At 42.8% G+C, this 143,361-nt stretch overlaps 5 protein-coding genes and 3 non-coding genes across 10 annotated transcripts; 6 read left to right on the forward strand and 2 right to left on the reverse strand.

Annotated features, from left to right (window-relative positions):
• Positions 1–2,977: 2,977 nt before the first annotated feature.
• Positions 2,978–30,481, reverse strand: acox3 (acyl-CoA oxidase 3, pristanoyl). Of its 3 annotated transcripts, none has more exons than XM_014207108.2 (18): positions 30,238–30,481; positions 29,571–29,724; positions 29,164–29,397; positions 28,399–28,473; positions 27,927–28,016; positions 27,529–27,672; positions 27,251–27,339; positions 26,729–26,825; positions 25,278–25,460; positions 24,551–24,673; positions 24,311–24,431; positions 23,881–24,003; positions 23,449–23,562; positions 19,098–19,213; positions 12,432–12,606; positions 12,043–12,110; positions 11,237–11,323; positions 2,978–3,710 (listed from the first exon to the last, which is right to left on the reverse strand). In XM_014207108.2, the coding sequence occupies exons 2-18, from the start codon at positions 29,688–29,690 to the stop codon at positions 3,591–3,593; spliced, it is 2,079 nt and encodes a 692-aa protein (XP_014062583.1). In that variant the 5' UTR covers positions 29,691–29,724; positions 30,238–30,481; the 3' UTR covers positions 2,978–3,590. The 3 variants fall into 3 exon arrangements, with proteins under 3 accessions (XP_014062583.1, XP_014062584.1, NP_001158825.1); XM_014207109.2 differs by having other exon boundaries at positions 30,104–30,294; NM_001165353.1 differs by lacking the exon at positions 30,238–30,481 and having other exon boundaries at positions 2,980–3,710.
• On the forward strand, positions 30,474–49,951 carry LOC106608956 (sentrin-specific protease 3). Its single transcript, XM_014207208.2, has 11 exons — positions 30,474–30,654; positions 31,456–32,220; positions 32,516–32,674; positions 33,327–33,438; positions 34,345–34,492; positions 42,775–42,822; positions 44,509–44,586; positions 44,853–44,990; positions 48,256–48,339; positions 48,469–48,519; positions 48,812–49,951. Exons 2-11 carry the CDS (start codon positions 31,494–31,496, stop codon positions 48,920–48,922), a joined length of 1,656 nt encoding a protein of 551 aa, XP_014062683.1. The 5' UTR covers positions 30,474–30,654; positions 31,456–31,493; the 3' UTR covers positions 48,923–49,951.
• A 1,177-nt stretch (positions 49,952–51,128) lies between these two features.
• On the forward strand, positions 51,129–60,618 carry LOC106608954 (eukaryotic initiation factor 4A-I). Its single transcript, XM_014207207.2, has 11 exons — positions 51,129–51,266; positions 52,654–52,705; positions 52,871–53,003; positions 53,447–53,586; positions 54,115–54,283; positions 54,773–54,882; positions 55,418–55,561; positions 56,474–56,611; positions 57,552–57,641; positions 58,251–58,330; positions 58,896–60,618. Exons 1-11 carry the CDS (start codon positions 51,244–51,246, stop codon positions 59,038–59,040), a joined length of 1,224 nt encoding a protein of 407 aa, XP_014062682.1. The 5' UTR covers positions 51,129–51,243; the 3' UTR covers positions 59,041–60,618.
• Positions 54,458–54,600, forward strand: LOC123743895 (small nucleolar RNA SNORD10). Its single transcript, XR_006770746.1, has one exon. It is a non-coding gene; the product is annotated as a small nucleolar RNA SNORD10 (small nucleolar RNA).
• LOC123743897 (small nucleolar RNA SNORD10) lies at positions 56,049–56,162 on the forward strand. The gene has a single exon (XR_006770748.1). It is a non-coding gene; the product is annotated as a small nucleolar RNA SNORD10 (small nucleolar RNA).
• LOC123743896 (small nucleolar RNA SNORD10) lies at positions 58,478–58,620 on the forward strand. The gene has a single exon (XR_006770747.1). It is a non-coding gene; the product is annotated as a small nucleolar RNA SNORD10 (small nucleolar RNA).
• Positions 60,619–82,355: 21,737 nt separating the features above from the next.
• LOC106608953 (transcription factor Sox-19b) lies at positions 82,356–87,181 on the forward strand. The gene is made up of 2 exons (XM_014207206.2): positions 82,356–83,435; positions 85,527–87,181. Exons 1-2 carry the CDS (start codon positions 82,807–82,809, stop codon positions 85,771–85,773), a joined length of 876 nt encoding a protein of 291 aa, XP_014062681.1. The 5' UTR covers positions 82,356–82,806; the 3' UTR covers positions 85,774–87,181.
• Positions 87,182–107,012: 19,831 nt separating this feature from the next.
• Positions 107,013–112,261, reverse strand: LOC106608952 (mannose-P-dolichol utilization defect 1 protein). The gene is made up of 7 exons (XM_014207205.2): positions 112,087–112,261; positions 111,576–111,641; positions 110,262–110,394; positions 110,089–110,174; positions 109,811–109,929; positions 109,401–109,511; positions 107,013–108,579 (listed from the first exon to the last, which is right to left on the reverse strand). Exons 1-7 carry the CDS (start codon positions 112,214–112,216, stop codon positions 108,454–108,456), a joined length of 771 nt encoding a protein of 256 aa, XP_014062680.1. The 5' UTR covers positions 112,217–112,261; the 3' UTR covers positions 107,013–108,453.
• Positions 112,262–143,361: the final 31,100 nt, after the last annotated feature.

Genomic DNA, 143,361 nt, shown 5'->3' on the forward strand with positions numbered 1-143,361 from the left:
GTTACTGACATTAAACATTGACAGATTTGGGACAAATCTCACTGAATCTATTGTGAACTATTGTGTAAGGAATAAGGCTAAAGTCAAGTGTTTAGACCAGGGATCTCCAACAGTAGCTCGACAAGTAATTCTTTAAGTACATGCAATTGCCAAGTGTTCCACCGCAAACTGCCATAAACAAATATCAGACACCGCAAGCTCCCAGCTACTATCTAATCAACGCAACATTGACATTATCCCACATTTCCAGCAATATTGCCCATCTGTCTGTGTGGTGCGTGCGTTTGTCTCACACGGTGTGCAGCCAGCCAGTTGATGTACTAATCGTCTTGTGGGTTGACATAAATACTTTCCCCTTTAAACCTTCTCAATTAAATGATATCTGCAAAATAGGCAAACTTGGCAGAAGTAAATCATGAGCAAGTATATAATTTGTATCTATTATTTGTTATTTGGAAACTTTGCCATGAAATGAGCAGCAGCAGTATGCCTACAGAACCATCGCTAGACCGGCACATTAGATGGCACATTCCTCACTCTTTAGATGTGCAATTAAAGGGCCAGATTCGCAATTAAAGGGGAATTACACAAAACATTTTTAAATGTGTTAGTTTTCTTCCAGACCTAAAAGAAAAGGGTCTCCTGATGTGATTTAAGCATTGACATGGACTTAGAACATTCAATTTTGATGTTTCTCTATAAACAATTACATTTTTTTGAGTGAAAAACAAAAAAAATCTTAAACCAACTAAAATAAAACCAAGAAAACATAATTTTGGGGAAAAAAACAACACTGATATTATAGGGCCCCCTTAGAGTTGTTTACTAACAATTATTTTACCAAGGATTTTGACAGAAAACAGTGCACTACTTTCTCTTTGTCACGTCCTGACCAGTATAGGGGTTATTTGTTATTGTAGTTTGGTCAGGACATGGCAGGGGGTGTTTGTTTTATGTGGTTCAGAGTGTGTTTTGTGTATGTGTTTAGGTAGAGGGGTATTTGATTTATTAGTCCGGGGTTTGTTAGTCATTGTTCTATGTTAGTATATTTCTATGTTCTGTCTAGTCTTTTGTATTTCTATGTTTAGTTTATTGGGGTTGGACCTTCAATTGGAGGCAGCTGGTTATTGTTGCCTCTGATTGAGGGTCATATAATTAAGAGTTTGTTTTTCATGGGTTTTTGTGGGAGATTGTTCTTGTTTAGCTGTTTGCCTGACAAGACTGTCCAGTTTGTTTGTATATGTTGTTTGTGTTTTCCTTCTTCACTCAATAAAAAGATGAGTGTACATTTCCCCGCTGCGTTTTGGTCTGCACCCTATGACACTCTTGTTCACTAAGGACCTGGAGGAAGAGTTGTAGGGGAGAGGAGAAGAGAAGAACTAGCCTATTAGAAAGTTAGAAAAAAATGAGTAGCTCACAACATCACGCTCATGCTAGAAAAGTTTGGAGACTGACTAACCCTTTTCTCAATGGCGCTCTGGTATTATATACATATCTTACACGGCAATCTCCTAAACACACTTTTACTACATAAATACCCCTTATCTGATTTGAAAGTTTGAAATACACTGAGAAACGGCAACATAAACATGTAGGATCAATTCTTTCCGAGATTAAGTGAATGTTACAACACACTGACACACACACTGTAAAATATGGGACAAAATATGTCCTCCACATCCTTATGTAAGCTTAATTTGAAGGGCCAGAGGTTGGAGGACAAGGGTTGTAGTGTGGAATAATGAACATTTATTTCCCAGACGACGTACATGCGTGTGTACGCTTGCGTGTGTTGCGTGCATGTGTCGCCAGGCTAACCCACCACTACACTAACAACACAAAACTGGGGAAATCTTTGAGGTTTTCAAACTTTGTTCAGACCCATAGATGGATGAACTAAACATTGGTCGCCCTTCTTAAGAGGACATAGCCAAATGTAGAATTCTGTGTGCCCCATAACTATTCATGACTCGAGCTCCTGCATAAGAAAACAATATCAGTACATTTTTAGCTTAGATGCTGTGATGATAAGAATGGATCTTTGGGGTTTTCAAACTTTGTTCGGACCCATAGATGGATGAACCTCGACCGGTCCCTCCTTAAGAATACATAGCTAATTTTAGAAGCCAGCGGTGCCCAAAAGCTATTTTTAAAACCATGTCTATTTATATGACCAAACCCCCTGCTTAAAGAAACAATATCTGGACATTCTGGGAGGTTAGTGAGTTTAGAAGGATGTAATCTGATTTTGATTGGAATGAATGTTGAATGCCCAACTGATAGGTATGAGAAAATACGAGTATATAAAAGGACTAACAATATTAAATGTTATGTGATCGTAAAAAACGACTAATGTGACCCACGAGTTCAAATTAGAGCCCTGCATGGGCATGAATTTTAAGCCCGAGCCCTACCAATGCCCGAGACCTTCAGGCCCTACCCTACCCAGGCCCGACTGCTTCTGACAAATTGAAGGCTCGGGCCCTGCCCGAAAGCCGGAATATCAGAAATAACTTCCGCCGTTAGTAAAGTCCATTAGCTGCTCATCTCTGTCTCGCTCCTGCATGCGCTCTGCTCATATCGGGTCTGGGTCTGTGAGTATCCATAGCAACAGCTCTGCTTGGGCTGCGCTGCTCAATAACGAGACATGAGAGAGCAGTTAGCTAGCTACTTGTCATCACTTTAAACTCCAACAACTCAAGGAGCATTATTATTTTTTGTGAAAAAAATCTCTCCTGTCTAACCCGATGTAGGCCCCATCGGGCTTGGGTCAGGTAGCAGAGCGCTAGTTCAAATACGAGTGTTAGCCAGCTGAGCTAAAACCTTTTAGCTTGGGGAGCTAAAATGCTTTGGGAGCTAACAAGTCTTCAGGTCTCAGGCAAGGTTACTACTTATCAAGCATGCATGGTTACTTGAGCTGAGAATATCAAATGAGGAGTTTTTGATTCACTGAAATAATCCATCAATGCAATTCATGTATTTGTATTAGTAGAAATATTTTGTTTATTTTACAAACCCTTTATTCAGTCATTATTTTACAAAATGTGCACAATTTATTACATGTATATATTACCACAGTATTATATGTGTGGTAAGTATATACGTGGCCTCATTGCATCATTTGGCAATCAAAATAAGCTCTATTTCACAAATATCACATTACATGAATTTATAGTTACATTAATTATACATAACAGACAACCTTATGTAGTGTTAGATACATAATCATATCAAGAAGCTGGCATCAAATCTATTGAAACGTGTTAACAAATGTACTTGAACATAATCTCTTCTCTTTAGAGTGCTTCCCGTCATAGGCACTGATTCCAACAATTACCACAAACATAGTTGATTATCATTCTTTACCATATTCAGAGGAAGACAGTGGTTTATAATTGCATTGCCTCTACACTCTTAAAAAGGCCCAATATGTCATTAATTTCATATCTGATAATACAAAGTTCATATTTCAAAGTGAGGAGAAGGAGATCCATCTAATCTGAAGGCTTCTCTTCTTGTTGTCTTCTGGGCTGATGAAACTGGGTGGTTTAACTGGGGAACAGAGGACTCTAGAACCGTGATCTACAAACCTACAGCTTGGGTCGGAGGGAACCCACCACAGGCTTGTCTGAGGTGAACTCTGCCCACCAGGACGGGCGCTCTAGAACCTTGTTCCCCTGCATCACCGTGGACCACAGGTTCTTATAGAGCTGGAACACAGGAAAACAACACCATCGAGAATTGACAGGACGAAGTGTTTTGTGTGACTATGACAAGATTTCAAACTGTTTGGATTGATGATTTGTTCTTTTTTAGTAACATGCTGGAATCCTAGTGGCGGTTTGCTGTGTGTAATTGGGGCAAGTAACTTGAAGAACTGTTGGCATTACAAGCAAAATTATGAAAGGTCAAAATCAACTAATCTTAATCATGCATTGCTCACAATATTATTATTTTGACCTTTATTTAACTAGTATGTCGGGACAAAGAATGGCTTTCAAAGGGAAGTGACGAAAAAAATGCCATAGCCTATTGCTAATCCCCTCGCGTCTATCCAATATTGATCACTAACAAACCGGACATACTTAATGTCACAAACATCCACAAAAACCACCTTTCACATTCAGAAACTGTACAAAGCATTATGTTTATAGCTGTGTTAAACTAGGTTTGTTATGTTATGAACTGAGATGTTTCTGAGAAGAGCTGGTTGAGTAACGCTGACAAGAGACAATATTTATAAAAACACTGAGGTTTATGATTGAGATGTTGTGCACACACACACACACACACACACACACACACACACACACACACGTTACCAATGTGGTGATTTGACATAGGTGGCTGTATACAGTATCTCGATAAGACAGTCACAGCTGGGCTAGTATGTCCGTGTCCTAAATGACACCCTATTCCCTACACTGGAGGGCTCCTCTGGTCAAATGTGGTGCACTATAAAAAGGGATTTGGGTACCATTTGGGTCACAACATAGGAGTTACTGAAGAAATATATAAAATGCAACATGCAGCAATTTCAAAGATTTTACTGACTTACAATTCATTTAAGGAACTCAGTCAATTTAAATAAATGAGGCCCTAATATATGGATTTCACATGACTGGAAATACAGATATGCATCTGTTGGTCAGATACCTTTAAAAAAATAGGTAGGGGCGTGGATCAGAAAACCAGTCAATATCTGGTATGACCACTATTTGCCTCGTGCAGTGCGACACATCTCCTTCACAAAGAGTTGATCAGGCTGTTGATTATAGCTTTTGGAACGTTGTCCCACTCCTCTTCAATGGCTGTGCGAAGTTGCTGGATATTGGCGGGAACTGGAATACGCTGTAGTACACGTCGATCCAGAGCAACCCAAACATGCTCAATGGGTGACATGTCTGGTGCGTATGCAGGCCATGGAAGAACTGGGACATTTTCAGTTTCAAGGAATTGTGTACAGATCCTTGTGACATGGGGCTGTGCATTATCATGCTGAAACATGAGGTGATGGCGGCAGATGAATGGCACAACGATGGGCCTCAGGATCTCTTCACGGTATCTCTGTGCATTCAAATTGCCAAAGATGAAATGCAATTGTGTTCGTTGTCCGTAGCTTATGCCCGCACATATCATAACTCCACCGCCACCGTGGGGCACTCTGTTCACAACGTTGATATCAGCAAACCGCTCACTCACACGACGCCATACACGTGGTATGTGGTTGTGAGGCCGGTTGGACATACGGCCAAATTCTCTAAAACAACATTGGAGGCGGCTTATTGTAGAGAAATTTACATAAAATTATCTGGAAACAGCGCTGGTGGACATTCCTGCAGTCCACATGCCAATTGCACGGTCCCTCAAAACTTGAGACATATATGGCATTGTGTTGTGTGACAAAACTGCACATTTTAGAGTCGCCTTTTATTGTCCCCAGCACAAGGCGCACCTGCGTAATGATCATCCAGTTTAAACAGCTTCTTGATATGCCACACACATCAGGTGGATGGATTATCTTGGCAAAGGAGAAATACTCCCTAGCAGGGATGTAAACAAATTTGTGCACACAAATTGAGAGAAATAAGCTTTTTGTGCATATGGAACATGTCGTGGAACTTTTTTCAGCCCATGAAACATGGGACCAACACTTTACATGTTGCTTTTATATTTATGTTTAGTGTGTACAACACAGGAGTGAGAAGAAGCATTAAGTCTTATCTGATCTCTATGATTTACTGACCACAACAGGGGGTTAGAGACAGACCACACTAATGATTACAATATGTTATGTTAATAATTTATATTGTTATAAGGCCTTTATGACAAGTCAAGTATGCAGACACTAATATTGTATGTGCTCAGGGCTATTGTTGTCATCACAAATCATTATGGTCCATTTGTTCAGTATATTCAAGGTACATTTGACCCCTATCTTCTAGCTATAGATATACATATAGTACTGTATATTATTGTATATTCCCCTCAATGCTTCCAACCCCATTCTATAAGAATTTCTAGGAAGTTCTAGAAATCCCCTGTGCTTCTGGGCTCAATCTCCAGCACTGTTTCCCCGGCAACACCTCAGGCAGGGTGTTGATTGGACAATGCATGACTTATGTAATTTTAATGGTCAAGTCACTCACACAATGTTTGCAGGGTGATGGCACCCTATTCCCTATATAGTGCACTGGGCCCTGGCAAAAATATTGCACTATAAAAGGGAATAGAGTTCCATTTGTGACACAGGCACTATATCACTGACCTCACCGGTACAGTAGTAGTTAGTACTTCTTGGCCCACACTTGATATGGGTTTGGGTGGGTGTTGTCGTGGTGATCTACATTGCTCCACATTTGTTATGAGTCTCTGGATCGTGTTAAGCTAAATGTCAATGTAATTAAAAAAGAATGTGTTTCTACCTAATATACAGTCAACCAAATACACTACATCAGTGGTTCCCAAACTTTTTATCGTCCAGTACCCCTTCAAAAACATTCAACCTCCAGCTGCGTACCCCCTCTAGCACCAGGGTCAGCGCACTCTCAAATGTTGTTTTTTTCTTCCATTATTGTAAGCCTGCCACAAACACACACTATACAACACATTTATTAAACATAAGAATGAGTGTGGGTTTTGTCACAATTGGCTCGTGGGAAGTGACATAGAGCTCTTATAGGACCAGGGCACAAATAATCATTTTGCTCTTTATTTAGCCATCTTACATATAAAACCTTATTTGTTCGTCAAAAATGGTGACTAACTCGCCACAGGTTAATGAGAAGGGTGTGCTTGGAAGGATGCGCATAACTCTGCAATGTTGTGTTGTATTGGAGAGAGTCTCAGTCTTAAATCATTTCCCACACAGTCTATGTCTGTGCCAGTATTTAGTTTTCATGCTAGTGAGGACCGAGAATCCACTCTCACATAGGTACGTGGTTGCAAAGGGTATCAGTGTCTTAAAAGCGTGATTTGCTAAGGCAAGAAACTCTAGATCAGCCCTATCCAGAACTGGCAGTGGCTTCTGATTAAATAACATTTTTCACAGAACCACTTTTTGCAATTTTGACGAGGCTCTCTTGTTCAGATATCGGTATGTGGACTGGAGGCAGGGCATGAAAGGGATAACGAATCCAGTTGTTTGTGTCGTCCGTTTAGGGAAAGAACCTGTGTAATTGCTCACTCAGGTGCTTCGCTGTATCACATTTGACATTGTCCGTAAGCTTGAGTTCATTTGCACACAAAAGAAATCATACAGCGCTGGAAAGCCTGTGTGTTGTCCTTGTTAATGCTGACAGAAAAGAGCTCCAACTTCTTAATCATAGCCTCAATTTTGTCCAGCACATTGAATATAGTTGAGGACAGTCCCTGTAATCCTAGATTCAGATCATTCAGGTGAGAAAAAAACATCACCCAGATAGGCCAGTCGTGTGAGAAACTCGTCATCATGCAAGCGGTCAGACAAGTGAAAATTATGGTCAGTAAAGAAAACTTTATTAAGCTTGTCTCTCAATTTAAAAAAACGTGTCAATACTTTGCCCATTGATAACCAGCGCACTTCTGTATGTTGTAAAAGCGTTACATGGTCGCTGCCCATATCATTGCATAATGCAGAAAAAACACGAGAGCTCAGGGGCCTTGCTTTAACAAAGTTAACCATTTTCACTGTAGTGTCCAATTCGTCTTTCAGGCATTCCCTTGGCAGCAAAATCAAGTCAAATTTTATTGGTCACATACACATGGTTAGCAGATGTTATTGCGAGTGTAGTGAAATGCTTATGCTTCCAGATCCGACAGTGCAGCAGTAATAGGTAATATCTAGCAATTCCACAACAAAACCTAATACACACAATCAAGTAAAGGAATGGGATGAGAATATATAAGTCTAAAATATATGGATGAGCAGTGACAGAGCAGGAAAGATGCAATAGACAGTAAAGAATAGTGAAGGATACAGTATACAGTATATACATATGAGATGAGTAATGCGAGATATGTAAACATTCTTAAAGTGCCATTATTAAAGTGACGAGTGTTCCATTTATTAAAATGGCCAATGATATCAAGTCTGTAGGTAGGCAGCTGCCTCTCTGTGCTAGTGGTGGCTGTTTAACAATCTGATGGCCTTGAGATAGAAGCTGTTTTTAAATCTCTCTGTCCCAGCTTTGATGCACCTGTACTGACCTCACTTCTGGATGGAAGCGGGGTGAACAGGTAGTGGCTCGGGTGGTTATTGTCCTTGATCTTTTTTGCCTTCCTGTGACATTGAGTGTTGTAGGTGTCCTGGAGGGCAGGTAGTTTGCCCCCGGTGATGCGTTGTGCAGACCGCACCACCCTCTGTGGAGCCCTGCGGTTGTGGGCGGTGCAGTTGCCGTACCAGGCGGTGATACAGCCCGACAGGATGCTCTCAATTGTGCACCTGTAAAAGTTAGTGAGGGTTTTCGGTGACAAGGCACATTTTTTCAGCCTCCTGAGGGTGAAGAGGCGCTGTTGCTGGATGAGTCAACAGAACTTCTCGGTGGATGCTGCAGTGTACCAAGTGGCGTCGGGAGCAACCGCTTGCATGCGCGTTACCACTCCACTATGTCTCCCTGTCGTGGCTTTTGCGCCATCAGTACAGATACCAACATATTGACCAAAGTCCATTTGATGTCACAAAGCTGTCCAGTACTTTAAAAATATCCTCTCATGTTGTCCTGGTTTCCAGTGGTTTGCAGATGAGGATGTCTTCCTTAATTGACCATCCATCAACGTAACGGACATATACCAGGAGCTGTGCCAGGCCCGCCACGTTTGTTGACTCATCCAGCTGTAACGCATAGAATTCACTGGCTTGTATGCGAAGCAGTAATTGTTTCAAAACATCTCCTGCCATGTCACTGATGCGTTGTGAAACAGTGTTGTTTGATGAAGGCATTGTCTGTACAGTTTTTTGGGCCTTTTCCCCCAGCATTGTCCCAGCCATATCCGCGGCAGCAGGAAGAATTAAGTCCTCCACAATAGTATGGGGCTTGCTTGTCCTAGCCACTCGGTAGCTCACCATATAAGACGCTTCTAGCCCCCTCTTATTAATGGTATCGGTTGCTTTTATATTTATCTTACTAGTACTTGAAAGTCGTCTTTATTCACGCTCAAAAAACTCCCGTGGTTTATTTTTCAAATTGTCATGTTTCGTTTCTAAATGTCTGAGTGAAGGTTTCCCGCGAGAGAGTAACGGTTAATGTGATTGGATGTTAATTAATTGACTAGGCTACCTGTATTTGACATTGTGCACTTCAGCACTCGGTGGTCCCGTTCTGTGAGCTTGTGTGGCCTACCACTTCACAGCTGAGCCGTTGTTGCTCCTAGACATTTCCACTTCACAGTAACAGCACTTACAGTTGACCGGGGAAGCTCTAGAAGGGCAGAAATTTGACAAATTTGAAGGGCAGAAATTTGACAAACAGACTTGTGGGAAAAGTGGCATCCTATGATGGTGCCACGTTGAAAGTCACTGAGCTCTTCAGTAAGGCCATTATACTGCCAAAGTTTGTCTATGGAGATTGCATGGCTGGGTGCTCGATTTTGTACACCTGTCAGCAACGGGTGTGGCTGAAATAACCAAATCCACTAATCTGAAGGGGTGTCCACACACTTTTAGTGTGTGTCTCAAACACACTAAAGCTAAATGTCAAAAAGCTAAATGTTTCTTATACAGCACACAGCCAGGGAGCAGAGAGGGTCAGACTCTCACCATTGCGTGAGGTTGGAAGGAAATGCCATTGCTTCAACGACACCATAAAACAACCCTAATATAGTTAAACGTCTGCTCTGAAACTTGCACCTGTGAACATGCATTAATAGCAACACCAACAACATTTTATAGCAATGCTACTAGCAAAAGCAGGTAAGACAAACACTATTCTTGCTACTACCAGTACTACCACCACAGAACTCCATCTCATGCTTCTGTGACTGTTCTGTTGTTCTACTATTAGTGTCACTATTAAATAACAATGATGATAAATATATTGATTAATGATCAATTTAGATTTGCTTACAATTGTACAGATTTATTCTACTACTCAGCTCAGAAGGCATGTTTATCCCACTCTCTCCAGGTCCAGTATTAACATAGATCTCCAAGTGTGAGTACTGTCTGCCAACGAAAGCAGCTGTGAGTCTTCAGAGAGTGAAAACAAAGCGTCCATTTTCTGAGCCCAGAAAGACAAGGGGAGCATTTGAAAGCCAGACTCCAATCATAACAGATGACACACACAGTTAAAGGTCATACACACACTCTGACATCATCCCTCCTTAGTAATGCATTATCCTGGTGGACACACCCACACACCCACACACACACACACACACACACACACACACACACACACACACACACACACACACACACACACACACACACACACACACACACACACACACACACACAGTCCCTCCCCAACCTCACTCCTGGCTGACACACTTGGGTCTGTATGTTTATAGGTTTGGGTCAGTGTGTTTACTGGAAGACGACAGCAGCCTCTGGAACTCTCCTCTTGCTCTGTTCCAGTAAAAAAAAGTGTTCCCACCCATCCTTTAAGAGTAGGTGAATAGCGGAACACTCTGTATTGTTTTACTGAGACCTTTTGCTGTTTGGACCATTGTGATGGTCTATGTGGAAACTCAGTGTTCAGTGTCTCATACATTGTTGTTGTGTCTCCACAGACTCTTCAAACACAAGAGCACTGTCTGAGTTCATGGATGAATAGGTTACTAGCATTACTCAAACAGACATGGTTTAATCAATGGATGAGTATTAAGTCTAGTGTTATTCGTTATCCAAACAGAAGAGCACTGAAAGGATTGTGTGTTTTAATAGATGAGTAAAAGGATTATGCATACCTATACATTCTGTTAAAGAGCTGGCAGTTTGTCATGTTAACTAACCTCCAGCCATTAAACTAGGGTAAATGAGTAAGACCAGACAAGTGTGTGTGTGTGTGTGTGTGTGTGTGTGTGTGTGTATGTATGTGTATGTGTGTGTGTGTGTAATGCTTTGTTCCTGCAAGTTAAGCAGCCATAGGTCCACAATCTCATTCGGCTCCTCTGTTTCTAGTTTAACCTTTCATATTTCCATTTTTGTTTCTGTATAGTGAGTTGTGACGGTGTCTAAAATGTACTCTAAATGCACCGGATCAGGGTTAGATATGACTCTGGCGCTGACACATTTCACACGTCTGACTTGTCTTACCTCCCCGTCCGCATTGCCAATGGGTGAGTTGAGGATGAAGTCAGGAGGGGCAACGGCGTCCACCAAAGCTATGGCCTCGTCCTTCAGCTGTTAGAGGGAGAGAAGGAGAGAGGGACTAGTGGGAAGAATGGAGGGAGAGAGACAGAAAGACTATACACACAGACAAACACAGTGATTGTTCTCTAAAGAGAGCACACTGCAAGCCAATAAACACCTTTGAGGTCATCCCCCTCAGTCCTCCAAACCAAACATATGAATCAATCATCACTTTAACTCAAGACCACATGACATTTAATGGGTTATTTAGGCCAATCTCATTTGTGTGTGCGTGTTAGGCTTGGGCAATATTCTGTTTATACCGTAAACACAGGTATCTCTAGATAACAACAGTATGATTTGCAATACTGTTTAAAAAATAATATATATATATATATATATATATATATATATTTATTTATTTTTTTAATTGGGGGGCGCGTGCTACGCCACTGCTTATAACTAACTATAAGTTAAGTATAACTATAAGAAATCCAAGATGTGTCAAATAAATGATATCCAGCTCAGGGATCCAGCTATACATTTGGTTTGTTAACTTGCTAGCTAAGTGGGCGAGATGTCAAGATCAAGCTTATTGGTTATAGCAGAGACATCCTGGATCCAAATCCCTGTTTCCCCCAGCCCCCCCCCAAATTAAAATGTATTTTTAACTGTATTAAACATACATGCCCAAGTGTATACCCAGGTACGGTACAGAAACGGTATGAACATCTGGATACCGCCCAACCCTAGTTTATATGAGAACTGACCTGAGAGCAGAGGGTAAGGATGGCCTGCTGGATCCAATCAGCTGGCTCCCAACCAGAGAAATAACCCCCTGGAGGAACACAACACACACACACACACACACACACACACACACACACACACACACACACACACACACACACAGAATATAATACATAATCAGGCGTGCGCAACTCTTACAAGGACACAGTCTTTGGGAGATGTTGACCAGGGGCCGTATGAATCAAGTGTCTCCGGGTAGGAGTGTTGATCTAGGATCAGGCCTACCTGGTCCATGTTATCTTATTCTTTATTATGTAAAAGGGTAAACTGATCCTAGATCAGACCCTATATGAATATGGGGAAGTCAAACTTGAATGAGAAAGACGGCCAGCACTCAAATGAACCTGACCCTGGTACAGCGTGGCCATGTGGTTGCTGAGGGTCCACAGGCTGTAGAGGGCACAGAGCTGTTTAAGAACTGGTCTGAGACCAGCCGGTGTGTCCTCATCATGGGTCTGGTCGTGGAACCTCTGCACCACGGTGTGCTCTATGTACACGATGGACAAGGAACGGCAGTAGAACACCTGGATAGGCACAGACACACACGTACGCAAACACACAGAGAGCACAACGTTTGGAAATGTAAAAAGCTACTTGTACTAACACTGCAGGAATGACACAAAGTGACAAAAGTTATTCCTAGTTAAACGTACGCACGCATAGAGAGAGAGCAAGAGACAAAACAGTGTTATTAGATTCCAATTTCCAAACACTGCAGGAGTGAGACTGAACAAAACACACACAAACCCCAATCCACCACCCCCCTCCAGTTATCATAACCCCATTCTCAGCCCTGGTATTGAATTGTGCGTCTGTGCCTCTCCCCCTGTCCGGCCTTGACTGGTCGATGCCCACCCTTCCTGTTCCATGTCCGCAGAGAGAACACAGATCCTCTCCCATGCCCCTGAACTCCTCTACCACTCTGCCAAGGTCGCTGTGTTCCCCGCCTAGTCCCCTGGTCTGGGTACAAGAGAACTCTGGATCTGCCTCCTCTCTGCATGTCATTTCACACAAGACCTGGGTTCAAATAGTATTTGTTTAATTTCCAATACTTTTAGCTTTGCTTGATGAGCATGATTGAGCTTGCCGCGCAGCAGAACCAAAGGAACTGATGGAAAAGTCCCAAAATGGCAAACTCCTACCCATCTGGCACTCTCAAACCAGGCTCAAGCAAAGGCTCAACTATTTGAACCCAAGTGTGGGTATGAGATCGCTCTCTGGCTGTACCTCTGTGGACTCCCCCCCCCCCTTCTATTAGGTCAGTCAGTCCATCTGTCCCTCTATAGCAATGGGTGAAGTAATCATCAGTAATGGACAATTTTTTTTTGAAAAATAGTAAAAACACTGACACTTAATAGACCGAATATGAAAACAAACTTCCTTTGGTCATAATGTGGCACCATAGTGGAGTTCAAACTTGTTTTGGTCATACACTCTAGAAAAAAAGTGTTATTGAGAATTGTTTTGAAGTGAGCAATGGTTCTATGTCACACTATTTCTACTCAAATAACCTTTTTCTTGGAGAGGGTTCTTCACTAGGTTCTTCGCTGTCTGAATGGTTGCAAAGAACCCTCTTGCTAGCAGCAGTGGGTTCGGTTCCTATGAGGGGTTTTCATTGCAGGCAATCATGAATTAGCCTACCATATTGGTATGAAGTAGTCTTATCAGACAATAACCATGCAATAACTGGAGTCAGCCAGCAACATATGAGATATGTCAAAACACATTCTGATTGATCCGATTCAGCAGTTATAAACGCATTTGTTATTAGGCAAGTGTGAGCTGACACTATAGCCGTCTTTAGCTAATCCTTGTTCTAAGCCAACCAGATACAGGGTTCGGGTTAGGACAACACCACGGCCATACACGCTGAGCCAACTGGCCTAGGAAAGTTGCCAAAGCAAACGCTCACTCTTCACACAAACTAGAGCTGGGCGATATGGAGAAAAATCCATATCACGATAACGATAAATTGAACGATTAAATGTGCACCACAGTTATTGTTTTTGTATTACCCTTACAACTACTACTACTTTTCATGTTGTATCTATCAATTGTCGCAATAACAAAATCACCCATATTAGCAAGCTTACTTAATTTCAAACTTCACATTTCTCTAGTAGGGCCCTATAGGCTATTTTATAGTAATTGACAATAACATCAAAATGTCCATGATAAGCGGTTGGTGTCGATAATTGTCAGTTTATCGTCCCAGCTCTAAAGCGATGCGCACACGCACCCTTTAAAGAAGAGAGAAGATAAGAGGCAGAGAAGAGATATGATAAGACAGAAAATATTCTGTCTTCTTTCTCTCGCTCGCTCTCCCCCTACTCGCTCTCTCTGAGTGTCAGCGGTAACAGATGTCTTCCTGACTTCAGCACATTCCTAATGTTGGTTCCATAAGAAATTCCAGCAGTCTCATCAGTGTTCCGCGCCATCAATCTCATCTACTCTAAACTTCCTTTCCTACAGTCACACCGGGACTATCAAAGACTTTCCAGAAGATAAAAGGACTGCACTCAGTAATCTTACATAAATCAGTAAACCCTGATTTATGTAAGATTGTGTGTTTGAATCCCAAGTTAGGATTTTGGGCCTATAAACTGATACTGAATACAGCTCAACTGACTTTGCATTGTACGAAACAAGCACATGCACACCCAAAATAACCTCGATTCGTAATGACACGTGCTCAAGGAAGGCTAAAACTGTCAAACTTCGTAATAATGCTTGCGCGACGAAGATTTGTTTATATTTACATTCTTACACACTACCTTAGCTGTATCTTTACAGTCTTAACATTGCTTTAAAACCATCTGTTTTGTGTTATTATATCATAGAACCATTAGATAATTCAGAGTGCAGGGCTGTGGGGTCATGTTGTGATGGTGCGTGTGTGTTCTTCTCGGACATCCTGTATTGTGACTGCAACAGTATCTACTGGAATGTGGGAGCCTTGCCTTCATGGACTATGTGGGGAGGAGAGAGTTGATGGAGGTGAAATATAGTCACCATGCCACCACGTAAAATATTATATTATAAAGCACTGAAAATACCCAAATGATCAGGAGAGATCATTGGACTAAACCTTATTATAGTTGAGACGTGACTGTATAATGTCAATAACCAGGTTTCCACCCAACGCCTTAATGAGAGTAGAGTACATTTCATGACAGGTTGATGGAAACAGCAAATTTGTCGGTAAACTTTCCAAATGTTGACAAAACAATACGCTAGACAAGGTGGGATCTTTTTGTGTTTGTGAAATTATTTATGGGAGAAATTGCGGTGGAAATGGCTTTTGTGCAAATATTGATATAATAACCATCATATCAAAGTAAATTTAGAGTCACGCGATGACAGGTTGTGTGGTCGTCCCACTACGACTCGAGAAAGAACGCAGTTTATAAGGCTACAGATGAAGTAAGTTACGATGAACTTCAAAGGGTGGTGAAATTGCACGGTGATGAGCTTCATGCTCCTTTCCAATAAATATCGATGGTCTTATTCTGGTGACGTGATGATCGATGCTTGGCTATCTCGCTCTTGTCCATAATAATCTCATCATGTAGGCTAGCCCACCCGCACTGTATCTGCAAGCTGTTGGCTAGAGCATGGGTTTTCAAACTTTTCTTGCCCTGGGACCCCCACCCAGGCACTCTGGCAACCCAAAATGTTGCCGTTGTAAAGGTAATTTTCTGCACACAAAAAAATATATATCTATATATATTGAGCTGAGATAAAATGTTGCAGTTTTGAAGCTAATTTACAACAATTATACACAGTTTGGCATGGAGTTGAGACACTTTTTTTGTTTTAAAAGGTAACTTCCTGCAATTCTATGCATTTTTTTCCATGACTAATGCTGTATTACTCTGCTCAAACATTATAACAAAATCAATGGCCATGTGGCCTGAATGCCTGGTTTTGGGAATTTTCAATTCTTCCTGACTAACTTTTATTCGATTGTATAGATAGATATATACACACACACACACACACACACACACATATATACACACACACACACAGTGGGGGGAAAAAGTATTTGACCCCCTGCTGATTTTGTACATTTGCCCACTGATAAAGAAAGGATCAGTCTATAATTTTAATGGTAGGTTTATTTGAACAGTGAGAGACAGAATAACAACAAAAATATCCAGAAAAACGCATGTCAAAAATGTTATAAATTGATTTGCATTTTAATGAGGGAAATAAGTATTTGACCCCTCTCAATCAGAAAGATTTCTGGCTCCCAGGTGTCTTTTATACAGGTAACGAGCTGAGATTAGGAGCACACTCTTAAAGGGAGTGCTCCTAACCGCAGCTTGTTACCTGTAAAAAAGACACCTGTCCACAGAAGCAATCAATCAATCAATCAGATTCCAAACTCTCCACCATGGCCAAGACCAAAGAGCTCTCCAAGGATGTCAGGGACAAGATTGTAGACCTACACAAGGCTGGAATGGGCTACAAGACCATCGCCAAGCAGCTTGGTGAGAAGGTGATAACAGTTGGTGCAATTATTCGCAAATGGAAGAAACACAAAAGAACTGTCAATATCCCACGGCCTGGGGCTCCATGCAAGATCTCACCTCGTGGGGTTGCAATGATCATGAGAACGGTGAGGAATCAGCCCAGAACTACACGGGAGGATCTTGTCAATGATCTCAAGGCAGCTGGGACCATAGTCACCAAGATAACAATTGGTAACACACTACGACAAAGTAATTGCCCCCTAAATCTAATAACTGGTTATGCCACCCTCAGCAGCAACAACTGCAATCAAGCGTTTGCGATAACTGGCAATGATTCTTTCACATCGCTGTGGAGGAATTTTGGCCCACTCTTCTTTGCAGAATTGTTTTCATTCAGCCACATTGGAGGGTTTTCGAGCATGAACCGCCTTTTTAAGGTCACGCCACAGTATCTCATTTGGACTCAAGTCCGGACTTTGACTAGTCCCCTCCAAAACCTTCATTTTTTCTGAAATGCTGTGTTACTTTTACACCAGATGCAACAGGACGCACACCTTCCAGAAAGTTCAACTTTTGTCTAGTCAGTCCACAGAATATTTTCCCAAAAGTCTTGGGGATCATCAAGATGTTTTTTTGCCAAAAGTGCGACGAGCCTTTATGTTCTTTTTGGTCAGCAGTGGTTTTCACCTTGGAACTCTGCCATGGATGCCATTTTTGCCCAGTCTCTTTCTTATGGTTGAGTCATGAACACTGACCTTAACTGAGGCAAGTGAGGCCTGCAGTTCTTTAGATGTTGTTGTGGGTTCTTTTGTGACCTCTTGGATGAGTCGTCGCTGCGCTCTTGGGGTAATTTTGGTAGGCCGGCCACTCCTGGGAAGGTTCACCACTGTTCCAAATTTTCTCCATTTGTGGATAATGGCTCTGACCATGGTTCGCTGGAGTCCCAAAGCTTTAGAAATGGCTTTGTAACCCTTTCCAGACTGATAGATGTCAATTACTTTGTTTCTCATCTGTTCCTGAATTTCATTGGATCGCTGCATGATGTCTTGCTTTTTTGAGATCTTTTGGCCTACTTCACTTTGTCAGGCAGGTCCTATTAAAGTGATTTCTTGATTCAACAGGTCTGGCAGTAATCAGGCCTGGGTGTGGCTAGTGAAATTGAACTCAGCTTTCCAAAAAATTTGATTAACCACAGTAAATTCATGATTTAACAAGGGGGGGCAATTACTTTGTCACATAGGGCCATGAAAGTTCGGATAGCTTTTTTAAATAAAAGTATCACTTAAACTGCATTTTGTGTTTACTTGGGTTATCTTTGTGTAATATTTAAATTTGTTTGATGATCTGAAACATTTAAGTGTGACAAATGTGCAAAAAAATAAGAAATCAGGAAGGGGGCAAATACTTTTTCACAGTACTATATATCAGCTGTCAGAGTAGCTTACAGATAATTGCACCTGTACATAGACTTTTCTATTGTGTTATTGACTGTACGTTTGTTTATTCCATGTGTAACTCTGTGTTGTTTGTGTCGAACTGCTTTGCTTTATCTTGGCCAGGTCGCAGTTGTAAATGAGAACTTGTTCTCAACTGGCCTCAAGTGTGACAAATGTGCAAAAAAATAAGAAATCAGGAAGGGGGAAAATACTTTTTCACAGCACTATATATATATATATATATATATATATACTCTGTCTTCTTATTTTTTTGCACATTTGTCACACTTAAATGTTTCAGATCATCAAACAAATTTAATATTCACCTTTATTTAACCGGGTAGGCCAGTTGAGAACAAGTTCTCATTTACAACTGCGACCTGGCCAAGATAAAGCAAAGCAGTTCGACACAAACAACAACACAGAGTTACACATATTACCGCCACAGACCCCTAGTGGGGTGTGGACTACAGTTTGAAAACCCCTGGGCTACAGCGCATTTGCCAAGACCAAACTGGGCACATTTGCTTTTTATCGCAACAGTTTTTGTGACAAAACCATTTTTTTAAGTTAAATGGGTTTCCACTGCATTTTCAACTCTACCTATGGTTTTGTCACAAAAACTGTTGCGATAAAAAGCAAATGTGCCCATATATTCGGTACATGGGAATTTAACCACAAAAGTTATTTTTATGTGCACTACGTCATGACGCACAACCTTTCATCCGCAACAAGTCAATTTGATGGAAACATCTCTGGTGGGAAAATGCACATATTGTTTTCGAATATTTACATGAAAATCTTTCGCCAATTGGATGGAAGCCTAGCTAATGACTGTTCTAGAAGCACTTGGTTGGTACACGTGCCTGTAGAGAAGCAGATAGCCCAGAAGTACAGTATCTTATGAGGACCTTTCAGCTTCTGAAATGCAATGACATCAATGTCAAGACAGCTGTATAAAGTTAAAATAAAATCACGAAGGTGATGATGAAGATGAAAGTGGAGGACCAGTAGTTCAGTGTTTTATCTAACCTTACTCAGTCCCCTCCTGTTGTGTGTGTGTGTGCGTGCATGCGTTGCTTGTGTGTGTGTACTATTTACCTGGCTGTTGTTGCGGGCCTCAAAGTCAGCCTTGCCAGAAGCCTTCTCCTTAGCCAGTCTCCTCTCGCTCTCTCTCAGTAGGAAACACACCAGCCATTTATACGCTGCCAACGGCACTGAGGTGGAAAGAGAGACAAGGAAATATGTTAGGCTTCAGATCATAAAAACACAGATCTCAACCACTAATATTATTTATTCCATTATTTTATATACAATATTAAATAATGGAAGACATGAGTAAGCTTTCTAGTGTTTAAAACACAGATTTCATCAGGTAATATTTACAATATGAGCATATTAAAAAGGAAATGAGTTTGACTTCAGAGATTATCAGGTAATATTTAAAATATGAACTTATGGAAGAGTATCAAGAACGATTTCCAATGCATACAGTATCAAATCAACTTTTTGTTCTCTATCATAATACACTTAATCTTCTAGCAAGTCATGGAACATCTCTTGGACAACCCTGTCATAGTCTGTTAGAAATCAAAAAGTCAGATCACATAGAAGAGGTAGTGAGTGACTAACCTGAATCCTTCTGACCATGATAACACTATTTTTTATTGGGCTAGCTTTATAAGGAGTGGGGGTTGAGCGAGTGCAGGTGTGTGTGTGTGTGTGATGGTTGTTTTCACAGCTTCTAGGGCCAAGGTATGCAGAGGAGTGTGTAACATGATGATGAATAACAACAAACATATGATCCTGGAATGATTATTAGGAGGATATGAGAAGCTTTATGGTTGTAAGGTTTGGAGACGCAGGAACACACACACTAACCAGAGACATTGAGAACCCTGAAGGGTCAGAGAAGGAAAGACTTATAACAGGAGAATATTGGGGATAGGGCTGTCCCAGAAAAAAACAAAATCTTTGTCGACCAAGAGTCATCTGTTCTTTCAACCAATCGATTAAACCTGTATTTTTCCATGTATTGACACATCCGATGTGTTTTTATCAAATCAACTATATTCACTGAGCTTGTCTGATGCTTTAAGCACACGGTTTGATTAAATAATTAAGACAACTGACTAGAGGGAGTCCGACCAGCAATTTGATTTGATCGTGCCTGCCGGGCTAAGACTTGCTGCGCTGTGTTAAAAATAGACAGCAGAGTGACTGTGCCTAGCACCCGGTCGATCTCTCTCCTCCCTGCTGCAGCGACCACCACAGAATATCAACAGTGTTTATCGTGTTGTCCGTGTTGCTGAAGCTGCAATATAATTCCAGCTATTTCGGACTGAAAAGTTCTAATACCGAAATCCCTCATTTGTTTAGGAAAAACATTCCCTATTCCTTCAACCCTTGCACTCTTTAGGTGACACGTGTATATATCGCATGCATATGCCCAAATACCTATTCGCACGGGACTAGTATTACTAGATTTAATTATGTAATTATTACTCCAGAATGTCCATTATTCCAGGACAATTCAGATGGGATACGTTTTTTTCCAAACTGTCCCCTCTAATTCTTTATTTTTTTCCCAATAGATTGACAGTTATGACCGAAGCCTGGTGGTTTTTATTCTCGGTGTGAAGATACAGTATTTCAACATGTCTAGGTGATTGGGCCACACTGATAACTTGAGCTTGGTTCCCAAGTTTTCTAGAATGAAGCCCGAGTTGCCGAGTTGGAAATCCGAGTTGAATAACCGTTCAGAACGATTTGTGTGCGCCAAACAGGTGCTGTATAGATTACAATATAATTTTTCTGACCATTTGGAACATTGTAAACAACACAAAATAAAGTATAAGCACACCAGAGTTTGTTGTAACGGTATTTTTTTGTTAACCTTTTATTACAGCAAAGGCTAAAAATAGTTGCATTCATTCGTGAATGACATTTCCTAAAATGGAACGGTTTATTTATTGTTTAAGCCAATTATTCAAGGCTCACTTTATTTTATTTTAAAACTAAAATGCCAGATTGCATTTCAAATCATGAGTGACTCCTATGCTGTGTGATGACATGAACGAATGAATGATTGATTGATACAGTAGCCTATAGAAGTATTGAAAAATAGGCCTAAGTAAGTTATGGTATTAAGACTAAACAGGATGTGCTCTTAGGCCCACAGCTCGATGGTGGTTAAACAAGCCTGCTAAACTAAGCCTACTAATGATAATGACCTATTACCTATTATTATAATGATGATCATAATAATTGTAATAATAACAAGGAGATCAAGAAAAAGTGTTACTATTTGGAAGTGTAAACACTAAATAAATGATAAATAATACCAGAGAGGCTGTTATTATATATATTTTTTAAAAGGGTAAAGACTTTATTACACTAGGCTAATAAACAAACACTCAAAACAGTCAACAGAAGCAGAATCTGTATTATTGCTGTAGATATATATATGGATGATTTATAAAGCCAGGCACATTAAACAGTTAGGCTGTTGATTATAGACCTAATTAAGTTCGGGTTTCCTCTCTCTTCACTTTTCTTAGACAATAAGGCAAGGGCTGTTTTCTCACCTCCTCATTCTGCTGCTGCATTGTTCTCAACACTAATATGCTGGTTAACTTTGCTATTATGCACATAGCAACATGGTCTAGGAAAAGACGGCAATTCAACAGCGCAGTGTTTCAGAACCGTGGACAGCGACCGCTACCCAAGGAGGGAGAAAGCGCATTTGTTATAAAATGATATTATTTTTATTAGTGTTGCACCATTGTTCTTATGTAATATAACCATATACAATTTCAGTGGCACGTCATAGACTGATGGACTGTGCCATCCCCACGCCCTCCACAATGGATCAGTCCACTCAGGACGAATCAGATAGGTGTCGTCTTGTACACCATGATATTACATTTGTTTTGTCACTGCTCGACTACAGAAATCTCGGTCAACCAACAGCCTACAATCAACCAGTCGACTAAATGGGGTCAGCCCTAATTGGGGAGCTTTAGAGTTTACGATTTAGTGTTCAGATGATGTTAGTTTACAGGAACCTTCATTTTTCAAGTTTAACATAATTCACTTTTGAAGGAGTAAAAATATCAAATTGGTGGAGAGAAAATAAGAACAAAAGTTGGTCATCAACATGTTGAGAATGAGATACTCCTTTAGGGAGTACTGTGGTGGTGCCGTTGTCGGGCGACTTCATTCGAACGGCACAGGTTGCGCATCCCATCATAACAGGACGAGATGACCATCTCTATAACAATGACAGTAAGTCACCAGCGTGCGTTAGCAACCAACCCAGTTAACACAACAGTGTTGGAAGCAACTGAAGCACACCTGCACGTGTCTTGAACGTTACTCCACCTACTCCTTCTTATGAGACAGACGCATTTGCTTGGCCTTCACTGTGGCAACACAAACAGTACGATGGTGACAGACAGTGACCGATCCGGTACACAAAATGTCTGCCTTTATTTTCCCCCTTTCTCGTTCCAATTCAGTCAATTAGGTGGCAGAGTAGACCTCGGTCGCTCGTCGACCAGCGGCCCGAGTCACCCTCTGTGGTATAATGTCAATAAATGGACCAGATGTTTTGCAGATGGGGAAGAGAAGGCTTTGCGTGTGTGTGTGTGTGTGTGTGTGTGTGTGTGTGTGTGTGTGTGTGTGTGTGTGTGTGTGTGTGTGTGTGTGTGTGATGTGTGTATGTGTGTGTGTGTGTGTGTATGTATGTATGTATGTATGTATGTATGTATGTATGTATATATATATATATATATATATATATATATATATATATATATATATATGCCATATGAGGAAAGAGGCTTTAACCAAGGTTCACATCATCTGTTCCCCCTCTGATACTGAGGCTGTCTGGACGGCTTTACCTTGGAAGGGCATTCATTCAGTCTCACAGCAGCATGCAAAACACAGCTGAAGCCGGTGTGTGTGTGTGTGTGTGTGTGTGTGTGTGTGCGGTATCTGTGTTTGATTCAACACATTCTATTTGCGTATGTTTAGATTGCTTTTTAAATGTAGATAATTTTGTTCCAGCCCTCTATAATTAAAAGCTATGGTTGATCTATATTACAATAGAAAAGATGGGGATTTTGTGAGGGCTTTAAACAGGCACTTCCAGGGGCAGCTTGCCCTGGCGGAGGAATGGGGTCCTTCAGAGGGTCAGCATGGCCTTGCTTGCCTTCTACCAGATGTGACAACTGGAGAGTGGGTGTTACCTCTGGCATCATGACAAATAGCTTTCCAGTAAAGCGCTTTCCAGTAGTATAATAACACTGGGCATCTTACATAACTGACTGGCCATAGGCAATTTCTGCACGGAGCAGAGTAGTGACTAGAGAGAGTTGTGGGTGTTGTACCTGCAGAGACAAGTGTGTGTGTGTGTGTGTGTGTGTGTGTGTGTGTGTGTTGTTACCTGCAGAGTCCATGCACTCCTCCACCGACGTTGCCGTGAACCTGGTCTCCAGAATGCTGTCAAAGTCTTCCAGGAAGTTGACAGACTCTAGTGGAGACTCAATCCTCACTCCATCTACAACGAACAAATAATAGTTTATAAGACATTCATAAGCAGTTTATAAGCTAGTTGTGGCAACAATCCTCACTCCATCTACAAAAACAACAACAAAACCAGCACATGAAACAGTGAGACAAACAGTTAACATTACAATCTCATGCGTAAAATCAAAATATTTCAATAGCATACAAATAATGAGCTGCCCCCAGGGTCTTTAGGATTTCACAGTTTCTCTGAAACTGATATGTAATGATTTACAAAGCAGTTCCATAATGGTTTATAAAGCATTTAGAACCAGACCATGAAACAAAGTGTTCCTGTGTTAATACTAACCTTGTTGTTTGGCATGTAGTTGGCTGAGGAGGTAGTTGCTGGTCTGCTGCAGAAGCACGTTGTTGTCTCCCTCATATGTACAGTTAGGGTCGTTGTCATCCCTGATGGTCCCCAGACGATTCACTACAAGGGAGTCAACATCCAGCATCATTATTAGGAGACAGATTTGATGTGGATTAGAGTTAGGGTTGTGGTTGAGGCAAGGGTTGAATTGGGATGTGGACATGAAGTTAGGGTTAGGGTTGAACCAGGATGTGGACATGAAGTTAGGGTTGAGGCTGGGGTTAGGGTTGAAGCAGGACGTGGACATGAAGTTAGGGTTAGGGTTGAGGCTGGGGTTAGGTAGAACCAGGATGTGGACATGAAGCTAGGGTTAGGGTTGTGGTTGGGGCTAGGGTTTTATTATTTTATTATTATGTGTGTGACTTACTGGCCAGGTATCCGTGTCCTCCGCAGGCCTCACGGCACTCTTGGATACCCCTCTGAGCCGTCCAGGAACCCAGGGGCTTACTGGAGCAGGAGATGGCATGGATCTCTCTGCCCAGCTCCGCCTAGTTAAAACACATACCGCACAGAACTAACTATGGGTGTATGTGTATGTCTTTTTCGCTCTCCCAATTTATTCTTTTGTCTCTCTCTCTCCCTTCCTCGGTCCCCCCCCCCCCTTTACCTGTCTGTCGCTATTGTCCTTCATCATCATACCGATCTGGAACTCCACAAAGTTCCCGAAGATGGATTTAGAGAAGTAGTCCAGAGCGTACACGGCCGCCAGGTATGGGATTAGACGCCATTGCTGCAACCAGACAAAGGGAAGGGGATACAGAGTCAGTTGCACAATTGAATACATTCAACCGAAATGTGCCTTCCCCATTTAACCCAACCCCTCTGAATAAGAGAGGTGCGGGGTGCTGCGTTCATCAACGACATCGGCGCCCGGGGAGCAGTTATTGTTGGGGGTTAATTGCTTTGCTCAAGAACGGCAGATTTTTCCACCTTGCTGACTCGAGGATTCGAACCAGCGACCTTTCCGTTACTGGCCCAATGCTCTTAACCACTACGCTACCTGCCCACAACAGGGTATTTTTAAGAAACAAAATTACTTTTGATTTTCTGATTTATTAAGAAAGCTAAATGCATGTGTTTTTGGTTGTTGAGTAAATATTTCTAAAAAGTTATTTCTGGATATTTAGGCAAATTAGCTGGCTAACTTATTGATCCTGCTTTGTAGCATACCCCTCTGGGGTCCACAGAAAACGTATTTAACCTTCAGTGGAATGATTATTAGGGACAGATATCCTCAGGAATGTCTCTGGAAAAATGGGAGAAAACTCCTGGCTTATACCTATGTCCACCAACCTAACCATGAACCAACTGAAAGGTCCATAACTGTACATTACCTGGAGCTGGTACTCTATGACAGGAATCTCCTGGTCGTCTTTAGGTCCAAACTGGTGTCGGGTGGCAGAAAAACGGATAGCTACAGTCATGGCTAGCTTCAGGTTGACCACAGCCATTCTGGAGATGGAGACTCTGCCCCCCGACAGGGCACCCAGGGACGCCCCGAAACGCTTGTTAGGGTCCTGGGGGCCAGAGAGAGGAGGGAGGGATTGACATTGAGTTTGAGAATATTAATATTTTCAGTTTTTCTATAGTTTCATAGCTTATTTCTGGGAGCCCTTAAATAAACTTTGATAAATAGGGCTTATGCAAGAGTGTAAAACTCTTGTCAAGTAAGTATTCACTTAAAATCTGATTCAAGAGGGAAATCCCACTCAAATACTAAATCAACTGATTAACAAAGTTGAGAGTTAAGTTCTCCAAGTCCATGTTTCTATTTACTGTTGACTTCCACGATCATGAAAATGTTCAGGTTGTTTAGAGTACTTATTTTAAGACGCACTCCCCTTACATTTCTCATGTGTACAGAAGCATTTTCCAACCCTTCCCTCACCCTTTCTTTCTCACCCCTTCTTCCTTTAGGCTCCTAGTTACCAATTAAACCAGCAGTAAAAAGGTACCAATTTTGACCAGCCTGCAGGGCCTTGCTGGGGATCCAATCATAACTCCTGTATTATACTTAAATGCTTATTCTATTCTACTGAGCCGTTTACTTTAAGTTTGTATTCATATCTTTTATTATGTCTTATTGTTGTTGCAATGTCGAGAAGGAACATGCAAGTAAGCATTCCGTTGGACAATGTAAACCATGTGTATCCCATACATACGACTAATAAAACTTGAAACGAACCGCAGAACAATTAAGGCCTACCTCCTCCCCCGGTCATTATTTGTTTCCTCAGAAGCCTCCTCAGACCAAGTTGTTTCCTCAGAAGCCTCCTCAGGCCAAGTTGTTTCCTCAGAAGCCTCCTCAGGCCAAGTTGTTTTCTCAGACGCCTCCTCAGGCCAAGTTCCCATCATTCAAGAGAACCCAGAGAGCCCTTGTATTTTCTTTTTACATGATTGTCTAACCCATCAATGTTTGTGTGTGTGCGTGCACGTGTGTCGGGTCGAACCCATCCATGTTTGTTTGGAACAAAAACAGATTAAAGAGTTTTACTGTGAGATCAGGCGTGGCTGTCTGAAGACTACGAACCAGAATGTTTGTATATACGTTTTAATTTGACATCCCATCACTGTCACAACTGAGTAAAGTCTAGCCAAGTTCTTTAGAAGGTTGGAGTCCCGGCTAGAACTTTACAACGACAAACTATTTTGCTCTGAGCCAGAGAAGAACAGAAAGTATATATTTGATCATAGTTAGTTGTAAAAATGTGATTTCTACTTCCTTCCTTATATCTTTTTTCCAGAGAGGAACAAAAGGTGTTCATGCGTGTGTGTGTTTCTTCACCTTAAAAGGTGTGACGTAGTGTCCTTCGGGGGTGACATCACCTGTCTTATTCAGCATATTCTCCCGAGGGATTCGGACCTTGTGAAACACCGCAAACCTGGTACGGGAAACAAAAGACATGCACAAAAGTCTGAGCCTATCTTAGGAATACATTTCAAATTATAGTTAGTGTGGTGATGTATACAGTACAGCCTAATTCTAAGCACTGGTAGTGTAGAAATCCTGCACACCCTGGGAGAGAATATTAAAACATTCATTAAAAAGAACATTCTCATGGTTGAAATGTCTGTTTCACAGGACATTGTGGAAGTTCTATAGTAATTTAAAGTAGGATTCAAGTGCCCTCTGGTGGTCTTGCGGAGTGTCACCACCAAAGTTCATAATGAATATTACTCTCTTTAGTAATATTACAGTAATATTATTACTGGTGCTCATTTTGACTGAATGCCATAGTGTGATGATGGTGTGATGATGAGAAATACATTGTTTTATTCGCAATAAAACATATGGTATTGAACTTACCCATTGTCCAGTCCGTTCTGGCCGAGCTTCTTGCCCATATCTCCAACAATTACTCCTGGCATCGCCAGCAGAGTCTTGGGATCTCTGACCTGTCAAACACATTCATTTAGGTTACAATATCACAGTTTCACCAGCAAAGACAGTAGAAGCATATTTTAGTTTTAAAATCTAAGATTCGTTTTGTGATTTGTTTTTGGGAAATCATAAAGGATTGCTAACTCTGAGGACAAAAAGTAGTACATGTATGCAAAAGGTTCATTTAAATAAGCTCACTGTACCTGAACTATGAAGGAGTGCAGGCCGTGACAGGCTCCGTCGGGGGTGTATAGCTGGGCGAACACCACAGCGTGTGTAGCCGTCTTCCCCAGGTTCCCCACCCAGAACTTGGCAGCCTCAAAATCAGGGGAATGGATCACAAACTCCTGAAAGAGAGAGTTCATTTGAGTATAGTGTATTCTTAGTACAGACTAAGGATCATAATATATATAGGTTTATTTGGTCGTGTATACATACACAGCTAAAAGCTGAATTGCAAGATACAAACAAAAGGCAATAAAATAAAAAAGGAGACTGACACATTCAAAATCTACAGATGAAATAATTCAATATTCAGTATAGAATAAAATACTGTTCTAAATGGAGTCAGAGGCCTTGCGGTGAACTGTGTCCCACCCACCTGTGTGCTGGGATCATACTTGGCTGTGGTCCTCATAGCTCTGGTATTGCTGCCATGGCTCAGCTCTGTCAATGCAAAGCATCCAAACGTCTGTGGACAGACAAACAACAACAGGTGCAGCTTTGGACGTGGGCCACCACGACAGTTACCTTGTATTTCAACAGCTTTGTGTGACGGGGATACATGTTTTTTGAAATAGAGAAATAAACGGTCTGTTGTATAATAAAAAAATGCTATTAAATAACCATTTGTGTAAGAAGTAGTATTTTAGTTACAGCATTCGAGTGAGTCTATGCATAGCCAGCAGCATAGAGGTCAAAGAGCATATTTACATAACACACTGAAAGGAAATAACCTGCCACAATAAGGAACTATGAAATCACTTTTAAGATGTGTTTACATTGATTCCAATACATTTGAAAGGAAGAAGGTAAATATCAATTCATGTGAATGCTGATGATTGTTTGTTTACCATCATGTCCTCTGTATCCTGCACAAACTGGCTGTGTCTCTGGGATCCGGAGTTGGCCACAGTCGCACCAAACATCTGAAACAGAGCATGAATATGATTATACTGTAACCTCTCATATCATTACTCTTGAGAAGATACATGTATAATGTCATACTGTACAGAGGTTCTACAACATGCATATGACTAAAGGTCAAGGCTTAGAGGCAATAGATAGACTTGCATGGGAGATCATCAAAGTGAGTGGGTGAACTCACTTTCACAGTCCCCAAATCCAGTACAAATTCAGTATTATATAGAGCCATTAATGCATGGAACTCCACTCCATTTCAAATTGCTCAAATGAACAGCAAACCTGTTTTGTTTTTTAAACGATAAAGCAACACCTCACGGCACAACGTCTCTCCCCTATTTGACCTAGATAGTTTGTGTATATTGATATGTAGGCTACGTGTGCCTTAAAAAAAGGATGTAGTTCTGTCCTTGAGCTGTTCTTGACATAATACAGAACAATATAGAACATTAATAGACATGTTTCATGTTTTGTGTGGACCCCAGGAAGAGTAGCTGCTGCTTTTGCAGCAGCTAATGGGGGATCCTAATAAAACACCAAAACTTAGGGTCGTAACTACTGACAACACTACTGACAACCGTCACCCCTTTGTTGAGGGAGAACTTAGCCCCCAGTGACCAGTTGTACATGTCCAGACAGTCCTTGAGCACTATCTAACTCTCTCTCCCTCCCTCCCTCCATCCATCTAAACTCACCCCTTTGTTGAGGAAGTACTTGGCGCCCAATGACCAATCGTACATGCCCAGACAGTCGTTGAGCACTACCGTCCTCCACGGGTTCGCCATGATGTCATCGCGTGTCAAGAAGTCATACCGGAACAGCTGTTTACACCGTCTGAAAGTGACCTCACGCATCCTCTCCGTTGACATATCCTCGCCGGGCTGCCGGGCGAAGATAGGGTCGTTCTCCAACATCCGGAACACGTGTTGCTGTGGAATTGTGGGAGAAAATATTATAAAGTGACTTGTGTAAGATATTCCTCTAAGAATAGGTCTAACAGTCAGTTTCTGTTGTCAGAGTTTCTTTACATAGCCCAGAGCTTTCTATTTGCAAATAGAAGGCTCTAACATGGCCTACCCTTAATGCTCATTACAAAGCCTACCTTCAATGCTAGCATGTCCTCTCCCTCAAGGAACATGACCATCTCTTTCCAATTGAAGGATGCTTTCTTCCTGTATATGTCCAGAGGTCCACTAGGGAAGTCACGCAGACCCATCTCCATCTTGTCACTCCGGTCGTACTTAGCCTTGGTGTAGCTGTGGACACTCATTATATTATGTAAGGCACTTTACTAAAAAGGACAAGATGCTTAGCTAGCTGGATAACATTCTTAAGAACCTGCAGAGAGAGAGCGAGATAGAGAGCACGCAATGGCAGTGGAGGCCACGTGTTGTGTAGTTCAAAAGTCCCTTCCAGACAATCAGCTATATAGAGCAAGGGTCAATTTCTGACAAAACCATGAATGACATCACGTAGACTTTCAAAAACGTGTTGCTCTACCAGCAAATAGCTGTCACCCTCATAACATTGATTGTCACAATCACCTAGATTACATCAACGTGCCATTTTGTTGACACCAACAAGCAAATAAACAAACTTTCATAACAGAACACAGCTCACTGCACGAGAACTCACCACCTGTCATAATTTCACTGCTTCCACTGTGTATAATGTTTATTTTCTATGATGCAGCACATCCATAACTTAAAAAACACATTTATTCTAACTTCATGAGAAGCAAAATCTTGCCGAAAATGTGCTACTCTTACCTGTACCCTGCCCTGCACCGCTTAAGCTAGGTCATAAATGACGCGATGCAGTGCGACGGGTTTCGTGTGTTGTCAGTCGAGAGGGTTTTTAGCATAAATTCGCATTGCTGCACTGTTTCTTCCTTTGCACCTCTTATAGACTATCAAACATTTATTTCAATATATGTTATTATTATTCACCGTGCCATCCCTTTCTGTTAAAAGCGATGTTATTTTCTTGAAACCGGAAGTCCGGAAAGGGATCAACGTTAGCTGGGGGGTGGTGACGATTGCTTTACTACATCAGTGTCTGCTTCATTGAATGAGGTTTATTAACAGAAAAGTCGCGTCTGTTTTGGTCCCAAAAATTATTTAGAACACTACGCAAACGTTTAACTGTATATTAGAAACACATTTGCACTAAACTGCAGTTTAACGGTGAGTGTGGGGTTGCATTTTACTTGAGACAAAAACGATAGGCGACCGGCAGTTTATGTTGCTATTTAGCTAATGTTAGCTTGCGAAGTAGCTAGCTAGCTAGCTAGCTATATCCTTGCTAAGTAGCTAGCATCGTTTTTCGCTTAATTGGTTAATCGTGCATTGCTTATACAATGTGCATACAAAACAACATACTAAACTGTAAAATAGTTTTGATAGTTTAAAGTTAACTTCGGTCCTGTCGAAGCAAGTTAAACATGTTTAATCGCTATCCCATTAACGTTAGCTAGTTATCAGCTGCTAACGTTAGCTGCAAACGACAGCTATCAACTGCATAGTTAACTAGCCACCTTGCCAGCGTTTGTGAGCAACATTGAATACATTGTGACATATCATTCACTTTTCTGCATCGTCAATAGTTGTATCTTTTGTTTCCAGTACACAGGTTTCTTATATAAAGTGCAGCCTGCTAGCTCGCCAGATGAACGTTATAATTAATGACTACCAAAATGAATGGCGTTCGCAAGGCACAGGATGTAAATGCATCAATGCACGCTATGTTGAAATTTGAAGCGTTGAGCTGCTTACAACAATTAGGCTAACCGGAAAGTAATGTACTAATTTATGGCCTAATGAGTTGCAGAAACCAACATGGGGTTACAGTCATGGTTGCAGAATTCTATGCACTTGCTTTGCATGTTGTAGATTTGCTTATTATAGTAGTGTCCTACCTACTGAAAAACATTGGAGGTGCATCATGTGACATTTGTCTCAAATTTCTCCCCCTTATTTGTTCCCCAGGCGACGAGCTGGCGCAGGTCGTGGGGTGCCCGTGGACCATGAGGGACAGTGGTAGCAGCCTAGCACAGAACTGTTGGCAGGGGCAGCTGGGCCTAGCTGTGGGCCAGGAGGACAGTGGGGATGGAGGAGGTGGTGGTGTAGCAATCTCTGGGGGTCACCTGGAGATGGACCCAACCTCAACCCACCAGATTCCCAGCCCCATGCCCCTAAAGCTGGGCCAGAAGGAAAGGGTGGCCTGGGAGGCCGAGTACATGGACATGGAGGGGGAAAATGATGAGGAAGACATTGAAGGTGAGGGCTGGGATGATGATGATGTTGAGGAGGAGGAAGGACAGAAGGCTGAGGAAAAAGGAGAGGAGGCTGAGGTCGTATGGGAGGTCCCACACATGGTCCCCACCACATCCCTACAAGAGCAGAATCATCATCACCAGCTGCAATCACCACTGGATGACCATGACAACAACCAGGCCGAACCTGAAGCCAGGGACTTTCCCATTGTCCCTATCCAGTCCAGGCTCAACGGGCTCAGGCAGCGCAGGCTGAGGCGCTGGAGGAAGCTCCACTCCCATGAAGGCCTACGGCTCCGTCTCACCCAGCATTGGAAGACCTGGCGTCACCGGGCACAGTGGGTGGGCACCCTGGGGCACAGGAGGGCAAGGAGTTGGCGTCGGTATAGTTGGTATTCCAACCGCCAGAGGAGGGGAGTGGACCCGGGTCTGAGCAGCCCACTGTCAGATGACGAGAGGCTCGTTGGGTCTGAAAGAGGTGAGATGATCCCATGGAAGGTGTATCTGATAAACTGAAGACTCAGTGTTCGAAAGGGCTGTTGATATGATCAAAACAACTGAGAGGGTACACACAAGTCTCTATTTTTTGCTGGCAAATGCAATTCTTATCTAATATACCCACTGTTGGCAAAATTGGAACGCTTGTGTTGGCACTGGGCTGATATGTTTCAATGACTGTGACTATGCATCTCAAAAGGTATCACCATTTTTATATAAACTATACTATAATTATTTCATAATATTCACTTACTAGACTTTTGTCGTCCATGCAGACAACCGATTGAATGGTTACTCAGGAGACTACCAGTGCAGTCAGATGGGTGGTCTGGGGGAGAGCGGAAGAAGGGAACCAGAGGCCTCATCGTACTCCATCGTCAGAGAGAAACCTGTGGAGGTCACTCTCACTGAGGAACACATGAGCTGTGTGCATGGTAAACTGAAACATACAATTTTGCTTTGGGAAAATGACCTTTTCTAGTTTAAATTATTTAATGAAGTAACTCAGGGATTTCCTGCTATTGAAATCATTGGGCAGGGGGCCTCCCGAGTGGTGCAGTGCTAGAGGTGTCACTACAGACCTGGGTTTGATCCCGGGCTGTCACAACCGTCCGTGATCGGGAGTCTCATAGGGCGGCTCAAAATTGGCCCAACGTTGTTTGAGTAGGGTTTGGCCGGGGGGGGGCTTTACATGACTCATCATGCTATAGCGACTCCTTGTGCCGGGCGCCTTCGCCTCCCGAGCCCGTTGGGGAGTTGCAGCAATGAGACAAGATCGAAATTGCTACATTGTATAGAATTGACCTCAATGGGTCTAATGATGAACTTAGCCATAAGATGCTTTTGGGAAACGGGGCCCTGTTCAGGTAAGAAATTTAGCTTGTTCTTTTCTCAAATCATTGTGCTGGGGTATGAGGTAGTTGAGGTAATGTGTACATGTTAGTATGGTTTAGCGTTACACATCTGCTACCAACAGGATATGAATATAGGACTGTCCTTGGCTGCTCAAGGTCACAGAATCCTCTACAGTCAGTGTGATTCCATATTACTCTCCCAACATTCTGTATTGTTTTCCCGTTGTCTCAGGGATCCTGGATGACTCCCTCCAGAAGTACGGCAGTCTGATCCCCATCCACGCTGACGATGTGGTGGAGAAATTAAAAGACATCTTCAATGACAACTTCTCACAGCCTCACAGGTCTGAGACGTGTGTACACACACACACACACACACACGTAGTATACACGTTCACACACACAGGCAGATGTGCGAACACGCACAGACATGCAAAACAATACACGCGCAGTTGCACATTCTCACACAGTGCCCACACATACAGTACAAACTCATAATGTCTTATAGAGAATGACACCAACACAGCCTAATATTTACACAATCTGATATCCCTGATGTCTGCCTAATGTGAGGTTCCTTTTTAAATGTTGGCCATAAAAAGCCTGGTGCTCTTTGCCAAGGCCAGGTGGAATGTAAACCAAGTCCATCTGTCCTGGAGAGTAGTCACGCATTCCTTCTAGCTTCTACGCAGCACTCTAATTTCGGACATAGAATTAGAATTATTCCAATTCTATAATTTTTAGACCTCCAAATGAGTTGTTTTTAACACTTCCAACACATTCTGCCGGAGTGAATTGGAACATAGGGAATGGGAAACACCCACATGATGAAACCACCCACATGTCATTAGTATCACCCAAGTTCTGAGTATGTTCATGGAAATGAGTCTTCGTGTTATGACAAGACACAAATGTTACAACTTGAAGATCGTGATGTAAACCATCTGCGATGGAACCCCCTGTTCATCACCAGAGCTTGGGAACCAAACGGAAGAAAACTGATTGAAACTGGTACGGACAAGTTGGACTCTCCAATAAGAAACGCTTGTTTTCGCTATGTTGTGCACTAATGAATATGACCCAACTGTTGCCCAGTGTAAAGTTTTAACGAGGAACAAATGTTTATGGTTCAAGTATTCCTTGACTGATACAGTGCCATCTGATATTTCCCAAAAAGACAAGGTGGTATAATGCAGAAAAACTTTTGTAATAGTTCCATATAGCTCATCTCATGTTTCCATTTCCAACAGGAAAGTAGTGGTCCAACACCTAATCCAGTCCTACCAGAGGTCGTCCGGCACGGCCATGGTGCGAGGGTTCCGTGTCAACTACAAGCGTCATGTCCTCACCATGGATGACTTAAGCACGTTGTATGGACAGAATTGGCTCAATGACCAAGTGGGTGGGACCCTTTACTAACACTTTTGTAATTTGTCAAATGCACGTCTATGTCAACATGTATTTTTTTATGGGCTTGTGATGTTAGAATTGTACATTTTTATATACCATGTCAGCCTTGTTTTTAACTCCATTCATATGACTCCCCTCACTCATACAGGCGCAGTGTATTCTATAAATTACCAAAATGATTCAGTCAGCACTTTCAGAGAGCGATGAACTAAAGTGGCACCAACTGATAAACAAACCTGAAAGTGTTAAAAAAAAAAACTCCAAATTATTTCACTTATAATTCACTGTATCACAATTCCAGTGGGTCAGAAGTTTACATACACTAAGTTGACTGTGCCTTTAAACAGCTTGGAAAATTCCAGAAAATAATGTCATGGCTTTAGAAGCTTCTGATAAGCTAATTTACATCATTTGAGTCAATTGGAGGTGTACCTGTGGATGTATTTCAAGGCCAGCCTTCAAACTCAGTGCCTCTTTGCTTGACATCATGGGAAAATCAAAATAAATCAGCCAAGACCTCAGGAAAAAAATTGTAGACCTCCACAAGTCTGGTTCATCCTTGGGAGCAATTTCCAAACTCCTGAAGGTACCATGTTCATCTGTACAAACAATAGTACGCAAGTATAAACACCATGGGACCACGCAGCCGTCATTCCGCTGAGGAAGGAGACGCGTTCTGTCTCCTAGAGATGAACGTACTTTGGTGCGAAAAATGCAAATCAATCCCAGAACAACAGCAAAGGACCTTGTGAAGATGCTGGAGGAAACGGGTACAAAAGTATCTATATCCACAGTAGAACGAGTCCTATGTAGACATAACCTCAAATGCTGCTCAGCAAGGAAGAAGCCACTACTCCAAAACAGCCATAAGAAAAGCCAGACTACGGTTTGAAACTGCACATGGGGACATGGACTGCATGCATGTGTATGTGTGTTATATATATATATATTATATATACTGCTCAAAAAAATAAAGGGAACACTAAAATAACACATCCTAGATCTGAATGAATGAAATAATCTTATTAAATACTTTTTTCTTTACATAGTTGAATGTGCTGACAACAAAATCACACATAAATAATCAATGGAAATACAATTTATCAACCCATAGAGGTCTGGATTTGAAAACCACACTACAGGCTGATCCAACTTTGATGTAATGTCCTTAAAACAAGTCAAAATGAGTCTCGGTAGTGTGTGTGGCCTCCACGTGCCTGTATGACCTCCCTACAACGCCTGGGCATGCTCCTGATGAGGTGGCGGATGGTCTCCTGAGGGATCTCCTCCCAGACCTGGACTAAAGCATCCGCCAACTCCTGGACAGTCTGTGGTGCAACGTGGCGTTGGTGGATGGAGCGAGACATGATGTCCCAGATGTGCTCTATTGGATTCAGGTCTGGGGAATGGGCGGGCCAGTCCATAGCATCAATGCCTTCCTCTTGCAGGAACTGCTGACACACTCCAGCCACATGAGGTCTAGCATGGTCTTGTATTAGGAGGAACCCAGGGCCAACCGCACCAGCATATGGTCTCACAAGGGGTCTGAGGATCTCATCTCGGTACCTAATGGCAGTCAGGCTACCTCTGGCGAGCACATGGAGGGCTGTGCGGCCCCCCAAAGAAATGCCACACCATGACTGACCCACCGCCAAACCGGTCATGCTGGAGGATGTTGCAGGCAGCAGAACGTTCTCCACGGCGTCTCCAGACTGTCACGTCTGTCACGTGCTCAGTGTGAATCTGCTTTCATCTGTGAAGAGCACAGGGCGCCAGTGGCGAATTTGCCAATCTTGGTGTTCTCTGGCAAATGCCAAGCGTCCTGCACGGTGTTGGGCTGTAAGCACAACCCCCACCTGTGGACGTCGGGCCCTCATACCACCCTCATGGAGTCTGTTTCTGACCATTTGAGCAGACACATGCACATTTGTGGCCTGCTGGAGGTCATTTTGCAGGGCTCTAGCAGTGCTCCTCCTGCTCCTCCTTGCACAAAGGCGGAGGTAGCGGTCCTGCTGCTGGGTTGTTGCCCTCCTACGGCCTCCTCCACGTCTCCTGATGTACTGGCCTGTCTCCTGGTAGCGCCTCCATGCTCTGGACACTACGCTGACAGACACAGCAAACCTTCTTGCCACAGCTTGCATTGATGTGCCATCCTGGATGAGCTGCACTACCTGAGCCACGTGTGTGTGGGTTGTAGACTCCGTCTCATGCTACCACTAGAGTGAAAGCACCACCAGCATTCAAAAGTGACCAAAACATCAGCCAGGAAGCATAGGAACTGAGAAGTGGTCTGTGGTCCCCACCTGCAGAACCACTTCTTTATTGGGGGTGTCTTGCTAATTGCCTATAATTTCCACCGGTTGTCTATTCCATTTGCACAACAGCATGTGAAATGTATTGTCAATCAGTGTTGCTTCCTAAGTGGACAGTTTGATTTCACAGAGGTGTGATTGACTTTGGAGTTACATTGTGTTGTTTAAGTGTTCCCTTTATTTTTTTGAGCAGTATATGTGTGTGTGTGTGTGTGTGTGTGTGTGTGTGTGTGTGTGTGTGTATATATGTATGTGGGGGCGGCAGGTAGCCTAGTGGTTAGAGCATTGGACTAGTAACCAAAAGGTTGCAAGCTCGAATCCCTGAGCTGACCAGGTAAAATTCTGTCGTCCTGCCCCTGAACAAGGCACTTAACCCACTGTTCCTAGGCCATCATTGAAAAATAAGAATTTGTTGTTAACTGACTTGCCTAGTTAAATAAAGGTAACATAATTTAACATTGAATGTTCTGACTTAAATCTATGGCAGGACTTGAAAATGGCTGTCTAGCAATGATCAACAACCAACTTGACAGAGCTTGGAGAATTTAAAGAATAATGGGCAAATATTGGACAATCCAGGGGTGCAAAGCCCTTAGACTTACACAGAGACTCACAGCTGCAATCGCTGCCAAAGGTGACTCTAACATGTATCGATTAACTCAGGTGGTTGAATCAAGTATTTGTTTTATTTTCTATAAAAAAAAATAAAAAATACTCCAATGTCAAAGTGGAAGAATTGTATGTAGATTACAAAAAGTTAAATCCATTTTAATCTCAGTTTGTAACAACAAAAGGTCGAGGTATGATGCTTTCTGAAGGCACTGTAAAATGCCTGTGCCAAAGCCTGCCACCTATCCTCTAATGAAGGTGTTTCTATATGTGCCTAAATGTCCTTTTTTATCTACTGTACTTAGCTTTTTGTTAATGCATGCATGTTACAATTGATGTAATGTATTATAGATGATGCCAGAGGAAATATGTTTGACCTTTTTTTTTTTTTTTATCTGTATTTTGTATAGTCAATTATTGTGGAGCCACACTAATACATTTTTCATACGCTGTAAGGCCACATACATGCTAGGGTCTAGGATTCTAACTTGATATTTGCTCATGTAAAATGGTGCCGGAGAAGGCAGACGTTTTACGTGCCCCCATCCAATTGTTTTTGCATTTGCTTGGTTTGTAACTTATTTATTTTCTTAGTTTGTACATAATGTTGTCGCTACTGTCTCTTATGACCGAAAATCACTTCTGGACATCAGGACTGGCAGAATCCTTTTTTCCCCCCTTTTAACGAGTCTGACGAGCCCGATGCGAACGATATACTGCTTTCTCGGGAATGGGCCCAGATTTGCTTGAATTTGTGGGCGATTGAATGAACCCCCAATTCCTTCCATTCTGCTAGCAAACGTGCAATCTTTGGACAATAAAATAGATGATATATGCTGAAGATTAAACTACCAACGGGACATTCAAAACTGTAATATCTTATGCTTCACGGAGTCGTGGCTGAACGACGACACTATCAACATACAGCTGGCTGGTTATACGTTGCACCGGCAGGATAGAACAGCGTCGTCTGGTAAGATAGGGCAGCGAACTATGTATTTTTTGTAACTAACAACTAGTGCACGATATCTAAGGAAGTCTCGAGCTATTGCTCGTCTGAGGTAGAGTATCTCATAAGTTTTAGACCACAACATCTACCTAGAGTTTTAATCTGTATTTTTCATAGCTGTTTACATACCACCACAGTCAGAGGCTGGCGCTAAGACAGCATTGAATGAGATGTTTTACGCCATAAAAAAATGCTCACGCAGAGCCGCCGGCTCCAAGTAGCCGGGAACTTTAATGCAGGGAAACGTAAATCCGTTTTACCAAATTTCTACCAACATTTTAAATGTGCAACCAGAGGGGAAAAAACTCTGGACCACCTTTACTCCACACACAGACGCATACAAAGCTCTCCCTCGCCTTCCATTTGGCATATCTGACCATAATTCTATCCTCCTGATTATTGCTTACAAGCAAAAATGAAAGCAGGAAGCACCAGTGACTAGGAAAAAAAGTGGTCAGATGAAGCAGATGCTAAGCTACAGGACTGTTTTATTAGCACAGACTGGAATATGTTCTGGGATTCCTCCAATGGCATTGGAGTACACCACATCAGTCATTGGCTTCATCAATAAGTGCTTCGATGACGTCGTCCCCACAGTGACCGTACACACACACCCCAACCAGAAGCCGTGGATTACAGGCAACATCCACACTGAGCTAAAGGCTAGAGCTGCCGCTTTCAAGGAGCGGGACTCTAACCCGGAAGCTTATAAGAAATCCCACTATGCCCTCCGACGAACCATCAAACAGGCAAGGGTCAATACAGGACTAAGATCGAATTGTACTACACTGGCTCCGACGCTTGTCGTATGTGGCAGGGCATGCAAACCATAAGACTACAAAGGGAAGCACAGCCGAGAGCTGCCCAGTGACACGAGCCTACCAGACGAGCTAAACTACTTCTATGCTGGCTTCGAGGCAAATAACACTGAAACATGCATCAGCTGTTCCAGAAGACTGTGTGATCACGCTCTCCGCAGCTGATGTAAGACCTTTAAACAGGTCAACATTCACAAGGACGCAGGACCAGAAGGATTACCAGGACGTGTACTGCGAGCATGCGCTGACCAACTGGCAAGTGTCTTCACTGACAATTTCAACCTCTCCCTGTCTGAGTCTGTAATACAAACATGTTTTAAGCAGACCACCATAGTGCCTGTGCCCAAGAACACGAAGGTAACCTGCCTAAATGACTACCAACCCGTAGCACTCACGTCTGTAGCCATGAAGTGCTTTGAAAGGCTGGTCATGGCTCACAACACCATTATCCCAGAAACCCTAGACCCACTCAATTTGCATACCGCCCCAACAGATCCACAGATGATGCAATCTCTTTTGCACTCCACACTGCCCTTTCCCACCTTGACAAAAGGAACAGCTATGTGAGAATACTATTCATTGACAACAGCTCAGCGTTCAACACCATAGTGCCCTCAAAGCTCATTGATTAGCTAAGGACCCTGGGACTAAACACCTGCAACTGGATCCTGGGCTTCCTGACGGGCTGCCCCCAGGTGGTAAGGGTAGGTAACAACACATCCGCCACGCTGATCCCTAACACAGGGGCCCCTCGGGTGCGTAGTCAGTTTCATCCTGTACTCCCTGTTCACCCAGGACTGCGTGGCCAAGCACGACTACAACACCATCATTAAGTTTGCTGATGACACAACATAGGTAGGCCTGATCGACAAGACAGGCTATTGGGAGTTGGTCAGAGACCTGGCCGTGTGGTGGCAGGACAACAACCTCTCCCTCAACGTGATCAAGACAAAGGAGATGATTGTGGACGACAGGAAAAAGAGGATTGAAAACGCCCCCATTCTCATCGACGGGGCTGCAGTGGAGCAGGTTACCTGGTGTCCACATCACCAACAAACTAGCATGGTCCACCAAGACAGTCGTGAAGAGGGCACGACAAAGCCTATTCCCCCTCAGGAGACTGAAAAGATTTGGCGTGGGTCCTCAGATCCTCAAAAGTTCTACAGCTGCACTATGGAGAGCATCCTGACTGGTTGCATCACTGTCTGGTGTGGCAACTGCTCGGCCTCCGACCGCAGGGCACTACAGAGGGTAGTACGAATGGCCCAGTACATCACTGGGGCCAAGCTTCCTGCCATCCAGGACCTCTATACCAGGTGGTGTCAGAGGAAGGCCCTAAAAATATTCAAGGACTCCAGCCACCCTAGTCATAGACTGTTCTCTCTGCTACCGCACGGAAATCGGTACCGGAGCGCCTAGTCTAGGTCCAAGAGGCTTCTAAACAGTTTCTACCACCAAGCCATAAGACTGCTGAACACCTAATCAAATGGCTACCCAGACTATTTGCATTGTCCCCCCCCTCTTTTACACCGCTGCTACTCTCTGTTATCATCTATGCATTGTCACTTTAATAACTCTACCTCCATGTACATTTTACCTCAACTAACCGGTACCACCCTGTACAGTTGTGGCCAAAAGTTTTGAGAATGACACAAATATTAATTTTCACAAAGTCTGCTGCCTCAGTGTCTTTAGATATTTTTGTCAGATGTTACTATGGAATACTGAAGTATAATTACAAGCATTTCATAAGTGTCAAAGGCTTTTATTGACAATTACATGAAGTTGAAGCAAAGAGTCAATATTTGCAGTGTTGACCCTTCTTTTTCAAGACCTCTGCAATCCGCCCTGGCATGCTGTCAATTAACTTCTGGGCCACATCCTGATGATGGCAGCCCATTCTTGCATAATCAATGCTTGGAGTTTGTCAGAATTTGTGGGGTTTTGTTTGTCCACCACCTCTTGAGGATTGACCACAAGTTCTCAATGGGATTAAGGTCTGGAGAGTTTCCTGGCCATGGACCCAAAATATCGATGTTTTGTTCCCCGAACCACTTAGTTATCACTTTTGCCTTATGGCAAGGTGCTCCATCATGCTGGAAAAGGCATTGTTCGTCACCAAACTGTTCCTGGATGGTTGGGAGAAGTTCCTCTTGGAGGATGTGTTGGTACCATTCTTTATTCATGGCTGTGTTCTTAGGCAAAATTGTGAGTGAGCCCACTCCCTTGGCTGAGAAGCAACCCCAAACATGAATGGTCTCAGGATGCTTTACTGTTGGCATGACACAGGACTGAAGGAAGCGCTCACCTTGTCTTCTCCGGACAAGCTTTTTTCCGGATGCCCCAAACAAACGGAAAGGGGATTCATCAGAGAAAATGACTTTACCCCAGTCCCCAGCAGTCCAAACCCTGTACCTTTTGCAGAATATCAGTCTGTCCCTGATGTTTTTCCTGGAGAGAAGTGGCTTCTTTGCTGCCCTTCTTGACACCAGGCCATCCTCCAAAAGTCTTCGCCTCACTGTGCGTGCGGATGCGCTCACACCTGCCTGCTGCCATTCCTGAGCAAGCTCTGTACTGGTGGTGCCCCAATCCCGCAGCTGAATCAACTTTAGGAGACGGTCCTGGCGCTTGCTAGACTTTCTTGGGCGCCTTGAAGCCTTCTTCACAACAATTGAACCACTCTCCTTGAAGTTCTTGATGATCCGATAAATGGTTGATTTAGGTGCATTCTTACTGGCAGCAATATCCTTGCCTGTGAAGCCCTTTTTGTGCAAAGCAATGATGACGGCACGTGTTTCCTTGCAGGTAACCATGGTTGACAGAGGAAGAACAATGATTCCACCACCCTCCTTTTGAAGCTTCCAGTCTGTTATTTGAACTCAATCAGCATGACAGAGGGATCTCCAGCCTTGTCCTCATCAACACTCACATCTGTGTTAACGGGAGAATCACTGACATGTCAGCTGGTCCTTTTGTGGCAGGGCTGAAATGCAGTGGAAATGTTTTTTGGAGATTCAGTTCATTTGCCTGGCAAAGAGGGACTTTGCAATTAATTGCAATTCATCTGATCACTCTTTATAACATTCTGGAGTATATGCAAATTGCCATCATACAAACTGAGGCAGCAGACTTTGTGAAAATTAATATTTGGCATTCTCAAAACTTTTAGCCACAACTGTAAATAGTCTCGCTATTGTTATTTTACTACTGCTCTTTAATTACTTTTATTTCTTATTCTTATCTATATATTTTTTTACCTGCGTTGTTGGTTAGGGGCTCGTAAGTAAGCGTTTCACTGTAAGGTCTACACTTGTTGTATTCGGCGCATGTGACTAAGATTTGATTTGTAACATGAATTTCTGCATACATTTAGCATTTTCTGCATTGAAAAATTGCATGACTTATGCAAAATTATTTGTGGGTATGTCTACTTAAGATTGAGCCCTGTATGAAAATATCTGTTACTTTTGAACAGATTAAAAGCAAGGCATTGTGCATTGTTTATTCAATGTCTCTTCTTAGGTCATGAACATGTATGGTGACCTTGTGATGGACTCGGTGTCCGAGAAGGTAGGAACCATTTTAAATGTATAATACAACATACTTAATAATATTAATATTTTATATACATTTTATATAAATATTAATATAATATTTCTCCTGAATACAGTACAGTGGCAAGAAAAAGTATGAACCCTTTCGGAATTACCTGGATTTCTGCATAAATTTGTCATATAACTTGATCTGATCTTCATCTAAGTCACAACAATAGACACACAGTCTGCTTAAACTAATAACACAAACAATTATAGGTTTTCGTGTCTTTATTGAACACACAGTGTAAACATTCACAGTGCAGGGTGGGAAAAGTATGTGAACCCCTGCATTTAATAACTGCTTCACCCTCCTTTGGCAGCAATAACCTCAATCAAACATTTTCTGTAGTTGCCGATCAGACCTGCACAACGGTCATGAGGAATTTTGCCCACGCCTCTTTACAAAACTGTTTCAGTTCAGCAATTTTCTTGGGATGTCTGGTGTGAACCACTCTCTTGAGGTCATGCCACAGCATCTCAATCGGGTTGAGGTCAGGACTCTGACTGGGCCACTCCTGAAGGCGTATTTTCTTCTGTTGAAGCCATTCTGTTGTTGATTGATTTCTGTGTTTTTGGTCGTTGTCCTTTTGCATCACCCAACTTCTGTCGAGCTTCAATTGGCAGACAGCCTAACATTCTCCTGCAAAATGTCTTGATAAACCTGGGAATTCATTTTTCCGTCTGATGGCAAGCTGTCCAGGCCCTGAGGCAGCAAAGCAGCCCCAAACCATGATGCTCCCTCCACCATACTTTATAGTTGGGATGAGGTTTTGATGTTGGTGTGCTGTGCCTTTTTTTTCTTCACACATAGTGTTGTGTGTACCTTCCAAACAACTCAACTGTAGTTTCATCTGTCCACAGAATATTTTGCCAGTAGCGCTGTGGAACATCCAGGTGTTCTTATACGAACTTCAGACGTGCATCAATGTTTTTTTGGACAGCAGTGACTTCTTCCGTGGTGTCCTCATGAACACCATTCTTAATGTTTTATGTATCGTAGACTCGTCAACAGAGATGTTGGCATGTTCCAGATATTTCTGGAACTTTTTGTTTTTTACTTAACCTCATTGAGCATTCTGCGCTGTGCTGTTGCAGTCATCTTTGCAGAACGGCCATTCCTAGGGAGAGTAGCAACAGCGCTGAACTTTCTCCATTTATAGACCGTTTGCCTTAACCTTGATGTTCATCAATCCACAGTTTTAGAGATACTTTTATAACTCTTTCCAGCTTTATGCAAGTCAACAAGTGGTAATCTTAGGTCTTCTGAGATCTCTTTTGATTGAAACATGGTTCACATCAGGCAATGCTTCTTGTGAATAGCAAACTAAAAAAAAATTTTTATAGGGCAGGGCCGCTCTAACCAACATCTCCAATCTCGTCTCATTGATTGGACTCCAGGTTAGCTGACTCCTGGCTCCAAAACCTACACAATGAATGTTTTTAAATGATGTATTCAATATACAAATATTGAATTTGTGTGTTAGTTTAAGCACCCTGTGTTTGTCTATTGTTGTGACTTAGATGATCAGATCAAATGTTATGACCAATTTATGCAGAAATCCAGGTAATTCCAAAGGGTTCACATACTTTTTCTTGACACTATATTCAGTGAGGGAGAACATCTGTAGCATCTGATGTCTTTTTTTTTCTTCTCTCCCAGGTTCACTTCTTCAACAGTTTCTTCTACGACAAGTTGAGGACGAAAGGCTACGATGGAGTCAAACGATGGACAAAGAATGTAAGGATCCATAAAGATATTCGTTATCTAATAGTTTTTTTTTTGTTGCGTTGTCCTCAATATACCTGCTTTGCATTATCCTTTCTCAATCAAGCAATCAAATGTTGTCAGTATATTGCATTATAACTAAATATGCAACAAATTGTGAACCAATTGACATTTGTGCACCTGTCACGAATATAATGAGTGGGGAAAATCTGTTACGCATAGAGATCCGGGCCTTAAACCACCAACGCCTTAACATGTTCCTACCTCTTCTCTCCCAGGTGGACATCTTCAAGAAGGATCTCCTCCTGATCCCCATCCACCTGGAGGTCCACTGGTCCCTGGTCAGCGTAGACATCCCCCGTAGGGCAATCACCTACTTCGACTCCCAACGCACTCTCAACCGACGCTGCCCAAAGGTGAGACGGCCATCTTTCAAATGCATATTTAACCTTTATTTAACTCGGAAGTCCAGTTACGGTCAGAACACCTCTTTCCCAAGTGAGACCTGACCATGGGTCACATAGAGAAACTTTGCTTGCTAAAATCTGAGTGAATGTTCTTTTTTGTGACGTACCTTTTTTCTTCTCTGTCATGTAAACTCAGCAAAAAAAGAAACGTCCCCTTTTCAGGACCCTGTCTTTCAAAGATAATTCGTAAAATTCTAAACTTCACACATCTTCATTGTAAAGGGTTTTATCACTGTTTCCCATGCTTGTTCAATGAACCATAAACAATTAATGAACATACACCTGTGGAGCAGTCGTTAACCTCTCTTGGGTAGGGGGCAGTATTTTCACGGCCGGATGAAAAACGTACCCAAATTAAACGCCCTACTACTCGGGCCCAGGAACTAGAATATGCATATTATTAGTAGATTTGGATAGAAAACACTCTGAAGTTTCTAAAACTGTTTGAATGATTTCTGTGAGTATAACAGAACTCATATGGCAGGCAAAAACCTGAGAAAGATCCAACCAGGAAGTGGGAAATCAGGTTCTTGTAGTCTTTTCAAGTCATTGCCTATCTAACACAAAGTGACTTAGGGTTCATTTTGCACTTCCTAAGGCTTCCACTAGATGTCAACAGTCTTTAGAAAGTTGTTTGAGACGTCTATGGTGAACAGAGAGCGAACAAAGGAAGTTGGAAGTTGTTGACTCAGGAAAGCACATGAGTTCATTGGCGCGCCTTCACGTGAGGGGTAGCTGTGTTCCAAAACGTTTTTCAAGACATTGGAATCGTCCGGTTGGAATATTATTGAAGTTCTAAGTTAAAAAGGCCCTAAAGATTGATCCTATACAACGTTTGACATGTTTGAACGAACGTAAATATAACTTTTTTACTTTTCGTCGTGACATTTTGGCCGCGCTTCCTACACTTGGAGTAGCTTACTGAACACGCAAACAACAATGAGGTATTTGGACATAAATTATGGACTTTATCAAACAAAACATTTATTGTGAACCTGGGATTCCTGGAAGTGCCTTCTGATGAAGATCATCAAAGGTAAGTGAATATTTCTAATGCTATTTATGATTTAAATGACTCCAAAATGGCGGGTATCTGTATTGCTTGATGTCTTTTTCTGAGCGCAGTACTCAGATCATTGCAAAGTGTGCTTTCCCGGTGAAGCTTTTTTGAAATCTGTCACAGCGGTTGCATAAAGGAGATGTTCATCTATAATTCTTTGAATAACAGTTTAATATTTTATCAACGTTTATGACGAGTATTTTTGTAAATTGTTGTGCTCATTCACCGGCAGTATTGGAGGCAAAATATTTTCTGAACATCACACGCCAATGTAAAATGCTGTTTTTGGATATAAATATCAACTTGATTGAACAAAAAATGCATGTATTGTGTAACATGATGTCCTAGGAGTGTCATCTGATGAAGATCGTCAAAGGTTAGTGCATAATTTTAGCTGGTTTTCTGGTTTTTGTGACTCCTGCCCTTGCTAGGAAAATGGCTGTGTTTTTTCTTGTGTTGGAACTGTCCTAACATAATCGAACTTTATGCTTTCGCCGTAAAGCCTTTTTGAAATCGGACAATGTGATTACATTAAGGAGACGTGTATCTTTAAAATGTTGTGAAATAGTTGAATGTTTGAGAACTTTGAATTATGACATTTTGTGGTTTTGAATTTGGCGCTCTGATTTTTCACTGGCTGTTGAATAGTGTGAACCGTAGCGTCCCACCTCCCCAAGAGAGGTTAAGACACTAACAGCTTACAGACGGTAGGCAATTAAGGTCACAGTTATGAAAACTTAGGACGCTAAAGAGGCCTTTCTACTGACTCTGAATAACACCAAAAGAAAGATGCCCAGGGTCCCTGCTCATCTGCGTGAACATGCCTTTGGCATGCTCCAAGGAGGCATGAGGACTGCAGATGTGGCCAGGGCAATAAATTGCAATGTCCGTACTGTGAGACGCCTAAGACAGCGCTACAGGGAGACAGGACAGACAGCTGATTGTCCTCATAGTGGCAGACCACATGTAACAACACCTGCGCAGGATCGGTACATCTGAACATCACACCTGCGGGACAGGTACAGGATGGCAACAACAACTGTCTGAGTTACACCAGGAATGCACAATCCCTCCATTAGTGCTCAGACTTTCTGCAATAGGCTGAGAGAGGCTGGACTGAGGGCTTGTAGGCCTGTTGTAAGGCAGGTCCTCACCAGACATCACCGGCAACAACGTCGCCTATGGGCACAAACCCACCATTGCTGGACCAGACAGGACTGGCAAAAAGTGCTCTTCACTGACGAGTCGCAGTTTTGTCTCACCGGGGTGATGATCTCATTCGTGTGTTTCGTCGATGGAATGAGCGTTACACTGAGACCTGTACTCTGGAGCGCGATCGATTTGGAGGTGGAGGGTCCGTCATGGTCTGGGGCGGTGTGTCACCGCATCATTGGACTGAGCTTGTGGTCATTGCAAGCAATCTCAACCCTGTGTGTTACAGGGAAGACATCCTCCTCCCTCATGTGGTACCCTTCCTGCAGGCTCATCCTGATATTACCCTCCAGCATGACAATGCCACCAGCCATATTGCTCGTTCTGTGTGTGACTTCCTGCAAGACAGGAATGTCAGTGTTCTGCCATGGCCAGCGATAAGCCCGGATCTCAATACCATTGAGCACTTCTGGGACCTGTTGGATCGGAGGGTGAGGGCTAGGGCCATTCCCCCCCAGAAATGTCCGGGAAATTGCAGGTGCCTTAGTGGAAGAGTGGGGTAACATCTCACAGCAAGAACTGGCAAATCTGGTGCACTCCATAAGGAGGAGATGCACTGCAGTACTTAATGCAGCTGGTGGCCACAGCAGATACTGACTGTTACTTTTGATTTTGACCTTGTTCAGGGAAACCTTGTTCAGGGAAACATTTTTACATTTCTGTTAGTCACATGTCTATGGAACTTGTTCAGTTTATGACTCAGCTGTTGAATCTTATGTTCATGCAAATATTTACACATGTTTAAGTTTGCTGAAAATAAACGCTGTTGACAGTGAGAGGACGTTTCTTTTTTTGCTGCGTTTATTTAGGATTTAGTGGCACCTCGATTTCTATTTGTTACAGCACCTGATTTATTTCACCTCGTTCAGAATGGTCTGTTTGGTTGTTTATTTGGTTGTCTTTGAAATGAAGTGAAATTCGTTCTTTTGTTTTCCACCTCAGCATATTGCAAAGTATCTGCAGGCGGAGGCTGTCAAGAAAGACCAGAGAGATTTCCTTACAGGGTGGAAAGGCTATTTCAAAATGGTGAGTTGGTTTGTCTTCAATTCTGATTCATAGTGTAACAATAATTGCTTTACATGAATGAACAACAGATTTTGTTTGTTTGACATTGGTGGGGGTATATTCTGAGTGCATTTACTGTTTGTGTTTCAGAATGTGGGCCGTCAGAACAATGACAGTGACTGTGGGGCGTTTGTTCTTCAGGTAGGTCCAAGTCCTGATTTATAATCAGAGAGCCATGGTCCATAGCTGTCCTTGTACTACACACTTGTGTGCTGAATTCTAAATCAAGCCTAGTCCCTACTCCCAAGACCTTGTCACTCATTTAGATTGAGGTTTGGATAGCTTTAATATTCTAACTGCTTAACGTTGCCCTTTGAATGGCAAGGTAGAGCAATTTGGTGCTAGAGGGCCTGGATGTTGCTTTCGGGGCCTTTGTGTCCAACACTAGGGGGAAGCATGATTTCTAACCTGTCTCTGTCGGTGTTCCTTCCAGTACTGCAAGACTCTAGCCCTGGGTCAGCCGTTCAGCTTCGGCCAGCAGGACATGCCCAAACTGAGGAGACTCATGTACAAGGAACTCTGTCACTGCAAGCTCTCGCTGTGACACCACGCCCTTTGAGGATTTTTAACAAAGAAGTGGGGGATTCTGAGGAAGCGAGGGATGGTTATAATGACCTATTTTAAACGAGCTTGTGACTGAAAGAAAGGAAACAAGAACTTTTCAAAGGAAACATTTTTTTCCCCTTGACGACATTGATATCCAGAGACTTTACAACTACAAGTGGACCTTTTTTATCTTTTCGACCCCCGTTATCTGTCCCCTTTTTTTTTTTTTATTCTCTCCCATGACCCTAGTTTTTATTTAATTTTGATGTTTGTTTTCTTGTGATTGACAGAGGCCAAGTCTTCGATTATATCCCAAAAGGCACACTATTTCCATATGTAGTGCACTACTTTTGATCATGGGCCCTGGACAAATGCAGTACACTATATAGGTAATAGGGTTCTATTTCGGATGCAAACCAAGTCTACTATACTCTGGTGGTGAAATGGTGCATTTGAATAAAAATACACTTTATTTACACTTTTCTCTTTCTCCCAATGGACTTATCACCGGTGCAGGAACCCCCCCCAAATGGACAAGCGTCGATTGGGGGGGGAGTGGTTATTCTATCTTCACTTATGTTCATTTTTTTTTTTGGTCTTTGTCAGTAGAAAAACATGTTGCTATGCTTATTGTTCATGGTGGATTTTGGAGGGCAGTGATGTTTTTATTTTGATTTAAAATAAAAACAATCTTACTAAGTCGTGTTGGAGTCATTGGTTGGACCATGTCGGCTATAAACAACCTTGATTCCCAAATGGCACTCTCTGCCCTTTATAGTACACTACTTTGACCATAAGGTTCTGGTCAAAAGTAGTGCACTATATAAGGAATGTGGTGACATTTGGCACACATTTGCGGTATTACATTTTCCCCTCTTTAACTAAAAGTGACATTGTTGATGGGTATGTTTTTTGTTTTTATATTGTTTTTCGAGCAGAAGTTTGATGGAACGTAAATTGATTGTTTTTATACCTTTTTAAAAAAACATTTATGGTTGATCAGAATAAACAAGTACATGGCAAGGAACAGAATTGAAAGTTGAATTTCTTTCATGCTTTGTATAATGTATTTATTAGCTAGTGTGAATAGAGGAAGAGGAGGATTTCTCTAGTACTGTGGTGTGGCATCTAGATGTTCTGGATTGTGTGCTGGTTTGTTTTTTGTTTGTCTGTCTGGGTGATCATATCTAAAAAGACAAAGCTATTCATGCATACCTAAATGACACTATAAATATATTTCATGATTTTGCTGGAGCAAAGGTTTGCTTCCTGCTGGTAGTGGCCAAGTGCTAGCTTATAGTAGTTACACATTGATGTGGAAGGTAGATTGCTCATACTGACTTCTATAGTTCCAGTCATTATAATTCTAACACAGTGTGGTGTGCTTTTTGAACCAATATTAGAGGGTAAGGTAGAGTGGAGGTTGTCCGTCACATCTGTTTTATGGCGTGAGTTACCAAAGCAGACAATGTTAGTCATTAGATACGTTTTATCTCCATTACTAAAAATAGAGGGTAGTCTAGTTTGGTGTTGAGGCTGTAAATGACTCATGTTCTTCCAAAAAAGTTCAGGGTACAAGTACAACATGTGTTCATTGCAACACAGCAGGAGACACGTCATCTAATTATTACTGTAATTTGTGAAATTACTATTTTTAATATGTTTATTTAACTAGGTATGTCCGTTTAAATAAGAAAAAAATCGTATTTACAATAATGGCCTACCCCAGCCAAACCCGGACGACGCTGGGCCAATTGTGCCCTGCCCTATGGGACTCCAATCATGGCCGGATGTGATACAGCCTGGATTCTAACCAGGGACTGTAGTGACGCCTCTTGCACTGAGATGTAGTGCCTTGACCGCTGCGCCACACGAGAGCCTAATGGAGTGACGTAAAGACTGGCAGGGGATGGCTCTGGTCATATGTGGTGCTAAATGCACTGTTCCTGCATCGGTTTCAGAATTCTCATTCTAGAAAGTTGACGTTTTTAACATGATCGGAAACGCTGATCTAAGATCAGTGTTCGAGCGCTTTCAACGTTGCAAAGGAAATGCCCAATGAAAACTGACTTCAAGCATGCTTTTGCCCAATAGTTACATGCGATGGGAGGGTTATATATTATATCCCGCCTACTTGAGTGTAAATAAACGCGATTAAGCTGTCAATCACTTTCTTAAAGACGTATGAGTTAGCCAATGATATATCATAATGGGTGGAGTCAGAATTGATTGATAGGGCACTGTTGCAATGAAATCGCTAGTTTGCTCAACCGTAGACGTATATATAAGGTTTCTGCCACATTCTCTTCCTTTGTGATAATGTCGGCTGAATATGAAGACAGGTACAGTAAGGAACGCACATTTTTGGAACTGTATTGCGTAATATTGATCATTTTGTAATATCAACTAGAAAAAAATATGTATTATCGTAACGCATACTATTTGAAAATGTATGCGACGTTTAAAGCGTTAATGTTGAGCGTATTTGACTTGTTCGATATCTGGCTAGCCCGTATGCTAACGTTAGCTAACTACATATGTGTAAAGGTCCCTCAATTCGGCCTTTTTTTATTAAGCGAGTTACTCGTAATATATAACCAACATCGATCGACAGCATTTTACTTTTTTGTTGTGAAATCGTACGAATTAAGGTTGTTTTAATGTTTGGAAAACCGCTGCCAGAACGTTAGCCTAATTTGCAGTACGAGATGCTGCGGTGCCGGCTTCTCGGCAAGCACGTGAGTGACGAACTTGATTTGAGCCTGGTTTAGCCTAGGCCTTTACGGAATACGCGTACTTGATGTGGCTTTTCTGTGTTGTAATCTGGTTTTAATAAGCCGCACTTTTGAAAATACGTCGATATATTAATCGAAAGATCGTGGGCAAAGGTCAACATGGTGTGGTTAGTCAGCCAGGTCCAGCTGGATGGCTCGAGCAAAGGGCGGGGGGTGAAAATGTCACGCACATGGTCGTAGTTACCGGCGTGACAATGGCAGGCCTTATTGTCTTACTATTGTCCGTTTTGTCTGGCATATTTATCACATCCCAAGTGCATAGGTATTGTATTCAAAAAAAAAATCGCGATTTGTTGACTTTAATATTGATCTAGTTGCCAATTCACTCGGGAGTGATCGACATTGGGCCTAGTTGGCTATCTAGCATGCTAATGCTTAACACGTAGATTGCCAGCCCTTGTAAACCAGAATTATTTTCAGATTACTATCAATTGGAATATTATGTTAAATCCGTTTTTGAACATGTAATTAATTTGTTTTTAAACAAGTATTTTACACGTTCAATCGTCGCTTACGCATGCTGCTAGCAGTCATTGGTATTCGGGCCTTGGTAAACGACCATCTTGAAATGTCTGAGAAAGAAATGGCCGCCTTTCGACCATGGGCGTTTTTCCGGGAATTGCCACCCGCCCACTCTCTACGTGTTTTACGCTACACAATCTCCATTGTGCAACTCGGCTGTTTAGCAATACTTACAAAACGGTTACGAAACTGTTAACTGACTTAATTTGAATGATCTTCTAGTAGAAATTACGTCTCCAACAGAAACAATTTATCACGTGAACAGTATCGCCTGCCCAGTGTAGCCTATAAGTGACAATATTTGTCTTCAAGCTTAAGAAAGTCAGCTTTACATTGTAAAATGTGTAGGATAGTTTACTGTTATCCCTCAGGGAATTTGCTAATGACTTCTGCCATGTTTGATCTTTTTCAGACCTCCCAGAGATAATGGCCCAGAGGGCATGGAGCCAGATGGGATCATTGAGGTGAGTAATATGCTTCATTGTTACAGCTGCTAAATTGAATGCAAAAGAGATTCAAGTGCGCCAGTTACAACTTGATACGTGTTATCAGTTTAATTTGATGCTAAACATTAGGTAGTCAAGTCACTTGCATAAGTGTATGATAAATGTGTATTCTACTTTCTACAGAGCAACTGGAATGAGATCGTGGACAGTTTTGATGAGATGAACTTGGGCGAGAAGCTGCTCAGGGGAATCTATGCCTATGGTTTTGAAAAACCCTCCGCTATCCAGCAGAGGGCTATCCTCCCTTGTATCAAGGGTGAGTATTCAACCACTCACACTTCAGGTGGTTGGGTGTACACTTTTTAAAATGTTATAAACCTTATGAGGGAGTTTAACTCTTAAGAAAGCATGAGCTAGTCACCTTAAAGACCTCTAACATTCACTTAAGCAAAGGGAACTAAAACTGCTCAAGTCACGACTTCTGCTTGACTTAAAGCCCCCTGTCAACTGGGCAAGGCGGTGTCCTCTAATGGCACTGAGTCTTATATCTGCCAGGGGAAGAGAGAATGAGTCCATATTCATCCCAGTCAACTCTGTTCAGTGAGGAATAGGCTGGTTCATGCTATGGGCACAGATGAAAAGACCAGTCAAATGTGGCGTTAACGGTATAGTAAATGTAATCAGTGGGGAGGTGTATGGTATGTCAATGTCAGCTCTTTATATAAAAATCATGACAATCTCCCATCCTGCCTGCTCCAGGTTATGATGTGATTGCACAGGCTCAGTCTGGTACTGGGAAGACTGCCACCTTCGCCATTTCCATTCTGCAGCAGATCGACATGGAGCTGAAGGGCACCCAAGCCCTGGTCCTGGCCCCCACCAGAGAGCTGGCTCAGCAGGTATGTCCCTGGGGGAATGGGCACATTACTTCAGTTAATTAACAGAAATGTAACTATAATACACCAAAAATGTCACACTATTCTAAACTTGTAGCCTCCTGTGTGTGGTAACCTAATGTCCCTGTCAACTGGGCAAGGCGGTGTCCTCTAATGGCACTGAGTCTTATATCTGCCAGGGGAAGAGAGAATGACTCCATATTCATCCCAGTCAACTCTGTTCAGTGAGGAATAGGCTGGTTCATGCTATGGGCACAGATCTATAAAACCTGTACATTATAACAGTTTGTATAGCATATAACAGGAAATGTACTGGCCAAACCTGAAATGTACAAGTCAACCAGGCCATAGATTTTTCCTGTAATGGGCTACACATGCTTCACAATACTCCAATGCCAAATGAATTGGGAATAAAATAACCTTGTCACTAAAACTGACATTCATTCTAGTCGCACCTCTGACACAAACCTCACCTATCAGAACTCAAAACAATACCCCTTTATCTAATACATTTCTTTCCTTACTCAATAGATCCAGAAGGTGATCCTGGCCCTGGGTGACTACATGGGCGCCTCCTGCCATGCCTGTATAGGAGGGACCAATGTCCGTAACGAGGTTACCAAGCTCCAGGCTGAGGCCCCTCACATAGTGGTGGGGACCCCTGGCCGCGTGTTCGATATGTTGAACCGCAAATACCTGGGTAAGTGCTGGTCTAGTGTCTGCCCAAATGGTTAATTGACAATCAACGGTTGAAGTTGGTCTTGGAGTGAGGCTTTAGAATATTTTATTTTGCATGTGCTCAACTATCAGATGTAGCTTGTACAGTTTGAATTGGTGTTTATACGTTTCAGTGACCAGCTACGTTTATAGAGCTGTATAATGATGAAATCCATGCGTGTCAACTGACTCTGGAACCCCCTGAGTGTTCTAGTTCCGCCTGTCAGCGTTCTGTTGGCTGGCGTGTTCTAAACCTCAGGGCTCTGGAACTCATGATCAGATTCCACACTGGCTGAATACAGCGTTCAATGACTCGGCACTTTTAGTTGTGAAGTAGTAGGAAAAGTTTAATTTGGCATTTCATCCCTCTAACATTGCTAGTGGTGATATTACCAGTAATGATGGATTTAATATTTGTATATGCGTGTTTTAATTGGTTCTTATGGCATCACTACACCTTCCCTCCATCCAGCCTCCAAGAACATCAAGATGTTTGTGCTCGACGAGGCAGATGAGATGTTGAGTCGAGGTTTCAAGGACCAGATCTACGAGATCTTCCAGAAGCTCCCCACCAGCACACAGGTATGTCAATTTGTGTAGTACCAACTTTGGCTAGAGACATTTGCCACATGTGTCTGTAGTTGACATTACTAGAAACATCTGTCATTGCTTACGGGAAGTGTTAACTTGATGCAGTGGCGTTACACTGAAACTGTCCCTCTCCCTATAGTATGGGGGCCAGAGATAACTCCTCCCAGCTTGTGTGCTGTGTCTGGAATGAAGGTCTTTGGTAGAGAATCTAGAGTCTGCTCTCCACAGTGACTGGGCTCTCAGTCCCTCCTCACGACTTAATGGCAGTTTACAACTTACTCACCTGTCAGTTTACAACAAGTCACCCACACCTGTCCCTCATGTGATTGAGGTTGGCATTGACTTCAACATGCCTAACAACCTCCATGTAGTTGACCATGGCTGTCTAAAACGGCACCCTATTCTCTCTAGTGACTAAAGTGAGTGCTCTATTTGGGGAGTTGGGTGCTGCCAGGTAGTAGCTAGTGTGGGCATAGCATCTGTCATTAATTCTAACTAATTGCCTTTAACCTCTAAACCCCTCCAGGTGGTGCTGCTGTCTGCCACCATGCCCCAGGATGTGCTGGAGGTCACCAAGAAGTTCATGCGTGAGCCCATCCGCATCCTGGTCAAGAAGGAGGAGCTTACCCTGGAGGGTATCCGCCAGTTCTACATCAATGTTGAGAAAGAGGTGAGGGTTGCCCTTAGGCACAGATCTAGGTTCAGTTAAAGATGGGATTGGGGGAGTTTTATGTGGACTTAGCCCTTAGAGTTTAGAATAAGGCTTGCTTTGATTGTACCTACAGTCATTTTGTTCTCATTTTAAAGATTGTTTACATGGTAAACGCCTCTGACAGCCGGTATGTGAACATTTGGTTAAACTTAATTGATTAACTTTTTAAAAACCTTTTATTTAACTATGCAAGTCAGTTAAGAACATTCTTATTTTCAATAATGGCCTAGTAACAGAAGGTTAACTGTTCAGGAGTAGAACAAGATTTTTTTCCCTTGTCAGCTCGGGGATTTGGTCTTGCAACCTTTTGGTTACTTTACTGAACCAAGGGTACAAAAGCCCCACTGAGTAGCAACATGTCACCTTAGCTCATCACAGAACCATAGGCATGGTGTAAACCCCCACTGTATACATTTAGCCATATCTTGCCATTAAGGTAATGACTGTTTTATGAAATGTGTGTCAACTGATCCCAGAATCCCCTGGGCCTGGGTTGGCCTTCTGTCAGCTGGTTGTTACTGGGGCTCTGGGGGTATGATCTGACAGTCACCCTGAAAACACACCCCTCTATTGGACAAATGCCCTACAATGGTTATTGGGTCTTGGGCATTAGTTTTGACTATAACTTCTCATGAGACTTGTAGTAATTAAAGGCTAAGTTGCGTTGGCTTTCCAGACTAAGGTTAAAGAAAGCTGAGAAGTGTAAATTGAAAGTGAGAACTTTAGATGGAGGGTTCACTCATAATGACCCAGCACAAATCTACCTAACTCCATATTGTGCATGAATACGGGTTTGCCTAACTGGTGTATCAACGCTATATTCCGTTGCTTTGTCATCCCCCTGATCTGTTCCTTTGTCTCACCTGTTAGGAGTGGAAGCTGGACACCCTGTGTGACCTTTATGAGACCCTGACCATTACCCAGGCTGTGATCTTCATAAACACCAGGAGGAAGGTGGACTGGCTCACTGAGAAGATGCACGCCAGGGATTTCACCGTCTCTGCTCTGGTAAGAGACGATGAACCTGAATATCTGTGGCCTTAAACTGCTCTAGGTAAGAGGCTAACGAGGCTTTAAAAAAAGTTGGGAATCGTTGCATGTATAAACACTTCTCTTGAAGTTAACTTGGGCTACAGCCTTGGTTTGCGAATTTATCTTGTCTGTCTCTATGTTCTTACTAGACTTGGTGGTATTTTGTGCTATTTAATTTTTAATCCCCGTCACTGAACTAGGGCTTTTGGTAGGTCATTGTAAAATAATACAATTAAGATGTTTACTGACTTGCCTAGTGAAATAAAGGGCAAGTTAAAATAAATAATTGGGATCAAGTTGACTGAGTTGCTGTCATGAGTCATTTTAGACTCCCTAGGGCTTAGTGACTTGTTCAGTGTCACAATTCTAAGAATATTGTCCTTCACTCTGCTCTGATTTTAATTAACACCGCTATGTGAGGCTGTCCCATAGAAGTAGCATAGCTCTTTTTATCTATGCTCTGCCCTCATCTCCCCTGTCAACTGGGCAAGGCGGTGTCCTCTAATGGCACTGAGTCTTATATCTGCCAGGGGAAGAGAGAATGAGTCCATATTCATCCCAGTCAACTCTGTTCAGTGAGGAATAGGCTGGTTCATGCTATGGGCACAGTATTTAGATGTTACCTGAAGTCCAACTCCTGTAGTTACCATGCAGTAAGGTTTTCTACAATGTCCAAGTGTAAAATCTCACATGGCGATCATTGGCATAGTTTGTGGATTCGTATGACCTGTATCTACCCCTCAGCAAAACGTGGTAATGGCTTACCATTCACCCTGAACTACATTTGACTTTTATATTTGTTAGCTATAACTAAGGCTGTAGGAGCTAGGAACCCAAGCATTTAGCTACACCCACATAACCTCTGCCTAGTATGTATATGCAGCTGATAAGATGTATATGTTATGTCCTCTTCCAGCATGGAGACATGGACCAGAAGGAGAGAGACCTGATCATGAGGGAGTTCCGCTCAGGCTCCAGTAGAGTTCTTATCACCACTGACCTGCTGGTAGGTCACTTCTGCAATGACGTCGAGCTCAAGTAGTTTCCCTGTTCCATGCAATGGTGTCTCGCTGTAATGGTTCCCCACCCACTTCCTGTTAATTTAAGTCCAGAGATAACTCTCCTCCCAGCTTGTGTGCTGTGTCTGGAATGAAGGTCTCTGGTAGAGAATCTAGAATCTGCTCTCCACAGTGACTGGGCTCACAGTCCCTCCTCACGACTTATTAGCAGTTTACAACCTTTTGCTAAAATAACTTTTTTTTTCTCCCCTTGCTGTTGGCTGATTCAAAATAAGTATTGCACAATAAATGTTTCCGCTGCTACTTCTCCCTCTAGTCTAGATGGTATCATGGTATTGCTCAAGGGTTGAATTAGTTGGCATGATCCTCAATTTCTATAGAACAGTTTGGCTTCCTCCAATGTTTAAAGTACAATCCTCTTTTACAGCGCTTGACTTTCAACCATTATACATCAGTACAGTATGACTGACTGTTCTGTCATTGGCCACCTGTGCCTATTTGTACAGTGACCTGTGTCCCAAATGCCATCGGCCTGTCTTCTCTGGTCACCTTTTAACCTGAGACTGACTGTCCCTGTCTCTCTCCTTGTCCCCCAGGCCAGAGGTATTGATGTCCAGCAGGTGTCACTGGTCATCAACTATGACCTGCCCACCAACAGGGAGAACTACATCCACAGGTGAGACTAATACTACGGCTCGCAGCATTAGTTTATTACACTTTATTGTCCTTTGTGGAAATATGTCTGACTTCACACGTGGTTGACATAAAAGCAAATGACATTGATACCAGGTCACCGATGTGTTTGACATGCTAAACTATAGCTGTATAATGATGAAATCCATGCGTGTCAACTGACTCTGGAACCCCCTGAGTGTTCTAGTTCCGCCTGTCAGCGTTCTGTTGGCTGGCGTGTTCTGAACCTCAGGGCTCTGGAACTCATGATCAGATTCCACACTGGCTGAATACAGAGTTATGTAGTTTGATACTATTTGGTTGAAATTGTGACTCCTTTCGGTGTTCAGTCGCATTTCATTCAATAGATAAGATTTAAGTAACGAATTGGGGGGGGGGTTTAAATGGTCAATCGTTATGTAATAGCATTAATGTATAGCGCTTTTCCAGTGGCTCAAAGCATTTAACATGTAATGAAGGGTCATATCTACCTGCCACAGTCGCATTTCAACTACATGTCAGCTTAGATGGAACCTAATGTCCAACCTAACCTCTGCTTCCTCTGTCAGGATTGGTCGAGGTGGTCGTTTCGGTCGTAAGGGCGTTGCCATCAACATGGTGACTGAGGAGGACAAGCGTACGCTGCGGGACATTGAGACGTTCTACAACACCACCGTTGAGGAGATGCCAATGAACGTGGCTGACCTCATCTAGTTTCTACATTCTAGAGGATTTAGTTCGGCCCCAGGTCCCCCCTCCATCTCCGTCCCAACCTCCCACTTCATCAAATACTGAACAAAAACGTCCCCCTGCCCCTTCAAATGAGGATCCTTGGTCCCACCACCTTTACCTGGGATCCGTCTAGATCCCTCCCCTGCAATCTGATCCTGTTTCACCATGATTCTGATCCTTGACCTAGTAGTATTCTAACCCAACTCAATTTTCTCTGAACTGTGGGAGGGGGGGGGTCTTTATGGCCCATTCCTTTAGTCTGCAGTTAAGCTAATTTGAGTCCTACCTAACCCCTCCCATTGTCTTTCCAAAGTCAAAAATATGTTTTGATGTGTTTTTTTTAGCTCAACTCCCTGACATGATTGGGGCAATCGTGCTACTCAGACTGAAGTTTAGAATTGATAATGGTTGTTAAAGAATAACCCGTATAGTTAGAGGCCACATTCATTACTATAATGGCTTCTGTGCCCCCTCCAACTTGAGCCTATCTTGACTGGATCCAAGTCATGGTTATGATATCCACTCTACCCCCCCCATGATGCAATTTAGTGGCATTTGTGTATGTCGTGGGGGGGTGACTTGCTTTTATGCTGACTCTGGCTGTCTGATTCTGCACCATACATACCCTATGTAATGCACAGTAGGCAATAGGGTGCCATTTTGGATGCACCGTTCTTACTATTGTAAAGTGTATCATTGATCTACAGTCAGTGGGTGTTTTGAGTTCTTCAGTAAGTGTGCGACAAAATATACCATGGACTTTTTGGTCTTGGAGATGTGTTATTACATTACCATTTGCCAGAATACTGCTTCTAAAGATTACAATGTATCTACTGAAATTGGTATCCAACCCTATTCTCTCAATGGGTATTTAAAGGTTTGTTTAAGAAAGGGGCTTCAACAAATAAAAAAATTGTATAGGAAAAAAAACACAATCATGAATGAGTATGACATGTTTTCCTCTTGATGTCAGCTCTCTGCTGTGCTATTCTCTTGTTTATATTTCTGCTTTATCTTGTATAGTCCAAGTTGTGAGGTAGCATTATTATTTTTTTTGTTTGAAACCTGTTGCTTATTGGTGGGGCTGCAGGGAAACTGACCGCTCACGGCAGAATAGGTTATGGCGGGGATTACAATCCATACCCTGTTTCGAACTGTCACAAGAACCCTGCTGTGGGAATTTCAAAGGACAGGTCTTATTTCTTTCCAGAGATAACTGATTTGAAAGGGTGGTGTCACTTTTGTAACCTACCTCACCAAACTGTTGGGGGGGTCTTTACACGTAAAGGACCAAACTACAAATGATTGAGTATATAGAGATTACTATTATAACATGTTTTGTTTTTTTTAACAGCTAAAAAATATGGGCTGTCATTGGGTGGGGTGGGTTGAAAGGGATGTGGGGATTTATTGATTTGTCAGTGCTATTTTTAAAATGTGATTATGAAATTAACCTTTTTTGAGACAGAGGCAATGTATCAACTTTTCTACATTGGGTTCTGTATAGTATTTATTTTAATGGTCTTAAATAAAAGGTGTTTCTCCTTTTTAACAAGTTAACCATGGTTCAAGTTGCATTCATATCATCCACTTTCTCATGTTGAGGTTGTATACCAAACAGCCTTGTTTGATAAATCAAGTTGTACTTTAAAGAGTGGTGATGGTGGGTTACAATGTGCATTCATATCTAATTTCAGACATTTAGCTTAACCTTAGTATTTGATTTAAATGGATAATTTGGATATTGAGACCCTAGAGCAACTTCCTCAGATTAATTGGTGGATAACATTTTGTTGTCTGTCCAGTATGAAGCTAGTTTTGTGAGCCAGGGCTAATGCTCTCAACTCCTGTCTCACTTTGTACTGGACACAAATCATATCCACTAGTTAATCTGACTCCAGGGAAGTAGATCAAGGGCCTCATTGTCCAAATCTCAATCTTTTTATTGCTAGACTTTTTGAAGAGTGAAGGTGGGTTACAAGCTGGTACTTGACATCTTCCACCTTAAGTTGCCATTGTGGTTCAAGTGCATTTATATCCACTTTCACATTGGGGCAGTTCTCCATAAATCAAGTAAACCTGAAGTGACTTCCTAAAGAGTGGTATGTTAGTCTAAGCGAGATGGGAATTTGTCTTCTGCTTTTATCCAAGCAACCTGATTTACATGCACATTAGGTTGGATAGGCTGGCACAGAATAATCACTTTTATAGGGGGTGAAGTTCCTTGCTCAATGGCAGTTTTTGGTGGGTTACAAAAACTGGTACTGTTTAAGATTGCCACCAGGGGGCAACATAAACCTAGTTGGGCTACCCAACTTAAACTACTTTGAACTAATGGTATCCCTGTCTTGTGAATAGGCCACTGCAATTTTGCCTTAATTCTGGTGGTACTACTATCCTGTTCCAAAGGGTCAGACAAGGCTAACTACAAAATTGCACTTTCAATTAAATAAATATTTACGAGGAAGGTCAAACAAGGCTAAAACATGGCAACTTTAAGGAAGTAGATATTTTTCAAGTTGCTCTAGTCTAGTGATTAGACATATTAACAGATCTAAACAGCATAAAGCATTCACTTTATTGCTACATTTCTGTGATACCTGCATGCTACTGGAACTTTGCCATGATTCCTTGGTATTACTAGACCAATAGTCTTGAAGCAATTGGGCCCCCTGTGTAAACACAGCCTCTGTAACAGATACACATCTTTAAGTAATTTCCCTGTGATATGTGCATGGCACTTTCAGAGTTGGGTTGATTTGTTGCAAGTGTGTCTGGTGAAAATACATAGTAACAGATTGACATATTAGGCATTAACTTTTTCTAGGCTTCTTACTACATTTCCTGTCGCAGTTGGCCAGTTCGTAGTGGGAAATAAAAGCATTGTAAAAATAGTATCAGAAATCAAACCTTCAAAGTCAAAAATGGTTTAATCTGATTAAATGATTCATTGAGATATTTCAGTAGATAATTTCCTCCAAGGGTGCAGTACTACTATGGCTGACCTAGTAAAACACATTTCGCTGCAGCTATCCGGTGTATGTCACAATTATACATTAAAAAGGGGGGGGAAGCTATAATGTTGGCTATGTACTCATAGTAATTTTTTCACAGCCAAGGAAATAATCTTAGGAAAACTGTCCTATATATGAAGTCTGAGTTTAGAGGTGTAGTTTTGCTTGACGACCACAAGATGTCGTTTTCTGTTAGATGTGAAGAAGTCCACTTTTGCGAAAGTTCGTCAGAATGTGTAGCCTAGCTCTAGCTACCCCAGTAAGCCCCAATAAGCCATAGTTATGTGCTGCTGGGTCTGTGAGTGTTTCTTTTGGAGAGGGAATTTTGATACTCACCAGCCATCCTTAAATGATCTCCTTGCCGTTTTAATTATTGGTATTTTGTAAGCCTGTTGGTCAGTTAATCTACCATCATCTTTCTCAACGTCCCTATGTAACCTAAGTTATAGCAGTAGCTACTGAAGCCCAAAGGCATCTTTATTCAAGATTCCTCAACACACCAGGACACACACACCATTTCCCTCCATCCCTTCACTCACTCCACCATAGACCTCTCTTTCCCCTTCCCAAACAAACAGGTCTGAGTGCTCCACTTCCCAACTTCCCTATACATTTACATTTGGTTGACACCTCATCACATGTTATGTTTCTGTATGTTATTACACGTGTACACTCAGTCACAGTGTAGGTGGCGCAATGTCCAACCCGAACCACTTTCACTACTCTGGGTGTATCTGTCTGTAACCCCCAACTGCCACCTCCCTCTCCCTCCTGCTCGATTGTGGGGCAGAGGATTATGCGAGTGGGAGGTTCGTAAAGGGCCTGCCAAGGTCTTTCTGGGCTGTGACGGATGGCTGGGAGACTGAAGGCAATATTAGCATGAGAAGAGAGGGCCATTCAATGGGCCTGTCAGAGATGACTGAGGAACAACCCCCCCCCCCCTTTCCATCCCTCCTTCCCTCCCTCTATGTCCTTCTCCACCAGCACCAAAAACCCACCACCCTTCTCTTCTTCAGCCAGCTCCCTCTCTCCTCTGTCCTTTCTTTCTCCTTTCCCTCCTTCACTCCTTCAACTCTCCATTCTTATTCTCTCCTTTCTTTCTTTCTGTCGTGTTTTCTTTCTCTGCCCCTCTCTAATCTATCTTTCTTTCTTTTTTTAACCCCATTTCTTAGTTGATTTCATCCCACTTAATTTCTGTTCGTTCTCATTTCCCCTCCTTTCCATCAAACCCAGTGTTATTGGGTGTGATATTCATAGCATTTGATCCTCATTATTTGGTCTGGCGCAAATTAATTTGATAATAAAGCCTCAGATAGGGTTTAGACATACCCTGCCCTGAGTGGGACTCAATGGCTATGATGCCATGCTACGCTTCTTAAATGCACATTGAGGGACTGACATCCACTCTGGTAAAGGGTGTCAGAGGAAAATATTATTTTATGACTCTAGGGGGTTAGTATAAATAAATCATAAAGAGAAATGTAACTTTCAAGAATTACATATAGTGCCTTCAGAAAGTATTCATAACCCTTGACTTATTTCACATTTTGTTGTGTTGTTACAGCCTGAATTCAAAATAGATTAAATATTTTTTTCCCCTCTGGGTAAGTCTCTAAGAGCTTTAAACACCTGGATTGTACAATATTTGCACATTATTATTTTGAAAATTCCTCTTAGCTCTGTCAAGTTGGTTTTTGATCATTGCTAGACAGCCATTTTCAAGTTTTGTCATAGATTTTCAAGCCGATCTAAGTCAAACCAGTAACTAGGTCAAGGAACATTCAATGTCATCTTGATAAGCAACTCGAATGTATATTTGATATTGGGTTTTAGATTATTGTCCTGCTGAAAAGTGAATTTGTCTCCCAGTGTGTGTTGGCAGGCAGACTGAACCAGGTTCTGAACCAGGTTTTCCTCTAGGATTTTGCCGGTGCTTAGCTCTATTCCGTTTATTTTTATCCTAAAAAACTTCCTAGTCCTTGCCGATGACAAGTATACCCATAACATGATGCAACCACCACCATGCTTGAAAATATGAAGAGTGGTACTAGGTGAAGTGTTGTGTTGAATTTGTCTCACATTTTTTGCAGTTTGACTTTAGTGCCTTATTGCAAACAGAATGCATGTTTTGCGATATTTGTATTATGTATAGGCTTACTTCTTTTCACTCTGTCATTTAAGTTAGTATTGTGGAGTAACTACAATGTTGTTGATCCATCCCCAGTTTTCTCTTGCCATTAAACTCTGTAACTGTTTTAATGTCACCACTGGCCTCATGGTGAACTTCCTGAGCGGTTTCCTTTCTCTCCGGCAACTAAATTAGGACGGACACCTGTATCTTTGTAGTGACTGGGTGTATTGATCCAAAGTGTAATTAATAACTTCACCATGCTCAAAGGAATATTCAATGTCTGCTTTATTACCCAGCTACCAATAGGTGCCCTTCTTTATGAAACATTGAAAAACCTCCCTGGTCTTTGTGATTGAATCTGTGTTTGAAATGCACTGCTTGACTGAAGGACCCTTACAAGTAATTGTATGTGTCAGGTACAGAGATGAGGTAGTTATTAAAAAACATGTTAAACACTATTATTGCACACAGAGTCCATGCAACTTATTATGTGACTTGTTAAGCACATTTTTACTCCTGAACTTATTTGAGCTTGCCATAACAAAGGGGCTGAATACTTATTGACCCAACAAATTTCAGATGTTCATTTTTAATTAATTTGTCAAAAATTTCGAAAAACATAATTCCACTTTGACATTATGGGGTATTGTGTGTAGGCCAGTGACACGAATTCAGGCTGTAACACAATAACTGTGGAAAAAGTCAAGGGATGTGAATGCTTTCTGAAGGCACTGTATATCCCAAAACACTTGTGAGAATGACTCACTTTTAATAAAGTACTATAATAAATGTTTTGATATCCACGATTAAAAAAATATATATTTCTGGGCAGTTGATACGTGATTATCAGCCTCTTATCGCAGTGTGGTAAAGCCATATTGATTTATTTTAATCCCCAACAAATCACCAAATTGCCCCTGATCGCCCTAATCGCGCATTATCCGAGGTGCGAAAACCTCTCACTATCCCTCCCTCGGGGTTGACATATTAGTAATGACGTGCTAGATTCGACACTCCACACTGGCTAAACGCGTTCCTTATTCTATTCACCGTTACCCTCCCGTCGCGCTGCGCATTGTCATGTATAAATGTGCTGCTAATTTGTCACCAATGCAAACGCGGCAACAGTAGTCGGGGAGCGCACAGCAGTGCGGTAGACTACCGCTACGGTCTAGAATCATCCACAGTAGTCTTCAGCGGATATCAACGTCATGTATCGCCCATCAACACCTGCTTTGAGGGTGGCAGATGCGTCTCAACACGCCCTGGGCGAGAGAGAGAGACAGAGGAGCAGAGAAAGGAGCAGAGGTGTGAGGATAATTATATGTAATGACCCCGAAACTGTCACATGGACAAGAAAGGAGAAATGATTGATACAATAACACCAGACTAATCCCCCTACATTGTCTCTATTGACAAGTTTGATATTATACATCCACTTTGGTTTTGTTATATTTTGTTGTGTTGTTTTTGAAAGTTCCTGAATAATTATCTACAAATAGGATAGGTTCCAGGGTGTTATGTAGGCTACTGCAAGTATAGACACGAGTTTCAAGAGTGTTTAACATCATTAAAGGAAAGGTTAACCTACTTTAGCCTTAGGCATATGTGAGCCTAAACTGTAGCCCAAGTAACATTATAGACTACAAACCACCAACACAGCGTTTCTTAAGACCCAATGTGGGTCACGGACCTGTTAATGGTGGGTCGCGACGTAAATGTAAAATTATTTTATTAATTACTGGCATTGATTTGGCCAAGTGCAACTGCGCTCTCGGTTCAGTGCGCTCTCTGTTTAGCAGCGGTCTCTGCTCAGTTTGGCAGCTGTGCGAGTGGGAGTGGGAGAGGGAGATGCCCATGTGCTTCGCGGTTTACCGGATCTTTTTTCAGCAGTTTTCTTGAAGATCACTCCGCGACCCACACGCTGCAGCGCTGCGGTTCAAGCCACTAACTTGTTATTCCCGCTCGCCATCACTCACCGCTGTCATGAAATGGACTCATGCTTGCCACAAGTTCTGACTGAGCTCAATCGTCATGAAACGCATATACAGTGATTACTTTTTGTCTCTTTCATACAAACTTTGAGAAGTAACGAGGAGCGCCCACAATGTGTTTTGTGTGGGGAAGTGCTTAGTAATGAGTCTCTCAAAACGAGCAAATTAATAAAACGACACGTCCTGACCAAACATCCAGGCACAACATGACAGTAAACCCAGGGAGTTATTTCAGAACAGGGCAGAATGCTTCAGGAAACAGTGCTTCGAAAGTGGAGAAGTAAGTCAACTAACAAGGCATTGTTGCCATTTTATAACAGGTGATGATAAGCAGAAATAAGGGAGTACTATCTCTCATAGTAGTAGATGTGAGTTTATCTTTCAAACAATCCTCTGGCCTTGTAACGTTACACAGCTAATAGCTAACGTTAGCCAAAGCAAGCTAACTAGCTACTGATAAGAAACAGTACAGATGAAAAATTCAGGCCTACTGTACATTTTACTGTATAAATTATAATTGAAAACAAGTCTAGGTTGGAACTGTTGCTGTTACAAGTAATCATTTTTATTCAGAACTGGAATAAACTGATTGAAGCAAGATACTTTTTTAGACAAACACTCACACAGTTCTGTCTCCTGCCTGACTGAGAAAGCAGTAAGATGTTCAGATCCAGTTTGGCACCACATACCTATGCAAGTCAGGGTTCTCAAGTACAGAAACAGTGTCAATGCTGAGCATGACCTCAGTGTTGCACTGCCAAAAACTGAGCCCAGAATAGACATGCTTGTTGAAAACTTCTCATTAGGACTGTGTGTATGTGTGTGTTTTCTGGTCTGCATCTGTGTGATGTGATCAATCAGTTTATTCCAGTTCAGAATAGAAAATATGCATTTTAACAGCAGCAGTTCCAACCTAGACTTTATATCAACAATCATTTATACAGTAAAATGTACAGTAGGCCTGATTAAAAAAAAAAAAAATCTGTACTGTTACTTAGGTTTGCACGATCAAAAAGCCTGTGTGTGTGTGTGTTCTGTTATACATCTGTGTGATGTGATCAATCCGTTTATTCCAGTTCAGAGTGAAATTATTTATTTATTGTATTTTAATAGCAACAGTTCCAACCTAGACAGGTATGTAAGTAAGAGTGTTTTTAATTGGGAAAAATAAACATGAAAACATTTCTTGCTTTTTTTTGTTGGCCTAAGGGCAATGAAATATACCGATATTTACGTATAGTTCCATATTTTCCTAAGCCTGGGATCCAGGAAAACACAGAATTTCTCATTTGGGTCCCAGGCTGAAAAAGTTTAAGAACCCCTGCACTAACATCATGAAAGAAATCTTATACCTATACCAAAGAGATTATGTTTTAAGTAAAAAAAAAAAAACATATATTATGTAGCCCACATAAGGTAATGTTATAACTACTGTTCCCTGAAAGAGGGAAACGAGGCACAACACAACTGGGTGATTCTCATGAAACCATGATGCATCTGCAAAAATCGGCTATCATTCTGAGGTTTAAGACTTCTAGTTTTTGTCCGTGTCTTTTTAAAAATAGATTTTAGCCGAAAAGTTGTGCATTTCACCCCAAATTGTCATTTCCGAAATGCATTCGGATTAAATTCTTGGGTAATTTTATACAATTTTACTTTAGAAAAACCTAAGTTATTTGAATAAAAAACAAAATATGTTTCTGTAGTTTGTATATAAATTATACAAATTGTATACTAGTTGAAGTTTACATGAAACAATAATACAAATACAGTATATGTGGACATGTGTCTCATTACCGTAACACTTTTCAAGTTCCTGTAAAAACTCCAATCAGTTTGTAAATAAAGTTTTATTCATTTATTCTCTTATATGCCTTCGGAATGAGGTTCTTATTCTCAAACACCCCCTTTACCTCACATGGCCTTATCATTACCGAAATGGTTAAAAAGCTAAAACTGGGAAAAAGTCTGATTTCATTTTATTATAATGGTATACTTTCATTTAAAATATTTGTATTTTCAGTGTTATGTTTAAGTCAGGCCTTTTCATTTGGGGAGCAATGGGAAAAAATATTAGACATTTTGAGAATTTGAGAATGAGAATTTTGTCGATATTGTGGTAAAATGCATATCTGATTTGAAAACATAATAATAATTATTATTCTGAAATAGATAAGTAATCTCAGTGATCCAAGAGGTAATTTTAGGAATAATTACACTTGAGATTTTTTTTGGTCAAATGTCAGTTTCATAAAGATGACGCAACTATGGGGAGTTGCACTCTCGCAACTTTGATTAAAGAACTGAATTCACGTCTGACAAGGCCAATGAAATCTGAGCCTCGCTGGAAGCCCTGCCACGGGAAGTAGGGGTGCTGAGGGTGCTGCAGCAATTATCTGAGTACAGAAAGGGTGCACGGATAATCCGTGGAGGTCCCAAATATGTTTAGCCGAGGCTAAAAGCCATTAGCAGGGATATCTTGTAGGAGAGGATCTTCAGGTTCACTGACTCCAGAGGCTCAAAGTGCGCCCCAAAACCAGAGCCAAATTCCATGTTTGCGGAATAGGTTTAGAGACCGTTTTGAGGCAGCGCACGCCTTTCAGAAATCGCACAACCAGGGGGTGGGCCCTCTGTGTGGCTCCGTCAATTCCCACATGACACACTGATATAGCGACCATGAACACTTTTAAAGTGGAGAATCCCTGAACCTGCTTCGAAAAGCTCATGAAGGAACACTAGGATGTCCCTCACAGAGCACTGAAAATGAACAAGTCCTTTATCTAGGGCACCAGAGCTCAAACGGCTGCCACTTATATGCATACACCCCTCTCGTGGAGGGTGCCCTTGCAGATTGAATAGTAGCTTTAATGTTCAGAGGCAAACCTATAGCCATCAGATTGGCCATCTCAGGGGCCAGGGCCATAGGAACCAAATCTCCAACACCCGTGTGCCTGGAACAACAGTTCCCTGGCAAAGGGAGTTGCAACATATTTTAAAAATATATTTTTAACCTCAGTTTCAACATACTCTCCTGCAACCCGCCTCACCCGATGTGGTATGGATCTGCTATTTTATATACTTTAGAACCGGAACCCCCAACAGAAGCTAGCCAGCTAACTAGCTACTAGCTAATAGTCAGTTAGCCACTGCTAGCAGTCATCAGCTAACCTTAGCCTGGTCAACTCCTGCCAGTCTGCACAACGCGTTTCAACCCAGAGCATACCGGACTGCTTTTTCTCCACATCTCCGGTTTCCTACCGCAAGCTCAACTTTTTCTCCTGGATCATCGCAGCTAGCTAGCTGCTATCCGAGTGGCTACCCCCTGGCTAACATCTCTGTCCCAAAGCAAGCACCAGTGAGCCTGGAATTAGCCTTGTGCTAGGCCCATCTCCCGGCTAGCTGAAGAGGTCCATCAAGCAGTCCTTGGGCTACAATACTTATTTTTCCAATTGGCCTGGACCCCTTTTACTGCCGACACGGAGCCCCGCCGGTTCCACTACGACTGGTCTACCGACGTAATTCGCCCGAGGGGTTTCAACAGGCTCCTCCGTCGCGACGTCCCCTGAAGGCCCATCAGCTAGCCGCGGCCCGCTAGCTGTCTAGAGCATATCAGACTGTTAGCTGAAGAGGACCATCAGCCAATTTCTTGGGCTACAATACCTATTTTGCCAATTGGACCCTTTTACTGCCTACACGGAGCCCTGCCAATCCAACACGACTGGTCTACCGACGTAACCGTCCAAGGGGGCTACAACAGACCTCTTCCGTCGCGATATCCCCCCTAAGGCCCTTCTGCTAGCCCCGACTCGCTAGCTGTCTGAATCGCCGTGTCTCCAGCTTGCTTAGCCTCCCACTGGTCCCTATGATCACTCGGCTACGCATGCCTCTCCCTAATGTCAATATGTCTTGTCCATTGCTGTTTTGGTTAGTGATTATTGTCTTATTTCACTGTAGAGACTCTAGCCCTGCTCAATATGCCTTATCTAGCCCGTTTGTTTCACCTCCCACACATGAGGTGACCTCACCTGGTCTAAATGATGTCTCTAGAGACAAAACCTCTCTCATCGCCACTCAATGCCTAGGTTTACCTCCACTGTATTCACATCCTACCATACCCCCAACCTACCAGCACCTAGCTCCACTCCCATTCCCCAGGCGGTCTCATTTGTTGACTTCTGTAACCGTAAAAGCCTTGGTTTCATGCATGTTAACATTAGAAGCCTCCTCCCTAAGTTTGTTTTACTCACTGCTTTGGCACACTCTGCCAACCCGTATGTCCTAGCCATGTCTGAATCCTGGCTTAGGAAGGCCACCAAAAATCCTGACATTTCCATCCCTAACTATAACATTTTCCGACAAGATAGAACTGCCAAAGGGGGCGGAGTTGCAATCTACTGCAGAGAAAGCCTGCAGAGCTCTGTCATACTATCCAGGTCTGTGACCAAACAATTCGAGCCTCTACTTCTAAAAATCCACCTTTCCAGAAACAAGTCTCTCACTGTTTCCGCTTGTTATAGACCACCTTCTGCCACCAGCTGTGCCCTGGACACCATATGTGAATTGATTGCCCCCCCATCTATCTTCAGAGCTTGTACTGCTAGGTGACCTACACTGGGACATGTTTAACACCCCGGCCGTCCTACAATCTAAACTAGATGCCCTCAATCTCACACAAATTATCAATGAACCTACCAGGTACAACCCCAAATCTGTAAACATGGGCACCCTCACAGATATCATCCTGACTAACCTGCCCTCTAAATACACCTCTGCTGTCTTCAACCAGGATCTCAGCGATCACTGCCTCATTGCCTGCGTCCGTAATGGTTCTGCGGTCAAACGACCACCCCTCATCACTGTCAAACGCTCCCTAAAACACTTCAGCGAGCAGGCCTTTCTAATCAACCTGGCCTGGGTATCCTAGAAGGATATTGACCTCGTTCTGTCAGTAGAGGATGCCTGGTTATTCTTTAAAAGTGCTTTCCTCACCATCTTAAATAAGCATGCCCGTTCAAAAAATGTAGAACCAGGAACAGATATAGCCCTTGGTTCACTCCAGATCTGACTGCCCTTGACCAACAAAAACATCCTGTGGCGTACTGCATTAGCATTGAATAACCTCCGCGATATGCAACTTTTCAGGGAAGTTAGGAACCAATATACACAGGCAGTTAGGAAAGCAAAGGCGAGCTTTTTCAAACAGAAATTTGCATCCTGTAGCACAAACTCCAAAATGTTCTGGAACACTGTAAAGTCCATGGAGAATAAGATCACCTCCTCCCAGCTGCCCACTGCACTGAGGCTAGGAAACACTGTCACCACCGATAAATCCACGATAATTGAGAATTTCAATAAGCATTTTTCTACGGCTGGCCATGCTTTCCACCTGGCTACCCCTACCCCGGTCAACAGCCCTGCACCCCCGACAGGATCTTGCCCAAACCTCCCCCATTTCTCCTTCACCCAAATCCCTTCTTCAAAGGGGGAGACACTCTAGACCCAAACTGTTACAGACCTATATCTATCCTACCCTTCCTTTCTAAGGTCTTCGAAAGCCAAGTTAACAAACAGATCACCGACCATTTCGAATCCCACCGTATCTTTCTGCTATGCAATCTGGTTTCCGAGCTGGTCATGGGTGACACTCAGCCACGCTCAAGATCCTAAACGATATCATAACCACCATCGATAAAAGACAATACTGTGCAGCCATATTCATTGACCTGGCCAAGGCTTTCGACTCTGTCAATCACCACATTCTAATCGGCAGACACAACAGCCTTGGTTTCTCAAATGACTGCCTCGCCTGGTTCACCAACTACTTCTCAGATAGAGTTCATTGTGTAAAATCGGAGGGCCTGTTGTCCGGACCTCTGGCAGTCTCTTTGGGGGTGCCACAGGGTCCAATTCTCGGGCCGACTCTTTTCTCTGTATACATCAATGATGTCACTCTTGCTGCTGGTGATTCTCTGATCCACCTCTACGCAGACGACACCATTCTGTATACTTCTGGCCCTTCTTTGGACACTGTGTTAGCTAACCTCCAGACGAGCTTCAATGCCATACAACTCTCCTTCGGTGGCATCCAACTGCTCTTAAATGCAAGTAAAACTAAATGCATGCTCTTCAACCGATCGCTGCCCGCACCTGCCCGCCCGTCCAGCATCACTACTCTAGACGGTTCGGACTTAGAATATATGGACAATTATAAGTACCTAGGTGTCTGGTTAGACTGTAAACTCTCCTTCCAGACTTACATTAAGCATCTCCCTTTCAAAATGAAATCTAGAATTGGCTTCATTTTTCGCAACAAAGCATCCTTTTTTATTTTACCTTTATTTAACTAGGCAAGTCGGTTAAGAACAAATTCTTATTTTGACGGCCTAGGAACAGTGGGTTAACTGCCTTCTTCAGGGGCAGAACGACAGATTTGTACCTTGTCAGCTCGGGGATTTGATTTTGCAACCTTTCGGTTATTAGTCCAACGCTCTAACCACTAGGCCACGCTGCCGCCCAGCGTTCCTTCACTCATGCTGCCAAACATACCCTCGGTAAAACTGACTATCCTACTGATCCTTGACTTCGGCGATGTCATTTATAAAATAGCCTCCAACACTCTACTCAGCAAATTGGATGCAGTCTATCACAGTGCCATCCATTTTGTCACCAAAGTCCCATATACTACCCACCACTGCGACCTGTATGCTCTCATTGACTGGCCCTCTCTTCATATTCGTCGCCAAACCCACTGGCTCCAGGTCATCTATATGTCTTTTCTAGGTAAATCCCGCCTTATCTCAGCTCACTGGTCACAATAGCAGCACCCACCCGTAGCATGCGCTCCAGCAGGTATATTTCACTAGTCACCCCCAAAGCCAATTCCTCCTTTGGCCGCCTTTCCTTCCAGTTCTCTGCTGCCAATGACTGGAACGAATTGCAAAAATCACTGAAGCTGGAGACTCATATCTCCCTCACTAACTTTAAGCATCAGCTGTCAGAGCAGCTCACAGATCACTGCACCTGTACATAGCCCATCTGTAAATAGCCCATCCAACTACCTCATCCCCATATTGTTATTTATTTTTTTTCCTCCTTTGCACCCCAGTATCTACTTGCACATTCATCTTCTACACATCTATCACTCCAGTGTTTAATTGCTAAATTGTAATTACTTCGCCGCTACGGCCTATTTATTGCCTTACCTCCCTGATCTTACCTAATTTGCACACACTGTATATAGATTTCTTTCCTATTGTGTTATTGACTGTACGTTTGTTTATTCCATGTGTAACTCTGTGTTGTTGTTTGTGTTGCATTGCTTTGCTTTATCTTGGCCAGGTCGCAGTTGTAAATGAGAACTTGTTCTCAACTTGCCTACCAGGTTAAATAAAGGTGAATTCAATTATTATTATTTTTTTTAAATTCATCTCAGTATCCCTACATATTAGTTTATGATAGCTCCTGCTTTACTGAAGTTGCGAGACATTGCAAGCCAAGAAATTGCAAGGTACAGCATTCCATTTCGGGATACATCTTTTGACTGACGATAGATAGGCCTAGTTTACGGTTCTGACGCTGTCTGCCTGGTTGCCGACCTGCCTATACTTTGCCCCTCTCTCTCCATCCCTCACTAGCTCACTATGAAAGATGCAGGTGTTTGTGTTCTCGGAAGTACATTCCAAAAATACTGAATCTTAGGAGTTGATTCCTAGCAGAATCAAATATTGACACTCAGAAATGGGAGTTGACACCGGGAGTTGACGTGCAAGGAGTCAAGGAATCAATTCTCCACCACTATGTCATTGTTTTTAACAGTTGGAAAAAGAAAGAAAGACAAACGTCAGCAGCGAAGTCCTGTATGGCAATGCTTTGAGAAGTTAAATGGGAAGGAAATGCAAACTTTGCGATGTGGAATTGAGGTACAGTAATTATATTACAGGGACAATGAGTAACCATCTAAAAGGGACGCACTATGAGACCCAAACGTTGCTGGCAGCAGTATTAGTGAGACCCCCCGCTCAACAGGTGAATGATATCCGCAAACTAAGGCTACCTGGGCCGACGAGGAGCCACAAGAATCAGTGATAAGACCTGCCAGTGCACCCTCTCCACAGTTGGCTAAATCAGTTCCACAGGGGGGAATGCGTAAATGAGGGTTCTAGGTCACTGGTGCGCCAGAGCGTCCGTTCCCAAAGGATCACTCAGGTCTCTCACCGTGAAAAACATACAACACTGTATGTTTTCTCGCGATGCGTAAAGATCTCCGTCAGCCCTGCCAAACCTCTTCCATATCTGGGTAACCACCCAGGGGTGTAACCTCCACTCTTAAGGGAGAGGGCCTCCCCTGAATAGCAAATCCACACCTAAGTTGAGGTACCCGGGAACATGCATCACCTGAAGCAAGAGAAAGTGCGCACTGCTCCACAGCCACAGAGAGCACGCTAATGTGAGGAGGGGGAGAGACCGGGTCACCCCCTCGCTGCCTGTAGATGTAAGCCACCATGTAGGATGTAGTGTAGGATTAGCATTAGCCACATCTGTGTTAGCCAACAGAGCTAGATAGCCAGCCAGCTTACCATCCACCAGAGGTGTGTGCACCAGCCCCGCCTTCTCCATCCCCTCCAAATCCATGAAGTGCAAATATTTACATTTACATTTAAGTCATTTAGCAGACGCTCTTATCCAGAGCGACTTACAAAATGGTGCATTCACCTTATGATATCCAGTGGAACAACCACTTTACAATAGTGCATCTAAATCTTTTAAGGGGGGGGGTTAGAAGGATTACTTTATCCTATCCTAGGTATTCCTTAAAGAGGTGGGGTTTCAGGTGTCTCCGGAAGGTGGTGATTGACTCCGCTGTCCTGGCGTCGTGAGGGAGCTTGTTCCACCATTGGGGTGCCAGAGCAGCGAACAGTTTTGACTGGGCTGAGCGGGAACTGTGCTTCCTCAGAGGTAGGGGGGCCAGCAGGCCAGTGGTGGATGAACGCAGTGCCCTTGTTTGGGTGTAGGGCCTGATACCCATGCAGCATCATTTTAGCTGAATGCGGCTTGGACCAGGTTGTCGTCAATTCCTCACAGGTGGTGCTTGACTGAGGTGGTCACAGGGGGCAGGTACTTCCCTCCGAACCTGGATGATTTCTGCTGTGGGAGGGGGGGTCACTCCACTTCCAAACGTGGCACAGTTCTCTGAATGACACGTTGGATACCAGGGCTTCCTCCCGCTACACCAATAGCATGAGGAGGTGGCTACCCTGGAACTAAATCCTCCTCATCAACTGAGAAACCCTCGGAGCCTGCAAGGGACACCATGTCCTCATCCAAACCTGGGCCCTGTGCGTCACCGTGGAAGACCGAGTCAGCCGGCTCACTATTGCCCTGCTGGGAGGCTAGTTCCATCTCCTCGGACAACAGCCCCAAATCCCTCCATGTGTCCTGCAATTCGGCCGAGGTACTGGCATCCAGGAGAGGAAGGTCGCCATTGGTAACCCCAAGCTTTCTCAAGAATACTGCAAGTCTATCCAAGGAGTTTGAACGCAGCCTCTGGCATTGTGAATATGGTTCAAGCGAGGGCCGCCTGAGCGCGCTTCAAGCCGAAACAAAATAACCTCATCGGAGAAACAAAATAACCACATGACTGTGGGCATGGTCGCAAAACCCGTACCCGGCTTAGCCTTTGTCGTCTAAATGCATTTTTTGCCATTTTACTCTTAGTTTTCTTATCACAAACAATTTGTTATTCTTCAATTTGCTTGTGATTAGAAAACTATGAAAACAAATACAAACTCCAGCACACAACGTCCAGGGGGTGAGCACGCTCTATCACAAACGGACAGTTATGTTGGCGCCAAGTGAGATAGTCTCGTGTTCCAAAAATGTTTGTTTTTTAGTAGCGTGAATCGTTCCTGCTCACGTCGAGGTGAAGAATTTAAGGAATGAATCCGAGCCTCATGCTTATCACCTGTGGAAAGCGGGGCTTCCAGCGAGTCGCGGATTCCATTGGCCTCGTCAGGCGTGATTTTAGTTCTTCAATGGAAGTCTCAAGAGTGCGCCTCCCCATAGCTGGGTTGTACCGACAGTATTAACTGAAACGGAACATTATAGGCTACAAACCACTAGAATCATGACAGAAATCACTGAGAAATGTGATCCAACTGATTTCAGATCAGTCTTTGAGTTCACAACAACAACAGCCAAAGTCACAGACAGTATATAGACTGTGTACTCACATCCTAAAGCACACTACCACTAGGATGGCGGTGCAGTGGATAGCTACCGTCTTACAGGCTCCTGACCAATTCTGCTATTTTGTGTGTTTTTTTACATTGATCTTTGTAATGTTTCCCTCATCATTTTCTATCACGAAAAACTGCTTCTGAACATCAGAACAGCTATCACTAACCTTGATTTGGATGACGATTTTTACTTCAACTCTGGATGTTCTGCTTACACCGGACCAGGCCCTGTTCCCGGGATTCGAAAGCAGCGGCGAAAGCGAGGCAAGCGAGGCTGCGTCTTGACAAAACTACATCGGTGAGCAAGTAGACCGCCAATTTTTCTAAGCATCTTCAAGAAAGTTCTATAGCTGCACCATTGACAGCATCTTGACTGGCTCCATCACCACTTGGTACGGCAACTGCAAGGCAACCGACTGCAAGGTGCTACAGTGGGTGGCCATCCAGGACCTATATACCAGGCCGTGTCAGAGGAAGGCCCAAGCCATAGACTGTTCTCTCTGCTACCGCATGACAAGCGGTACCAATACACCAAGTCTGCAACCAATCGGACCCTGAACAGCTTCTACCCCCAAGCCATAAGAATACAAAACAAGACTGCTAAATAGTTAATCAAATGGCTTCCCGGACTACCTGCATTGACCATCTATTGCACTAACTCTCTTGCCCTGACTCTATGCACACACAATGGACTCTACCCACACACTCACACATACTTACACTGACATCCTAACACACACACATAGCACATGCATACTGACGCCACACACACACTCACACTGACACACACATTCAAACTCACCACATACGCTGCTTCTACTGTCTATTATCTATCCTGTTGCCTAGTCAATTACCTCGTACCCCTGCACATCGACTCGGTACTGGTACTCCCTGTATATAGCCATGTTACTTTTACTCGTTATTGTTCAAGTTTAAAATGTCATGTTTTTAATGTCACATGCACAGTACAGTGAAATGCCTTTCTTGCAAGCTCCAAACCCAACAATGCAGTAATCAATATTAATGTAGCATTAAAAATAACATAAGGTAGAACAAAAACACAAGAGAAATAGAAATAAGAAGAACACAAGAAAGTATGAAGTTATATACAGTTGAAGTCGGAAGTTTACATACACCTTAGTCAAATACATTTCAACTCAGTTTTTCACAATTCCTGACATTTAATCCTAGTAAAGATTCCCTGTCTTAGGTCAGTTAGGATCACCACTTTATTTTACGAATGTGAAATGTCAGAATAATAGTAGGGAGAATGATTTGTTTAAGCTTTTATTTCTTTCATCACATTCCCAGTGGGTCAGAAGTTTACATACACTCAATTAGTATTTGGTAGCATTGCCTTTAAATTGTTTAACTTGGGTCAAACGTTTTGGGTAGCCTTCCACAAGCTCCCCACAATAAGTTGGGTGAATTTTTGCCCATTCCCCTTGACAGAGCTGGTGTAACTAAGTCAGGTTTGTAGGCCTCCTTGCTCGCACACGGATTTTCAGATCTGTCCACAAATGTTCTATGGGATTGAGTTCAGGGCTTTGTGATGGCCACTCCAATACCTTGACTTTGTTGTCCTTAAGCCATTTTGCCATAACTTCATAAGTATGCTTGGGGTCATTGTCCGTTTGGGAGACCCATTTGCGACCAAGCTTTAACTTCCTGACTGATGTCTTGAGATGTTTCTTCAATATATCCACATAATTTCCCTTCCTCATGATGCCATCTATTTTGTGAAGTGCACCAGTCCCTACTGCAGCAAAGCACCCCCACAACATGATGCTGCCACCCCCGTGCTTCACGGTTGGGATGGTGTTCTTCGGCTTGCAAGCCTCCCCCTTTTTCCTCCAAACATAACGATGGTCATTATGGCCAAACAGTTCTATTTTTGTTTCATCAGACCAGAGGACATTTCTCAAAAAGGTACGATCTTTGTCCCCATGTGCAGTTGCAAACCGTAGTCTGGCTTTTTTATGGCGGTTTTGGAGCAGTGGCTTCTTCCTTGCAGAGCGGCCTTTCAGGTTATGACAATATAGGACTCGTTTTACTGTGGATATAGATACTTTTGTACCCGTTTCCTCCAGCATCTTCACAAGGTCCTTTGCTGTTGTTTTGAGATTGATTTGCACTTTTCGCGTGGTCCCATGGTGTTTTTACTTGCGTACTATTGTTTGTACAGATGAACGTGGTACCTTCAGGCGTTTGGAAATTGCTCCCAAGGATGAATCAGACTTGTGGAGGTCTACAAAAAAAAATTCTGAGGTCTTGGCTGATTTATTTTTATTTTCCCATGGTGTCAAGCAAAGAGGCACTGAGTTTGAAGGTAGGCCTTGAAATACATCCACAGGTACACCTCCAATTGACTCAAATGATGTCAATTAGCCCATCAGAAGCTTCTAAAGCCATGACATTATTTTATGGAATTTTCCAAGCTGTTTAAAGGCACAGTCAACTTAGTGTATGTAAACTTCTGACCCACTGGAATTGTGATACAGTGAATTATAAGTGAAATAATCTGTCTGTAAACAATTGTTGGAAAAATGACTTGTATCATGCACAAAGTAGATGTCCTAACCGACTTGCCAAAACTATAGTTTGTTAAAGAAATTTGTGGAGTGGTTGAAAAACGAGTTTTAATGACTTCAACCTAAGTTTATGTAAACTTCCGACTTCAACTGTTCAGGGTCAGTTCCAATACCATATTTACAATGTGCAAGGATACTAGAGTGATGGAGGTAGATATGTATAGGGGTAAGGTGACTAAGCATCAGGATATATGATAAACAGAGTTGCAGCAGCGTAAATTATGATTGTATGTGAGTGTATGTGTGTGCGCGATTGTGTAGAGTCAGTATAAATGTGTGTGCATGTTATGTGTGTGATGGGGTGTGTAGAGTCCTTGAGTGTGCAGAGACAATGTAAAAAATAAAATACAAGGGTCAACTCAGTCTGTGTAGCCATTCTGTTAGTTATTTAGCAATCTTATGGCTTGTGGATAGAAGCTGTTCAGGAGCCTGTTTGTATCATATTTGATGCACCGGTACCGCTTGCCGTGCAGAAGCAGAGAGAACAGTCTGTGGCGCTGGGGTGGCTGGAGTCTTTAACAATTTTCCGGGCCTTCCTTTCACACTGCCTGTTATAAAGGTCTTGGATGGCAGAGAGCTAGGCCCCAGTGATGTACTATGCTGTCCGCACCACCATCTGTAGCGCCATGTGATCGAGGGCGGTTCTGTTGCCATACTGAGCAGTGATGCAGCCAGTCAAGATGCTCTCAATGGTGTAGGTGTTTGTTGTTATTCGTTATTCACTGTGTATTTATTCCTTGTCACTATTTGTATCTTTATCTTAACTCTGCATCGTTGGAAAGGGACCTGTAAGTAAGCATTTCACTATTAGTCTACATCTGTTGTTTACAAAGTATGTGACAAATAATATATTTTATTTGATGTAGCCTATGTGTAGAAATGCGAACTAACACCATATTTAAGTGATTAGTGAGCTATAATAGTAAACATATAGTACAATAGCACAGGTGCTGCCGCACCAGTCAATTAGTATTGAAGCAAGGCCCGGGACAATGGTGTGAGTGTTTGGACTTTTGTCAAGCAGTAGGAATGGAAAACCTTGTTGCAACTTGCTTCTGCAGATTTTAACTTTCAAGGACTTGAAAACAGGATTTTAACATTGACAAAAGAGTGGCCTAGGCAAAGTGGTGGGTGGTGCATTACAGTGTGCGTGTGTGTGTTTGAAGGGAGAGAAAAAGGGGGAAAGAGACTGTGTGTGTGTGTGTGTCCGTGTGAGAGTGTGTGACTGAGGCAGAGGTCCTGAGTTGGCGAGTTGTTTTTGTACAAAAAAAAGGAGAAAGAAGAAAAAAAAAAGACTGGGAGAGTGAGAGAGTGGAAAAGAGGAGAGGAGAAAGGGAGGGAGTGTTGCAAAAGATTCCAAAGGGGGTTGTCTTGGAAACGGAAACGGCAGAGTGGAGCCCCACAATCCCCGGTGTGATTGGCGTCTGGGCGTTTCTGTCAGTCACGAACAGAGAAGACCCAACACCTGGCTTCACCATACAATACACTCACACACAGTCACACACACTCAATCACACACCTGGCTGCACCATACAGAACACACACACACACACACACACACACACACACACACACACACAACACCTGCAACCCAAAGGCCTAAAACACACAAACACCACTCACCATACAAAACTCACACTCTCTCACTCATTTACACACACTCTCTCTAAGGCTTGTAGCTCCCCACCAAGATGCACAATCTCACACACACCTGCGCTCCATAGGCGTATACAGAACACACACATACAAACACACACTCTTACGTAACATACTGTACACCTGCACCAAACACACTCTCTCCCTCTAATACACTTACACACACACACACAAAACACTCTTCAACACACCTGCCATCAAGCACATGCACTTAAACTCTTGCAGACGCTGAGGTACCCAGAGAGAGAGAGAGAGAGAGAGAGAGAGAGAGGGGGGCATTGACAGTGAGTGAAAGAGAGAGCGATTTATAACATTTGTCAGTTAGGTGTTGTCAGCCAGGTTACTCTCACAGAAACTGTCTCACCTATTGGGGGAACACACACACACACACACACACACACCAACAGGTTATAACGTCTGGCAGCCAGGTGACTCTCACAGAAACTTTCTCACCTATTGCTCCTCTCTCACCTGAGCTCTTCCCATGGGTCACCTGGATGCTAGAAACCTCAGAGAGCAACTAAAGACTGTTAGCAGATTCTAAACTTCACTGTGACCTGACAGCACCATGAGTTGTTTCAAAGTACAAAAAAATCACTTTAAAAGTGCATTGAATATATTGGTAAAATGAAAGTACCAATTTACTGTATACACTAGGTCTATATTATCCAAAGATAACCACTTTAGTGATTCATCCATGTATTACTTTTTGATGGAGCTTGGAGAGGAGCATACACCTGTAGTTATAGGCTCGACATCACTTGAATGATGACAGGTCTGTATCCTTTCCTTTCAAAATAATGGTATGAAAGGAAGGAGGATGTTGGGTACTAGGGTAAATAGAGACAGCATGCCCCTCGTAGGTTTGGAAAACATTAACAAAGACCTATTCCTTTGGAACTGCAGCGTTAGAAAAGCTTCTATTTGGCCGAACCAACAGACCTTTTCCTCATTCTCATGGAACCCCACCGTGATTCTGTGCGCCATTGTAAGCGTATCAATACCATGTATAGAAGTCATGGACGTCTTTATAGGCTAACAATCGTTTGAACGATGTCAGACGTCTAGAAAACGAGCAGACACGCTCACAGACACAACAAACTCATTTGGTAAACGTAATTTGTCATTGTGGCTGTTGTTGTGGACTGAAATAGGATTGTGTGAATTTTGTTCCAAGCGCAATAAAAGTATCCTTGTATAAAATAGCCTAAAAATTATTGTCTTGAAATGATGATGAAAACAAAAGTCGATGAAATATGTTAAAATATATTCATGTTTGATCATTTGTTTACATTTGGTCCGTTTTGCTCGTAATCTTGGAAGCAGAAAAAGTAAAACGAGTTTATGAACATCCATTCATGCGCATGCTGGCTGTGTGCCAAACTGCCAATGGCATGATTTTTAAACTCTTTATTCTAAATAATTAGAGCAAAATTCACACTTTTAAATGAGTGTATGCGGGATTATTACTTTTCTCATTGAAAAGCACCCCGTCCCTCTCACACACTTTCTATCGCTCATCAACAAGTGCTCTCCACTCCTCAGTGCCTCCAGCACATGCAGCTCGCGCCCCCTCCTATAGTTAAGCAAATGAGCGCGCGCACGGGGAAGCCTATCGCGCTCGGGGATTGGTCCGGACCCTTCGAATACAATTATCTCCTGAAAAACCGCACGATTGAAATGGAATCACTTTTTTTGTTATCACGCAGGACTCTTCAGTTTACAGAATTGAGTCTCTACAGGTGGTTGTTTGAAACCCTGCGCAGAAAGAAATAGGCTTACAGACTGAAGGGTTTTTTAATTATTATTTTTTTACAGCTCAAACAATTCCTTAAACATTTTATCGTTGAGTTTTCTCTCGCTTGATTATTTATGTAGCCTAATGATCGCTTCACACACACCGACTCGTAATTTATTCCCCGTTGTTCGAATCGGGTGTCTTCTAATTAGTTGATTTGGAACACTTTGTGCATTCGGTTTCCACTTGTCATTCTAGAACGGGAAAACCACCCGGGCAGAAGTCGACAGGTAAGGTGACAAAGGCTGTGACTGTTTACTTCGTTTTTTTAAATACATTTTTAACTTGATTTATTTTGAACTGAGACACTTAACAAGTTCCGGACAACTATGTATAACATGATGGAACACGAGTTGAAGCCCTCTGGGCAACAGCAGTCGCACCAAACCGCCATGTCTCCGGTCACCGGCAACTCTCACCCGGGGTCCAAATCCCTGTGTCCTCCGGGCGGGGACCCCATGGACAAGGTCAAAAGACCCATGAATGCCTTCATGGTCTGGTCTAGGGGCCAGCGCCGCAAGATGGCCCAGGAGAACCCCAAGATGCACAACTCTGAGATCAGCAAGCGGCTGGGCGCCGAGTGGAAGCTACTGACTGATGCTGAGAAGCGGCCATTCATTGACGAAGCAAAGCGCCTCAGGGCGGTGCACATGAAGGATTACCCCGATTACAAGTACAAACCACGCCGTAAATCCAAGCCCCTGCTCAAGAAGGACAACCAGATGGGAAAGTACCCTCTCTCTGCCGGGAACCTGCTGGCTGCGGCCGCAGCGCAGGGCCAAGGTGGGAGCCCCAGGATGGAGAGTTACGGGTGGGGCCCGGCGGGAGGTTACGCCGGGATGCAGAGCGAGGCCCTGGGCTACACTCAGCAGCTGCACCGCTACGACCTGTCCGCGCTCCAGTACCCCCAGGCCATGACCGCAGCACAGACCTATATGAACGGCGCCAACACTTACAGGTAGGATATGCTCAAGTTCTAAATTCCATTCCGCATGTTCTGATTCTAATGCCTAATTGAGAAGGACAGTGTTTTATAGCTCATGTAAATCCAGTTTTGATAACGAGAGCTTAATGACAGTGCTCGCTCGCCAGTTGCCACCCTTGTAATCTGACACCTGCATTTACTGAGTTTATTACGTATTGTATGAAAAGGTCACCCTCAATACTTACCTCAACACTTGAAAGCTTGTACCCTTTTATATAGCCTAGACAACGTTTCTTTTCTGATTTGGAACCAACTATAAACTTGTCAGTGGATCGGCAGCCGGAGTTTGCAAATTGCCGTTTTCTCGTTATTGTCATAAGATTTGAGCTATTCTGAACAGACACCCACTTTCTCTGCTTTAAACCAGTGGTTGCTGCAGAATCAATGTTGCACTAAATCAAGACTTATTGTTAAATCACATTACTTTAGGCCCAATTATTTCAAGACCAGTTTATCACAAAGGATATAGCCTGCTGTTTTAATGGACCATAAATTATTAATCGCCCAACATGGAACAAATTATGTAACATTACTTCTGCATTTTAATACATTTTATTAGTAATGCAGTATACAATCAGTACAGGTCCAGCCAGCTTCACGCCTTGTCAGTGTATTTCTAAATGTATGTGTCAGATAATGAGCATGATGGGTTTTGAATTACTTGAGTTGCTCAAATTTTGTTATTAAACGCTTGTTTGTTAAACACCTCCAACATTCCCACTCACACACATTTGATGAATTTCTGTGAACATTTATAATCTGATTGGCAACAAACACATGGGGCCTAACTGGATCTGCCTGTTTAAAACTAAGATGAATTAGAACCCATGTCATGACTCACAACCCTCACCCATCCAGCACAGCCATAACTTTTGTTTTGTCTTTCTCCCAATTGTTGTTTTTCAGAAGATTACTTTGTATTTTTGTTTTTCAGAAATGCTAAATATACTACACATTTAAGGATAAAGTCATTAAAAAAAAAGGTTGACCTGTCATTTAACCTATAATTTATTAAAACATTCTACCTTATGTCTTTAGAACTTGCGTTAATATTTTTGACAATTTAGTTTTTACCTTTTTTTATTTTACCAGGCTAGTCTCATCGAGATTAAGTCTCTAAGAAGAAACCGGGCCAAAATAACAGCACGCACAGTTTCATACCTGCAACACAACACAAAACACTGCAGTTTTAAAAACATCAAATTGGTTAGGTGTAGGCTGTTTACTTGTTTTCATGCCTGTGGATTGTAGAGCATGTGTAGAGGCCCACTCTATGGGAAAGCTTTGTGTGTGGTCCTTTACCCACAATCCTCTTGTCCGCATCAGTGCCTTCTCCCAGGCCTCTTGCAGAGAGACACCAGTGATTCATTTAGTTTCATTTTAATATATTTTTTTGCATAATTAACACATTCACACTGCTTTTTCATGCTTCCAATGTAAAATAATTCCTCACCCTGATATCGTTAAGCGCCTTTAGTTGGTTGATGAATTCTTTAACTGAGAATGTCTGCAGTTTGCTTCATGGTGCTGTAGTTGGTAGCCTAACTAGTCTGGACCTGTCCTGTCCCCAATCCCTATCCCATGCTGTTTGTAAACAGACAGGGTGGATTCCATGGGCTCTCCCTCAAGGTGACTCATTGCTGGTCACATCAGATCTATGCATGTCTGTCTGCACCCAGTATAATCTATTGCATGCCCCTCTTCTGACTCATGCAGGTGTAATTATTTAATTCAGATGGGTCTGTCTTGGAATCAATATGAATCTGCACTCTTTTTATTTGACAAATCCACTCTAATATTCCAAAGAAAATACTGAACTTGTTGCAAATTTAAGATGAAACTAAAAAATTGGACACTTCATAATCGGTCCGTTCTTAACGACATGTTTCGGATATAAATGATTTGTATTGAACTGAGTAGACATGATTGTCTGCCATGTAGAATAGCGCAGACCCGATTAGACTGTTGCACGTGTACCTGACAATTTAGTGGCGTTGCCCGACATGGCATACTGTAGCATAACATTCATATAATTTAGTCAATAACAGCATCTTTCCTCCTCAGCCCCATGTCTTACAGCAGCAGCCACCAGCAGCCCAACCCAGTCATGTCCATGGTGAAGCCAGAGCCAGTGTCACACTCCCCGACTGGTGGACCTAACCACCACCGCGGGCCTCTCCAGGGGGACCTGAGGGATATGATCAGTATGTACATCCCCGGGGGGGACACCAATGACCCTGTCTCCCAGAGAGGAGGATACAGCGTCCAGCAACACTATCTCAGTGGGACTGTGCCTCTCACTCATATCTAGGGATTGGTGGGGATAGTGACTGGGACTCAATGTGAGTGTGCTGGCTTGGAGAGGCACAAGGACACCAGTTATGTCACATGCTGGGCACAACATTGTCAGACCCACTCATTATGGTCCCGTGTTGCGTTATAAAAAACAGTGACTTTATATAAAAAGGTTATTTTTCTACCTCTGCATTTTGACTACAATAATGAGCCCCCCCTCGTCCATCCCGTCCTCTGTCCCAAGACTAGGTTGTTTCGTTCAGTCGCCCATCCACTTCTAGGACGGAGACCCTTCTCGATTAACTTCTCATTATGACGGGCTGCTGTACTGTACATAGACTTTATGATGATTAAATGTTTGTTTGTGTACATATATATTTTTCCCCCTCTTTGACAAAAACTGAGCTTGACATCACAAGCTTCCATTCAAAAACGCCCAGGCCCCTATGTATGTCACAAAGCACGTGACTGTAGTATGTTCACAATTGTTCCATTGTGTTCTGTCTCCTGTTATTGTCCTACTGGCACAGTAGTGTCGGCCCCTCGGGTTGATCGGTAATCATAATGAACTAAACCAACTGGGAGGGAGACACGGGTTGTGTCCCAAATGGCACCCTATTTCCCCATATAGTGGTCTACTTTTGACCTGGGCCCTGCATGGTCAAAAGTAGTGCACTATAAACGGAATAGGGTGCCATTTGGGATGCAGCAACAGAGGGGCCCCACCACGGGAACGCAACACTGGGAACTGGGTCAGTCAATCACTATCCTCCTAAGGCCAGTGACATACAAATCACATGACCCACAACAAGGATTCTGAGGATTGCGATTCCTGAACTGGTTTTGTTTGTGTGGCCCAATGGGGCCTATCTCAGAACGGAACATCACAAATCAACTAACCGCTTGCTAGTGCAGTGAAATGGGGGAGACCAAGGGAGAAATGCACAGAGTAACTTGAATGAAGTGACTTATTTTTTGAATATACAATTATGGCCACTTGGTGCCTTCTACTGCTTTGTGAGTAAGCGTGCTTGTTTTTAAAGCCAATCCAATTTCATAGGATGACATGGTATAGTCTGTTGGACAATCTTATGAGTTCATTGGATCCAATGGAAACAAGTATGTGAGATGAACGGGTGTGTTTAGTAGTACTGTATGCCCAAACGCCATACCAATACATTTTGGTTTGTCTTCAACTTTCTTTTCTAAGTTGAAGGAAAATCCACTCCAATTTTTTTTTTTTTTTTTCATTAGTCCAATGTTGATACAGTCCCCAAATGTTTTGCATGTCAGCAGTCAAGTTTTCAAGATATATGATTTTCAAGAAGAAGAGTCACTTGCCACATGATGTATTTTGTATCATGTAGCAAGTGACACTTTGCTTCTAGAAAATCATATATCTTAAACTTGACAGCTGATATGCAAATCATTTGGGGACTGTATCAACATTGGACTAATAAACAAAATGCCAATAGTTTGCGACGTCCTTTAACATAAACCCTTGCTGCTGCAATGAGTTTTATATTAGACAATGTAATTGTTTGCATTAGTCATCCATTTTGTGTTTTTTTTACTTGTTTTGTAAATGTTATTAGGAGTTGTCCCAAGTTCTTAATGTTTATTGTTCAGATACCCCTGTTGTATTCTGCAGGTTAACTGTGTTCATAGAATACTCTTAACTGAATGACATTTTATACAAATGCTGCATTCTATTGAATTTAATTTTTTACAAACTGCATTTGAATTATTTTTCTCTAGCTCGGCAAATGTTTGTATGGATTTCTACTTATCCAACCAAGCACCGTTACTACATTCTGCCCGGGCAACTAATGGTAGAGAATAAAATCTATTAATTTTACAATAAATGTCTCCAGCTTCTCAGTTTCATATTTGAGTTGCCTGCTGCTTAAGGTCTTCAGATAACACATTCCACTTTCCTTTTTATACTTCTACAAAATGACTGACAAAAGGAGTTGGCATAAAGTTTTGTCTCAAGTGTAACAAGACTTGATGGTTAAATTTCATTTGTCTTTGTTTCATCTGACAACACCCTCTAACTAATTTATGAATAGTAAACCAGTGCTGCTAAAACTTAGAATCAATTTTAGAATTATTTGCAGTCTGAAACTGCAAGTGGGTACATTTTTAGGCTGTGGAAGTGGTAGAACCACATACAATTACAACCATTCTGGAACTGTCATGTTCCAACAGTCTCTTTTTAGTATTGTACAATCCACTAAACAACTTGCATAAAGGGAAGACATCAAATTATTTTTGGTTGGGTTTAAATACTATATATGAAAGGAATAATGAAACATGAATGTTTATTGCAATCCAAGTGTGACACTTAACTTTTTTTAGAATTGATTTAGTTGTCTAATCCTTGTTTGAGAGTCTTGCAACTTTTGATGTGCATTGTGTATAAATAAGCAATTTAAGGCCCCTGTACTAAGGGTATTTTTGTTAACTCATTTTCATGTGGCATGGATGACAAGTATTAAAACGTTTTTAAATCCTCTGGTCTCCAAATATATTCCTTGCATGTTTGCAGCAGTTTTTTTGCGACATTTTAAGCAATTTTATTTTGTTCTTTAAACGTTTACATTAGAAATGCACTCCATTGTAAAAAATGTGAATCAGTATAGCATTTTCAGAAAGATGACTCACCATTTACAGGCTATTCTCTGTGACAGTATGCATAATGCGTAGATTACACGTCAGATTGGAGGTCGATTCATCGGTGAAGGTTTTTGATATGGGACTTATTTGGAGCATATTTTGTCGGGCAAAGTTGTTGAGAAATAAGAGCATAATACAGGCTCTAAAAAATGCAATTATTTAATCCAATATTTTAAAACCAGCCAAAGTGACTGGTAATGTTTTACAACGCGTTATCAATTGTTCCTATTCTTCAGTTTTGGCCGCTCAGCTGTTTTGAGTGACCTCATCTGTCCGCGATCATTACAGAAAATAACCATAGGCCTGACATCAGGCGCTCAATCAAAACGAGCCGGGTTTACGTTTAAACAGTGGCACCACAGGTGGACACTATTATGCTTGGGGATGCTTAAAATAAAACTTCGGAAGGAGGCGGACAAAAAAACGTTTGGGGAGATGGGACAGAGGCGTCCGGGGTGTAGGAGAGGCGCGGGGGGGGGTAGAATGATTTAGGGTCGATCATTTACTTTTCTCCCCGTCTTTTAAATTTCACTTCTCCCCCCTCTTGCCCACCTCTTCCTTCTCCGGAGAGAAAGCGGGTGGCTGGCCCACTCATAATTGCCCGTTTCGGAGGCACATTGTCCCTAGCTTTTGAGCTCGCAGGTGCACATAGTAAAGCCGCGGAGTCTTCGGCGACTCCCCCGGAGAGCTTTGTTCCCTTTCTCTCGCTCCCCCGCGGAGCAGAAAATTAGCGTTGCATTCGGGGGCTTTATCGCCCCTTCTCTCCAGATCAGGCTTAACCCTTTCACCGCCCGTCGCCATTCTCATGGAAATCGGAGAGCCTGCGCAGGCTAATCGCAGGGTAGAGGGGAGGGGAGGATGGGAGAGCTATGGCGAAGATATGAGTGGAGTGGGGCAAGGGAGGAGGAGGGGGGGGGGGGGGGGTAAACCCACCATCTCTCCCTCTCTCTCTCTGACAATATGACATTCAAGACCCAACTAACTCTACCAACACGGCCTGTCGTTTCCCTGGCAACTCTGAACTCAAGGCTGCGAAACTAGCCAAGAAAGTGCGTAAATTGGCCCACACTACACTAGCCCCGGCCCATGACCACATGCACCCCTCGGAATATTAATTTGGGCCAAGCAGTTGGAGATTTGAACAATTTGGTCTATTCCTAAATAAGGGTGCAATAATTGAAACACACTAATTGGGAAGTTGTGTATGGAGGGGGAGATAAGATAACATTTTGTTTGCGCCGAATGGTTAGCCAGATGGCATGAGTGGTGGAACTGTGTAGCAAGGACCCTTTTAAACTTAAAAGTTCATACTTTTGACAGCATTCATGTATATTGATCTGTATAAATTGACAAAGGTCCACTCGGGCTCCCTGCATCTCAGCGCAAGAGGAGTCACTACAGTCCCTAGTTCGAATCCAGGCTGTATCACATCCGGCCGTGATTGGGAGTCCCATAGTGCATCGCCCATTGGCCCAGCGTCGTCCGGGTTTGGCCGGGATAGACCATCATTTCAAATAAGAATTTGTTCTTAACTGACTTGCCTATTTAAATAAAGGTAAAAAAAAGTTTGTTGTCCCACTGCATGACGGAAGTCAGATGATGGCCAGCCTGTGCGCCCTATGCGTTCGGAGGGTTGAGTTTGGTGAGGGGTCATGGGGGTAGGAGGATTTTCTGGTAGAATACATTCAATATCTTAGCAACGGGCAGTGAGGCTTCAACAAGTGGTTACCATGGATTTGGTGAGCCAGGGCTAAACAAGTGCGTGCGAGATGCTGGCGGTGTTGACTTTTAAAGAATTATGAGAAGCTGTGGTCATCAGAAAGTCTTCTCTATGACTCAGGTGGCTGGTTACAATACGCTCAGTTCTTTTTTTTATGTCGAAGTTGACATTTGCTTTTTCTGATGCTGAGACATTTCTTACTCATAAGCCTAAACTCATTTGCTGTGAAATATCCTGCTTTAAATTAATGCACGCGCAACGACTGTTAGGCCTAATTGTGTCTCTCTTATTTGATCAATGAGCAAGTTGACATTTGCCTTGTCTCATACTGTCTGAAACGTCTCTTACTCATAAACACATTTTGCTGCATAGGCCTATCCCACTGGGTACACCACGTCATTTCAACGTGGATAATTGGGTAATATTTGGTTGAGATGTTGATCAATGAGATTAAAACCTATATTCATCCACTCAAAATACAGCCAAATGTTAATTGCATTTCCAATGTGTTATCACCATGCTGTCAACCACCTAAAAGCACAATCAAATTCCAATGGAAAAACAATGTCTGACTTTTGGTTTAGTTGTCAACCAAATGTCTATTTACTGTATTACAAAATAAATATTGAATTGAGTTTGGTTGACAAGCCAACCAAATATCAACTTTTAAAATGAATGTATCTACATCTTGAATAGATTCCATCTGAGCCACTGGCTTAATCCCAGTCTTTAACTTTTATTTTTGCTTGAGTTGAAGATGTGAATCCAACATATCATTTGTTAACTTGTTAATAGGCTTTTTATTGTATTTTAAAATTGAAATTGAATTGTATGGTTGCCAACGCAACCAAATATTAAAATTTTAAGGAGATGTATCTTCTGCTTGGATAGTTCCATCTGTGCCACTGATTTAGCCTGGCTTTAATTCCAGTTTGTCTTCAAATTAATAATTAATATGTTGGATTCACATCTCCATCTCAACCAAAAATCTAAATAAAAGGACTAAATATAATAAAATCACACTTTAAATACCACTGGGCACACACTGGTTGAATCAACTTCCTTTTTACATAATTTCAACAGATTTCCATTGAGCCAAAGTGGAATAGAAGTTGAATTGACATCTTTGCCTAGTGGGATGCACTTGAAAAAAAGTTTGATTTTATTTAGTCCTATTATTTAACTTGGATTTTTGGTTGAGATGGAGATCATGAATCCAATATATCAATTAAGACAAACTGGAATTAAAGTGATGCTCCAGAACTTTTTTATATTTTCAGCCAGTAATTTGAAAGTGCTGCTCATGAGGTAAAACGTCATCCAATTGTGTATTACATCATCCAATTGTGTACTACATTTTGTATGATATGTTATGTCCTGCAAAAAAATGTAATAATATATACAATACCAGTCAAAAGTTCAGACACACCTAATCATTCACACCTACTCACATTTCTTTATCTTAACTATTTTCTACCTTATAGAATAATAGTGAACATCAACACTTTGAAATAACACATATGGAATCATGTAGTAACCAAAAAAAAAAGGGTTACACAAATCAAAACAACTTGATGACGGCTTTGCACACACTTGGCATTCTCTCAACCAGCTTCATGAGGTCTTCACCTGGAATGCATTTCAATTAACTGGTGTGCCTTGTTAAAAGTTAATTTGTGGAATTTCTTTCCTTCGTAATGCGTTTGAGCCAATCAATTGTGTTGTGACAAGGTAGTGGTGGTATACAGAAGATAGCCCTATTTGGTAAAAGACCAAGTCCTTATTATGGCAAGAATAGCTCAAATAAGCAAAGAGAAGCGACAGTCCATCATTACTTTAAGACATGAAGGTCAGTCCATCTGGAAAATGTCAATTACTTTTAAAGTTTCTTTAAGTGCAGTTGCAAAAACCATCAAGCGCTATGATGAAACTGGCTTTCATGATGGACCGCCACAGGAAAGGAAGACCCAGAGTTACTTCTGCTGCAGAGGATATGTTCATTAGAGTTAACTGCACCTCAGATTGCAGCCCAAATAAATGCTTCACAGAGTTCAAGTAACAGACACATCTCAACATCAACTGTTCAGAGGAGACTGCGTTAATCAGGCCTTCATGGTCGAATTGCTGCAAAGAAACCACTACTAAATAACACAAATAAGAATAAGAGACTTGCTTGGGCCAAGAAACTTGGGCAATGGACATTAGACTGGTGAAAATCTGTCCTTTGGTCTGATGAGTCCAAATTTGAGATTTATGGTTCCAACCGCCGTGTCTTTGTGAGACACAGAGTAGGTGAAAGGACGATCTCAACATGTGTGGTTCCCACCGTGAAGCATGGAAGAGGAGGTGTGATGGTGCTTTGCTGGTGACACTGTGTCTGTGATTTATTTACAATTCAAGGCACAAATAACCAGCATGGCTACCACAGCATTCTGCAGCGATACGCCATCCCATCTGGTTTGCGCTTAGTGGGACTATCATTTGTTTTTCAACAGGCTGTGTAAGAGCTATTTGACCAAGAAGGAGAGTGATGAGTGCTGCATCTGATGACCTGGCATCCACAATCACCCAACCTCAACCCAGTTGAGATGGTTTGGGATGAGTTGGACCGCAGATTGGAGGAAAAGCAGCCAACAAGTGCTCAGCATATTTAGGAACTCTGTTGGAAAAGCATTCCAGGTGAAGGTGGTTGAGAGAATACCAAGAGTGTTCAAAGCTGTCATCAAGCCAAAGGGTGGCTACTTTGAAGAACTTGAAATATAAAATATATTTTGATTTGTATAACACTTTTTTGGTTATTACATGATTCCGTGTTATTTCACAGTTTTGATGTCTTCACTATTATTATACAATGTAGAAAATAGTAAAAATAAAGAAAACCCTTGAATGAGTAGGTGTGTCCAAATGTTGGACTTGTACTGTATATCTATATTGCAATTCATATGATAGCGTACGAATCCAATTCGTACAATATGCTACAAATTTGTTGTGCTTAAGATCCCAGACTGCATCTTTAAAGCCAAACTAAGTTAGTGGCACAGATGTAACTATCCAAACAGAAGATACAGCTCCTTAAAATGTTGAAATGTTGTTGCATTGACACAATTCGCTATCACTAAATATCCTACAATTTTAAATCAACCGAAGCTTGAAACCTTAGGCCTATTTTATTGTCTATTTTTAGAAGAATCTTTGGTTCAATTGAAACAATAGCTGTTGATGACTTTCAAATGTTCTGTAGGCCTAAATAGCATTATTGATGATGTGTGATAAAGTATGGTCACATTGCGTTTGCTCTGTTAAACCTACACTCTTAGAAAAAAGGTGCTATCTAGATCCTAAAAAGGTTATTCGGCTGTCACCATAGGAGAACCCTTTGAAGAACCCTTTTTGGTTCCATTCTACATTGAACCCAAAAGGGTTCTACCTGGAACTAAAAGGGTTCTTACCTGGAACCAAAAAGCGTTCTCCTATGGGGACAGCCAAAGAACCCTTTTGGAAGCATTTTTTCTAAGAGTGTACAATTTGGAATGACTACTACAGCAACAGTGAATATATTTAGTTTCTCAAGATAGCACATTGGTAATAGTCAGTGACAAATATCATAGCTAAGCAGGGCTGGGCCTAGTTAAAACCCTGGTCAGTGTTATCCGGTGTCCTTGGGATGACCCTACCCTAAAGCCTAACCCTAGCCTTAACCCCTACCCTAACCTTAACCATTTTACATTTCAACTTCAATGGAGAAGGGACATCCCAAAGATTCCGGAGAGCACCGACCTTAAAACCCTGGATAGGAGACCAGAGGGTAGCTGTAAATAGATACAGTGCATTTGGACCACTTTACTTTTTCCACATTTTGTTACGCTACTGCCTTATTCTAAAATTTATTTTACATTTTTTTTAAATTAACAGTCTACACACAATACCCCATAATGAGAAAGCGAAAACACATTTTTAGACATTTTTGCTAATTTATTACAAAATAAAAACAGAAATACTTTATTTACATAATTATTCAGACCCTTTGCTATGATACTCCATTGATCATCCTTGAGATGTTTCTACAACTTGATTGGACTCCACCTGTGGTAAATTCAATTGATTGGACATGATTTGGAAAGGCACACACCTGTCTATATAAGGTCCCACAGTTGACAGTGCATGTCCGAGCAACAACCAAACCAGGTCGAAGGAATTGTCCATAGAGCTCCCAGACAGGATTGTGTCGAGGCACCAAAAATGTCTGCAGCCTTGAAGTTCCCCAAGAACACAGTGTCCTCCATCATTCTTAAATGGAAGAAGTTTGGAAACACCAAGACTTTTCCCAGAGCTGGCCGCCCGGCCAAACTGAGCAATTGGGGGAGAAGGGCCTTGGTGACCAAGAACCCGATGGTCACTGACATTTCTGAAGAGACCTGAAAATAACTGTGCAACGACACTCCTCATCCAACCTGACAGAGCTTAAGAGGATCTGCAGAGAAGAATGGGAGAAACTCCCCAAATACAGGTGTGCCAAGCTTGTAGCATCATACCCAAGAAGACTTGAGGCTGTAATCACTGCCAAAGATGCTTCAACAAAGTACTGAGTAAAGGGTCTGAACATTTAAGTAAATGTGCTATTTAAGTTTTTTTATATACAGTTGAAGTCGGAAGTTTACATAAACTTAGGTTGAAGTCATTAAAACTTGTTTTTCAACCACTCCACAAATTTCTTGTTAACAAACTATAGCTTTGGCAAGTCGGTTAGGACTTCTACTTTGTACATGACACAAGTAATATTTCCAGCAATTGTTTACAGACAGATTATTTCACTAATAATTCACTGTATCACAATTCCAGTGTGTCAGAAGTTACATACACTAAGTTGACTGTGCCTTTAAACAGCTTAGAAAATTCCAGAAAATGATGTCATGGCTTTAGAAGCTTCTGATAGGCCAATTGACATAATTTCAGTCAACTGGAGGTGTACCTGTGGATGTATTTCAAGGCCTACCTTCAAACTCAGTGCCTCTTTGCTTGACATCATGGGAAAATCAAAAGAAATCAGCCAAGACCTCAGAAAATAAATTGTAGACCTTCACAAGTCTGGTTCATCCTTGGGAGCAATTCCCAAACACCTGAAGGTACCACGTTCATCTGTACAAACAATAGTACGCAAGTATAAACACCATGGGACCACGTAGCAGTCATACCGCTCAGGAAGGAGATGTGTTCTGTCTCCTAGAGATGAACGTACTTTGGTGCGAAAAGTGCAAATCTATCCCAGAACAACAGCAAAGGACCTTGTGAAGATGCTGGAGGAAACAGGTACAAAAGTATCTATATCCACAGTAAAACGAGTCCTATATCGACATAACCTGAAAGGCCGCTCAGCAAGGAAGAAGCCACTGCTCCAAAACTGCCATTAAAAAGCCAGACTATGGTTTGCAACTGCACACGGGGACAAAGATCGTACTTTTGGAGAAATGTCCTCTGGTCTGTTGAAACAAAAATAGAACTGTTTGGCCATAATGACCATCGTTATGTTCGGAGGAAAAAGGGAGAGGCTTGCAAGCCGAATAACACCATCCCAACCGTGAAGCACGGGGGTGGCAGCATCATGATGTGGGGGTGCTTTGCTGCAGGAGGGACTGGTGCACTTCATAAAATAGATGGCATCATGAAGGAGGAAAATTATGTGGATATATTGAAGCAACATCTCAAGACATCAGTCAGGAAGTTAAAGCTTGGTCGCAAATGGGTCTTCCAAATGGACAATAACCCCAAGCATACTTCCAAAGTTGTGGCAAAATGGCTTAAGGACAACAAAGTCAAGGTATTTGGGTGGCCATCACAAAGCCCTGACCTCAATCCTATAGATAATTTGTGGGCAGAACTGAAAAAGCGTGTGCGAGCAAGGAGGCCTACAAACCTGACTCAGTTACACCAGCTCTCTCAGGAGGAATGGGCAAAATTCACCCAACTTATTGTGGGAAGCTTGTGGAAGGCTACCGAAACGTTTGACCCAAGTTAAACAATTTAAAGCAATGCTACCAAATACACTGCTCAAAAAAATAAAGGGAACACTAAAATAACACATCCTAGATCTTAATGAATGAAATAATCTTATTAAATACTTTTTTCTTTACATAGTTGAATGTGCTGACAACAAAATCACACAACAATAATCAATGGAAATCCAATTTATCAACCCATGGAGGTCTGGATTTGGAGTCACACTCAAAATTAAAGTGGAAAACCACACTACAGGCTGATCCAACTTTGATGTAATGTCCTTAAAACAAGTCAAAATGAGGCTCAGTAGTGTGTTTGGCCTCCACGTGCCTGTATGACCTCCCTACAACGCCTGGGCATCCTCCTGATGAGGTGGCGGATGGTCTCCTGAGGGATCTCCCCCCAGATCTGGACTAAAGCATCCGCCAACTCCTGGACAGTATGTGGTCCAATGTGGCGTTGGTGGATGGAGCGAGACATGATGTCCCAGATGTGCTCAATTGGATTCAGGTCTGGGGAACGGGCGGGCCAGTCCATATCATCAATGCCTTCCCCTTGCAGGAACTGCTGACACACTCCAGCCACATGAGGTCTAGCATTGTCTTGCATTAGGAGGAACCCAGGGCCAACCGCACCAGCATATGGTCTCACAAGGGGTCTGAGGATCTCATCTCGGTACCTAATGGAAGTCAGGCTACCTCTGGTGAGCACATGGAGGGCTGTGCGGCCCCCCAAAGAAATGCCACCCCACACCATGACTGACCCACCGCCAAACCGGTCATGCTGGAGGATGTTGCAGGCAGCAGAACGTTCTCCATGGCGTCTCCAGACTCCGTCACGTCTGTCACATGTGCTCAGTGTGAACCTGCTTTCATCTGTGAAGAGCACAGGGCGCCAGTGGCGAATTTGCCAATCTTGGTATTCTCTGGCAAATGCCAAACGTCCTGCACGGTGTTGGGCTGTAAGCACAACCCCCACCTGTGGATGTCGGGCCCTCATACCACCCTCATGGAGTCTGTTTCTGACCTTTTGAGCAGACACATGCACATTTGTGGCCTGCTGGGGGTCATTTTACAGGGCTCTGGCAGTGCTCCTCCTGCTCCTCCTTGCACAAAGGCGGAGGTAGCGGTCCTGCTGCTGGGTTGTTGCCCTCCTACGGCCTCCTCCACGTCTCCTGATGTACTGGCCTGTCTCCTGGTAGCGCCTCCATGCTCTGGACACTACGCTGACAGACACAGCAAACCTTCTTGCCACAGCTCGCATTGATGTGCCATCCTGGATGAGCTGCACTACCTGAGCCACTTGTGTGGGTTGTAGACTCCGTCTCATGCTACCACTAGAGTGAAAGCACCGCCAGCATTCAAAAGTGACCAAAACATCAGCCAGGAAGCATAGGAACCTGCAGAACCACTCCTTTATTGGGGGTGTCTTGCTAATTGCCTATAATTTCCACCTGTGGTCTATTCAAATTTGCAAAACAGCATGTGAAATTTATTGTCAATCAGTGTTGCTTCCTAAGTGGACAGTTTGACTTCACAGAAGTGTGATTGACTTGGAGTTACATTGTGTTGTTTAAGTGTTCCCTTTATTTTTTTGAGCAGTGTACTAATTGAGTGCATGTAAACTTCTGACCCACTGGAAATGTGATGAAAGAAATAAAAGCTGAAATAAATCATTCTCTCTACTATTATTCTGACATTTCACATTCGTAAAATAAAGTGGTGATCCTAACTGACCTAAGACAGGGAATTTTTACTAGGATTAAATGTCAGGAATTGTGAAAAACTGAGTTTCAATGTATTTGGCTAAGGTGTATGTAAACGTCCGACTTCAACTGTATATAACTTCATACTTTCTTGTGTTCTTCTTATTTCTATTTCTCTTGTGTTTTTGTTCTACCTTATGTTATTTTTAATGCTACATTAATATTGATTACTGCATTGTTGGGTTTGGAGCTTGCAAGAAAGGCATTTCACTGTACTGTGCATGTGACATTAAAAACATGACATTTTAAACTTGAACAATAACGAGTGAAAGTAACATGGCTATATACAGGGAGTACCAGTACCGAGTCGATGTGCAGGGGTACGAGGTAATTTAGTTAGCTATGTACATATAGGCTAAGGTGTATGTAAACTTCCAACTTCAACTGTATATATTTGCAAATATGTAAAAAAAAAAAATCTCGTGTATTGGTGTCGATTGATGAGGGGAAAAATGCAATTTAATACATTTTGGAATGGCTGTAACGTAAAAAAAAATTTGGAAAACGTCAAAGAGTCTGGATACTTTCCAAACGCACTGTACATTCTCCAGTAGGAGGTGCTGCCCAGCCTATTCTTTTATTTCTGAAAGTGGATATAAGTTGAGATCTGACATTGTTTTAAGGTACAAATCCAACATATTTTATACACGGTTTGTCTATGTTGAAATTTGGTTACCATGATGACATAATCCTGTGGTTGAATTGTCACCCTCAAAACAACAGCCTCTGCCTGATTGCTTTTTCAAATCCAATGTATTTTCCATGTCACACTATGTTGACAAATTACTTTGAAACAAAGTTGATTCAACTAATTTCTGCCCAGTGGGATGTAACCGTTCCTGCTTTTAATTAATTCATGTGCACCAACTGGCCTAATTGAGTCTGTTATTTTTCAAAGAGAGAGCACTCAAAGGTGGAGATTGAGAATCATCTAAACACAAAAAGAGAAACCCTTTTTCTATTTAGTCAACATTGCTGCAGGAAACCTCACCACATCAGAAGTCGTCATGGAAACTCCTTGTGCATATTATTTACCTGCATTCCTTGAAGCCTACGAACCACTCCTCTCTTGCACGCAAAGCAGGACAGAGCAAACACCTTCCTCACGCTCCCTTTCTGCAACCCCGCCCGCACAGTGCGCACACATAGCTTACGTAGAGCTATAGGCAAGGGTTTGAGCGTCACAGAAAACCCATGCTATAATACAATTGAACACAGTCAATTGCAATTGCACAACTTCTCATGTCTTATGTGCATATTCTTTTACATGTCCAATAATTTATCCAAACCGCTATTTGAGGTTTACACACAAGCTTACTTGGACAATACATAAATATAAGTTGGGCAACAGTATCCCAACAAAACACAACCCGACACACATATTAAAGCGGCAATCAACAGTAGAAACAATAACATCGCGTTTTCTCCTTGTTTCAGTAAAAAGCTAAGGATGGGGCAGGAGAAATGTTACCACTCTCAAATTAATAGACAGAGCTATGGATGCAAGGACTGACCATCCATTATATACAAATGATAGTTTTAGCCTCAAAACATGATTATGTTTACATGGGGTATGGCAGTTGGACCAATCTCATGAGCCTTTTATAAGTTATATTATTCAAGAATCAATGGGTCCATATCACAAAAATGGATGTAGCAACTGCTGATTGCCCCTTTAAGAACATAAAATGTGCACATTTTAAATAAGCTTTTAATAGATAGGGGGACTAACAACTGCAGTAGGTAAGGGGCCTAGGGGCTTATTACTGGTCATGGGGAGGTTAACTACAGAAACGCAGGCCCCAAAACCTATAAGCTCATACCCCATCACTGACTGTCTGTGACTGACTACAAACCAACCACACCTTTCTGCACAGGTCATTGAAAGACCTGCTTGTTGCGTTGTTTGCTCACAGGTGAGCGAGTGGGTGTCCGTTTCTGGCGCAGAACCAACACACACACACTATGCCACGACACACACACACGCACTCACACACGGTTGGCTGCAATGTCACTGAACGCCGGATCTGCCGCATTTTCGCATGTTCGCACCTGAGTACCCCAAGTCACACAATAAATCAAATCAAATGTTCTTTGTCACATGCTTCATAGACACCAGGTGTAGACTAACAGTGAAATGCTTACTTACGGGTCCTTTTCCAACAATGCAGCATTAAAGATTTAATAAAAAATCACATCAAATAAAACTGGGTAATAACAAGGTAGCTCAGGGGGAGGGGAGGCTACCGTGGAAGCCTGATCATGGATGGCTATAAGATTCCGTTTTATGACTGACAACAGCATACGTTCTATGGGTAGGGGGGAGTGGGGTACGTTGAGCCATGTTTTAAATTCAGCTACATCAAGGGAAATACAGTATTCTTTCTACCAAAGGTATCTACATCTACTGTATTTCAGGATGTTGTCTATCCCTGGAAATAATCCGAATTCATGTAAACATAACAGTTTTGAAAACTTAGCTTGTCAAAAAAAGTGGTCTCTTGGCACAATTTACCCCGGGTATGGGGTAAATTGAGCATGGGGACAGAGTAAAATTGTGCCTCACGGGGTAAGTAGGAGATGGTGTCCTGTGATGGTGCTGGTAGGTCAAAGTTTAATGTTGTGGTATATCTTAAATATATGCCTACATTCAGATATAGATATCGGTTCAATATCACTAACCCTTCAATTTCTTGACCAGTTGTCTGAGACAGGGATGTTGTTTTTATGTGCCAATTCAAAGGCAAGTTCTCAACATTTGAGGCTACTAAGCCCATGAAACTGGTCCTCGAGATTCTTGATATGTTTAGCATGCTCAGACTCCATGTCAACAGATAAGACCTGTTGAATCAAAGTTGTTTCCACGTCATTTCATGAAATTACATTGACCCAACGTGGAACAGACATTGAATTGACGTCTGTGCCCAGTGGGTTGTTTCTCTCTGCTATCATAGCTTTTTTTTAAAACTTCTTCGGGATTGGTGTCCCTTCCACGGGACGGTTGAGCTAATGTAGGCTAATGCGATTAGCATGAGGTTGTAAGTAACAAGAAAATTTCCCAGGACATAGACATATCTGATATTGGCAGAAAGCTTATATTCTTGTTAATCTAACTGCACTGTCCAATTTACAGTAGCTATAGAATAGAATAAGAATACCATACTATTGTTTGAGGAGAGTGCACAATTTTGAACATGAAAAGTTATTAATAAACAAATTAGGCACATCTGGGCAGTCTTCATACATAATTTTGAACAGAAATGCAATGGTTCATTGGATCAGTCTAAAACATTAGACATACACGGATGCCATCTAGTGGCCGAAATCTAAATTGCACCTGGGCTGGAATAATACATTATGGCCTTTCTCTTGCATTTCAAAGATGGTACAAAAAAATATACAAAAGAACGGTTGTTTTTTTCTTTGTAATTATCTTTTACCAGATCTATTGTGTTATATTATACTACATTACTTTCACATTTCCATAAACTTCAAAGTGTTTCCTTTCAAATGGTACCAAGAATATGCATATCCCTGCTTCAGGGCCTGAGCTACAGAAAGTTAGATTTGGGTATGTCATTTTAGGCGAAAATTGAAAAAAAGGGGCTAATCCATAAGAGATTTTAAGCACAGGTACATGTTATTTTCTAATCAATGTACCTCTTTCAGTGTCATTGTCTATTTTTTCATCCCTTGCTGCTGCTCGAATAGACCAGGGATGTTCTCTTGATAAGTGTGTGAATTAGGCCATTTTCCTGTCCTGCTAAAGTACTTTTGGGTGTCAGGGAAAATGTATGGAGTAAAAAGTACAACATTTTCTTTAGGAATGTAGTGAAGTAAAAGTAAAAGTAGTCAAATATATAAATCGGAAAGTACAGATAACCCAAAAAACAACTTAAGTAGTACTTTCAACTATTTTTACTACACACATTGTAGTGTATAGAGACCCCAACTCATGTACAAGACAATCTTAGAACTATTTACTTTGGTTTAGATACAAGCATCATGAAACCTATAACACAATAAATTAATTTGACTTTGTGAAAATCTGTTTTTTGGTTCTAACTTGCTTAACCACTTTTTCCATGTGGTTTCTTAATTCACAGACTCTATGAAATCATGACCTCTTCCTAAATATTTGTTCACAAGATTCATTTTGTTTATGGTTTTCTAGAAACAAAGGGTGGCTTAACTAACCCTTTGGCTCAACTTACCCCACTCTCGTCTACTTGTCTGCCCTGTTAGGTCTATAATTAGCAGTGGAGGTTTTGGAGTTATGAGGGCTGACTGAGTGATGTGCTATCCAATACCTTGGCCATAGACATGAGCAACATATTCCTCCAACAGTTTTGTTTTTTCAGGGCAAGGCGTTCGTATGGCCTGCCGTTTGGGTAGGTCTATTGGGAGTCATCAAGAAGGTTAAATAAACACCTAACATTACATAATATAATAGGTCCAAAGGCCATGTAAGTCATCAGTCATACTCCATACATTTTCACTGACATCCCAAAGTGTTTGTAAGGTTTTGAATGCTTAGCAGGCGGGGAAATTGTCAAATTCACACACTTATCAAGAGAACATTCCTGGTCATCCCTACTGCCTCTGATCTGGCGGACTCACGAAACATGAATGCTTCATTTGTAAATTATATCTTGAATTTTGGAGAGTGCACCTGGCTATCCGTAAATTTCTAATACAAGAAAATTGTGCCGCCTGGTTTGCTTAATATAAGGAATTTGAAATTATTTATACTTTTACTTTTAAACTTAAGCATATTTTAGCAATTACATTTACTTTTGTACTTAAGTATATTTAAAAAGTATATTTACTCAAGTAGTATTTTACTGTAGTATTTTACTCGGTGACTTTCACTTTTACTTGAGTCATTTTCTTTTAAGGTATCTTTTACTCAAGCATTACAATTGGTTACTTTTTCCACCACTGCAGGTCTGAGTGAACCAGGTAGGCCTAACAGGTTATGGAAAAACAGTGATGGTTTTCTTCCTCTTTCTGCGGTAGGGAGGTGTGTGTGTGTGTTTGCTCCCTCCCACATCTCTCAACAGTTGCAGTCAAAGAAGCCAGATCTCTGCTGATAGTGTGTGTGTATGTGCATGAGGCTTACCTGGCTGCCTAGCATAGTACTATTTAGTGCCGCTTTGTTTGCAGCACCCTAGCTAATTCAAGGAACTCACAAACGATAAGGAAAGACTGTCTGGCAGTCTGGCTCCCGTCTGCAGTGAAACATCACAGAATCATCTCCGAATCTCCGAAGCTTTAAAAGACTTCACAGTTCACACTCACAGCCCAACAGGAATGACGATGGTGATTTCCCCCACAATTTTTGTTTGTTTCACAGAACAGTATCATTAAGATGTAGATACTGTATGAAAATGTCAAGATATATAATCGTGGATATGAATGGGACGAAATCTATTAGCCGCCATGAAAAAATAAATAAAAAAAATCACCTGTTGAATGCGTGGTTTGAAATATGAGAAAAGCATTTGAAATAAAAAATTACCGATATTTGAGAAGTGTCACGGATGTTATTTTTCAGATAATAGCCAAAACAACCAAAAACAAGCTCAACGTTTTACAAAGTCTGTCAAGACCATGGGTGGTATGTACACTCACCGACTGATCATAGAAAGTATTGCTGTCTTTGTCAGGACTGGAGGTGTCCCAGGTTGGGTAGATCTGTCTCACATAGCTGTGGCGTGTAGCTATGGCAGATAGGAGACATTCGACAGGGGTATAATGCTGCTAATAGAGGAAATGTTTGCCAACCTCTGAGTGAGAGAGTGACAGGTAACCCTAATGAGCTAGTAGAGACACACCCTGAGGTAGACAGGTCTGAGAGGGAGGGAGAGCGAGGGGGAGAGAGAGGGGGTTCAACAGGTCTGAAAGAGAGAGGGAGAGTGAGAGGGGTGGGAGAGTTCAACAGGTCTGCGAGCAAGAGAGAGAGTGGTGGGATGGTTGTTGGGAGACAAGCCTTTTTAGTTCTAGCGTATTTTTTTAAACTTTTATTTAACTAGACAAGGCAGTTAAGAACAAATTCTTATTTACAAAGCCCCCCCCCCCGGCCAAAACCTCCCCTAACCCGAACGACGCTGGGCCAATTGTGCGCCGCTCCTATGCTACCCCCGATCACAGCCGGTTGAGATACAGCCTGGGATCGAACCCGGGTCTGTAGTGACGTCTCTAGCACTGCGATGCAGTGCCTTAGACCGCTCTACCACTCGGGAACCCCGCATGTATGCGAATGCGTATGTGTTTTTGTTTGCGTGTGTGTGTGTGTGTGTGTGTTCTTACTGAAACACATCTGGTGCAAACATCCATTTTTGTGATTAGAGGATGAACAAGGGAGAGGAAAAGTTTGCTACACTTGATCTTAATCCTGTGACTAAACAGACTAAACCATTGGGGAGATGAAAGGGCTTTACCCTTATCAGCCAGCTGAGGCATTCACCAAAACACCACCGCTGAGGTGGGGCAATGGCGTGTTCCGCCAGGTTCTGCCAGAGGTGGGGTGTTTCACAGATGGCCAGATAGGGGGAGATGGGAAATGCAGGCCTAACAATCAGCAGGTAGATAAAGATTGGCCCACACATTAAAGAGATTAAAGGAGGCGATGAGTGTGTGCATGTGTGTGAACTGAGCGCAGTGGAACAAAACTGGCCTCTTCTTAAGCTCAGTCAGACCTCCCAAGATGCATCTATCTCACAGGTGATACGGACTAACAAAGTTGGAGCTTGCCATCTCCGCTGCACAATCACCATCAGAAATGCCTGCCGGGGCCCTCTCTCTCTCTGCCCCCCCCCCCCCTCGCTCTTTCTCACCCTCTCTCAATGAAAAAAATGATTTTTATTTTCTCCAAACTCTTTTTCTTAACTGCCTGCCTCTGTCGATCTCCCTCCTGCTTCTCCTACTCCTTGGCCTGCTACAACCGGCGTTTCTCTCTCTTTCTTTCCAAGACAATAATTTCTCTACTTACCCCTTTTACTCGCTCTCTTCCCTCTCATGTGGTTTGGCTCCTCTCTTTCGTTCCCGTCATAGAAACAAAGGACAAAAGTTGGTGAGTGAGTGATAAACAAAGCATGAGGGAAACTGATGAGAGAAAAGGGATGAAAAGAGAAAGACGTACTTTGCAGAGAGAGAGAGAGAGAGAGAGAGAGAGAGAGAGATGGAGAGAGATGGTCACTGTTGTGGCTTAAGGTGGAAATAAACAAGTGTATCTTACAGATATCTTCCGCTCAACCCTTCTATCAAGTTTAATTAACCTTTGGAGTCTGTTTGTCACAAAAAAAAATGGTGTTTTGAGTTGTTTCTTAAGAAACTTCCGTTGTCCAATTGTGGGACTTTTCGGTTGCGGGGGTGTTGATGATGTCAGTGTGATTGAGGACAGAGAGGCAGGGGGTCGATGGAACGACACACATGGGACTTGAGAAAGGAAAGGAGAGAAGGGTCTATTCAATGGGGGGGGGGGCAAACATAGTGACAAATAATGGTATGGTAAAGAGGGCATGCAGAAAAATAGAATTTTTTTTATTACATCACAAAAGAGGTGGAAAATAATTATCAAGTTTGTGGTTAAAATAAGAGTATAAGCAGTGACAAATTATCCCATACTGAACAAAAATATAAAAGCAACATGTAAAGTTGTTGGTCCCATGTTTCATGAGCTGAAATAAAAGATCCCAGAAATGTTCCATACACTCAACTCAATAAGCTTATTTCTCTAAAATGTTGTGTACAAATTTGTTTACATCCCTGTTAGTGGGCTTTTCTCCTTTGTCAAGATAATCCATTCACCTAACCGGTGTGGCATATTAAGAAGCTGATTGAACAGCATGATCATTGCACAAGTGCACCTTGTGTTGGGGACAATAAAAGGCCACAGTTTGGTCACACAACACAATTCCACAGATGTCTCAAGTTTTTCGGGATGTGGTAATTGGCATGCTGACTGCAGAAATGTCCACCAGAGCTGTTGCCAGAGAATTTAATGTTTATTTCTCTACCATAAGCCGCCTCTAATGTCATTTTAGAGAATTTGGCAGTACGTCCAACCGGCCTCACAACTGCAGACCAATTGTAACCACGACAGCTCAGGACCTCCACATCCAGCTTCTTCACCTGTGGGATTGTCTGAGACGAGCCACCCGGACAGCTGATGAAATTGTGGGTTTGCACAACCGAAGAATTTCAGCACAAACTGTCAATTTGAATGCAGAGATACCGTGACGAGATCCTGAGGCCCATAGTCATGACATTCATCCGCCGCCATCACGTCATGTTTCAGCATAATAGATGGCCCCATGTCGCAAGGAGTTGTACACAATTCCTGGAAGCTGAAAATATCCCAGTTCATCCATTGCCTGCATACTCACCAGAAATGTCACCTATTGAGCATGTTTGGGATGCTCTGGATCAACGTGTACAACAGCATGTTCCCGCCAATATCCAGAAACTTTGCACAGCCATTGAAGAGTGGGACACCATTCCACATGCCACAATCAACAGCCGGATCAACTCTATGCGAAGAATGTGTGTCGTGCTGAAGGAGGCAAATGGTCACATCAGATACTGACTGGTTATCTGATCCACACCCCTACCTTTTTTTTAAGGTATATGTGACCAATAGATGCATATTGGTATTCCCAGTCATATAAAATCCATAAATTATGGCATAATTAATCTATTTCAATTGACTGATTTCCTTATATGAACTGTAACTCAGTAAAATCTCTGAAATTGTTGCAAGATGCATTTATATTTTGGTTTAGTTTAAATGCCTGTACTTTGGAGAACTAGTAGAGTGAACAAAATAGAGGGTGAACAATTGTCTCTATCTAGTGGCATGAAAATGAATGACACCCAATCATTTTGGAACAATGGGTATGCAGACTTTTGTTCCAGCCCTTCCTTAAACAACAAACCTAATGAAAATAACTGAGTTGAGTTTTATTTCATTATATCATATAACTTGCTAAATCAGGGATGTTACTGCAGGGTTGGAATGAAAGCCTGCACAACCCACAGGCTCTCTTTGGACTGGAGTTCTGAAAACATAAGAGAAAACTACAGACACCTGAGCTGTCCCAACAAAAACAAAACATATTTTATTACATTTTCCCATTAAAATAAACTCTTACCATCTTCAGAACTGTAGCACTCGCAGAAGACGCATACAAGTGCGAGCAGCACCTTAACATGAGAAGTTGAATCTCAACAAGTAAACTAAAACTAAACAGAGAAATTGGACTTCAACATAACACTATAATGACCCCAAATTTCTGCTCCCAGGTTAATCTGAATCAAATTGGAATGAATTATTTAGTATTGTGGACTCATTCATTGAATTCAATAAAAGATGTGATATATCATTAAACAAATACAGCATCGATATGCACAAAGAAACACAGAAAAACATAATTTGGACTGATAACCATTTGATTCAGTACAGTTATTTTGATCTAGCCTGTGTGCCAGTCTGTTTGTGCAATAATGCCAAATCCTTGTAACTCTGTCACGCCAAACATGGTTTACCAAGTACAGCAATGAAGTTGGCACAAGCATTAAAGGATCTGAGACCAGGCTGCTTTAGATCACACTCAGGAAACAAAGCTTCAACAACTTCAAGGTCGAACATTTAACCCAAACATACTGACAGAGAATTTCACAGTAAACCTCTATTGCTTCAACCCTTGATTATAGCTAGAATAGTTGACTTCCTGGTTGTGTTCTGGAATGCGTTTTCATTCTAGATTATGATCCGAGGACAACCCGTGTACTAGAACTGGAACAATGGAGTGCATTGTTAGGGAGGCATAAAGATTTAGGAGTACGATGAAAACTGACCATAGTGGGTGTTTTGACAGCTCCGGGGTAAAGGTTCCCCTAGGTACAGATATAGGATCAGCTTCCCCTCCCAGAATCCTAACCTTAACCATAAGTTGGAAAAATGCAAAACGACTCAGGATCAGCGTCAACTTCACCCTACTCCGTATCGGCACTTCTGTGGCGTTTAGTAAAATCAGCGTTCAGGATGGAGAAATAAGAGTGTCAAGCCTTCCCTTCCCTGAGCTAAAACACTGAGGCAAAACTAAAGATTTCTCTGTGAGCTAGTCTAACGGGGCTGTAGTCACAGTATCATTGAAGTCAGGTAAAGTAGAGAGTTCCTTGGTTTGGGTGGTGGGAATAGAATATTTGGTCCAGAGCTAAGCTTACAGTAGGGGAGTGCAGAGTGTATGAATTGCTAGATGTGAATTTGTGCAAATCTCAAATGACACCCAATTCCCCATTTGAGTCCATGGCCCTGGTCAGTAGTGCACTACATATGGAATAGGGTGCCATTTGAGCTGCACCCTGTCTATATATTCTCTCTACCATTGTCTGCATCCCAAAATGGCACGCTATTCCCAATATAGTGCACTACTTTTGACCAGAGCCCTATGGATCCTGGTCAAAAGTAATGCACTATATTGGGAAATAGGGTGCCAATTTAGAGGCAACTAATTTCATGTGCACCTGTCTATCTACACCTTCTTCTTCTTCTTCAGTGCCGGGCTGCTGTTCCAGTAGTACAGGAGCTGGGCAGCGATAAGACCGTTACAGGAAGAGGATATGACATAGGTCAGGGCCATCAGGGAGTCACCTGTTTCCTGTTGGTAGAGAGAAACCAGGAAGTGAAAAGTAGAAATTATTGGCATGTTGGATTAGGACAGGATCACACACAGACTGCCTCAAATGGCACCCTTTTCCCTTTAGGTGTCATTTAGCAGACACTCTACCTACTATATAAGGAATAGTGTGCTGTTTAAGACGTATCCACCCTCTCACATACAGTACACACACTTTATACACAGTAGCACATTTTACCCACAACAGCTGCACATACCGACTAAGTCACTCAGGATAAGAACGTCTGCTAAATGACTAAAAATGTACATGTAACAAAACATTAAGTATACAAAACATTAAGAACACCTGCTTTTTCCATGACAGACTGACCAGGTGAAAGCTATGATCCCTTATTGATGTCACTTGTTAAATCAACTTCAAAATCAGTGTAGATGAAGGGAAGGAGACAGGTTAAAGAAGGATTTTTAAGACTAGAGACAATTCAGACATGGATTGCGTATGCTTGCAATTCAGAGAGTGAATAGGAAAGACAAAATATTTTAAGTGCCTTTGAATGGGGTACGGTAGTAGGTGCCAGGCACACCGGTTTGTGTCAAGAAATGCTGCTGGGTTTTCACGGTCAACAGTTTCCCGTGTGTATTAAGAATGTTCCACCACCCAAAGGACATCCAGCCAACTCGACACAACTGTGGGAAGCATTGGAGTCAACATGGGCCAGCATACACTTTCGACACCTTATAGAGTCCATGCCCTGACCAATTGAGGGGTGCAACTCAATATTAGGAAGATTTTCCTAATCTTTGGTATACTCAGTGTACATTCACTGAACACACATATATACCTGTATTGAGGTGAATATGCGAGCCAAGGAGCCAGCGAACAGCATAAACACAGTGATGGCAGACAGCTGACCTGTGTGTCCATTACGATAGTTTGTCACTACCTGAATAAGCTGCAATCACAGGGAGAAATAAACATGATCACAGATTAATACAACGATAACATTATTTGTTAACTAATGATAACTCCTATAAATAAACACATTTATAACACAAATTGACTTTATTATTGATTTATTTTGGGGTACATTTTTACAGTTGAACTATTTAAAGTACAAATAAATCCTAGAGGATAACATGAAAATATGAAATACATTTATTGTCCAATGTGCTGCTCGAACAACGCTATAATTACAATACAACACGATGACTATGTTATACATGTTAGAAAATCTATTAATGCTTCACGTACCCTGCCAATGATGATAGCAGGCATGTTGGATGCCTGCATGGCCATGACCACAGGCATTGGCGTTACAGGGGAGAGCAGCAGAGCTACCAGACCAAAGTACACCACCAGGAACAGCACACCTAGAGGGAGCAGACACACAGAAATAGAACATCAGCCACTGCTTGTGAGGGCAGCTAGTTGTATGCTAACTTAAAGTCGTACATTGTAAGCTCAAAAGGAAGTGTTAGTAGTGAGTGTCAAGTCTTATCGTCAGGTAGGTGTGTGTGTGTGTGTCTTACCTTTGACTGTGTTGCCTCCATAATGCATTATGAGGAACCCGATGGTTACTGTCTGTAACATGAGGAAGAGGGCCTCACCCCAGGCACTGAAAGAGAAAACGCAAAATATGTTAACTTGTGCGTGTCTGTGTGTGTGACTGTGCATGTCTCCGTGTGTGTGTACAACTCAGTACCTGAAGGGGAAGCTGTTAGCAATGCTATAGGCCATGGTGCCGGTGATAGCCAGCAGCTCCAGCAAAACAGAGTTGAAGCTTAGACCATCTGCACTCTTAGCCCCCATCAGCTTCAGGATCTGAGGCAGCTTTACTGTGGGGGGAGAGAGAGTGGGAGGGAGCGAGATATGGGTTATGTATTATCTAAATGTGTGGATGGATCGAACTCTATTGTAAATATCTTTCCATCTACAGGTAACTGCCAAAACAAAAGCAAACACCAACATAGTGTCTTAATAGTGTGTTGGGCCCCCACTAGCACCGAGAACAGCTTCAATGCACCTTGGCATAGATTCTACAAGTGTCTGAAACTCTATTTGAGGGATGCGCCACCATTCTTCCACAAGAAATTCCAGAATTTGGGGTTTTGTTGATGGTGGTGGAAAACGCTGTCTTAGGCACTGCTCCAGAATCAATTCGGTTGACATCTGGTGACTGAGACACACACACACTTTAAACCCCCTATGCTCCTTTAAGACCCCTCTTTAAAAGTCATTGACATATCTTCTTCTAGCCATGGTAGCCAAAATAATGGGCAACTGGGCATTTTTATTCATGACCCTAAGCATGATGGGATGTAAATTGCTTAATCAAATCAAATGTTATTGGTCACATACACATGTTTAGCAGATGTTATTGTGGGTGTAGCGAAATGCTTGTGTTTCTAGCTCCAACAGTGCAGTAATATCTAACAATTTCACAACAATACACACACATCTAAGTACAGGAATGGAATTAAGAATATATAAGCTGCATACACTAAAATACAGTTGAATATAATATAATACATACATATACAAATATATAATACATACATATATATATATATACAAATGAGATGAGTAATGCAAAATATGTAAACATTATTAAAGTGACCAGTGTTCCATTTATTAAAGTGGCTACTGATTTCAAGTCTATGTATATAGGCAGTAGCCTCTAATGTGCTAGTGATGGTTATCTAACAGTCTGATGGGCTTTAACTCAGGAACCACACCTGTACAGTACTTTGTATCATTTACTCAAGTGTTTCCTTTATTTTGGCAGTTACCTGTATATAAGAGAGGGGCAGGGAGTTATGCTTTGCACACATAGGGAGAGAGAGACAGAGATAAAGATTGAGAGTGAGTGTAATGTTTACTGTTCATTTCACTTTTGTTAATTATCTATTTCATTTGCTTTGGCAATGTAAACATATGTTTCCCATGCCAATAAAGTCCTTTGAATTGAAATAGAGAGAACGAGATAGAGAGAGGAGAAAGAGAATCTTAGTCTTACCCATCACAGACCCCAGGATGATTCCAATGCCCAGACCTTTGCTCAGCACAATCTTTAGACATGGCACTGCAGACAGAAACAATCAATGATTTAACGGGTATTATCAGAGAGAACAGATAGATATGTCATTCTTCTCCTATCTAGAATTATTGAGGAACTACAAGAGATTGAGGAACACTGGCATGAGATAGCCCCGCCTCTGAACGCTGTCAAAACAAAACGTCCAACTAGCTACTGACGTTAGCTCCTCTTCTGTCTTTTTAGCCTGTTTAGAGGGTACGATCCCTACGTACATCCCGTCCAATATATTTCTTTATATCCAGTAACTGTAAACGCAAAAGATAACATAGAAGTTACATTGTGAAATATCGATTAAAAACGCAAATCTTGCAAGCTAACGTTACCTAGCTAGCTCATCCATTCAACGTTGAAGCCCTGGCTAGCTAACGTTAACTAGCTAAGTTAGCTCTTGCAATCAAACGTCAGTCAATTATGTAACAACTTGATTTACCATCCAGAAAGTTAAAATTGAGAAAAAACTCGTCGTAACATGATTCTGGCATGAAATAAGTGAGCAGGAGCCCCTTCAGTGGGTCCAACACAGAAGTCTTTGGAAGTTCTTCCATAACATGGCTCGCCATTGTGGAACTGTGACGTGACGTCGCAGTGTGCAAATAATAACTGTTCCCTCATGCTACACGGACACATATGCACTGCCAATGGTTCCAGAGCTCACTGTGATTTTTGTTGTTGTTGATTTCATTAGCTTCCCCATTAGCCGACGCCAATGGCGAGAGCTAGTCTTACTGGTGTCCGACACATAACGAACAAGCCAATACAGATAAAATACTTTACAATTTGCATACATTTAAAAACACGAACATGTAGTAAGTATTCTTTTGCATTTATCAGTTACACATACACTGAACAAAAATATAAACACAACATGCAACAATTTCAAAGATTTTAGGGAGTTACAGTTCATATATGGAAATCAGTCAATTGAAATACATTAATTAGGTCCTAATCTATAGATTTCACATCACTGGGAATAACAATATGCATCTGTTGGTCACAGATACCTTAAAAAAAAAGTAAGGGTGTGGAAAAGAAAACCAGTTAGTATCTGGTGTGACCACCATTTGGTGTGACCACTATTTACCTCATGCAGCACGACACATCTCCTTCGCATAGTTGATCAGGCTGTTGATTGTGACCTGTGCAATGTTGTCCCACTCTTCAAAGGCTGTGTGAAGTTGCTGGATATTGGCGGGAACTGGAACACTCTGTCGTACGCGTACGTGATCCAGAGCATCCCAAACATGCTCAATTGGTGACATGTCTGAGTATGCAGGCCATGGAAGAACTGGGACATTTTCAGCTTTATTTCAGAACATTAAATTATCTGGCAACAGCTCTGGTGGACATTCCTGCAGTCAGCATGCCAATTGCACACTCCCTCAACTTGTGACATCTGTGGCATTGTGTTGTGTGACAACTGCACATTTTAAAGTGGCCTTTTATTGTCCCCAGCACAAGATGCACCTGTGTAATGATAATGCTGTTAAATCAGCTTCTTGATATGCTTGACCTGTCAGGTGGATGGATTATCTTGGCAAAGGAGAAATGTTCACTAACAGAGATGTACACAAATTTGTGCACAACATTTGAAAGAAATATGCTTTTTGTCCCTATGGAAAATGTATGGGATCTTTTATTTTAGCTTGTGAAACATGGGACCACCACTTTACAAGTTTTGACCAAGTTTTACACGTTTGTCGACTTTTGAGACTATAGTATCTTTAACACATAACATCTATATCTGAAAATACCCAGAATTCAGCTCTTGAAACACAAAATACTGTACTACCGCAGTATGAGTCATAATATCCATAAAACCTAGCAGTCAAACAGGGAACTGGTTCCAATCGTTTTTCCAACATACATTTTTCCCATAGGGGATTTTAGAAACACTTTAAAAAAAAGGGCTGTGTTTTGTGTAGGCGTTCCCTGAATTGACATTTTGATAACCGTGTAAATCTCTCTAGGACAAGGTGACTTTTATCAATGTATTTACACCCCCCAAAATTAAATGCTAATTAGCGGCCAATGTGGCTATCATAAAGTACTACAAATACCACGATGATCTGGACGAGACTGCCGAATCGAGGCAAAGGTAAGAATCTCTGGATCAACAATCTAATGTTAGGTAAATGTAGTAATTAATAAATAGGCTTTATTTCTTTAAATGGACAATTCTGTAAACTGTCTTGTGCAAGTTTTAAATTGATACAATACCTGTACGTGCAGGAGCTTGCAGGGATTTGTAGTTTTGCATGATGTCTAATTTTATTCTAATTAGCATTTTTGAATATGACTGTAAATAGAGCAGAATATATTGATAAAAGTCACCTTGTCCAAGAGAGATTTACATGGTTATCAAAACTTCACACCAGGTAAGCCTACATGAAACACAGCCCTTATTTTAACCTGTTAGGGCTAGGGGGCAGTATTGACACGGCTGGATAAAAAACATACCCGATTTAATCTGGTTACCACTCCTACCCAGTAACTAGAATATGCATATACTTATTACATATGGATAGAAAACACCCTAAAGTTTCTAAAACTGTTTGAATGGTGTCTGTGAGTATAACAGAACTCAAATGGCAGGTCAAAACCTGAGAGATTCCTTTACAGGAAGTGGCCTGTCTGACCATTTCTTGAACTTCTTTTCCATCTCTATCTTTTACTAAGGATCTCTGCTCTAACGTGACACTTCCCACGTCTTCCATAGGCTCTCAGAGCCCGGGAAAAAACAGAATGTCGTCATTCCAGCCCCAGGCTGAAACACATTATCGCCTTTCTCAAGTGGCCGATCAAGGGACTCTGGGCTTATGCGCGTGACCCGACCGCCCCAGCCTTTGTGATTTTTTCCTCTGTTTGCCGAAAAGGAGATTCCCTGTCGGAATATTATCGCTTTTCTACGAGAAAAATGGCGTAAAAATTGATTTTAAACAGCGGTTGACATGCTTCGAAGTACGGTAATGGAATATTTAGAATTTTATTGTCACGAATTGCGCCATGCGCGCGACACTTCTTTACCATTTCGGATAGTGTCTGGAACGCACGAACAAAAACGCCGCTATTCGGATATAACGATGGATTATTTTGGACCAAACCAACATTTGTTATTGAAGTAGCAGTCCTGGGTGTGCATTCTGACGAAGACAACAAAAGGTAATCAAACTTTTATAATAGTAAATATGATTATGGTGAGTGCTAAACTTGCCGGGTGTCTAAATAGCGAGCCCGTGATGCCTGGGCTATGTACTTAGAATATTGCAAAATGTGCTTTCACCAAAAAGCTATTTTAAAATCGGACATATCGAGTGCATAGAGGAGGTCTGTATCTATAATTCTTAAAATAATTGTTATGCTTTTTGTGAACGTTTATCGTGAGTAATTTAGTAAAATGTTAGCGAATTCCCCGGAAGTTTGCTAGTATGCTAGTTCTGAACGTCACATGCTAATGTAAAAAGCTGGTTTTTGATATAAATATGAACTTGATTGAACAAAACATGCATGTATTGTATAACATAATGTCCTAGGGTTGTCATCTGATGAAGATCATCAAAGGTGAGTGCTGCATTTAGCTGTCTTCTGGGTTTTGGTGACATTATATGCTGGCTTGAAAAATGGGTGTCTGATTATTTCTGGCTTGGTACTCTGCTGACATAATCTAATGTTTTGCTTTCGTTGTAAAGCCTTTTTGAAATCGAACAGTGTGGTTAGAATAACGAGAGTCTTGTCTTTAAATAGCTGTAAAATAGTCATATGTTTGAGAAATTGAAGTAATAGGATTTTTAAGGTTTTGAAAATCACGCCACAGGCTGCAAGTGGCTGTTACGTAGGTGGGACGAATTCGTCCCGCCTAGCCCAGAGAGTTAAGCTTTTCTAAAATACCCTATGGGGGAAAATGAATGGTGGAAAAACGATTGGAACCGCTTCCCTGTTTGACCGCTAGGTTTTTATGGGTATTATGATACCTCCACTGTGGGGCTCTATAACTACAACTAGTTAGCAGATGGAAATTTCAGAGTTTCCGAGTTCTGACTAGCACTTGAACGCGGCATTAGCTAGCCAACATTGCCATGACATCGCCTACAAGTGTGATGTGGGATTTCTATTGGAGAAATGTGAGTTATAGATCTGTTATTCTCATTGAACGCAAGTCTAAACAGCAGTAGATCTGTTCCATGTGCGCTAAATCTATGCTACCCGTTTTTAAGTCTAGTTTTTGCATCTTTTACTTTCGGTATTGTACACCAGCTTCAAACAGCTGAAAATAAATTATTTTGGGGTATGGAAAATATATTTCACAGCGGTTTAGATGGTACAATGATTATCTACCCTATACTTGCTTGTTTTGTCACATAAACTTAAATTAGGCAAACTATTTTTGCAACCTGGAAATGGTGGTGAGATTTCTGCATAGTGCATCTTTAAGGTGCTACCAGCCACCACTGGTATCCATATACAGTAGTGAGTGTGCTTCAGTAATCATATTGAATAGTGGTTTGAGTTTGTGCGAGTGTGTGTGTGTGTAAAAACTATATTCAATGGTTTCCATGCATATTCACCAGCACTTTGATCAATAACCTAGTTTACAGTGCATCATTTGCATTTCACTGATCTGTTTACATCTGTTGTATCCTGTGAATGCGACAAATACACTTTGATTGTATACATACCTACTGTACAGTACTCTACACCTCATTGAAATACCTTAATCTCTCCACTAGATGTCGATAGTACCCACGCCGAGCCACACAGGGCAAGATGTGAGTCTTCTGGTGAAGGGACCACAATGGGCACGGGGCTTGTTGCCGGGAACCTATTTGAGCGTTGCGCCAATGACGACAGCTGGAGGGAGCTGAGTGAGGCCAAGTTGTTCAGGAAGCCAGCTGACAGGGGGCGCTACGCACCTCTGATGTCATCATTGCGGGACATTGGTTACCATTGAGGGTCCACCAGGAGGAGCCACAAGGATGCTCCTGGTATAAAGGCTGTGTCCCAAATGGTACCCTATTTCCTACATAGTGCACTACTTTTGATCAGAACAATAGGGTGCCATTTGGAACGAGCCGTTTTCCTTCAGGCACAGATCAAGGATCAGCAGTCAGAACCAGCTTACCTTCCTTTAACCTTGTGGGGGAAGAAATGCAAAACTGACCTTAGATCAGGGGACTGAATCTGTGTCAGACTATCCACATACACCTGCCCAGCCAACCTTCAGCCTATCTTTCTAACCATTGCAATGAGGGGGAAGAAGTACTTTAGGTAAACCTTATCCTACTCGCACGGAGATGAGTCTGTGTCAGACAATCCACTCACACTGTGGAACAGTCATTTTGGGGACACTGTCTGCATATCTGAGGTGGTACGGGGGCAATCGTCTATGATGTTGATTGCCTGTAGTTCTTTATCAAAGTCCCTTGAAATGAAACACGTTCATGGTAAAAGCTTGACTACCTTGGCTGATTGTTAATTTAATGTAATAACATCTAGAATAACAACACACAGGTCAGCATGTGAACCCTTTGGAATTACCTGGATTTCTGCATAAACTGGCCCCGTGTGGCTCAGTTGGTAGAGCATGGTGTTTGCAACGCCAGGGTTGTAGGTTCGATTCCCACGGGGGACCAGTATGAAAAAAAAATGTGTGAAATGTATGCATTCACTACTGTAAGTCGCTCTGGATAAGAGTGTCTGCTAAATTACTAAAATGTAATGTAATGCAAATTTGATCTGATCTTCCTCTAAGTCACAACAACAGACAACACAGTGTACTTAAACTAATAACACACAAATTATTGTATTTTTCTTGTCTATATTGAATACATCATTTAAAAATTCATAGTATAGGTTGGACAAAGTATGTGAACCCCTAGGCTAATGACTTCTGCAAAAGCTAATTGGAGTCAGGAGTCAGCTAACCTGGAGTCCAATCAATGAGATGAGATTGGAGATGTTGGTTAGAGCTGCCTTGCCCTATAAAAAACAATCACAAAATGTGAGTTTGCTATTCACAAGAAGCATTGAATGGTGTTTATTTTATTTATCTATTTATTTCACCTTTATTTAACCAGGTAGGCAAGTTGAGAACATTTACAATTGCGACCTGGCCAAGATAAAGCAAGCAGTTTGACACATACAACAACACAGAGTTACACATGGAGTAAAACAAACATACAGTCAATAATATAGTAGAAACATAAGTCTATATACAAAGTGAGCAAATGAGGGGAGATAAGGGAGGTAAAGGCAAAAAAGGCCATGGTGGCGAAGTAAATACAATATAGTAAAACACTGGAATGGTAGATTTACAGTGGAAGAAAGTGCAAAGTAGAAATAGAAATAACGGGGTGCAAAGGAGCAAAATAAGTAAATAAAATAAATACAGTAGGGGAAGAGGTAGTTGTTTGGGCTAAATTATAGATGGGCAATGTACAGGTGCAGTAATCTGTGAGCTGCTCTGACAGCTGGTTCTTAAAGCTAGTGAGGGAGATAAGTGTTTCCAGTTTTAGAGATTTTTGTAGTTCGTTCCAGTCATTGGCAGCAGAGAACTGGAAGGAGAGGCGGCTGAAGGAGGAATTGGCTTTGGGGGTGACCAGAGAGATATACCTGCTGGAGCGCGTGCTACAGGTGGGTGCTGCTATGGTGACCAGCGAGCTGAGATAAGGGGGAACTTTACCTAGCAGGGTCTTGTAGATGACCTGGAGGTGTGAACCATGCCTCTAACAAAAGAGATCTCAGAAGACATAAGATTAAGAATTGTTGACTTGCATAAAGCTGGAAAGGGTTACAAAAGTATATCTAAACGCCTTGATGTTCATCAGCCCACGGTAAGACAAATAGTTTTTAAATGGAGAAAGTTCAGCACTGTTGCTACTCCCTAGGAGTGGCCGTCCTGCAAAGATGACTGCAAGAGCACAGCGCAGAATGCTCAATGAGGTTAAGAAGAATCCTACAGTGTCAGCTGAAGACTTACAGAAATCTCTGGAACATGCTAACATCTCTGTTGACGAGTCTACGACACGTAAAACACTAAACAAGAATGGTGTTCATGGGAGGACACCACGGAAGATGCCACTGCTGTCCAAAAGAACATTGCTGCACTTCTGAAGTTTGCAAAAGTGCACCTGGATGTTCCACAGCTACTGGCAAAATATTCTATGGACAGATGAAACTACAGTTGCGTTGTTTAGAAGGAACACACAACACTATGTATGGAGAAAAAAAGGCACAGCACACCAACATCAAAACCTCATCCCAACTGTAAAGTATGGTGAAGGGAGCATCATGGTTTGGGGCTGCTTTACTGCCTCAGGGCCTGGACAGCTTGCCATCAGACGGAAAAATGAATTCCCAAGTTTATCAAGACATTTTGCAGGAGAATGTAAGGCTATCTGTCTGCCAATTGAAGCTCTACAGAAGTTGGGTGATGCAACAGGACAACGACCCAAAACACAGAAATAAATCAACAACAGAATGGCTTCAATAGAAGAAAATATGCCTTCTGGAGTGGCCCAGTCAAGAGTCCTGACCTCAACCTGACTGAGATGCTGTGGCATGACCTCAAGAGAGCAGTTCACACCAGACATCCCAAGAATATTGCTGAACTGAAACAGTTTTGTAAAGAGGAATGATTCCTCCTGACCGTTGTGCAGGTCTGATCGGCAACTACAGAAAATGTTTGATTGAGGTTATTGCTGCCAAAGGAGGGTCAACCAGTTATTAAATCCAGGGGTTCACATACTTGTCCCACCCTGCACTGTGAATGTTTACACTGTGTGTTCAATAAAGTCATGAAAACGTATAATTGTTTGTGTGTTATTAGTTTAAGCAGACTGTGTTTGTCTATTGTTGTGACCTAGATGAAGTTCAGATGCAATTTTATGACCAATTTATGCAGAAATCCAGGTATTTCCAAAGGGTTCACATACGTTTTCTTGCCACTGTGCTTGTATTTATTAAGGATCCCCATTAGCTGCCATGAGAGATTTATATACATATTATTAATGTTAGCTCTCGTGTACATTTAAGGGCCAGCCGTGCTGCCTTCTTCTGAGCCAATTGTCATTTTCCCCTTTTTGTGGCACCTGACCACACGATTGAACAGTAGCCTAGTTGCGACAAAACTAGAGCCTGTAGGACCTGCCTTGTTGATAGAGATGTTGAAAAGGCAGAGTAACGCTTTATTATGGACAGACTTCTCCCCATCTTAGCTGCTCTTGTATCAACATGTTTTGACCATGACAGTTAACAATCCAGGGTTACTCCAAGCAGTTTAGTCACTGTTAACTTGCTCAATTTCCACAGGATTTATTACAAGATTTAGTTGAGGTGTGGGGTTTAGTGAATGATTTGTCCCAAATACAATGCTTTTAGTTTTTGAAATATTTAGGACTAACTTATTCCTTTCCACCCATTCTGAAACTAACTGCAGCTCTTTGTTAAGTGTTGCAGTGATTTCACTCGCTGTAGTAGCTGACTTGTATAGTGTTGAGTCATCCGCACGCATAGGACACACTGGCTTTACTCAAGGGCAGCTGCATGTCATTAGTAAAGACTGATGAAATATTGGACCACCTCTAACCTAATCATCCCATCAGAGGAACACCTCTGTTTCCATCCACGTCAATGGCTCAGATTATTGTGTGTGTGAGTATGAGAATGCTATGGCAGAGGTAGTATCAAGAAGATCAGAGGAACACCTTTTTCCAACCACGTCATGGTTATATTATTATATTACCAGGTTGTTATTATTATTACCTGAGTATCACACCTATGACAAACGTATTACTTAGTGTGTGTGTGTGTGTGTGTGTGTGTGTGTGTGTGTGTGTGTGTGTGTGTGTGTGTGTGTGTGTGTGTGTGTGAGAGAGAGAGAAGTTGCAGAATGGTGTGTGTTTGGTAGGACGTACCAGTTACGGGCTGGTAGATAGGGTGAGATGTTTATGCCACATGGGCCATAAAGCTCATTGTTATCCGGGTTGGACTGTTACCTATGTCATAACTCTCCTGTGACGATCTGAAGGATGAGGATACAAGGGGGGTCCGCTCTACAGCATGCTCTCTCTCATAGAGTGGGAGAGCGGGAAGTTGACTGTTTTATGGTCGGTCATAAAATACGCTGCCCCTATGCTCTGTAGTGTTTGAGATTGGAATGTAAACTGTGGGACACAGAGACACCATTGGACATCAAAAGTTTGAATAATTAAACAATGTTTCTACTTTGATAATTTGGGAATGGTCCGTGGACGCTTAACGGACAGTTATGACGAGTGTGTTTTATTTGGTGATCTCACGAAGGACAGAAAACATGCATAACTGTATCTCTTAAAGTGTACATTTCACAGCTGTCAGGTTTACATCTAAATATTGTTAAACGTATGTGATTAAACATGAAACTATTTGTGAAAAGATGTAATGTGATGTTAACCGTCTAAATGAGAGTGTGGATTTTCATATAAAGATGAACTAGTCAGTGGCCACACCCCCGTGAGCCCAGACATCACATAAGCGTCATAGAACCTCCCCTTCTTCCACATAGTATAAAACCCACTTCCTACAAAATATACATTAAGTCAGAGAAACCCGGGACAGAGTCTCCATGTTGGAATGGCTACAAGTCAGAGAATGCCGGGACAGAGTCCCCATGTTGGAATGGCTACAAGTCAGAGAACGCCGGGACAGAGTCCCCACGTTGGAATGGCTACAAGTCAGAGAACGCCGGGACAGAGTCCCCACGTTGGAATGGCTACAATTCTATAGGCCACGGAGATACACATCAGCCTGCTGAGACGGCCCACAGTCCGGAGCCTCCTGAGACGGCCCACAGTCCGGAGCCTCCTGAGACGGCCCACAGTCCGAGCCTCCTGAGATGGCCCACAGTCCAGAGCCTCCTGAGACGGCCCACAGTCCGGAGCCTCCTGAGACGTCCCCTAGTCTGGAGCCTCCAGCGACGTCCTCCAGTCCGGGGTCTCCAGCGACGGTCTGCAGTCCAGAGTCTCCAGCGGTGGTCTGCAGTCCAGAACCTCCATCGGCGGTCTGCAGTCCAGAACCTCCAGCGGCGGTATGCAGTCCAGAACCTCCAGCGGCGGTATGCAGTCCAGAATCTCTGGTGATGATCCACGGTCCGGGTCCTTCGGCGACGATCCAGGGTCCGGTGACACAAAAGCGGAGGGATCAGCGGGCGGAGCGGGGGTTACGCCCCGAACCGGAGCCGCCTCCTCTGCTGGAGGATCCGCGGGATGAGAAGGTTCTTCGTCCTGCACCAGAGCCGCCACCGACATTAGTCACTCACCCTAACCCTCCCTTTTTTTTGTTTTTTTGTTGTTGTTGTTTTAGGTGGCGTTCGGAGTCCACACTTTGGGGGGGGGGTACTGTCACGTCCTGACCATAGAAAGCTGTAATTTTCTATGGTAGAGTAGGTCAGGGCGAGACAGTTTTTTTTCTAGTTTAGATTTTCTATGTTGTTATGTTCTAGTTTTGTATTTCTATGTTGGGCTTTTTTTGGGATGATCTCCAATTAGAGGCAGCTGGTCATCATTATCTCTAATTGGAGATCATACTTAAGTAGTTGTTTTTCCCACGGTTTGTGGGAGATTGTTTTTTGTGTAAGTGTATGTTGTAACGCTTCGTCACGGTTTGTTGTTTTGTTCATTCAGTTTATTTGTATGGCTTGCATAGTTTCACAGTTAAAATAAAATGTGGAACGATACACACGCTGCGCTTTGGTCCGCTCCTTCATACGACAACCGTGACAGATCCTGTCTTTTTCCATGTCTAAACCAACTAGCCTCGTAATACATTTTTTTAAATTCATATTTATGAATGGACTACAAGTCTGATATTAAGGCACAGGAAAGTTTACATGTTCCAGAAGGCATTTCTGCCAAAAACGCATTGATAAAAATGTAATGTTTACATTCAAATGCTGCTCCTATGAAGTAGTGACGTGCGACATATACCTAGTTCCCTGAAACTAGTCACAAAGGTTCCTGTTTTGACTAATTTAATAGAGTGGGTTAGGTCTGCTCTATACCAAATTAGCATACCCCCTGAGTCTCTTCCCTGTTTCACACCTGGTAGTTTGGTGGATGGGACTACCAACTCTCTGTAACCTAAAGGGCAAGCAGTGGGTCTGTCTCCTCTATACCATCTTTCTTGTAGGCTGACAATGTCTGTATTTCCAATTTCTTTATAAAGTCTGGTTTCCTACTCTTTAGGCCAAAGGCAGATGACCTCAGACCTTCTATATTCCAGCATGAGATAGTAAAAGCTTTGCGTTCCTTAGTGTCTAGTGTTGTTTCTGTGTGGTCTAGGCTCAGACCATTATAGTAGGTGTGAGCAGAGCATGTTGAACATCTGATACAAACCTCTTAGGTCGCAGGATGAGACTTGGGTGGGTGTATTTGTGGGGGTTGAGCCTGTTGCTCTGCTCACGTCCTGGGCATATGTGCGGCTGTCATGTTGAGGTCCTTGCTGCAAACACACACGCACACGCACACACAGAGCAAGAGACTGAAGAGAGCATGTTTGTGAACTATACTGAACAAAAATATAAACGCAACACGGAACAATTTCTTTTTTTTAATATATTTTATTTTTGCATTTTCCAATTAAGAACATTCAAAACAAAAATGAAAATATGTTAGACAACAAAGGACAAAGTGACGGTAACAGACGAGCGTAATAAAAAATAAAAATTATATATACGGACATACATAATACATAAAAAAACATACATGATACATAAGTCATAATAAAGAGTAAAATAAAAAATAATAATAATGAGACATTGAATTATATGGTCACCTGCAGTAAGCTACATATTATACATTACGTGTGAAACATTATATAAGAATTATATAGAGATTCAATCAATGTGATGTGAGGGGAGATTCTCCATATAGTCAATAAAAGGTTGCCAAATTCTGTAAAATGTCTTTAACTTATTCCTCAAGCAGTAAGTGATTTTCTCCAGTGGGGTACAACTATTAACTTCCGATAACCACATTGCAACTGGCAGGAAGGAATCCGATTTCCATTTCAAGGCAATACATTTCTTGGCAATGGCTGGCAATATTTCTGTTAGCTTTATAGTATGACTTTGCCTAAGATTGGTGTTAGTATAGTTACCCAGTAGACAGACCTCCGGGTCTAAAGGGAATGCCACCCCGTGGATTGAGGATATGGTATCGCATACCCCCTGCCAGAAACCGTGTAGTTTTGAACACTGCCAAGTGGAATGGAGGAATGTTCCTTCATCTGAGCCACATCTAAAACATAGGGAGGAGATATCAGGGTTGAACTTGTGCAGTCTAGATGGGGTGATATAGAGCTGATGGAGGAAATTAAACTGGATCAGTCTGTATCTGGAGTTCAAGGTGGATGTAACACCATCCCTGCATAGGTCTCTCCATAGGCCCTCATCAAGATCAATACCCAGATCTTTTTCCCATCTAAGTCGGGGTTTATCTAGCTCAGGCAGTGTTAGTACTGACATAAGAGCATCGTAAACACGGGAAATGGTCTTGAATAGTGGTTGGTCTGCATGGCAGAGTTGTTCAATAGGTGACATCTTAGGTACGTTCCATTGTCCCTTGAGAGTCACCCTAATAAAGTCTCGTAGTTGTAGGTAGCTAAAGAAGTCCCTGTTAGACAAGTGGTATTTCTGTTTCAGCTGTTCAAAAGACATAAGAACTCCCTCCTCATAACAGTGTTCCAGAAGAGTGATCCCCTTATCAGACCATGGTCTAAAGTTACTATTCTGGAAAAACATAGGGATCAATCTATTGTTCCATAGAGGGGTTTTAGGGGAAAGACATCCCTCTCGTCTGAACAGCTCATGCAGTTTGCACCATGCCAGGACAGAATGTATGATTAAAGGGTTGTCTGTGATGGTTTTTATAGATTTTCTGTCCCATTTGTAAAACAATTCTGCCCCCGTGTCATCATTCACCTCAAGCTTTTCAATGTTCAACCATGAGGGAGAGGGACCATTGTCAAACCTCTGAGCCAGAAACCTAGACTGTGCAGCCCAGTAGTACATTCTAAAATTGGGGAGGTTTAAGCCCCCTTGACTGTAATCCAGGGTCAGTTTGTCCAGGCTAACCCTCGGGGTTTTGCCATGCCAGATAAACCGTCTGGTCAGCTTGTCGAGAGAGGAAAAGAATGCTGCGGGCACAGGGATAGGGAGAGATTGAAACAAATATAGAAATCTGGGCAGGATATTCATTTTAATCACATTGATTCTACCCAGTAGAGTGAGAGGCAAGTCCATCCACTTACACAGGTCACCCTCCACTTTTTGCAACAAGCTGGCCAGATTAAGTTTATAGAGGTTGTTCAGGTTACCATCCACCATTATGCCCAAATATGTGAAGCCCAGAGGCGACCATCGAAAAGGAAACTTGTGCTTGATGGTATGATGGTCAAAGACAGACAACGGTAAGATTTCACTTTTATCGAAGTTAACCTTATATCCAGAGAAAGAACTATAACACTGTAGTAGGATCTGCAAGTGAGAGAGGGAGTGTTCTGGGTTTGTTAGAAATAAGATAAGGTCGTCCGCAAAGAGTGATAATTTATGGGTATGGGGGCCCACCTCAAAGCCATCTATGTCAGGGCACGATCTAATAGCCTCAGCCAACGGTTCGATGGCGAGGGCAAAGAGGTGGGGGCTAATTGGGCAACCTTGTCTGTTCCCCCTATAGAGAGGGAAAGAGGAGGAAGTAATCCCATTGGTAGCAATCCTAGCTTTAGGAGATTTGTAGAGTGATTTTATCAAATTTACAAACACAGTACCTAAACCAAACTTTTCCAAGACGCGAAAGAGGTATGGCCATTCAACCCTATCAAAGGCCTTTTCAGCGTCGAGGGAGACTGCGACACTAGGTATTTTGTTTTTGTTAGCAAGGTGAATTATATCAAAGAACCTTCTGAGATTATTGGAGGACAGTCTATTAATTATGAAGCCAGTCTGATCTGGGTTGACATGACTCCAGTCTCTTAGATAGCATCTTGGTGACCAGTTTACAATCTGTGTTAAGGAGAGAGATTGGTCTATAGGAGGCGCACTTTAGCGTGTTTTTCCCTTTCTTGTGGATTACAGTAATCACTGCTTGAGAGAAAGACTCTGGAAAGCAGTTGTCTTCCCCGGCTTTTTTAAGTACCTCCATAAGGTAGGGGACCAACAGCTCCCTAAATTCTTTGTAGAACTCTGGAGGGAAGCCATCCTCCCCAGGGGATTTATTAGAAGGTAAGGATTTAATGGCTTCCAACAATTCAGGAACTGAGAAGTTTTCACTCAGGCGCTCTCTGTCTTCCTCTGACAGGCATGGGAGGTTGAGAGGGGAGAGAAAGGAGTCGATCTCTGATAGATCATCGCTTGATTGGGAAGTGTAGAGGTCTTCATAGTATTTCTTAAAGGTATTATTAATTTCGGTAGGGTCGAAAGATATCTCATTAGTAAGAGTTTCTATAGCATTAATTGTCCTCTTACTTTCCTCTGCTTTCAGTTGCCATGCCAGTACTTGTGAGCTTTCTCTCCAAGCTCATAATAACGCTGTTTTGATTTAGTGATGGCCCTCTCAGCTTGATATGTGTTCAGAATATTATATTTCCGTTTTTTATTTACCAAAAGCCTGTATAGATCTTTAGTCGGGCCTCTTTGGTAGGTTTTCTCTAGCTCGGAGATTTCAGATTCAAGGACATTCAGTTCCGCACCGTGTTTTCTCTTCAACCCTTTAGTATAGGAAATTATCTGTCCCCTCAGATAGGCTTTCAATGTGTCCCAAAGAATGAAACTGTCAGGAGCGGAGGGTTTGTTTGTCAAAGTAAAAATAATGATCTGCTCTTTGATAAATGCACAAAATTCAGGTTGCTTTAGGAGTGTAGAATTTAGTCTCCATCTATATGCTCCATTTACCTTGGTAGGAATGGAGATTGATAATACCAGAGGAGAATGGTCACTAAGCAATCTGGGGAGATACTCGATATCTAACACTCTATGAAACAGTTGGGTCGATAGTAAAAAGTTATCTATGCGTGTGTGTGTCTTGTGTGGGTGTCAATCAAAAGAGTAGTCCCTATCCTGTGGGTGCAACTGTCTCCAGATGTCTAGTAAATTAAGATCTTTCATGAATGACATGGTGAGCTTGGCGGCTTTGGTAAGAAGTGAGGGTTTATCAGAGGACCTATCAAGAACTGTATCTAAACAAAAATGTAAATCTCCTCCAACCAGTAGCCATCCTGATGGTGCCTGAGTGACCTGAAGGAAGACATTCTGTATAAACATATGGTCATCGAAGTTAGGAGCATAAATATTCAACAGGGTCCAAGACTCTGAAAACATATGCCCCTGCACCAAAACAAACCTGCCCGAGGGATCAGAGATGGTGTTGTTGACGCAGAAGGGGATGTGTCTACTTATCAAAATTGCAGTTCCTCTTGCTTTGGAGTTAAAAGAGGACGCGAAAACTTGTCCTACCCATTCCCTCTTCAATTTCTTGTGTTCGTTCGCTGGCTGTAAGATGTGTTTCTTGTAGAAACACAATGTCAGCCTTTAATTTCTTAAGGCATGTATAGACTCTTTTCCTTTTAATCGGGCTGTTAAGACCTTTTACGTTGAATGTGACATATTTTAGTGGATTAAGCATAGGTTGGGTTTCAAATATGTAACCGAATGAAAATCTCTCATATGTAAATAGTCAGGAAATGTTTCAACTTAGGTTTGAACACAGAAGTGACCTATGTGTCTCTTTAGGAAGGAAACAACAATAAAACATGGAAAAAAAATCCCACCCACCCCGATTGTCAGACTAAAACAACAATCCCAACAATCAAACATGAATACACTTGTAGAGATACGTTGCTGCTCGCTTTCCACCTTACTCTTACTAGCTAAACCTTGGCGTAAACTAAAACCTGCGAGCTCTCTAAGTTGAAAACAAACGTTGTGAATAGACATTTATGGCTGAATATTTACTGCCCACGGTGAGGGCTGCTTGAGTCACTTTTCGGGAGAGGGCCTAAACCCACTTATTTGCTTCGCCCAGTGGATATTGACTAAACCAAAATATACTCTCCTGTAAATGTAATAGAACTCACCCCGGGGAAAAACGGTTAGTTGAAAATGTACAAATCAATTATAGCGACCGGATAGCAGGCTAAACGGATCCAAATTCCAAGAAGATATCAGCAGTTCAGTTCAGATAAGAGAAAACAAAGAAATTGGATCTTATCCCCCAGAGAGACCGTTTTTCAGACGCGGTTCGGTTCTTTGAGAAAAGTGAACACTTCTCCCGGTGTGTTGAAGATATGGCATCGGCCTTTGTACTGAACTTTCATCCGCGCAGGGTGGATGAGGTAGCCGGTGATGTTCTTCTCCTTCAGTGCTTTGGCGGCCGGTCTGAACTGCTTGCGACGTCTGGCGAGATCGGCACTCATATCCGGGAAAAGGCTGAACCTCTTGCCATCGAAGGTGATGTCCCCTTTGGCTCTTGCGAGTTGCAGTATCTTCTCTCTGTCTTGGAAACGGAGGAACCTGACCAGAACGGCACGTGGGGGCTCCTCTGGCCGGGGTTTCGGCGCTGATGTTCTGTGAGCGCGTTCGATTTCCAGCGGCTTGGTGAAGTTGATTATGCCTAGGACATCCGGGATCCATTGAGTGAAGAAGCGGACAAGGGTCACGGCCCTCGCAGTCCTCTTTCAATCCCACCACACGGATATTACTACGTCAGCTCTGGTTCTCCATCTGGTCTACTTTGTTTTTGAGGTAGGCATTATCCTTCTGCAGTTCTATCAGAACCTGGTCATGTCGAGCGACGGTATCCTCAACTGTGCTAATGCGCATCTCGGCCTCAGTCGTTCTCAGAAGGAGATCATTCATGGAGAATTTCAGGTCGTCGATGGAAGAATGGAGTTCAGCCGATTTCTTGTCACTTTTCATAGAAAGACCTTTGTTACCATCCTGAATTTCCCGGAGGAGAGTAGCCAGCATGTCGGCAGGCTCGCAAGAGGCTTTTTTAAAAACTTTTCGTCGTGACTTTTCCCTCCCGCGCCCTTCATTTTGAGTAGCCTACTGAACGCGCTAACAACACGGAACAACATGGAGTTATTTGGACATAAATTATGAACTTCATCGAAAAAAACAACATTTGTTGTGGACCTGGGATTCCTGGAAGTGCCTTCTGATGAAGATTATTAAAGGTAAGGGAATATTTCTAATGTTATTTATGATTTTAGATGATTCCAACATGATGGCTATCTGTATTGCGTAGTGTATTTTTCTGAGCAGTTTATTCAGATTATTGCAAAGTGTGCTTTCTCAGTAAAGTTATTTTGAAATCTGTCAATGCGGTTGCATTCAGGAGATGTTAATCTATAATTCTTTGAATAACAGTTTAATACTTTAACCACGTTTTATAATGAGTATTTTTTTGTAAATTCACTGGCAGTTTTGGGGGAGACACATTTTCTCAATGACACACGCCGATGTAAAATGCTGTTTTTGGATAAATATGAACTTGATAGAACAAAAAATGCATGTATTGTCTAACATAATGTCCTAGGAGTGTCTTCTGATGAAGATTGTCAAAGTTTAGTGCATAATTTTAGCTGGTTTTCTGCATTTGGTGACGCCTGTCCTTGAATTGAAAATGGCTGTGTGTACTTTTTTGGCTATGTACTCTCCTAACATAATCTAACTTTATGCTTTTGCCGTAAAGCCTCTTTGAAATCGGACAATGTGGTTCGATTAAGGAGATGTTTATCTTTCAAATGGTGTAAAATAGTTGATTGTTTGAGAAATTGAAATTATTAGATTATTGCTGTTCTGAATCTCGCGCCATGCTAGCAATCCCGTCAGTGGGATTCTATCCCCAAGAGGTTTTAAGCAAGTCAGTCATATCAGCACATTTTTTAAAAGGCAGTAAATGAGGCTGAATGAACTGTTTCGGTGCCAGACAAGGCTCCGCTGATAGCCAGGTGTAGCGGTGGTAAGGATTCACTCCATGGTGCTGAAAATAAAGCTCTGCTGTTGGGACAGCTTTATGTAATCAAATCAAATCAAATTTTATTGGTCACATACACATGGTTAGCAGATGTTAATGCGAGTGTAGCAAAATGCTTGTGCTTCTAGTTCCGACAGTGTAGTAATATCTGACAAGTAATCTAACAATTTCACAACAACTACGTTATAAACACAAGTGTAAAGGGATGAACAAGAATATGTACATATAAATATATGGACGAGTGATGGCCGTGCGGCATAGGCAAGATGCAGTAGATGGTATAGAGTACAGTATATACATATGAGCTGAGTAATGTAGGGTATGTAACCATTATATAAAGTGGCATTGTTTAAAGTGACTAGTGATACATTTAATAGATCAAATTATTAATTATCTCGGTCCCAGCTTTGATGCACCAGTACTGACCTCGCCTTCTGGATGATAGCGGGGTGAACAGGCAGTGGTTGTTGTCCTTGATGATCTTTTTGGCCTTCCTGTGACATAAGGTGATGTATATGTGTCCTGGAGGGCAGGTAGTTTACCCCTGGTGATGCATTGTGCAGACCGCACTACCCTCTGGAGAGCCTTACGGTTGTGGGTGGAGCAGTTGCCGTACCAGGCGGTGATACAGCCCAGCAGGATGCTCTCGATTGTGCATCTGTAAAAGTTTGTGGGTGATTTTGGAGACAAGCCAAATTTCTTCAGCCTCCTGAGGTTGTAGAGGCACTGTTGCACCTTCTTCACCACGCTGTCTGTGTGGGTGGACCATTTAAATTTGTCAGTGATGTGTACACCGAGGAACTTAAAACTTTCCACCTTCTCCACTACTGTCCGGTCGATGTGGATGGGGGGTGCTCCCTCTGCTGTTTTCTGCAGTTCACGATCATCTCCTTTGTTTTGTTGACGTTGAGTGTGAGGTTATTTCCTGACACCACACTCCAAGGGCCCTCACCTCTTCCTTGTAGGCTGTCTCGTCGTTGTTGGTAATCCAGCCTACCACTGTAGCGTCGTCTGCAAACTTGATGATTGAGTTGGAGGCGTGCATGGCCACACAGTCATCGGTGAACAGGGAGTACAGGAGAGGGCTGAGAACACACCCTTGTGGGGCCCCAGTGTTGAGGATCAGCGGGGTGGAGATGTTGTTTCCTACCTTTACCACCTGGGGGTGGCCCGTCAGAAAGTCCAGGACCCAGTTGCACAGGGCGGGGTCGAGACCCAGGGTCTCGAGCTTAATGACGAGTTTGTAGGGTACTATGGTGTTAAATGCTGAGCTGTAGTCAGTGAACAGCATTCTTACATAGGTATTCTTCTTGTCCAGATGGGTTAGGGCATTGTGCAGTGTGATTGCGATTGCGTCGTCTGTGGACCTATTGGGGCGGTAGGCAAATTGGAGTGGGTCTAGGGTATAAGGTAGGGTGGAGGTGATGTGATCCTTGACTAGTCTCTCAATGCACTTCATGATGACAGAAGTGAGTGCTACGGGGCAATAGTTGTTTAGCTCAGTTATCTTATCTTTCTTGGGGACAGGTGACTCTCTTGAAGAAGGTGGGCACATCAGACTGAGATAGGGATTGATTGAATATGTCCGTAAACACACCACACCAGCCACACCAGCGCATGCTCTGAGGACGCGGCTAGGGATGCCGTCTGGGTCAGCAGCCTTGCGATGGTTAACACGTTTAAATGTTTTACTCACGTTGGCCACGGTGAAGGAGAGCCCACAGGTTTTGGTAGCGGGCCGTGTCAGTGGCACTGTATTGTCCTCAAAGCGAGCAAAAAAGTTGTTTAATTTGTCTGGGAGCAAGACGTCGTGTCTGCGACAGGGCTGGTTTTCTTTCTGTAATCCGTGAGTGACTGTAGACCCCGCCACATACGTCTCGTTTTTGAGCCGTTGAATTTCGACTCTTCTTTGTCTCTATACTGACGCTTAGCTTGTTTGATTGCCTTGGTTGATGTAGGTTTTTGGGCACCGTTTGTCACTGTTATACTGCAATTAATGTATTGTTTAGTGTTGTGTTGTCTTGTGTAGTGGCTTTGCTGGAATGCATCCCCCCAAAATTTGGGGTTTGCCCCACCAAGATTAACATGCAAAAATCGCCAATGGGTCACGACTTCCGCCGAAGTTGGTTCCTCTCCTTGTTCGGGCGGCGTTCGGCATTGCCGGTCTTCTAGCCATCATCGATCCACTTTGCATTTTTCCATTTGTTTTGTCTTGTCTTCCCACACACCTGGTTTCAAATCCATCATTACATGTTGTATATTTAACCCTCTATTCCCCCCATGTCCTTGTCCGGAATTGTTTATTGTAAGTGCATGTGCACGTTTATTCTGGTGTGCGACGGTTTTTTACCCATTTATTGTTTGTTCTGATTCCGGTGGGTTTTATTATTAAACTGCTGCGTTGTAAACCCAGAGTTTGCTCTCCTGCGCCTGACTTCTCTGCCGCCAGTACGCACCCCTTACACACTGGGCCTATATTTCTTGTGGTGCCAGAAGAATAAGTGAAACTAACTGTATTGAATGATATTTCACCTTGTCATGGTTTAAAAAATATATACACTACATGACCAAAATATGTGGACACTGCTCGTCGAACATCTCATTCCAAAATCATGGGCATTCACATGGAGTTGGTCCCCCCTTTGCTGCTATAACAGCCTCTACTCTTCTGGGAACGCTTTCCACATGTTGCGGGGACTTGCTTCCATTCAGCCACAAGAGCATTAGTGAGGTCGGACACTGATGTTGGGCCATTAGGCCTGGCTCACAGACTGCGTTCCAATGTGAATTGGGCCAAGTTGGAGGAAATAATGCATTTAAGTTATAGTTTTTCACATGTCCAATTGCCCATCCTGACATACCAAGTTAGAACGTACCAATTTATCCCAAAGGTGTTCGATAGGGTTGAGATCAGGGCTCTGTGCGTTCCTGGCGCTGTCCGTTGCACCTTTCTGCTTAAAACGTCCTTTCAGTCCTTTCGCTTGAAATTACATCTCATCAAGATCTGTTGCCTACGCCTATAATAGTAGTCATACTCATCACTTATTATTATTATTGTTACAATTATTACAAATAGATTATCACTTCTCACAATGGTGCTTGTTCCACTGGATATTATAAGGTGAATGCACCAATTTGTAGGTCGCTCTGGATAAGAGCGTCTGCTAAATGACTTAAATGTAAAAATGTAAATGTGCTTGTTTAGTAAAGTTAGATCAAAGAATCAATGTCTAGCAAGATTACACAACGATTCATTTGCATGTTACGTAACAGAACTGAACATAATAGCATAGCATAGTAGGGGTATAACACTACCGCTACACCAAAAACACCTCCTCATTTCTAGAGATTTTAGGATGCTTAGCTGAAGCTGAATAGTTTTAACTCATTTGCCAAAAATCAGGAGAGCGGGAAATGGGCAGGATATAAACTCAGCAAAAAAAGAAATGTCCCTTTTTCAGGAACCTGTCTTTCAAAGACAATTCGTAAAAATCCAAATAACTTCACAGATCTTCATTGATAAGGGTTTAAACACTGTTTCCCATGCGTGTTGAACCATAAACAATTAATGAACATGCACCTGTGGAACGATCATTAAGACTCTATCAGCTTACAGATGGAAGGCAATTAAGGTCACAGTTATGAAAACATAGGACACTAAAGAGGCCTTTCTCCTGACTGAAAAACACCGAAAGAAACATGCCCAGGGTCCCTGCTCATCTGCGTGAACGTGCCTTAGGCATGCTGCAAGGAGGCATGAGGACTGCAGATGTGGCGAGGGCAATAAATTGCAATGTCTGTACTGTGAGACGCCTAAGACAGCGCTACAGGGAGACAGGACGGACAGCTGATCGCCCTCACAGTGGCAGACCACGTGTAACAACACCTGCACAGGATTGGTACATCCGAACATCACACCTGTGGGACAGGTACAGGATGGAAACAACAACTGCCAGAGTTAGACCAGGAACACACAATCCCGCCATCAGTGCTCAGACTGTCCGCAATAGGTGGACAGAGGCTGGACTGAGGGCTTGTAGGCCTGTTGTAAGGCAAGTCCTCACCAGACATCACCGGTAACAACGTTGCCTATGGGCACAAACCCACCGTCGCTGGACCAGACAGGACTGGCAAAAAGGGCTCTTCACTGACCAGTCGCGGTTTTGTCTCACCAGGGATGATGGTTGGATTCGCGTTTATCGTCAAAGGAATGAGCGTTACACCGAGGCCTGTACTCTGGAGTGGGATTGATTTGGAGGTGGAGGGTCCGTCATGGTGTGTCATAGCATCATCGGACTGAGCTTGTTGTCATTGCAGGCAATCTCAACGCTGTGTGTTACAAGGAAGACATCCTCCTCCCTCATGTGGTACCCTTCCTGCAGGCTGATCCTGAAATGACCCTCCAGCATGACAATGCCACTAGCCATACTGCTCGTTCTGTGCGTGGCTTCCTGCAAGACAGGAATGTCAGTGTTCTGCCATGGCCAGTGAAGAGCCTGGATCTTAATTCCATTGAGTACGTCTGGGACCTGTTGGATCGGAGGGTGAGGGCTAGGGCCATTCCCCCCAGAAATGCACTTGCAGGTGCATTGGTGGAAGAGTGGGGTAACATCTCACAGCAAGAACTGGCAAATTTGGTGCAGTCCATGAGGAGGAGATGCACTGCAGTACTTAATGTAGCTGGTGGCCACACCAGATACTGACTGTTACTTTTGATTTTGACCCCCCCCCCCCCCTTTGTTCAGGGACACATTATTCAATTTCTGTTAGTCACATGTCTGTGGAACATGTTCAGTTTATGTCTCAGCTGTTGAATCTTGTTATGTTTATACAAATATGTACAGATGTTAAGTTTGCTGAAAATTAACACAGTTGACAGTGAGCGGGCGTTTATTTTTTTTGCTGAGTTCATTTTTTTAAATATGTTTTTTTGGTGGGGGGTAGATCAGCTTTAATATTGCAGATAGATTGTAGCTTCCATGAATGTAATTGTCTGCATCATTTCCAATCCCCCATATATATTTTTAATAAAAATATACAGTACCAGTCAAAAGTTTGGACACACCTACTCATTCAAGGGTTTTTCTTTATTTTGACTATTATCTACATTGTAAAATAATAGTTAAGACATCACAACTTTGAAATAACACATATGGAATCATGTAGTAACCAAACAATTGTTAAACAAATCAAAATATATTTTATATTCTTCAAAGTAGCCATCCTTTACCTTGATGACAGTTTTGCACATTCTTGGCATTCTCTCAACCAGCTTCACCTGGAATGCTTTTCCAACAGTCTTGAAGGAGTTCCCACATATGATGAGTACTTGTTGGCTGCTTTTCCTTCGCTATGCAGTCAAATCATATCAAATCAATCAAATCAAATGTATTTATACAGCCCTTCTTACATCAGCTGATATCTCAAAGTGCTGTACAGAAACCCAGCCTAAAACCCCAAACAGCAAGCAATGCAGGTGTAGAAGCACGGTGGCTAGGAAAAACTCCCTAGAAAAGGCCAAAACTTAGGAAGAAACCTAAAGAGGAACCAGGCTATGAGGGGTGGCCAGTCCTCTTCTGGCTGTGCCGGGTGGAGATTATAACAGAACATGGCCAAGATGTTCAAATGTTCATAGATGACCAGCATGGTCAAATAATAATAATCACAGTAGTTGTCGAGGGTGCAACAGGTCAGCACCTCAGGAGTAAATGTCAGTTGGCTTTTCATAGCCGATCATTGAGAGTATCTCTACCGCTCCTGCTGTCTCTAGAGAGTTGAAAACAGCAGGTCTGGGACAGGTAGCACGTCCGGTGAACAGGTCAGGGTTCCATAGCCGCAGGCAGAACAGTTGAAACTGGAGCAGCAGCACGGCCAGGTGGACTAGGGACAGCAAGGAGTCATCATGCCAGGTAGTCCTGAGGCATGGTCCTAGGGAAAGAAAGAGAGAATTAGAGAAAGCATACTTAAATTCACACAGGACACTGGAGAAATACTCCAGATATAACAGACTGACCCTAGCCCCCCGACTCATAAACTACTGCAGCATAAATACTGGAGGCTGAGAAAAGGAGGGGTCAGGAGACACTGTGGCCCCAGTCCAACTCACCCTAGTCCAACTCACCCTAGTCCAACTCACCCCAGTCCAACTCATCCCAAACTATCTCAATTGGGTTGAGGTCGGGGGATTGTGGAGGCCAGGTCATCTGATGCACCACTCCATCACTCTCCTTCTTGGTCAAATAGCCTTTACACAGCCTGAAGGTGTGTTTTGGATCATTGTCCTGTTGAAAAGCCAATGATAGTCCCACTAAGTGCAAACCAGATGGGATGTCGAATTGATGCAGAATGCAGTGGTAGACATGCTGGTTAAGTGTGCCTTGAATTCTAATTAAATCACAGACAGTGTGACCAGCAAAGCACCTTCACACCATCACACCTCCTCCTCAATGCTTCACGGTGGGAACCACACATGCGGACATCATCCATTCACATACTCAAATTTGGACTCATCAGACCCAATTACAGATTTCCACTGGTCTAATGTCCATTGCTCATGTTTCTTGGCCTAAGCAAGTCTCTTTTTCTTATTGGTGTCCTTGTAATGCTTGGGCGTAGTGGGAGAGGGCTCAAACGCAGGAAGCAGCGATACAGGGTAGTGGCTTTTAATAAGCCAAATGGCGAAAACACAAGCCACCCCAAACAGCGATGAGAGTGCACACAAAACAAAGTGCCCCAAACACAGGGGAAAACACAGTCGGCGCAAAAACCACGCAGTAGCGCAAAAACACAATCAGCGTGTACACAAGCAAACAACAGAGAAACAATCCCGCACAAAGAGCAGGCGGGTCAGCTAGCTCATATAGCCCCGCTAATCAACCCAACTAAGTACAGGTGCAAACAATAACAGAAAGGGGGAAAACAAAAAAAAGGAATCAGTGGCAGCTAGTAGGCCGGTGATGATGACCGCCGAGCGCCACCCGAGCAGGAGGGGGGCGACACCTTCGGTGGGAGTCGTGACAGTACCCCCCCCCTGACGCGCGGCTCCTGCAGCGCGCCGACACCGGCCTCTAGGACGACCCGGAGGGCGATGCGCCAGGCGATCCGGACGGAGGCGATGGAAATCCTTCAACATGGATGGGTCCAAGACGTCCACCGCCGGCACCCAGCACCCAGCACCTCTCCTCCGGACCGTACCCCTCCCAGTCCACGAGGTACTGCAGGCCCCCCGATGTCCAGAAGTGGCGGAGGGACCTCCGGCACATCATCTTCCTGTAGGGGACCAGCTACCACCGGCCTGAGGAGAGACACATAAAACAAGGGGTTAATACGGTAATAGGAAGGGAGTTGTAACCGATAACACACCTCGTTTATCCTCCTCAGGGCCCCACACACTGCGGCCCCAGCTTCCGGCAGGGCACGCGGAGGGGCAGGTTCCGGGTCGAGAGCCAGACCCTGTCCCCCGGTACGAACACGGGTGCCTCACTGCGGTGGCGGTCAGCACTCCTCTTCTGCCGTCCACTGGCCTCCTTCAGGGATTCCTGGACGGCTCTCCAGGTCTCCTTGGAGCGCTGTACCCATTCCTCCACCACAGGAGCCTCGGTCTGGCTCTGGTGCCATGGTGCCAGGACCGGCTGGTAACCCAAAACACACTGAAAGGGTGACAGGTTAGTAGAGGAGTGACGAAGTGAGTTCTGGGCTAACTCCGACCAAGGAATGTACCTCGCCCACTCCCCTGGCCGGTCCTGGCAATACGACCTCAGAAACCTGCCCACCTCCTGGTTTACCCTCTCCGCCTGCCCATTACTTGCCCGGATATACTCCAGATTCCGATGGTCGGTCCAGATGAGAAAGGGGTGCTTAGCCCCCTCAAGCCAGTGTCGCCACACCCTCAAGGCTTTTACCACCGCTAGCAACTCCCTGTCCCCCACATCATAGTTACGCTCCGCCGAACTGAGCTTCTTCGAAAAGAAAGCGCAGGGGGGCGGAGTTTCAGTGGCGTACCCGAGCGCTGTGATAGCACGGCATCCACCCCAGCCTCGGATACGTCCACCTCCACTATGAATGCTAGAGACGGGTCCGGGTGCGCCAACACGGGTGCTTCGGTGAACAGCACCTTCAACCTCTTGAAGGTTCCGTCCGCCTCAGTCGACCACCGCAAACCTACCGGACCCCCCTTCAGCAGTGAGGTAATGGGAGCCGCTACCTGGCCAAAACCCCGGATAAACCTCCGGTAGTAATTGGCAAACCCTAAGAACCGCTGCACCTCCTTCACAGTGGTTGGAGTCGGCCAATTACGCACGGCCTTAACGAGGTCACACTCCATCACCACCCCCGTGGTGGAAATGCGATAACCCAGGAAGGAAACGTCTCGTTTGGAAAACACACATTTCTCAGCCTTAACATATAGGTCATGCTCCAGCAGTCTCCCAAGCACCTTGCGTACCAGGGACACATGCGCGGCGCGGGTGGTGGAATATATCAGAATATCATCGATATAGACAATCACGCCCTGCCCATGCAGGTCCCTGAGAATCTTGTCTACAAAGGATTGAAAGATTGCTGGAGCATTCTTCAACCCATAAGGCATGACGAGGTACTCATAATGGCCCGATGTGGTACTAAATGCGATTTTCCACTCGTCTCCATCCTTAATACGCACCAGGTTATACGCGCTCCTGAGATCCAGTTTTGTGAAGAATTTTGCTCCGTGAAATGATTCCACCGCCGTAGCGATGAGAGGTAGCGGGTAACTAAACCCCACCGTGATAGCATTTAGACCTCTGTAATCAATGCACGGACGCAGACCTCCCTCCTTTTTCTTCACAAAAAAGAAACTCGAGGAGGCGGGTGAGATGGAGGGCCGAATGTACCCCTGTCCCAGAGATTCCGTGACATATGTCTCCATAGCCACCGTCTCCTCCTGTGACAAGGGGTACACGTGATTCTTGGGAAGTGCAGCGTTAACCTGGAGATCTATCGCACAATCCCCCTGTTTATGAGGTGGTAATTTGGTCGCCCTCTTTTTACAAAAAGCGATCGCCAAATCGGCGTATTCATGGGGAATGCGCACGGTGGACACCTGGTCTGGACTCTCCACCGACGTGGCACCTATGGAAACTCCTAGACACCTCCCTGAACACTCCTCGGACCACCCCTGGAGAACCCCCTGTTTCCACGAAATCCGGGGATTGTGATCAGCCAGCCTGGGGACCCCCAGCACCACCGGAAACGCAGGCGAATCGATAAGAAAGAAACGAATCCATTCCTTAAGATTCCCCTGCGTTACCATGTCCAGTGGAACCGTAGACTCCCTGACTAGCCCTGACCCTAATGGCCAGCTATCTAGGGAGTGCACGGGGAAGGGGGAATCTATTGGCACTCGCGGAATGCCCAGCTTAATGGCGAGTCCGCGATCCATAAAGTTCCCAGCTGTGCCTGAATCGACTAGCGCCCTATGCTGGGAAGTGGGAAGAAAAATCAGAAAACAAAATTAATAAGAACACGTGACCAACAGGGGGTTCCGGGTGAGTTTGGTGCTGACTCACCTGGGGTGACCGAGAAGTGTTCTGCCTGCCCTCTCGACTCCCAGACTGACTCCTCCAGCACCGGTCGGCCGTGTGTCCTCTCCGACCACAGCTGGTGCAGGAGGAGCCACCTCCTTCGGTGCCCCTTGGCACAGCCCCCCCTAACTCCATAGGAGTAGGGGCGGGGGTGCACGGAGGTGGAACGGACACGACCCTTTCCAAACGCCCGCGGGCAGCCAGCAGATTGTCCAGTCGGATAGACATATCGATGAGCTCATCGAGAGAAAGAGCGGTGTCCCGACAGGCTAGCTCCCTGCGGACGTCCGCCCGGAAACTACACCGGTAATGGTCTATGAGGGCCCTGTCGTTCCACCCCGCCCCAGCAGCCAAGGTCCTGAACTCCAGCGCGAAGTCCTGCGCGCTCCTCGTCTCCTGCCTGAGGTAGAACAGCCGCTCACCCGCCGCTCTTCCTTCCGGAGGGTGGTCGAACACGGCCGGAAAGCGGCGGGTGAACTCTGGATAGTGGTCCCTCGCCGAGTCCGGACCATTCCAGACAGCATTGGCCCACTCCAGAGCTCGGCCCGTCAGGCAGGAAACGAGGGCACTCACGCTCTCCTCTCCCGAGGGAGCAGGTCTGACGGTGGCCAGGTACAGCTCGAGCTGGAGCAGAAATCCCTGGCACCCAGCAGCCGCTCCATCATACTCCCTCGGGAGCACCAGACGAAGCGCGCCAGAGCCAGACGCAGTGGGAGGCGGAGGTGGCTGCGTCGGAGGAGCCGGAGGTGGAGAGAGGAGACCACTCCTCCCCCTCAGTTGATCCATCGCGCATCCGATTCAGTGGAGGACGGATGTATGATGGAGCACGCATTCCTCCATCGAGGGAAGGGGTTTGGCCGCTGCTCCTGCTGACTCCATAGGTGGTGCGGGATTCTGTAATGCTCGGGCGTAGTGGGAGAGGAATCAAACGCAGGAAGCAGCAATAAAGGGTAGTGGCTTTTAATGAGCAAAATGGCGAAAACACAAGCCACCCCAAACAGCGATGAGAGCGCACACAAAACAAAGTGCCCCAAACACAGGGGAAAACACAGTCGGCGCAAAAACCACGCACTAGCGCAAAAACACAATCAGCGTGTACACAAGCAAACAACAGAGAAACAATCCCACACAAAGAGCTGACTCCATAGGTGGTGCGGGATTCTGTAATGCTCGGGCGTAGTGGGAGAGGAATCAAACGCAGGAAGCAGCAATAAAGGTTAGTGGCTTTTAATGAGCCAAATGGCGAAAACACAAGCCACCCCAAACAGCGATGAGAGCGCACACAAAAGAAAGTGCCCCAAACACAGGGGAAAACACAGTCGGCGCAAAAACCACGCACTAGCGCAAAAACACAATCAGCGTGTACACAAGCAAACAACAGAGAAACAATCCCACACTAGCCCAGCTAGCTCATATAGCCCCGCTAATCAACCCAACTAAGGACAGGTGCAAACAATAACAGAAAGGGGGAAAACAAAAAAAGGAATCAGTGGCAGCTAGTAGGCCGGTGACGACGACCGCCGAGCGCCACCCGAGCAGGAGGGGGCGCCACCTTCGGTGGGAGTCGTGACAGTCCTTTAGTAGTGGTTTCTTTGCAGCAATTTGATCATGAAAGCCTGATTCACGCATTCTCCTATGAACAGTTGATGTTGACTTGAACTCTGCGAAGCATTTATTTGGGCTGCCATTTTTGAGGCTGGTGACTCTGATGAACTTATCCTCTGCAGCAGAGGTAACTCTGCGTCTTCCTTTCCTGTAGCGGTCCTCATGAGAGCCAGTTTCATCATAGTGCTTGATAGTTTTTGCGACTGCACTTGAACAAACTTTCAAAGTTCTTGAAATGTTCTGCATTGACTAACCTTCATTACTTAAAGTAATTATGGACTGTCGTTTCTCTTTACTTATTTGAGCTGTTCTTGCCATAATATGGACTTGGTCTTTTACCAAATAGGGCTATGTTCTGTATACCACCCCTACCTTGTCACAACAGAACTGATTGGCTCAAACGCATTAAGGAAAGAAATTCCACAAATTAACTTTTAACAAGGTACAACCGTTAATTGAAATGCATTCCAGGTGACTACCTCATGAAGCTGGTTGAGAGAATGCCAAGTGTGTGCAAAGCTGTCATCAAGGCAAATGGTGGCTACTTTGAAGAATCTCCAATATAAAATATATTTTGATTTGTTTAACACTTTTTAGGTTACTACATGATTCCATATGTGGTATTTCATAGTTTTGATGTATTCACTATTATTCTACAATCTAGAAAATAGTAAAAATATAGAAAAACCCTTGAATGAGTAGGTGTGTCCAAACTTTTGACTGGCACTGTACACACACACACACACATACACATATACACTGCTCAAAAAAATAAAGGGAACACTTAAACAACACAATGTAACTCCAAGTCAATCACACTTCTGTGAAGTCAAACTGTCCACTTAGGAAGCAACACTGATTGACAATAAATTTCACATGCTGTTGTGCAAATGGAATAGACAACAGGTGGAAATTATAGGCAATTAGCAAGACACCCCCAATAAAGGAGTGGTTCTGCAGGTGGGGACCACAGACCACTTCTCAGTTCCTATGCTTCCTGGCTGATGTTTTGGTCACTTTTGAATGCTGGCGGTGCTTTCACTCTAGTGGTAGCATGAGACGGAGTCTACAACCCACACAAGTGGCTCAGGTAGTGCAGCTCATCCAGGATGGCACATCAATGCGAGCTGTGGCAAGAAGGTTTGCTGTGTCTGTCAGCGTAGTGTCCAGAGCATGGAGGCGCTACCAGGAGACAGGCCAGTACATCAGGAGACGTGGAGGAGGCCGTAGGAGGGCAACAACCCAGCAGCAGGACCGCTACCTCCGCCTTTGTGCAAGGAGGAGCAGGAGAAGCACTGCCAGAGCCCTGCAAAATGACCTCCAGCAGGCCACAAATGTGCATGTGTCTGCTCAAACAGTCAGACACAGACTCCATGAGGGTGGTAAGAGGGCCCGACGTCCACAGGTGGGGGTTGTGCTTACAGCCCAACACCGTGCAGGACGTTTGGCATTTGCCAGAGAACACCAAGATTGGCAAATTCGCTACTGGCGCCCTGTGCTCTTCACAGATGAAAGCAGGTTCACACTGAGCACGTGACAGACGTGACAGAGTCTGGAGACGCTGTGGAGAACGTTCTGCTGCCTGCAACATCCTCCAGCATGACCGGTTTGGCGGTGGGTCAGTCATGGTGTGGGGTGGCATTTATTTGGGGGGCCGCACAGCTCTCCATGTGCTCGCCAGAGGTAGCCTGACTGCCATTAGGTACCGAGATGAGATCCTCAGACCCCTTGTGAGACCATATGCTGGTGCGGTTGGCCCTGGGTTCCTCCTAATGCAAGACAATGCTAGACCTCATGTGGCTGGAGTGTGTCAGCAGTTCCTGCAAGAGGAAGGCATTGATGCTATGGACTGGCCCGCCCGTTCCCCAGACCTGAATCCAATTGAGCACATCTGGGACATCATGTCTCGCTCCATCCACCAACGCCACATTGCACCACAGACAGTCCAGGAGTTGGCGGATGCTTTAGTCCAGGTCTGGGAGGAGATCCCTCAGGAGACCATCCGCCACCTCATCAGGAGCATGCCCAGGTGTTGTAGGGAGGTCATACAGGCATGTGGAGGCCACACACACTACTGAGCCTCATTTTGACTTGTTTTAAGGACATTACATCAAAGTTGGATCAGCCTGTAGTGTGGTTTTCCACTTTAATTTTGAGTGTGACTCCAAATCCAGACCTCCATGGGTTGATAAATTGGATTTCCATTGATTATTTTTGTGTGATTTTGTTGTCAGCACATTCAACTATGTAAAGAAAAAAGTATTTAATAAGATTATTTCTTTCATTGAGATCTAGGATGTGTTGTTTAAGTGTTCCCTTTATTTTTTTGAGCAGTATATATATATATATATATATATATCTGTGTAAGTATACATACATACATACATACATACATACATACATACATACATACATACATGCATACATGCATACATACATACATACATACATACATACATACATACATACATACATACATACATACATACATAGAATTCGGAAAGTATTCAGACCCCTTGACTTTTCCACATTTTG

Source organism: Salmo salar, chromosome ssa07 (assembly GCF_905237065.1).
Source record: "Salmo salar chromosome ssa07, Ssal_v3.1, whole genome shotgun sequence".
In the NCBI taxonomy this organism is placed as follows: Eukaryota; Metazoa; Chordata; class Actinopteri; order Salmoniformes; family Salmonidae; genus Salmo; species Salmo salar.

Coding starts and splice junctions, on each gene's coding strand:
- LOC106608954 (XM_014207207.2), top strand. CDS start 51,244: ATGTCGGCTGAATATGAAGACAG. Junction 54,284..54,772: donor GTTGAACCGCAAATACCTGG/GTAAGTGCTGGT, acceptor CCCTCCATCCAG/CCTCCAAGAACATCAAGATG. Junction 55,562..56,473: donor ACATCAATGTTGAGAAAGAG/GTGAGGGTTGCC, acceptor CTCACCTGTTAG/GAGTGGAAGCTGGACACCCT.
- LOC106608953 (XM_014207206.2), top strand. CDS start 82,807: ATGTATAACATGATGGAACACGAGTTGAAGCCCTCTGGGCAACAGCAG. Junction 83,436..85,526: donor AACGGCGCCAACACTTACAG/GTAGGATATGCT, acceptor TTTCCTCCTCAG/CCCCATGTCTTACAGCAGCA.
- acox3 (XM_014207108.2), bottom strand. CDS start 29,690: ATGGAGATGGGTCTGCGTGACTTCCCTAGTGGACCTCTGGACATATAC. Junction 28,474..29,163: donor AGTACTTCCTCAACAAAGGG/GTGAGTTTAGAT, acceptor GCTCTGTTTCAG/ATGTTTGGTGCGACTGTGGC. Junction 3,711..11,236: donor TTGGCAATGCGGACGGGGAG/GTAAGACAAGTC, acceptor CCTGTGTTCCAG/CTCTATAAGAACCTGTGGTC.
- LOC106608952 (XM_014207205.2), bottom strand. CDS start 112,216: ATGGCGAGCCATGTTATGGAAGAACTTCCAAAGACTTCTGTGTTGGAC. Junction 111,642..112,086: donor CAATTTTAACTTTCTGGATG/GTAAATCAAGTT, acceptor TTCTGTCTGCAG/TGCCATGTCTAAAGATTGTG. Junction 109,512..109,810: donor CTGCTATCATCATTGGCAGG/GTACGTGAAGCA, acceptor CTGTGATTGCAG/CTTATTCAGGTAGTGACAAA.
- LOC106608956 (XM_014207208.2), top strand. CDS start 31,494: ATGAGGGACAGTGGTAGCAGCCTAGCACAGAACTGTTGGCAGGGGCAG. Junction 34,493..42,774: donor AGAATTGGCTCAATGACCAA/GTGGGTGGGACC, acceptor GTCTCTTCTTAG/GTCATGAACATGTATGGTGA. Junction 48,520..48,811: donor GTGGGGCGTTTGTTCTTCAG/GTAGGTCCAAGT, acceptor TGTTCCTTCCAG/TACTGCAAGACTCTAGCCCT.